The 144,179-nt window shown below is 42.1% G+C and overlaps 2 protein-coding genes and 1 pseudogene across 2 annotated transcripts; 1 reads left to right on the top strand and 2 right to left on the bottom strand.

Annotated features, from left to right (window-relative positions):
* Positions 1 to 70,772: 70,772 nt before the first annotated feature.
* Positions 70,773 to 118,489, top strand: NRDE2 (NRDE-2, necessary for RNA interference, domain containing). Its single transcript, XM_061611945.1, has 14 exons — positions 70,773 to 70,950; positions 77,028 to 77,136; positions 79,545 to 79,748; positions 81,067 to 81,213; positions 83,571 to 84,030; positions 85,876 to 86,281; positions 88,720 to 88,853; positions 96,429 to 96,552; positions 97,669 to 97,841; positions 101,698 to 102,084; positions 102,450 to 103,360; positions 112,703 to 112,841; positions 113,439 to 113,510; positions 114,406 to 118,489. Exons 1-14 carry the CDS (start codon positions 70,872 to 70,874, stop codon positions 114,529 to 114,531), a joined length of 3,471 nt encoding a protein of 1,156 aa, XP_061467929.1. The 5' UTR covers positions 70,773 to 70,871; the 3' UTR covers positions 114,532 to 118,489.
* Positions 118,490 to 124,137: 5,648 nt separating this feature from the next.
* PSMC1 (proteasome 26S subunit, ATPase 1) lies at positions 124,138 to 143,514 on the bottom strand. Its single transcript, XM_061611944.1, has 11 exons — positions 143,410 to 143,514; positions 141,107 to 141,160; positions 138,995 to 139,091; positions 134,630 to 134,754; positions 133,011 to 133,196; positions 131,706 to 131,834; positions 130,739 to 130,835; positions 128,758 to 128,947; positions 127,485 to 127,636; positions 125,841 to 125,995; positions 124,138 to 124,455 (listed from the first exon to the last, which is right to left on the bottom strand). Exons 1-11 carry the CDS (start codon positions 143,410 to 143,412, stop codon positions 124,321 to 124,323), a joined length of 1,323 nt encoding a protein of 440 aa, XP_061467928.1. The 5' UTR covers positions 143,413 to 143,514; the 3' UTR covers positions 124,138 to 124,320.
* LOC133378626 (U1 spliceosomal RNA) lies at positions 136,660 to 136,809 on the bottom strand (annotated as a pseudogene).
* Positions 143,515 to 144,179: the final 665 nt, after the last annotated feature.

Here is a 144,179-nt window from a genome sequence, read left to right as displayed (position 1 = left end):
CCTATATTTTTCTTTTAAAATGGCAATTAAGAAAGTGGCTGAGAATCTGGAAATAACTATGTTTCAGAAAATAATGGATGAGATTGAGATAACGAATGTCTTTTGTGAACCGCTTAGAGGTTCTTTACAATCAAGTGCTATATACATTTTATTAAATAAGACAATAATAATAATAAAATGTTCCGACAAGCTTTTCCAGCTGAATGAATAGGTCTCTGCCATGTGTATCTACTTTATATTGTTTTTAAATTTATCCACTGCTGTCTTAATGTTTTTAATTTTTTTTTTGTTTTTATTGTATTTTGTAAATTGCCTTGAGACGTGTGGAAGGCATTATTATTACTATGGTTGTTAAGGCGGTGCTTTAAATATGTGCAAACAGAAACTAAGCAGGAAAAGCAAACAGTTTCTCATGCATCTTGGGTTTTTGAGGAGTTATTTATTAAGACCTTTTCTGGTGCTATGGGAAGTGCTGGTGGACATACTGATGTCTGTGGTGCTGCATTGGCAACCCCCATGGCTAGTGTATCAGGGGAGTTGTGCTGCATATGTTATGCTGCTGGTGTATGTCAAGTCCTACAGATACAGAGGATCATCTGCCAGGTCCAAGAGCCATCAACAGGTTTTGAATATAGGATTGTGCCTTCAGTTGCCTTTTTTCCCTAAACTAAAATTCCTAAAGATGTAGCCGTTCCTCACAGGGAAGGTGTTTCGGACCCCTGATTATTTTTGGTTGACCTTTTCTGCACCTTTTCTAATACTATTGTGTCCTTTTTAATATGGTGGGGCCAGAAACATACACAGCATGCCAAGAGTGGTCTTGCCATAGACTTGTGCAAGGGCATCACATCAACAGTGTGATGTGGCTGCAAAAAAGGCAAATGCTATATTAGGCTGCATTAACAGAAGTATAGTTTCCAAATCGCATGAAGTACTAGTTCCCCTCTATTCAGCACTGGTTAGGCCTCATCTTGAATACTGCGTCCAGTTCTGGTCTCCACACTTCAAGAAGGATGCAGACAAACTGGAACGGGTTCAGAGGAGGGCAACAAAGATGATCAGGGGACTGGAAACAAAGCCCTATGAGGAGAGACTGAAAGAACTGGGCATGTTTAGCCTGGAGAACAGAAGACTGAGGGGAGATATGATAGCACTCTTCAAGTACATGAAATGTTGTCACATAGAGGAGGGCCGGGATCTCTTCTCAATCGTCCCAGAGTGCAGGACATAGAATAATGGGCTCAAGTTGCAGGAAGCCAGATTTCGATTGGACATCAGGAAAAACATCCTAACTGTTAGAGCCATACGACAATGTAACCAATTACCTAGAGAGGTAGTGGGCTCTCCAACACTGGAGGCATTCAAGAGGCAGCTGGCCAGCCATCTGTTGGGAATGCTTTGATTTGGATTCCTGCATTGAGCAGGGGGTTGGACTTGATGGTCTTGTAGGTCCCTTCCAACTCTACTATTCTATGATTCTACGATTCTATGATTATGATACTCATGAGCCAGAGGGGTTGCTGAATACAATTTCCATCAGAAGGCAGTGAGGCATCAGTGTCCTATGTAGCTCAATGTCCTCTAACAACTACCAGAAGCAAAATGAATCATGTAAAAATACCACAACTTGCAGAATAAATAATGCACATGAAGATAAATTATGCAAATTTGCCAGATTTATGCAGGTCAAGCTTTTCTTTGCACAGAGTTATGGTTAGCCTGACAAAGAATTTTGGTTTATGTTTTTTAAAGGACAGATTACACCAATATTATGACATGTTAATTATGAAGTGGCAGAATCAGAAGTCCATTCTCAAACTAGAGGCTGATCTGCCAGTTGAGCTTTCAGTTCCTGCAGCATAGAATGGAGACCAGTTTAAACCATAGTATGCAAAGCTTCAGAGAAGCCAAGGATTTGTTTTCAGAGAGGGCATGCACTGGAGTTTGATTGCTGCAGAACTATAAAATATATTCAGAGAAATTAAACTGTCATTTGTTTCTAAACTGCCCTTTATCCAAGGATTCCAGGATGGTTTAGAATAAGCATGAATAAAATTATATTCATACACAATATGAATACAATCAAACCAGTCACCTTCATAACAAAAAAAAATTGAGAGGCAAAAAACAAAACAAAATACAGAACTATAAACAGAGGAGGACTAAAGCAACGTAAGTATTTAAAAGACACTGCAGCAGATTTGTGACCCAAATGTTTGCAGTTATATATTCCAAATATTTGTAGAACAATGAGGTTTGCACAAGTCATTAACTAGATACAAAGTCTAGGAAGTATCTTCAGAGATTAACTGCCTAGAGAATAGGATCCTATTGTGAAACAGTTTATAGTGATTTTCCACTAGATTAAGGGATGTCTTTCTCTCCTAGGCTATGTCATCAATAAAGATAGTGAATAATGCCAGTTTGGATCCACATACCAACAAGAGTGGGCACTGATTCTTTGAAGTCCTGATGATGACTGGTGTCTACTTGGTATGCTTGACAACTTGGAATGTATCAGAGAGATGAGCCTGATCATTTGGCGTACTCCTGTATCAGGGTTGGCAAACTTTTTTTCTCTCAAATCATAGAACAGTAGAGTTGGAAGAGGTCTATAATATCATCAAGTCCAACTCTCTGCCCAATTAAAGCCAAATTAAAGCATACCCAACATGTGGCTGTCCAGCTGCCTCTTGAATGCCTCCCGTGTTGGAGAGCCCACCACCTCCGTAAGTAATTGGTTCCATTGTTGTACCGCCCTAACAGTTAGGACGTTTTTCCTGATGTTCAGTCAAAACCTGCCTTCCTGTAACTTGAGCCCATGATTCCATGTCCTGCACTCTGGGACGATTGAGAAGAAATCCTATGGGGAAGGGCTATAGCTCAGAGATAGAGCAAGTGATTTGTATGCAGAAGATCCTGGGTTCAATGCCTGGTGGCACCCTCCCTCTTTCCAGCATCTTCTCTCTCTCTTTTTTCTGCCACCTCCATCCCCCCACCGCAATTTTTCCCTCCTCGCCCCTCTTATAAAATTAGGCTGAGAGCTACATGCAACTCACCTCTGCCTTATATGTTTGTGTGTAATTGGCAAAAAAGCCTGGAGTGGTGGAGTCACAAGGGCGCTACATCTTGAAACATTGGTTAATATGGTTCTTTTGTTTCAAAATAGTAATTAAGTAAGCATTAAACTTAGACTCAGGCCTTTCCCAAAGGGCCTTGCTGACCAGGAATTCATAGCTCAAGTTAATGTGTAACATTAAATAGCCTTCTAGATCTTCTCTGCATCAAGGTCCTTATCTTTTAGAAAAGAAAAAAAACCTTTTGGCAGATCATATACTTTTAAAAAAATACAACTTCATGATCTTTTTGTTAAATTACCCCTTTTGTGGTTTTGCTATTCTGGGGATGTTTAACCTTCCTTTCCCCCCCTTCCCCACCCCCAATTCTATATATTGTGGATCTTTAGTTAATATGTAACATTAAGGTGATGTCTAGGTCTCCATAGAATCAAAGTTGTTCTTTTCAGAATTAATTGAAAGCTACAATGGACTTAATGGATCATCTGACCCAGTGATTTTAACATTGTGTTCTAGGGAACCTTAGAATTTCTTGGAAGATTACTGTTGGTTCTTGGTTAGGAGAAGGGTGGACAGAGCATCCCAAAACACAGGGTGCTCACTACTTCTGGTTCTTCTTAACCACAAGGAGATGCAGAAAGGTGTGAATTTGATTTAAACTATTTTAATGATGTCTGTTATATTGATGCTACCTGCCCTGGGACCTACTGCTGAAGGGCAGGTAATGATGATGATGATGATGATAAAAGAAGGAGTGTTTTCTACATCACACTCAGGCCTAATCCACATAAACAGCAGAGCCCCCTTCAGGCATTCTGGAAAGCAGGGAAGACAACAAGTAAGGGGAGGTTGCAGGGATGAGTGAGGAGAGACTGCAGCTCCGTAACCCCTGTTACCATCACCCTCTGAAAACTGACTTTCTGGAGTAGGGCATTTTGCGCTTGTGTAGGAATCCCACATGATGAAGAACCCTGAGTTTCCATGGTTCTACATTGTGCGAGGTGTCTTCATGAATACAAGAGACTCCCTCCTTCAGGCAGTTGCCCTGGAATTCATGGCAGGCGATGGGGATTGCAGGGGTGGGGTGCATTCTGGGATGTCTCTGTTGCCCTCCTGCTTTCTGGAATGCCTGAAGACGGCTCAGATAAACTGGTAAACCTGTGTCTGGACTCTCCCATTTCACACTGGAGGAACTTCTCCATCCCTCGCCCCCTGCTAAATAATAATAATATCATCCCTAGCTGTCAGGGAGAAAGGTTCTAGCTAAGCATACATTCTGCCATGCAGAATTTCTGTGTGGCCTTGCCGGTGCTCTGTATCAACTGTGGCCTGATCTATAGAGGCCACAGAACTAATGTTCCAAGGAGTTGGTAAAATAGTGAAGTGGTGAAATGGACGGTGCTATTTCAGACTTCAGGTGAGGTGTGGCATTTTCTAATCCTCCACTACTTGAAAAAGTCCTACCAAATATAAAATCAGAATGCTGAAGTGCAGGCTGGGCTAGAAGCTTTCTCCCTGATGCATTAGTGGTTTCATTGCAGCAGGTTGTTTTTTAACATGACAGAGCATTTATTTTATTTTATTATTGCATTTATTATATGTCCTGCCTTTCCTCCAAGGAGTTCAAGGTGGTGTACATAGTTCTCCCCCTTTCCATTTTATCCTCACAACAAGCCTCTGAGGTAGGTTAAGCTGAACCCTGGCCTCACAGGTCATAGTCCAACATTCTAACCACTTCACCAAACTGGCTCTTTTAAAAATGGCATCCCCCACCCCACCTGCAGTTTGAAGTGGTACAGTCTGTTCCATATGTAGACAAGGCTTTGGTGCATCCCCAAAATACAATATGACTCAGAATACTTTACAATGTACTGTGGCAAACCTGCAAGGGGTTCCTTGGCTGATGAGTTATTGGAAGGGTACCTTGAAGGTAGAAAGTTTGAAAAGCACTGATCAAATGCAGTCCCCCACCCAGGGGTGCTTCTAGGTACTTAAAGAACTCAGGGCACAGATTAATGACATATGTGAATGTAAATGAATAGATGCCTCCAGGCAAATTAAGATGATGGGCCCCAGCCATCTTATAAGCAAAGAAAAAAAAACTTTAAATGAATGGAGAGAAAGGGGCAGGAGATCCAGAGTCCTGTGCAGAAGGTGCAGGGCTTGGGCGCACTATGATGATGAACAGATCTGTCAGGTTTGGTTCTCTCCGTTTCCCATTTTTTCAATCTGTTTAATTCAATTCTCCACATTTCTGCAGCAATTTGTGATTTTAAAAAAAAAATATTCATGAAAATTCTCCAGTACTTTAGTGAAAATTTATCCTAATAAACACATTAGGCAGTTTTAACTAATATATCCATTTTGCAAGCAATCTCTGTCATATAGTGCATTTTTGTATGTTATTTTCACTCATATATTCATTTTTGTGTAGACTTCCCCAAATGTATGCATTTGTAAACATTGGCTGGTGAACTACATTGTAAAACTTGAATTAGTGCGAATTTTGAAAGGTAGCTGTTTCAGTTAATACTGTTCCAGAAAGTGCAAATTTGATTGATTTGGCCTGAAAAGCAAACTGAATTGACTATCTCACCTATCCCTACCCTGCAACATCCCCTGACAAAGCCCTTGTCCTGTCCTAATAGTATGATACAGGATATTCTTTATCTAGGATTTTACAGGACCAAACTAGACCTGGTGTTAATTGTATTTATTTTATTTATTTATTATTTGATTTATATCCTGCCCTTCCTCCCAGCAGGAGCCCAGGGCCGCTGAATGTATGAATGCATGTTTTCTGTTATGCTAATAGCATCCTTGGGGTGGTATGGGATTTAACTCTTTCTCTCCCTACCCCAACAAAAAAATGCATTTCCAAAGCTTTCCTTGAAATGGAAACTTCCCCTAAAATGGAAATAGCAGCTTTGGAAAGGCAATTTTTGTTGGGGCTGTGGCAAGGAGAGAAAGAGTTAAACTCCCCCACAATCCCAAGCCTTCTCAGGCTTCCCTGCAGCTGCAATATTTACATAACAAGTTAATTGTGTTCACACGGTTAATGTCACATCCAGTTTGGCCCTTTCAAACAGAAGAGAGATTCTTCTGTTTTATTTAAAGTCCCCAAGAAATGAGATTGATGGGCCCTTCATATGATACATGGGTGATGTGTTGGCCAGCAAAGACATTTCTGCATGTCAAGGACTGATGTGTCTGATATAATGTATGTAAGTAACTCAGCAAGTTGTATTGTCTGGAAGGCCTCCTATGTCACACCTTTCTGGAAGCTTCTGGAGATGTCATAGATCCTTTCCACAACATACAGCAGTCCACATGTTCAGGCCCAGTGCCTGAGGGCGGCCACGTTAGGCACTGGCCAAGGGCGCCTGTGGGTGAGAGGGGCCCCTGCTGCTGGGGATGGGTAGATGTAGCTGCTGCTCCATGATCAATGCTAGCATCAGGTCATGGACCATGAACCTCACAACACAATGCTGGCATGGATCACAGAACAGGATCTACCCTCCCAGGCAACACTCCTCCCCCTGCCAGCATGGTCCCAGGCTATGGTCTGAAGGCACATAATGTCAGCTCCCTGCTGAAGCTAAGCAGGGTCAGGTCTGGTCAGTGCCTGGATGGGAGACTGACCATATGTCAGAATGTAACCATATGTAAGCCACCTGGGGTTCATGAAAAAAGAAAGGTGTTTATTACATTTGTATACCGCTCCATAGCTGAAGCTCTCTGGGCGGTTTCCAACAATTAAAAATATTAAAAACAAATATACAAATATACAAATTTAAAAACACTTAAAAAAACAATTAAAAACACATGCTAATATGCCTGGGAGAAGAGGAAAGTCTTGACCTGGTGCCAAAAAGATAACAGTGTTGTCGCCCAGCACACCTCATCAAAAACATCATTCCATAATTTGCAGGCCACCACTGAGCAAAGACTTTGATTGTGTAGATCATGAAAAACTATGGTATGCTTTAAAAGAAATGGGGGTGCCACAGCATCTGATTGTCCTGATGTCCAACCTATACTCTGGACAAGAGGCTGAGAATATGGAGAAACCGATTGGTTCCCAATCAGAAAAGGTGTGAGACGGGTGTATTTTATCACCCTACTTGTTTAATCTATAAGCAGAATGTATTTTACGGAAAGCGGGATTGGACCAAGATGAAGGAGGTGTGAAAAGTGGTGGAAGAAATATCAATAATTTAAGATATGCAGACAATACCATATTACTAGCAGAAACCAGCAATGATTTGAAACAAATGCTGATGAAAGTTAAAGAGGGAAGCACAAAAGCAGGACTACAGCTGAACATCAAGAAGACTAAAGTAATGACAACAGAAAATTTATGTAACTTTAAAGTTGACCACAAGGACATTGAACTTGTCAAGTATTATCAATACCTTAGCACAGTCATTAACCAAAATGCAGACAATAGTCAAGAAATCAGAATAAGGCTAGGACTAGCGAGGGCAGCTATGAGAGAAGTAGAAAAGGTCCTCAAATGCAAAGATGTATCACTGAATACTAAAATCAGGATAATTCAATCCCAATCTCTATGTATGGATGTGAAAGTTGGACAGTGAAAAAAGTGGATAAGAGAAAATCAATTCATTTGAAATGTGGTGTTGGAGGAGAGCTCTGCGCATTCCATGGACTGAGAAAAAGACAAATAATTGGGTGTTAGAACAAATTAAACCAGAACTATCACTAGAAGCTAAGATGATGAAATTGAGGTTATCATACTTTGGACACATAATGAGAAGACATGATTCACTAGAAAAGACAATAATGCTGGGAAAATCAGAAGGGAGTAGAAAAAGAGGAAGACCAAACAAGAGATGGACTGATTCCATAAAGGAAGCCACAGACATGAACTTACAAGATCTGAACAGGGTGGTTCACGACAGATGCTCTTGGAGGTCGCTGATTCATAGGGTTGCCATAAGTCGTAATCAACTTGAAGGCACATAACAACAACAAAGTGCCACTTCCCATGTTGCCGTATTAGCTTGCCAGCACTTGCCGTGCTGCCTCTGCCAAGAACCCATTGCAGTCTGGTGCCAGCCCTGCACATGTTTATTGATCCACTTGGTATAGCACAGTGAGGAGGAGAGTCTGGCTGGGAGTCCAGTCTGTGAGTTCAAATCTCCACTCGTGTCTCCTGGGTGTAAAGGACCAGCTAAAGATCACCCCAACAGTGAGTGGCACAAGGGTTACGTGCCCTGCCACCTGTGCAGCAGTGGGCAAGCTGCATAGTCCAAGCAGCCCAGTTACCCCCCAGCTGGCAGTTGTGGACAAGGAAGGGGCTGGCTTGTGGAGCTGCGGCAAGCTGAGCAGGCCTTAGCCAGCTGGGCAGGACTAGCCTCAGAGGGAGGCAATGGTAAACCCCTCTGAATACCGCTTACCATGAAATCCCTATTCATAGGGTCTCCATAAGTTGGGATCAACTTGAAGGCAGTCCATTTCCATTTTGTGTATATTGTGGCAGCTATGTGGAGTCTCATAACACAATATTTTTCTACAGCAAGAAGCAACAACCTCAATTTTTCTTTTACAAAATTTAAATTAATTTTGTAGAAGACAATACTATGAATAATAAATAACGGACACATGAAAGAAACCTCCAGAATTACAGAAAGGTAAGTAAAAATAAATAAGATATAAAACAAATGTAGGTGTTTAGTCTGATTATTCTCTCTTCACAAGTTCCATACTGTGTAGCACAGAGTTCCCAAGAAACTGGTCACTGATCTCTGATGTCAAGACTCTGCTGTTAAGAGTTCCATAACTTGTATACCTTGCTGGGGGTAACACCCTCAATATTAATATATGAAGCAGTAACAAGCCTTACTAACCATAGACTCCTCTAACAGTACAATCCAAACCCAAGATCTGCCAAGATGAGTGAGTTTGGTTCAGCGTATTTTGGGCTTTCCCAGCTCAGCCTTAGCGTAAGGCCCTCACCTTAGCTGGCAGAATTTAAGCCGGTGTAATTTACGCAGATATAAGTCCCCCCAAATGAGCACGGCCAGGGGTGAGATGGAAGGAGAGACTTCTACCTATTCCAACCCTCTTTCAGCTCATGTAATCAAACTCCTCCTGAATGGAGTTAGGAATTTAGAATGGGGTAACTTACACCAGCATAAATTACACTGGCTTTCTATAGTTAGGATTGCTCTGTTAGTCTACAAAAACGGAAGGGTGTTATCCAGTGCTTCAAGCAAAATAAAAAATAATCTCAATAGTTATTTTCTGTCTTGAAAGTCTTGATATTCTGAAATTAAAAATGCCTGCAGTGGTTTAAAGTATTCCACAACTTAACTTTTTCTTGTGATACAGCAAGGTTCAGCTAGTCAGAGAGAGCAACTGACACCGACAGGCAAAGTCTCCATTGCAAGAGTGGCTGCACAACAGGAGATGGTATGAATGTTACGACTCAGGTACACAGAGAAAGTCAAGGGAGGATGGATAAGGAGGGCCTGCCATAATCAAGAGTGTGATGGAAGGAAGAGGTCAGAACAGCCTACTTACACCCTTCCTTGCACAGCTGACTTGCAAGGTAGACCAGCTGTGCTTCCCAAACTATCTGGTAGAGTTGCCACCATTTCCTACACCCCCTTTTTCCTGACAGGAAGAAGGGGGGACTATTTATATAATGTTTATTAAGAACAAAATATGTAGTGGTAGGACAAATGAACAGAGTAGAACTTTGAAATAAAAATGAGCTCTCAACCTCAACTAACTACCTGATCCTAAGCACTGCTTACATTCAGGCTTTTGATCTCCTCAGGTGTAAAGCTGTGTGGATAGTCAGGGAAGGGTGAGGGACGGACTGAGGAGGGCCAACTAAAGACAAAGGGCTGCATGGCATTGTTTAACTTTTAAAGGGCACTGTCACTCTGTGGGTTTGAGTGACAGCTGTCAGTTGGGGCCAATCATCACAAGTCACGTTTCATAGATAAGGGAAGGTAGACACCTGCTGGGGTGTGGAGAGCTGTGAAAGACTGTCTGACGTTCCAAGGAAACTGGGTTTCTTGGTGCTAATGGATTCCCCTTGTTCTGACTGACATGCTAAAATCTCATACTGCGGATTTAGACTCCAGCTGGGATTTACATTTACCCATGGAGGGACAAGAGACCAAAGTGTTCTTCACAAGGACCAGCCCTGCCATTAAGCAAAGTGGGGAGCAAAGAGTACTGGCAGGGTCTTGGAGGACAGAGCTGTTTGTCACACAGCTTGCCCTGCCTAAAGTAGACTGCTGCCTTCAATTGCGGTGGAGGCCGTCAGTGTTGAAGGAAGATTCAGCTGCCTGTCTGGTCTGCTTCTCTATGTGGAATTGAGGAAGGCAGCATCTTATTCTTCACCTCAAGCAACAAAATGTCTTGGGCCGGACCTGGCCACATTCCTTTTACTTTAACACTGTGTCTCAGAGGTTCAAAAGGCCTAAGGCAGCCCTGTCATAAAACTACTATAAGATGTAAAGAATATCTGAGACAAAGAGTCTTTAGAATGCTACTAATATTAAAAATAAAAATAAAATGCTATTAACATGAGGAAACCATAGAATTAAGTCTGGGTCTTAGCTTTCACAATTCACAAAAGCTCTCACAAATAAGCTCATTGGTCCTACAAGTATATCAAATTCCTTTTGTGTCATATATTTTGGATGGTTTAGTACTGTTTTTCTTCCTTGTTAGGCCAAATGCCAAATAGCATTCATTACACTTAAAAAAGAAAATGAAAAACCAACCATGAGTAAGGGAATACTATATACTGTATAGTTTTAATGCTGTAGTCTTGAAATCACTAAACTAGGCCTATTGAGTATTGCATTGTAAAGAGATTCTAACTTCATTATAAATCTCATGTGCTCATACATGTAAAACATGACATTTTAAAGTTTTTTTTAATGAATAGCAGTAGATTAGTAGTATTAGCTACTATTATTAATTATCTGAGTCATTCAAATAAGGTCTGAAATGCTAAGAATAGATGTGTTATGATTTAAGTATACCCCATATACTCAGGTTGCCAACATTTTCACTGACTCTTCTCTTAGGCTTATCGCCACAGGCAAAATATAGCAATATAGAAATATAGCAGGCAAAAGCTTTTGCTGTTGTGGAGATGAAGTGACAGAGAAGCATTGCCTATTAAGGGCTTAGGAGCAGGGGTAGTTTTAAGAAAACCTCAAAAATGGACAACTATTCAACCATCTGTAAAGGTTAATGAATTTCTTTCATAATAATATATTTATTATTTATTTATTAGATTTATATCCTTGGCCTTTCACCCACTATGAGGCCAGGGTAGCAAACAAAAGCACTAAAAACACTCTAAAACATCATAAAAACAGACTTTAAAATACATTTAAACAAAACAACCATTAAAAACATATTAAAACAAAAGATCTTTAAAAACATTTTTAAAAGCTTTAAAAACATATATTTTTTTTAAAAAAGGTTTAAAAACATATTAAAAAGCAATTCCAACACAGATGCAGATTGGGATATGGTCTCTACTTAAAAGCCTTGTTGAAAGAGGAAGGTCTTCAGTAAACGCCGAAAATATAAGATGGGCTCCTGCTGGGAGGAAGGGCGGGATACAAGTCAAATAATAAATAAATAAGTAACAGAGATGGCGCCTGTCCAATATTTAAGGGGAGGGAATTCCAAAGGATAGGTGCCACTACGCTAAAGGTCTGTTTCCTATGTTGTGTGGAATAGACCTCCTGATGAGATGGTATCTGCAGGAGGCCCTCACCTGTAGAGTGCAGTGATCGACTGGGTATATCAGGGATAAGACGGTTTTTCAGGTATCCTGGTCCCAAGCTGTAAGACTTTGTACACTAGAACCTTTGTACACTAGAACCTTGAATTTAGCCTGGTAGTTAATAGGTAGCCAGTGCAATTCTTTCAGTGGCAGGGTGACATTGGCGATACCCTGTCCCAATAAGCAGTCTCGCCACCGCATTTTGCACCAGCTGAAGCTTCTAAACCATACATAAATGTGTATGTAGCCCCACATAGAGTGCATTACAGTAATCCAGCCTGGAGGTTACCAGTGTATGAACAACAGTGGTCAAGCTATCCTGGTCCAGAAATGGCCGCAGCTGTCTTACCAGCCAAAGCTGGTAAAAGGCACTTCCAGCCATTGAGGTCACCTGGGCCTCTAGCGACAAAGATGGATCCAGGAGCACTCTCAGACTAATGTCCTGCTCTTTCAGAGGGAGTACAACCTCATCCAAAGCAGGCAACTGACCAATTATCTGAACTCGGGAACCACCAACCCACAGCGTCTCCATCTTGCCTAGGATTCAGACTCAGTTTATTGGCCCTCATCCAGCCCACCACTGAGTCCAGACAGCGATCCAGGGCTTGCACAGCCTCTCCTGATTCAGATGTTACAGAGAAATAGAGCTGGGTATCGTCAGTGTACTGCTGACACCTTGCCCCAAATCTCCTGATGACTGCTCCCAAGGACTTCATATAGATGTTAAACAGCATGGGGGACAAGATTGTACCCTGTGGCACCCCACAGCACAACTGCCAGGTGGCCGAAAGACAATCACCCAGTGTTATTGTCTGAAAACGACTTTGGAGATTGGATCGGAACCACTGTAAAACAGTGCCTCCAATACCCATCTCACCAAGTCAGCCCAGAAGGATACCATGATCAATAGTATCAAAAGCCGCCAAGAGATCAAGTAAGAATAACAGAGTTGCACTCTCTCTCGATAAAGGTCATCCATCATGGTGACCAAGGCTGATTCAGTCCCATAACCAGGCCTGAACCCAGACTGGAATGGGTCAAGATAATCTGTTTCATCCAAGAGTGCTTGCAATTGCTGTGCCACAACCCTCTCAATCACCTTCGTTAAGAAGGGGGTATTTGTGACTGGGTGGTAGTTGTCGCAAACCAATGGGTCCAGGGTGGGCTTTTTCAGGAGCGGTTGGATCACCGCCTCTTTCAGGGAGGCTGTAACCACTCCCTCCCGCAATAATGCATTGACCACACCCTGGATCCACTCAGTCAAACCCCCTCGACAAGCTTTAATAAGCCAAGAAGGGCAAGGGCAAGAGGGCACTTTGCTAGCCACACAGTTGCAAGCACCTTGTCCATCTCATCAGGTCGCATCAACTGAAACTGTTCCCAAGAAGTTGCAGCAGACATTGCACTGGACACCTCACTGGGGACTACAGCAATATGTGTAAATTATACAACTAAAAATACCTGCTTAGCCCTAGCTTCTGAAAGCTTCCCTAGATAACTGTATCTTCTATCACCTCATAAAAGATGCTCAGATTTTGTTGACCTCCAGGGAAGAGAATTTTCTGAGTAGTGACAAAGACATTTGTATTTGACAAAAGGAAGGAAACCACCAAAAGGCCACCTTGCACTGAACCCTGAACCCTGAACAGGAAATTAAGGAGGGGACACATAGCTCAGTGGTAGAGTACCTGCTCCACATGCAGAAGGTCCCAGGTTCAATCCCTGGCATCTCCAAGTAGGGCTGGAAAAGGCCACAGTCTGAAACCCTGGAAAGCCAATGCCAACCGGCAAGGCTGTTTTCCCCAAGCCACACACCACTGCTCCACACCTGATGTGACAGCTGAAAAGAAACAATCAGGCTCCTGAGTGGAGCCAATCCTTGCCAAAAGAAGGACTTGGAAGTCAGTGCCGATCAGCTGATTAGTAGTGACTTCAAATCCTGTTGGACTAGCTACACTCCAGAGTTTCTGACTGAGAACTCCTGAGTGCAACTGATCCCTGCCAAAAGTAGGGCTTGAAGTCACTGCCAATCAACTGATTGGCACTTACTTCAGCCCTATTGCCTCCCTTTGCCAGCATAGTTTTAATTCAACCTATGCACGCAAAGGAACATATTTCCTTTGCAGCTTAGAATCATAGAATAGTAGAGTTGGAAGGGGCCTATAAGGCCATCAAGTCCAACCCCCTTGGTCCAACCTAGCTTGGCTAGAACTCCAGCTGTACTGCGAAGGAAAAATTGGATGATTGATGCCATAGTGATGTCAGGTGATTGACAGTTGGGAGACCCCCCCACCTGTTAGAGTGGCCTGAGGGGGGAGGGCTAAGGAAGCTCAGGATCCAGCCCACCCATTAGATCCCCTTTTCCATCCCTGATGTAGACTATAACTGAACTTGAAAGACCAGTGGTCTGACTTGGTATGATGTTCCCAAGGGACAAACTAGATGTGTGAATATAATCTTCTGCATTTTTAAAGGGTTAAAAGCAGTTGTGTCCCCTCCCCTAATTTGGACCAGAAGTGCAGCGGTAGAAGAGGACCCTCCAGTTAACCCTGGTTAACCCTCCCCATGCTGTGGTGTTTTCCTTAGTAAAATCCTCCTTATAGCTATTTGCCCTATGGGGCAACATGTACAGCTGCTTACAGATTCATATATCTCGGTGTCATGTCTTATTTGACCATAAAGCACAAGAACATGGTAAGAAATAAGCCTATGCTGGCTATGCTGGGAGTATCTGTTCCTTTTTCTTCTTTTACTGAGCTAGAGTGAAACCATTTTAGTTCCACATAAAAGCAGCAATTAATCTGCCTTCAAAGTTGCTTGTATATATGTAGATCAAGACTGACATCCAGCCTAACTGCTATAACCATACGCCTTTAAGGATCTTTATTGAAATCAGTGCTCTGTGTCAGACTCTCCAGCTAGGTGCAAAATGGATTCTTTGTTACCTGTGGTCTAAACCTTAGAAAGCTTAATTTGAAATGGACTCCCCTCCGAGTGCTCATTTGCAAGGGACATGGGAGCCTGCATCCCAAAAATGAGATGCTAGGAATTTAATGGGTGTCTCAAATGCCCTGAAGTCATTGTGATTCATAATTAGCCCATATCACAGGGGACCTGAGGTCATAGTTTCCCCTGACCTGAAGGTCTTTTCCTACATAATATGAGACTGGAGTTTCCAGATTTTTGTCTTCCTACTGGGTGTCTCTAGGAAGATTATGTTACTTTCAATTCCCGGGCCTTTGTACTCTAAATTTCTGTGTGCTTTTGGATAATGGCTTCTGTATGAGCCCCTGACTCCTGTAATATGAACCCAGATGTTGAAATGGACCTTTTGGCAACTGAAATAAGTAATATAAGCAAGTGTTTATTACCATCAGGAACAGAGAAACTAACTAGAAATATATAATTTATATATAAGATTGTTCTGGCTCTTTCCTTTTAAATAAACCTGTTTTATTTAAGTTTTGGCTATTCAAAGTAATTGGACCTAGAGAGACTGCCTGATGGTGTGGCTCACTTTATGAAAGAGCTTCACACTTAGTTAGGGCAGTTGATTCCATCTTGGATGGTAAACAAGAAACAAGAGTTCCATTATAATTGGACCAGCGATAGCTGTTCTGACCAGAATGATTCCCATCAGTTTTGAAAGGGCATCTATTACTGCTGGGAAGGAACACTGATAGAAGAAGAGGGAAACAGTCAATGAGCTGAACAGTCAAATTCAGGGTTTCCATTGCTATTCCCATGCTGGTGTGTCTGAACTAGGGGGTAATTTCCTTGGGAAATTCCTTGTTGGAATAACGGACAGTTCCGCCCTGCCTCTACATCTACATTAATCAAGGGAGAGGAAATTGCAGTCAGGCACCTTCTGTCAAGTCTGGATGCAGTTTCAGCTGAGAGTCTTCTCTCCAGCTGCCAAATGCCACCAGTGAGGCCACCAGAAGGAGAAACAGAAGCAGCCTTTCTATTGTGCTTGGATCCAGTGTCCTGACTTGAGGAATTACTAGCTTTATAATGAACTTCACTACATTACTTTGTAACAAAGAAGTACAGCCTGAGTTTTTTTCCTCCTCCCTCCCAATCTCTTTTTCTTTTGTGTCATATCATTTTAGACTGTGAGCCTGAGGGCAAGAACTGTTTTATTACTTTTTATCTTTTTTAAAGTATTTTCTAGCTGAATAGTGGGGTAAAGATGCTTTAAATCAGAGGGCCTAATCTGGCCCTCCAAAGCAATGTTTCTATACCCCTCTCCAAAACTTCACTGATTTAGGTGGTGGTGATAAAGAAAATAACTAAAGTAGACACAGTGTTGGGTTTTAAACCTATCCACCCATCCCATCCCCCTGCCTGGTCATGAGATTGATCGTTTGATGAGTGGGAAGGAGGCAATAATCTGCACAGATCAGTGGAGAAGGGGGGCTGGGTGCATGTGTGCATGTGCAATAGTGTGGGGTATCCACACCCATTGCTGGCATGTGCCCCTCCCTGAAGGCTGGTCAAGGTTGAATGTGGCCTTCTGGCCTACAAATGTTAGCCGCTTCTGCTTTAAAAACAACAATAATAAATACATTCATGTCTAGTCAATATATGTAGCTCCTGCCCAGCATTTTTATTCAAGCGAGCCAGGATGGGCTCCATTCAGTTTCTCTGTTATTAGTTTTCTTGCCAAAGGAGAACTCCACTTTGGAGACTTAAGCTGTCAGTACCTCTGAATATGTATTCATGTGGTTGAATGCCACTATAAGAGTATCCTTCTTGAACAAGCTGTCTTGGCTAAAGCAGGATCATGTCTGTTCCAGACAACATTTTTCATAGGTATTGGACAAGCTTCTTCTATTTTGCTTAAAGCCAGCATAATTTCCTGTGGCACCGGTGTATGCTGCAGCTTTTCCCTTGGTAAGAACTGTGGGAAAATATGAACATACATGCACATCAAGAACCAGTGCATTTATTTTATTTTTGTATCAGATATTATATTAAATGAACCTTTGTACCTTAAAAAAGGCATAATCATTTTAAAAAAAGTACTCTATTTACATTTTACAGTAAACACCCAATAACAAATGCAACAAATATCACATGTACAGTCTTCTTCATTTCCATTTGTTTATATAGCATACAGAGAGCAAGCATAGACACAGGATCACATTATTAATTAATCTCTAGGCCCCTCAAGATAAGGCATATCTCAAAAATGAATAATGAACTAATGGTGGCTTTTGATACTCCCTGCCTCCATTTACAAATGGATGGAAAGGCAGAATTGGTTTTTAAAACATTGAATTTAATTGGGTTTTAAAATATTGAAAAATTGCGTTGGGGAGGGGATGAAGTGGTTTAGTGATGTCAGACTGTTTCCCCCCCCCCTTTTTTGCAAATATATTTTATTCATTTTCAAGAAATACAATAAAACAACCAAACAACAACAAAAATAGAGTGCAGTGCCAATCATTGCTGTTAACAGCTAGCTTCTACTGTAAACACACAGCACTAGTTTCCCTGAGCTTGTTCCAGGAAAGAAGAGTCAATTTTAACAAAATTCAGTAAGCGTGCTTCCACAGTTGGCTGACCACTCAAATTAAATATCTTGATATGCACCCTGAGATTATCAGCATTAGTGACAGCTGCTCTAGCCGTACAGGTCACTTGGTAAGGGTGAGCTGTGAGCAATACTGGCAACATTTATTCAGAACCATATTCATAGAGATTATGGTATTTTATTTATTAATGTTTGCTGCAAATATTATTGGCCTGGCTTCCATGTCTAACTGAGCATAATGGTAGACTACTAATTATATGGAACAGGAAACATAGCCAAAGTTCCATAAACCAACCTGGACCAGAACAGGCCTTTTCAGTGGTGGCCCCCCACTTCTGGAAGCTCTCCCCAAAGAGACATACTTGGCACCAACTTTATCTCTTTTTAGGTGCCAGGCAAAGACTTTACACAGGCTTTTGGCTCTTAATTTTAAGGGTTTCAGGTATTTGTGGCCTCTTTTAGTGGGGCAGGATCTATAGACCTGTCTTTCATCTGTTTAAGTGTGTTTTTAGGTTTGTATTGGTTGTATTTGCTTTAATTGCTTTTACCATATGTTGCTTTGGGGTCAATTTTGGGAGCAACCGCGACTAAGCAATATAAATAATTTTGCTGCCATAGGCTCCTTCAAGAGGAAGAGTGGGATGTAAATTAAATTATATATAGATAGACAGATAGATAGGTAGATGATAATAATTTTCTATTTAGTTTGTAAGTACTACAATTACTCTACATGAGGAAGCATCACAAATAACAAAGGGATACTTAAGAATCAAGATGGAGGGCACCCAAAATTTTGCTAAATTATGATTTGGTTTTCTGAAGAAAGCCTCCTGATCCAGACCATAGGTTTTTTTTCTTCAACAGTTAATGAAAGGGGACTGCAATGGTTGCCAAACATTGTATTTAATATTTAATAGTTTAAAAGACTTGACCCCCCCTTTTATTTCACTAACTTTACATGCAAGTTCCTCATGTAGAAACCTGTCCCCAACCACCAGGGAAACCTGGTATTCCGGCATCTGAAATTTCTTCCTCGCAAACATGTTTATGGATTATCTGAAACTAACCTGCTGTTCCAAAGTACCACTGAAAATAGTGATAACTTTCTCTTTCTGTATGGAGCTACAGAAAGTACTACAGACTTTTGTAAAGCCAGAACTGAGTATATTGAGGAAGTGCTCGAGTTGGCTGGTTGAACGGCTAAACAAATAACCATGTAGAAAGCAGGCAGACTGGAAGGTTGCGCTCAGACTGCCAGTATTTTCTGGGAGGTATTAAAGTACATATTGGAAGTTTCAGTTTGTGTAACGAAAGCGGATTAAAATGTTCTTGTCACCCTAGTACAATAAATCAACTTCTTAAAAAAAACCTTGATCTTTGCTGTTTGGAAAGTGATGAGGAATCCACTGAAAAATGTGAAATGAACAAATGATTAACAGGAAGACATATAAACACCACACAAGCAAATCAGGACTTCCCTGCAAACAGAATGAATGCTCAATAAAGACTAGATATCATCTAACCTCTGTGTAAGCTTTGTGAAGCAAATCAGCATAAATGCTCAATAAACAGGTCAGCTGGGGGAGCCTGAAGAACAGCTGTTTCTTTTATTTTTAAGATTTTTCATTAAGCTGTGCTATTAATATGTAAAAATTTCTTTAAAATTTGAACTTAATTGTAAATTTGTTTCCTCATGGTTTGTGATGGCCTTTTAAAATAGCTTGTTGATCTAAATAACAGATCACTATTCAGTGATCAGCTTATACTAGACTTATGTGAGTAGATGTGAGGAGGGAATGAAATAACTACAGCTATGTGATAAGTGTCTTTTTCACATATAAAAAGCCGGGGCATTCTTGGAAACTGCCAGTTCATGCGTTTCAAGAAGGCAATAAAAGTATTCATTATCAGTCTTCAGGTGCCTGACTTTACACTTTGCACTATTTAATTTGATTTCATCTCTGTTTTTCTGGGAGGACTAAGGACAGAGTTATGCATTCAGCAGACCAAAATGGGAAATCTTTTCTTGGACTTTAGTTTCCTGGACTACTTCAGATTGTAGATGTGGAATTGCTGATCCCTGTGAACCTTTTCACCTCCCTGCAAACTATAATAATCATACATACTAGCCCAGAAATAGGGAAGCTGCAGCAATCAACAACAGAAACAAAAGGTGCGATAGAAGATTTGTTTTATTTTCAAAAATTGCCTGATATGTTTTTGAGTTTTATGGCTCTATATGATGGGCATTTTTCCTTTTTCAGCTTTTAAAGGGGTTGTTTTGGGAAATATGACTACTGTCATATTATCATGTAAGACAATATCTTTGAGTCCCCCCCCCCTTATTTCATGATTGTTAAATATGTGAATCGCCCCTCAGTCTCACTGGTTTCAAATTTCAGAGCTTGGAAAAGTTACTTTTTTGAACTACAACTCCCATCAGCCCCAACCAGCATAACGCTGGCTGGGGCTGATGGGAGTTGTAGTTCAAAAAAGTAACTTTTCCAAGCTCTGGTTTCAACAGGTCTAATTTATGACCTAAGGCAGGGGTAGCCAATGTGGTGACCTCCAGAGGTTCATACAATAGTAGAGTTGGAAGGGGCCTATAAGGCCATCGAGTCCAACTTCCTGCTCAGTGCAGGAATCCAACTTAAAGGAGACCCAACAGGTGGCTGTCCAGCTGCCTCTTGAATGTCTCCAGTGTTGGAGATCCCGCCACCTCTCTAGGTAATTGGTTCCATTGTCGTACCACTCTAACAGTTAGGATGTATTTCCTGATGTTCAGTCGAAATCTGTTTTCCTGTAACTTGAGCCCATTATTCTGTGTCCTGCACTCTGGGATGATTGAGAAGGTATCCTGGTCCTCCTGTGTGTGAAACCATTCAAGTTCTTGAAGAGTGCTATCATATCTCCCCATAGTCTTCTTTTCCCAAGGCTATATATGCCCAGTTCTTTCAGTCTACTCATAGGGCTTTGTTTCCAGTCACTTGATCATCCTTGTTGTCCTCCTCTGTTCCAGCTTGTCTGCATCCTTCTTAAAGTGCAGTATCCATAAATGGATGCAGTGAGGCCTAACGTGTGCCAAATAGAGGGGAATTAGTACTTCACAAGATTTGGAAACTATACTTCTGTTAAGTTGTTGGACTCCAACTCCCATAAGCTCCAGCCAGCATAGCTAAAGGTCATATATTATGAGAGCTGTTGTCATGGGCCCCATGGAGAAGATATGGCATGACTGGGAGAACTGGAAGTGGGTTGCAGATGTTGAAGGGTCTGGTGAGACCACAGAGGAAATGCTTCCTGAGACCCCTGTCAGCCCTGTGCCCAGTGGTCCTGTTAGCATTTCTGCTGAGGAAGGCTCCAGCAGTCCCACCCTAACCTGCAGCAGAGAGTGAGGAATGTAGTCTATTGTCATCACTTGAGACTAGCCCAGACTCATTTGTGCAGCAGCAAGGCCTTAATGAATCTGCTGGACAATTCAGAGAGATAAGAAGGAGGAATCTCTCTGACAGTTTCCCCAGGACAAGAAAAAAGACAGTTACACGTTGAGATATTATCCTCTTTTCCAGGAGAAGTCCCTGCCTTGCTTCAAAGATTGAAAAGTGCTAGATTTAGCTCGTGCAAGTAGAGTGCCCATCCCCGCTCTCTTGTCTTGGGATGAGAGCTTTTTTGCAACAACCTTCCGTTGCTTCCACAGCCTAGTGCATCTGCTGGTGTTTTGTATACTGATTCATGCCTAGTATGCTTTGGTGCTATGTTCCTACGCAAACCTCTGGAATAAAACTCTGTGCAAAACCCAGTCTGAGTCTTGAGTCTGCTTCTCTGGTCAGGAGCCAGAACACATGTAGTCCAACATCTGGAAGATACCACAGTGACAATGGCTGAGCTTAAGGCATGCTTGCCTTGAAGTAAGTCCCATTCTGCTGTAGGTTCCTCAGCACTGGATGTGCTTTATTTTTTACCTTCAGGGCAGGAGTTTGGGGTAGAAGGCCAGGACCCTACACAAGAGAATGAGAAGGAGAGGCCCTGTGAAGGGAAAATAAGATTTTCTTACTTTTTCTACAGTAATAAAACCCTCAACTTCCACTCCAATTGTTCTCCTGTGGTCCCATGCCTCTTTCACTTAACTTCCTCTGGACCCTTAACCTACCAATAACCCATTAACTGTGGGGTACAGGTGTGGCACAAAGCCAATCAGATACAGTTATTATATTAAACAAATATTTTTACAGTTTTTTGCAACATTATGAAGAGGAAAAATTTATCTAGTACCTTTAATATAGTATCTTTAAATACTGTAAGAATATGCTTTGAAAATATGTTACTGTCACTTTAAATACCAATTAAAGTATTTACATTCAACTACTCAGGTGAAACCAAGACAGCTTTAAGGAAATAATTAGTTACTCTGTTAAAACCCTTTAGTTAGATGGCCTTCCTCCATCCTGGTTAAGTTTCACCAATACTGTAACTGAGGTCATCTCTGGCAAGCTCTTCTATCAGTTGTCTACTGGCCTACAGAAGTGGAGGTCTACTTTGCTGTGTTACCCTGCAAGTCTTCTCTCTGGCAACAGTCATCAGAACCCAATACTCCCAAGCTCCTTCCCCTCAAAGCTGCAGACAGGTCTCTTCAGCCTCAACCAAGTGATTTAGCTATCTTCAGCAAATGTTTGGCAACAAAGCCCCTCCACCTGCTGCTCAGGTCTTTCTTCTTCCTAAGTTCTCTTTCTGCTTCTGGCTGACTTCTTCTTCCCTACACAATGATACATCCCAAACGCCAACTCCTCCTGCTGCCTAGTACCCGACCATATATATACTTCTTCTAACTCCCACTGGTCCAATCCCAGCCAATCATACTGTTATACTGCAAATTCCAAACCTACATCCATAATTTAAAATCTTCATACCTTCAATCCCTCTTTTGCATACTGAGAATTCCAGCACCAGCTCTTCCTCAAGGCCCCAGTGACAGTTAACACAACTTTTCTCTGAAGCAGAGTGAAAACATCCAACAGCATCATCGCCCCAAACATTACATTACACAATGCACATTAAAACCTCGTTAGCAGAAACAGAGTTTCTTCACAGCCCCCAAGTACAACAGGGCTGGCTTACCACATTCTGAGGTAAGTGAAGTAATACAGATTGCCATCTAAAGAGGACCCTCCCTTAAGACTAGTAAGTCCAAAGTGTAAAATTATCATAATTGTACTACCGCACATGGCTCTGTTATGGGGTGACTTTTAATGCACATAAACAATATTAGGCTCACTAGTTTTCATACAGTGGAATCATACACAAGTATCCGTTACTGATCAATTCTGATTTTTTTCTAATATGGCTATAAAACCCTTTTAGTCAAGGTGGCCAAGTGGCCACAAGGTTGGGTTTGTGTGTGAATGTTGGCAATACTAAATTTTCTTACATTTGTACCCAGCCTTTCTTTCATCATAGAACTCAAGGTGGCATATATGTGGTTCCCAAGTGGTCTCCCATCCAGGCAGTAACCAGACCCAGACCTGCTTAGCTTCAGCACAGAGGTGGTGGCCTCATATGCCTTCAGGCCATAGCCTGGGACCAATAATCTGATCAGCTATAATGCAACTTCCTATGACCGTAGGTGTTAAAGGGTAGAGAACTTGTGGCTCTTCAGATATTGCTTGACTGCAGCCCCTCATCATGGGCAATGCTGGCTGGGTCTGGTGGGAGTTGGAGTCCCAACAACACCTGGACTATTCCTCCTGTTTTAAAATCATGATAAAGGGGCACACTTGGGGTTGCCACCTGCTCATTTTTAACCTAGACAAGTGTGGGAATGGGGAGTTTATATATGGTATCCAGAGGAACTTTTGACTCAGACCCTGAAAATCTCAGTGGATGTGAATAAGACCAGAGGGTCAGGGTCAGGGACCAAGCTGTGTTTTCCCCCTATCTCGGTGTTTCCCTGCTGCCTCATGACCCACGCCTCCTGGCCCACCTCATGCTTGTTCTCACTTCTTCTGTGGAGCCTACCTGGGGGAAGAGAGAGATGGCTGGGGTAGAAGATGAGGGCTGTCCAAAAGCTCATCCAGAACTGCTTGGATCTGTGGCCAGAGAGAGAAAGCCAAAGCATATCAGCATGAGATTTGGGTGCCTCAAGTGATAGCAGAGGGAGGCAGAGTGGAAAAGGAAACATCACCCAAACCAATCCGCTGCCTTACCTGGCAAAGTCTGTCTCTCTTTCACAGCTAACCGCATGTTACGAATGTAGGAAGGTGGATTGGATCAAAGACCCATCTAATCCAGCGTTCTGCTTGCAACAATGGCAGCCAGATGCTCATAATCAGGACACAAAAGCAACAGCCCTCCGCAGTTGTTTGTTGCTAGCAACTGGTATTTAGAGGTATACTGCCTTGCACCTGGGGGGTTCCATTTTCCTGTCATGGCTAATAATGACAGCCCTTCTGTGAATTTAATCCTCTTTTAAGTCATCTCAAGGCCTAACTATGCAGCATAAACAAACTCAGGCCCCATCTGCACTATACATTTAAAGCAGTGGTTCCCAAACTCCCCCCCCCCGTGGATCACTTGAAAATTGCAGAGGGTCCAGGCAGATACTCAGTGATTTTTCTGCCTAGTGTAGCAATTGTAATGCCCAGTGCTAGATATCTTTAATTGTACTTGTATTGCTTCTTTTATTTGTTGTATTTTGTTGTATTACAAATTGACTTTTACTGAATTCTATTTTTAAGTGTTCTTTACAGACACACTGCAAACAACCTGAATGCAGCTCACAGACCACTGGTGATTCAGAGGCTATAGTTTGGGAACCCTTGATTTAAAACAATATCATATCACAGTCATGGCTTCTCTCAAAGAATCCTGGAGTTTGTTATGGGTATTAGGAGACCCGTATGCCCCTTCAAAGAGCTACAATATCTGGAGTGTTTTAACAGTCAATCCCTCTTCTGAGGGAACTCTGAAAATTGTAGCTCTGTGAAAGGAATAGGGAGTCCCCTAACAATTCTCAGCACCCTTAGCAAACTCCAGTTCTCAAGATTTTTTGGGGGGAAGCTGTGATTGTTTAAAGTGGTATGATACTGCTTGAAATGTCCACTGTCATCCATGACTAGTAACCTGCAGGCTGGATTATTGTAATGTGCTCTATGTGGGACTGCCTGCCCTTGAGATTGGTCCAGAAGCTGCAGCTGGTGCAAAATGTGGGGGTGCAGCTGCTCACTGGGGTAGGATATTGCCAACATGTTTTACTCCACTGCTGAAAAAATTGCCCTGGCTGCCTATTAGTTACTGGGCTAAGTTCAAGGAGCTGGCTTTGATGTATAAAGCTGAAAGATCTTATCACCCATTATATACCCAGTTGATCACTGTGCTCTGCAGGTGAGGGCCTCTTGCAGCTACCATCTCATCAGGAGGTCCATTCTGCACAACATAGGAAACAGACCTTTAGTGTAGTGGCACCTACCCTTTGGAATTCCCTCCCCTTATCTTGTCGGTGCCTACTGAAGACCTTCCTCTTTCAACAAGCCTTTTATGTAGATATGATACCTCACCCCAGTCTGCATCTGTATTTGAATTGTTTTAAAATGTTTTAAGTATGTTATCACTTGTTTGTGGCCTTGGGCTTCCTTTGGAAGGGCAGGATATAAACGTAATAATAAACAAACATATAGGTATAGTACAGATAGGTCCCTATGTAACAAAACAAAACCACTGGAGGGGGTGTGTAGGGGAAAACCTGTTATTAATTTCACCTTTTTATTATGATTTCTCTTTTATTGTATTTGTATTGTCATTCACCATGAGCATAGTTTGGTGGAAAGGTGGGATACAAATTTAAAAAGTGAGTAATAACTAATCTCCCCCACACAGTTCCTCCCCATTAGATGTTTTTCTCCCCGCCCAGTTTCACTGCAATGTTTAGACGACAGGTATCAAGAAACCCGAGTCCAAGATGTTAATCACAACCACGTTGCAGTTGTAGAGTATCCATTGTATTTTATGGGACCGTGAGTTTTTGGAGTAACGTGCCGGTCTTTGCTCAAGGAGGGCAACGCATTTCTTCCATCAATTCTCGACGCCTTTCTTCGTGGTCCCCAAGTCGGGTAAGTCCTAAGGGGAACTAATCTGTTGCAGAAGCAAAAAACCTCACTTAATTTATCCAACAGGCATTCAAAGAGGACTGCTGCAGGATTTAAAAATGGATTTGCATGAAGGAAATCTGTAGGATCTCCTGTTTTTTAACAACAGGATCTCCCGGTTTCTGAGGCTTTACTGTTGCAACCTAAAACAAGAGGCGCTTTGAAACTTTTGCAGCCCCACCTGCACACTGCAAACTACAAATGAGCCACTGTGAGCCCGCCAGCATGTTCCCAGATCCGTGTTAAGGCAAAGAGCCCGAGCTGGCGAGGCACCAGCTTGTAAAGCAGGCGTACGCTCAGCCGCCGTGGTATGAATCCGAAAAGCAAGAAAAGCGCCTGCCTCTGACCAACCCAGCCCCGGCAGCTGAAGGAAGCGAAGCGAAGCTCTTGCATGTGAATTAATCAGAGAGGAAGGGATTACATCTCCTTGCGGAGGGTTACTAAGCCTTTTGGTCTCTGGCCCAACCCATAACGCTCCTGATCAGCCGAGGCGTCTTCGCTGGCATTTGTGAAGCGCTTCCTGATTGGCCGAAGGGACCCTGCAATGGTTGGCAGGGAAGAGTCGAGCGCCTTGATTGGTGGCACCGTACCTGCAATGCGTCAAGCACTGATGCTAGAGTGAATGTGCTGGAGAAGAATTTTGCGTGAATGGCTGAGCTTGGGAGCGGGGGTTGGAGGGAGGAAGGCTCTTCACGTGGGTTTGTGCCGCTACTAGTACAGTGGCTGCTTGCGGGTTGATGGCTGCAGATCCGCGCCGGCAGCCATGGGGAAAAGCATTTGCCTTTGCAATATGCAGCAAGCGATCGCAGTCCTGGGCTGGCTCAGCGAGTTTGGAAGGAAAATGCGTGTTGCTGCTGCTGTTTTATCTCTCTTCCGCGTGGCAACGCGGTCCGTTGTGAAGCCGTTGGAAGCAAACAGCGTGATCAGCTGACAGTAGTATGCTGATGTGTGTCACACACCTTGTGTGTGCGCGTTTCTCTCTCTGCCTAAGAGCTTCCCGGGCTCAACGGGGGTGGTGGCAACACACGCACATGGTTATCAAATCGGATCTCCCCCGATGCTGCCAACACACTGGTCTCCTAAAGGGAGATAATGACCCTTTGAAAAGCATCACGCCCTCATAGGCAAACCATGGAGAGGTGGGGAGGGAAAGTTTTCGTGACGAGACACGCGGTAACCGCATCCCAAAGTATCAATATCGCCGGCCTTGGTTAGAGATCGTTGGGACGGATTGCTCAATTTCAAAGCAGGGCTGTACGGCCGAGTGACACTTGAGAGGATGCTTTAAATAGGCAGAAGTAGGAGGAATGCTCTTTATCGTCTTTCGCAGTCCAATATGATTAAAAAGAGGCGCGTCGCCACCATGTGTGTGTTTGCACTCCATTTGTCTCAATTGTTTATTATTTAAAGAGGGATGTGAGATAGCCCATGCTGGGGGGAAAGAAAAAAGATTTCAGCGCCCTAAAAATGTCTGAATAATTTTCTTTTGCTGTCGCGAGCCTTTCATTGCCCTTTTCAAGAGCTGCGTTAAGGGTGAGTCAGCAGTAAGTCTATGAATGCAAGGCATTCAATTCTATGAGGCTTCGATACCGAATATTTCTAGAATACTTATATACTCTCATAAACAGGAGAAGTTCTAATGCGAAGCTGGCTGAGCCAAATAGCCAAAGTCTAGAGTTTTGCTTTAAAAATCTTTTCAAATTTATTATATTGGTTGATTTTAAACAGTTTGGAACAGTTTTTCCCCTTTTTGGTAATGCATGCTTTTAAAGTTGAACGGCAGTTTTAGTTTTCTTCCAAACTAATGATGAGCATGCAGTTTTAAATTCAATAAATTTCAGGAGATGCAGCTTTTCTCACAAGCTCCAGATGCCAAAACTGCATCTTTCACACTATATTAAAGAAGGTATAGTCCTTTGCATCTGGGCACCCTAGGAATTTGCTTGTCAAAAAAATAAAAGATCATGATCAAGGTAACATCATGGAAATCTGCACACACAGTATTTTGGGGAATTGCAAGTAAGACCTGCAACAAAACTTGCACTGTGCAGTGCTCCTGTTGAGTGTTTCAAGTTGCCAGCCGTGTCCTTTCCCAGGATATAACATTCCATTTCCCTCCCCTGGGTTTTCTCCTCTCCCAACAGACACTCAGCATTCTGTGGCTACTGAGTATGCTCAGTCCTCTGGTCTGCTTTGGAGTGAGTTTTCCCTCACTCCAATGGGCTTTTTCGCCCCCTAACGCTCTTTTGCAGTTCTGTAAATCAGAAAAACTTCCTCTTGTTTCTCAGAGGGCCTGTTTTGGCTACAATCCTGCCAGCATTAGCTATTATCTCATTTATTTGAAAATAAATTATTATTTTACTATCTTGTGTATTTCAAGAGAAACAGTTTTTTGTTGTTACCTCTAGCTATAGAAGCAAAAACATTACCTATCAAAACTCTTTCCGGTTAATAAAGAAATTGTTATTTTGAAGCTGGATTGAGACAGGACCTGGGGACTGTAATGCATTTGGCATATAACAGTAGCCTATTTACCTAGTTTATGGATAATTAAAAATATGTGTAAAGGTACATTCAAATTTATTAAAATAGGCTGTACTTTGATTTTTAGCCTTGCCGTGTTATTTTATCATCATGATTGATATTCAATATTATTCATACTCAGAGTAGACCCACTGAAATTAAAATATGTAGATAGAGTTAATTGATTTCAGAGGGTATTCTGCGTATGACTTAGATCTCACTCTATATATTAAATGAGGTGCATTTCTACAGAAACATGGAGCATAGTACTTAATATTTGTATAAGTTTTAAATGTGTCAGAATTTAAAAGCTTCAGAGTAGGCTAGAACATTTCTAGAAAAAGCATTATTAATTAGAAAACAGCACCCATTTTGAAGCACACTAGCATATTATACAGCCATGAGAGTGGCTATATACTATAGCCAGCATGGATTTTTCGCATTCTGCAGTGTTAAATTGAGAATGCCTCCTGCATGCCATTCTGATGCTTCCCATAAGCTCATTTCAAAACAAAACCTTACAAAACTTATAGTTGAACTCAGGAACGCTTAACAACCCTCTGAATTTTCATGGCAATACACAAAACAGAGACAATCGAGAGTTCAACGTGTAAAAAGAGAGAGAAAAAACAGCCCTTTTGGACTTTGCTCTGTCAGAGTTCTCATAATTTGTTGAAATTAATTAAAAATCAGCCATGTTCAAAGAGTACCTGTAATCCTATTACTGACCTTGCCTCCATACTCTGACCTTCATTTTCTGCAGTTTAAAAGCTAAAAAATATGCCTAGCTGATTTTTAATTAATTTAAGAAATTTAGTATTACAGTCAATTATAAGCCTGGGCATGCTCAGTAAGAACCAACTGCAAAAGTTCTAAAAGCCAGACTTACAGCTTGGCTAATCAGTGGGGCACACCCACAAAAGACCTTTATTTAATCTTCGACAGTCATGGCTTCCCCAAAGAATCCTGGGAAATGTAGTTTGTGAAGAGTGCCTAGAGTTGTTTGGAGACCCCTATTCCCCTGACAGGGCTCCAGTGGCTAGAGTGGATTAACAGTCAGCTGCTCTGATTGAAGCTCTGTGAGGGGAACGGCATCTCCTAGCAACTTTCAGCACCCTTCACTAACTACACTTCCCAGCATTCTTTGGGGGAAGACATGACTGTCTAAAGTGAAATAAAGGCCTAGTGTGGATGTGGCCAGGGACAGCTTTGGTTTAAATTTGGGTGGGAGACTACATGTGCCTGCTGTAGAATAAAAAGGTGGGGGAAACCCTGAAAAGCAATGATACTGTTCACAATGTTCTCCTTTTGGAAATGAAAAGGGCTTCCCCTCTGCCCAGTGCACACACACCAAATCTCCTCCTTTCCCTCCCTCTTCCCCTCTCTCAGGTCAGTTTCCCCTATGCTAAGCATGATTACATGGAGCAAATCCCATTAAACTTAGAAAGTATGCAAATGATCAAACCTGCCCTCCCTCCCATCACCTCCCTTCCTCCCTCCCATCACCTCCCTTTTGCCCCTTCCCTCCCCCTTCCTTTGCCCCACCCCCTTCCTTTGCCCCACCCCCTTCCTTCCCCCTCCCCTCCTTCTGCTCCCCTCTCCCTTTCCTTCCTCCTCTTCCTCTCCCATCCCCCTCCTCCCCCATGGTCAATCTCACCTATCCTAACCATGACTTCACGGGAGTAAATCCCATTGAACTCAATAAGCATGCAAATGATCAAACCTGCCCTCCTCCCATCCTCCTCCTGCCTGCTCCTATCCCCCTCCTCCCCTCTCCCCTTCCTCTGCCTCCCCTACCCCTGCCCTTCCTCCCCTCATCCCCTATGGTCAGTTTCACCTATCCTAAACATGATTGCAGGGGAGTAAATCCCATTAAACTCAATAAGCATGCAATGATCAATCCATTCTCACTAAACTTGCATAGGATCCTATTTCTTACCTCCTGGATTAAAACGCAGAGAAAATCATTAATAGGCTAAAAAACCTTGCTGTTTAAGAATGTACCTATAGCCAACATATATTTCTATCAAACTTTAAAAAGCAGGGAAATTGGGCAGTATAATGAATGCACCAGGGGAGCAGGAGACCTGAACTCCTCTCTGTGATATTGGACTGCCCTACAAATTTGTCAAAATGCTAATACAATTTGGGTTGGTCTTTCACAGTCCAACCCACTTCCTGTGTAGCTTGGAAGAATTTGGTAACGTGCCTCTGAGCATATGGTGAGTGGTGGCAATACCTGAAATCAGCCCACATAACAGAAACAAGACATGTGCTGTGCTGAACTTGTTTTAGCAGGGAGGAAGCAACAATATTAAAACAGTTGATATAGTTCAGATAGTCACATTAAATATGTTTGATTTACTTTGCAATGTTAGTGAAGTTTCCTATAGGAAATCATTTTCTTTTGTTTCTGTTTCTGTGAATATGTGAATATAGCAACACTTTGCAACACTAAAAAACTACAAAAACAATTGTGGAATAATGGCACTGACTATTTTGCAGAATAGTTTCCAATGGACATGAGGAGTGTCTCAGTTTGCACAAGATAAAACAGTGGGAGGTGAAATATATTCTAGCAAATTTCTAGGTGTGCTCTATGTTTTTAATTGACCATGCCCACCTTTCCTTAAGCGGAGTGGTTTAAGCATAATAGGCTAAAAACATGCACCGTGGCAGGCCAAGTTTGTTTTTTCCAACAGCTACAGTCGTTGCTTAAGTAGCAACATATTGTAATCGGTCTGATTTTACATTAAACTGCAGTTTCAGATTCAACTGTTAATGTGCCCAGAATAGAAATAGAGCATAACCTCCAGTTTGAAACACAAAAGGCTGTCTTCATCATCATATGACACTGACCAATAAAAAGGCATTGAAATTAACAAATCTAAATTTGACACAGATTTCTAGGATGAATAATGAGAGAAATACAAATTTCTAGGTTAGATTCTATGTAGAAACAGTAGTAACACAGGAAAGAAGTGAAATAAGAACACCAACATACAAAAATATAATTCACCATGATTGCCACCACTCACCATATGCTCAGAGGCACGTTACCAAATTCTTCCAAGCTACCCAGGAAGTGGATTGGACTGTGAAAGACCACCCCAAATTGTGTTTGCATTTTGACAAATTTGTAGGGCAGTATAATATCTCAGAGAGGAGGCCAGGTCTCTTGCTCCCCTGGTGCATTCACTATAGCTGCCCAATTTCCCTGCTTTTTAAAGTTTGATAGAAATATCTGTCAGCTATAGGTACGTTCTTAAACTGCAAGGTTTTTTTGCCTATTAGTGAATTATAAAACGGCACAATAACACAGACATTGATTAGAAATATCCAGCTCTGCCATCTTATGGATTCTGGCTGGTATTACCAAAATAGAGAAAATGTAATGTAGGATCATCATTAGTATCAAGAGAATGATCTGTTTACATTTTCTTTCATTATCAGATTATCATTGCTTGCTTGCTTCCTCCCCCATCCCCAATTTGATTTTATTTCAGAGACCACAATTTTGGAATTTTGCCATGAATTTTCTAAAAGTACCTCCAAAACGTATGTTTAAAAGCTATCTCTCTAAATAAATATTCATATTGTTGTGCCTGTTTTGCATATTAGAATATGGTGATATTTCTAAAAAGTTAGTATAAAATATCTGGAATCCAAACAGTGTTTATTTTCTCAGAAGAAAACAAAGCTCTTTGCCATTGGAGGTTTAGAATGTCATTGTAGAGACAGTGTGTTTGTGAAATTCACAATACTAGAATCAGGCCCATCCACAAGCCAGTTAACTGAAGTACTATAGTTCAATCCCGTTACTTTTAGTGGGACCAGAGAAGTGATTGGGTGGGTGGCTGACTGTACTGTGAGGCACTTTATTTTGATTAATGACCCACCTCAGCATTTTTGCCACTTAAGAAAGCTGAAGCAAGGATAGTATCTTCCACTTCCCTATCCTACATTTGTGTTTAATTGACAAGCTTTTAGCTTCCAATGTTGAAGAGCTGTTTTCATTTAATAACATTGTGAAGTTATTCATGAAATCTCTGATCAGGGAAGATAAGAACATAAGAACATAAGAAGAGCCTGCTGGATCAGGCCAGTGGCCCATCTAGTCCAGCATCCTGTTCTCACAGTGGCCAACCAGGTGCCTGGGGGAAGCCCGCAAGCAGGACCCGAGTGCAAGAACACTCTCCCCTCCTGAGGCTTCCGGCAACTGGTTTTCAGAAGCATGCTGCCTCTGACTAGGGTGGCAGAGCACAGCCATCATGGCTAGTAGCCATTGATAGCCCTGTCCTCCATGAATTTGTCTAATAATCTTCTTTTAAAGCCGTCCAAGCTGGTGGCCATTACTGCATCTTGTGGGAGCAAATTCCATAGTTTAACTATGCGCTGAGTAAAGAAGTACTTCCTTTTGTCTGTCCTGAATCTTCCAACATTCAGCTTCTTTGAATGTCCACGAGTTCTAGTAGTATGAGAGAGGGAGAAGAACTTTTCTCTATCCACTTTCTCAATGCCATGCATAATTTTATACACTTCTATCATGTCTCCTCTGACCCGCCTTTTCTCTAAACTAAAAAGCCCCAAATGCTGCAACCTTTCCTCGTAAGGGAGTCGCTCCATCCCCTTGATCATTCTGGTTGCCCTCTTCTGAACCTTTTCCAACTCTAGAATATCCTTTTTGAGATGAGGCGACCAGAACTGTACACAGTATTCCAAATGCGGCCGTGTGATGTTCCTATATTAATGTATATATGGTAAGTGTTGTTGTTTTAGAAGATACATGGTAAGTGGAGTGAAAGAGGGGGAGTGACTGGGCAGTAGAATGCGAGATGATTGGCTGAGTGTTTAAAATGGCTGAATGTATAAAAGGAAGAGTGAGAGTGGAATCTGGGGCGGAAGAAGAGAAAGAGTGGATTGCTTGGTGGGGTTTGAGAGAGTTGTTTGTCAGGAGAGAGTGAAGAAGGAGGGAGGTGGAGTTCGGATTAGTATTGAGTAAAACCATATGCTTATGTGCCTTAAGAAGAAATCCTGTTAATCTTGTTAGCTTTGTTATCTTTAATAAATACTTAATTTGGTTTACCAAAGGCCTGATCCTTGACTGGGGTTTCACAGACCAGAAGGGAGGGTAAGGTAATGACCAAGGCTGAAGGGGAACTGTAACAAATGGTGGCAGCGGTGAAGAGAATAACAATACCAGTATTCAGAGTCTCTGGGAATACTAGTATTAGGACATGACTGGTGGTTGCCTAGCAGGGGGATCTGTTGAGATCTGTGCTAGAGCGGATAGGTAAACCATAAGAGAGTGCGGTCCAGACTGGTGGAGTCCCTGGTGGTGCCTAGAGACAGGCAGTAACCACGAGCAGGTAGGAACCTGACAGGGAGAGCCAGGGAAGGACGCATCACATGTGGTGTCAGTAGCGGTGGGATACGAACAACAGAGAATCCAGATACAGTGGTGTGGCAAACAGAAATAACAAAACAAGATTACTTGTGAGAGTGACTGGCAAAGAGTGTGTGGCAAAGAGTGAGTGAACTCAAACACCATGGCTGAATACATAAAAATGAAAAGAGAGGAGCTGGTGGAGAAGTGCATAACATTCAATTTACCTCATGAGGGTAAAGGGGTAGATGAATTGAGGGTAGCACTTACAGGATTTGCAACTGCCCAGCAAAAACAGCCTGTCAGAGAAGAGACCCCAGAAGCATATTTAAGCAATCCCGCTTATATAGAGTACTTGAGAGAGAAGTTAAGATGGGAGGCTGATGAGAAAGAAAAGCAGCGGGTCTTTGAGGCTGAGGAAAAAGATAAACAGCGGGAGTTGGAAGGTGAGAGATTGAGGATGGAAGGTGCAGAGAAGGAAAAACAGAGGGAGTTGGAAATTGAGAGAATGAGATTGGGGTTTGAGGAGAGGGAGAAGCAACGAGCATTGGATGCTGAATTACAAGTAGAAAAGTTAAAATTTGATAGAGAGAAATTTCACTCTGAGGAGACAAGGAAAGACAGAGATGGAGCAAAAATAAAAATTACTCCAAAGGACTTTGCTGTCTATGAGCCTGGTCAAGATCCTCAAATTTACCTCAGCACCTTTGAAAAAGCAGCTCAGTTGTGGGGGCTACCTGAAGATAAATACATGCAGTATTTATCAAACCTGATTAAAGGGGAATTGGCTGAGGTATACCAATATTTCCCCTCAGACAAGCCCGTCACCTATGCTGAATTCAAAGAAGCAGTGTTTAAAAGATTCAGACTGGGGCCTGATTATTTTAGAAAGCTTTTCAGAAATTGCCAGATACAGACAGGGAGGTCTTTTGTGGAACTGGGAGCAAAGTTGATGGATATATTTGGAAAGTGGATGAGTAGTGCCAAAGCTCAGTCAGTGGAAGAGGTGAAAAGCCTCATGATACTGGATCAATTATACCATCAGTTACCACCAGAAATAAGGCTCCTGGTCAAAGACCGTTCCCCTACGTCTGTGCAGGAGGCCGCAGAGATGGCGGATCACTTCGCCTCTAATAGAACTGGCTGGGTGGGGAAAACATCAAGAGAGTTTAAACCCAGACCATATAGTGCTGGCAGAAGGGATGTGGTACCACAGCGAGTGAGTCCTCCATTAAAATCTGAAGGGCACAGGACACCCCAGAGTGGATCTGTGTACCCTAAAAGTGAGGAGAAATTATGCTACAAATGTGGTAGACCAGGGCACCTACGTTTTCAATGTGAGGTTGCCAACCCCAGTAGTAATCCTGCTCAGACAAGGGCAGTGAAAACAGAGCCCAAGGCTTTAGAAACAGCGAAAAAGGTTCAGTTTTGCCAGATAAACTGGACAGAAGTAACAGACCTTGATTCAAGTCTGAGAGAGGAAGTGAGTGTACAAGGGGCAAATTATTGGGCATTGCTTGATACTGGTGCCGCTCAGACATTACTGAGGCCAGATTTAATAAAATCTGAGGTAATATTACCTCAGAAAACTGTGACTATCCAAGGAGTGAGAGGTCAACCAGAAAGTTTGCCTGTGGCCCTGGTGGATATGACTTGGAGAGGCCGAGAGGGCCGATATAAAGTAGGCATTAATGCCCAGCAACAAGAACCAGTAATACTGGGAAGGGATGTAATGGGCGCCCAAGGAAAGATCTATGTAGTGACCAGACAGCAAATTGGCAGAGAAAAAGAAGCCATATTAAGGGGGGCTGAAACAAACAGGGTGGAATCTGTTAACCAGCCTCAGGTCACCATAGCAACCACTAGCAGGCCTGCTGAAGAAGACAAACTGTATCAAGTGGTCTCTGGGGAAGAAGCAGATCAATTCAGGAAAGAGCTGCATAAAGATATCAGTTTGAAGCAGGTAAAGGAACAAGCCCTGACCCAACAGATTCCTTTCACTGACAAACTGAGGAATCAAGTTTTGTGTGAGAATGGGATTTTATATAGACTGTGGATGCCTGCTGAGAAAAAGGATGAATGTGAACCAGTGAAGCAATTGATAGTACCTAGCAAATACAGAACCAGATTGCTAGAGGTAGCCCACGATGTCCCATGTGCAGGACATCTGGGAATAAAAAAGACCAAGAGGAGATTGGCTGCACATTATTATTGGCCAAATATCCCCAAGGATGTAAAACAACATTGTCTATCTTGTGGAATATGCCAAAAGGTGGGAAAGAGTGGAGTAAAGACCAAGGCACCCTTAAAGCCCCTTCCTATAATTGGACAACCCTTTTATAGAGTGGGAATAGATTTGGTGGGCCCTTTTTCCAAACCCACAAGGCATGGCAAGAAATATCTAGTGGTGGTGGTGGATTTTGCCACCAGGTACCCAGACGCAGAAGCACTGAGATCTGTAGAAGCCCCTGTAGTGGCAGAGGCTTTATTAAAAATCTTTATGAGGCTGGGTTTCCCTCATGAAGTGCTGACAGATCAAGGCAGTGTATTCATGGGAGAAGTGATGCAATGTATGTGGAAATGTTGTGGTCTAAAACATCTAAAGACCACTACTTACCATCCCGCCACTAATGGGCTAACTGAGAGATTCAATGGAGTTTTGAAGGGCATGATCAGAAGCTATGTTCAAGATCACCCACAAGACTGGGATGAACGTTTGGGATGCTTCTTATTTGCATACCGAGAAGTCCCTCAGGAGTCAACAGGCTTCTCACCCTTTGAACTAATGTTTACTAGAAAAGTGAGGGGACCTTTGGAACTGCTAAAAAATTCATGGGAAGGAACTCTGGGAGAGTACAAAACTTCTGTAGTAGATTTTGTACTGGAATTCCGCAATAAATTAACATCAATGATGGAAGTAGTGAAAGAGAATTTGAGTCATGCACAGGAGAAGCAAAGTTACTGGTATGACAAAACAGCCAGAGAATGTGTGTATGATGTGGGAGATACGGTTATGGCGGTCATACCCAGGAAACATGACAAATTACAGGCTAACTGGGAAGGACCATATACCATCAGAGAAAGGCTTGACACAGTGACATATGTAATTACCACAGACCAATTAAACAAAAGCAAAGTGGTTCATGTAAATATGTTGAAGCCTTACCATACCAGGGATGCACAGGTGTTGCAAGTTACCTTATTCCCTGAGGGAAGTGGGCCTGAACTTCCAGATTTGGTACAGGAAAGCAAAGACAAAGGAGGGGTAGATCAAGTGGAATGGTCAGAGGAGGTAGAGGAGGAAGTAAAAGAAGAGATTCTGAGAGTTTTGAAAACCTATAGGAATCTCTTTAGCAACAAACCTGGCTGAACCAGTATAGTTATACATTCCATTGATACTGGAGATCATGCCCCAATCAGATCTATTCCGTACCGTGTGAATGGGAAAGTTTTGAATGAGATCAAAAAGGAGGTGGAAGAGATGCTGGAATTAGGAGTGATCAGGGAATCCATCAGTCCCTGGGCCTCAAGTATTGTCCTGGTTCCGAAAAAAGATGGAACGACAAGGTTTTGCATTGATTATCGGCTAATCAATAAAATTACTGTCCCAGATGCGTATCCTATGCCTAGGGTAGACGCTATGTTAGAGTTATTGGGGGCAGCAACCATTATCTTTACACTAGATCTCTGTAAAGGATTTTGGCAAATGGAACTAGACGAGCAATCCAGAGCCAAAACTGCCTTCAGTACATCAGATGGGTTATATGAGTTTGTGACCTTACCCATGGGACTAAGGAACTCACCAAGTTCATTTCAGAGGCTAATCAATACTGTGTTGCGAGGCATGTCAGATTTTGCAGTGGCCTATATCGATGATGTGGCCATTTTTAGCAAGTCGGTGCCTGAGCATGTCCAACACCTGACAACAGTATTGGAGGCCTTAAGAAAAGCAGGCCTCACAATAAAAGCTAAGAAATGCCAGTTTGGACTAAAGGAAGTAATCTATTTAGGACATAAGGTGGGGAGTGGGAAAATCACCCCCTTATGGAGCAAGGTGGAGGCAATACAAGCGTGGCCGATCCCCTTAACCAAAAAACAAGTAAGGGCATTTCTGGGTGTGGCTGGATTTTATAGGAAGTTTGTGAGAAATTTTGGGGAAATAGCAACCCCCTTGCATGAATTAACAAAGAAGAAGTGTTCTGAGCGTGTGGTATGGACGGATGAATGTCAGAAGGCTTTTGATCTACTGAAGCAAGCCTTGTGCCAAGGACCCATATTAATAGCACCAGACTATGAGAAACCATTCATCGTGGCTACAGATGCGTCGGACCTCGCGCTGGGAGTCGTCTTGCTACAGGAGAGAGAAGGCACCAGACATCCAGTGGCGTACCTGAGTCGCAAGCTGACGCCGAGGGAGAAAAACTATTCGTCGGTCCAGAAGGAGTGCCTAGCGGTCGTGTGGGGACTGAACAAGTTGCGCCCATACGTGTGGGGACGAAGATTCACAGTGACTACGGATCATCGGGCCTTGTTATGGTTGCAGACTATGAAAAACCATAACACTATGCTGCAGAGGTGGTCCTGGGCCCTACAGGACTATCAAGTGGACTTCCAGTTCATAAAAGGCAAGGACAATGGCCTGGCCGATGGACTTTCCAGGCATGTGGCTGGGACTGCAGTGACGTGACCAGACAGAGGAACAAAGAAAGACATTTTCCCCATAGAGACTTTTATTTGTTAACGCGACGTATAAATCCTGGAACAGGAATAATACTCTGCTGTTGTTTAAGGGGGGGGAAATGTGATGTTCCTATATTAATGTATATATGGTAAGTGTTGTTGTTTTAGAAGATACATGGTAAGTGGAGTGAAAGAGGGGGAGTGACTGGGCAGTAGAATGCGAGATGATTGGCTGAGTGTTTAAAATGGCTGAATGTATAAAAGGAAGAGTGAGAGTGGAATCTTGGGGGGAAGAAGAGAAAGAGTGGATTGCTTGGTGGGGTTTGAGAGAGTTGTTTGTCAGGAGAGAGTGAAGAAGGAGGGAGGTGGAGTTCGGATTAGTATTGAGTAAAACCATATGCTTATGTGCCTTAAGAAGAAATCCTGTTAATCTTGTTAGCTTTGTTATCTTTAATAAATACTTAATTTGGTTTACCAAAGGCCTGATCCTTGGCTGGGGTTTCACAGACCAGAAGGGAGGGTAAGGTAATGACCAAGGCTGAAGGGGAACTGTAACAAATGGTGGCAGCGGTGAAGAGAATAACAATACCTCCTTGGATCCCCAAGTGTTAGATAACTTCCGCCCAATTTCGAATCTACCATTTCTGGGCAAGGTCATTGAGCGAGTGGTGGCCAACCAGTTGTCAGCACACTTGGATGAAACGGATTATTTGGATCCATACCAATCGGGTTTCAGGACTGGTCACGGAACTGAAACAGCCTTGGTCGCTCTGGTTGATGATTTGAGGAGGGCATTAGATAGGGGAGAATCCACCTTTCTTGTCCTCCTCGATCTCTCAGCGGCTTTTGATACTGTCGACCACAGTATCCTTCTGCTTCGCCTGGAGGGATTGGGAATTGGAGGTACTGTATTACAGTGGTTCCATTCCTTTCTCTCCGACAGGTACCAACAGGTAGTGTTGGGGGAGGAGGTATCAGACCCTTGGCCTCTCAATTGTGGTGTGCCACAGGGCTCTATCCTCTCTCCCATGCTATTTAACATCTATATGAAGCCGCTGGGAGCAATCATCAGGAGATTTGGGCTGCAGTGTCATCAATATGCGGATGACACTCAGCTCTATCTCTCGTTTAAATCTTCACCAGAGTTGGCTGTGGAGACCTTGTCCAACTGCCTGGAATCCGTGAGTGGATGGATGGGAAGGAACAAGCTGAAGTTGAACCCTGATAAAACCGAGGTACTACTTGTGGGGGACAAGAGAAGGTTGGGTGACATTGACCTGAAGTTCAATGGGGTGAGTTTACCCCTAAAGGACCAGGTCCGCAGCCTTGGGGTTGTGCTTGATTCCAGGCTGTCCATGGAGGTTCAGATTTCGGCAGTGAGCCAGGCAGCCTGGTACGAACTACACCTCATACGAAGGCTGCAACCCTACCTTCCTGTTCATCAGCTCCCACTGGTGGTACACGCCCTGATCACCTCTCGTTTGAACTACTGTAATGCGCTCTACGTGGGGTTACCCTTGAAAACGGTCCGGAAATTACAACTGATACAAAATGCGGCGGCTCGACTACTTACGAATAGTCGCCGCCGAGATCACATCACACCAGTGTTGTTCGACCTACACTGGCTTCCAGTTGTTTTCCGAGCCCAATTCAAGGTGTTGGTATTGACCTTTAAATCCCTATACGGTTTCGGCCCAGTTTATCTCACGGAGCGCCTTCAACGCCACCAATTATGCCGCCCGACAAGATCGGCCACACAGGGCCTTCTCTCAATCCCGCCAACAAAAACAGCCAGATTGGCGGGTACAAGAGAGAGGGCATTCTCTTTTTTTTTTTTTTAATAATTTTTATTCAAATTTTTCAAAAGACAAACAAAACAAAGTCAAAAAAACATAACAATACATCAACAAAAAATGAAAATAAAATAGTTGACTTCCGATTTGTCGCAGATCAGCTATAAGTATATAATATACATCAAACCTGTCCCTTAATGTATACATACAGAATCCCTTTTCTCCGTAGGCTGTCTTGATTAATCGTCAAATCCCAGTATCATCATTTTATTTTGATCTTTCAACAAAAAGTCTAAGAGAGGCTTCCATTCCTTAAGAAATGTATCTGTCGATTTTTCTCTAAGTAGACATGTCAATTTATCCATCTCTACTAAGTCCATTAATTTCAATAGCCATTCTTCCGTTGTTGGTGTTGATTCCATTTTCCACTTTTGTGCATATAATAATCTTGCTGCCGTAATCATATATAATATTATTCTTCCATATTTCTTTTCTATTTGTTTATCCATAAAACCCAATAAAAAAAATTCTGGTTTTGACTGAATATTTATCTTTAGAATTTTTTGCATCTTCCTACCTATCTGTGCCCAAAATGATTTTGCCTTTTTACATAACCACCACATATGATAAAATGATCCTTCTTGTTGTTTACATTTCCAACAAACATTAGAAACATTACTATACATTTTTGACAACTTTTCTGGAGTCATGTACCAACGGTACATCATTTTATAAAAATTTTCTTTAAGATTATAGCATAGTGTAAATTTCAAACCTTTTTTCCACATATTTTCCCATTGATCCATTTGTATGTTATGACCAAAATTTTTTGCCCACTTTACCATACACTCTTTTACTTGTTCTTCCTCCATATCCATTTTCAATAAGAGTTTATACATTTTCGCAATTATATTTTCATCATTTGTACACAATCCTATTTCAAAATCAGATTTACTTATTTCAAACCCATACATTTTCTTGTCCATTTTATATCTTTCTAACAATTGTAAATAGGCAAACCATTGAAAACTATATCCTTCCTTTGTCAGTTGTTCTCTCTCTTTCATTGTATATTCTCCGTGTACATTTTCTAATAGTTCTTGATAAGTTAACCATTTCTCTTTTCCAGTCATTTCTCTTCTATAAAACGCTTCTTGACTTGAGACACATAATGGTATTTTCGAATAAAACCTTGGTTTGTATCTATTCCATATTTTCAACAGAGGACGTCTTATAAAATGATTGTTAAAGTCTACATTTACTTTTACTTTGTCATACCATAGATATCCATGCCATCCCCACTTCAAATTATGGCCCTCCAAATCCAATAGTCTTTTATTCCTCAATAAAATCCATTCCTTTATCCAGACTAAACAGCAGGCCGCAAAATAAAGTCTCAGATTTGGTAATCCCAGTCCTCCTCTTTCTTTGGCATCTTGTAGTAGTTTAAATTTAACTCTTGGTTTTTTTCCTTGCCATACAAATTTAGAGATATCTTTTTGCCATTGTTTAAAATGTAAATCAGAGGATATTACAGGTATTGTCTGAAACAAAAACATCATTCTCGGTAATACATTCATTTTTATCACAGATATTCTACCCATTAATGACAGTTGTAGTTTATCCCATCTTAGCAAGTCTTTCTTAATCTCTGTCCATAATTTTTCATAATTATTATGAAACAACTTTGAGTTTTTATTTGTCATAATGATACCTAAATATTTCAACTTTTTTTCTATTGTAAAATCTGTCTTGTCCATTAACTCTTTCTGTTCCCTTAAAGTTAAATTTTTCACCAACATCTTTGTTTTTTGATTGTTGATCTTAAATCCTGCTAACGGTCCAAATTCTTTTAATTTGTCCATCAATATATGAATTCCTTCCAAAGGGTTTTCTAGTACAATTATCAAATCATCAGCAAATGCTCTCAATTTATATTCTTCTTTTTTTATCTTTAATCCCGAAATCCTTTTATCTTGCCTTATATCTCTAAGCAGCACTTCTAAGACCAGAATAAATAAAAGGGGAGATAATGGACATCCCTGTCTTGTACCCTTTTGTATTTCACATGAATCCGTTAAATCTCCGTTAACAATTATCTGGGCCTTCTGAGATGTATAAATCGATCTAATCCATTTTATAAAATTGTCTCCAAAATCCATTTGCTCCAAAACCTGAAACATAAATTTCCAATTCAAATTATCAAATGCTTTTTCAGCATCTAAAAAAATCAAAGCTGCTTGTTTATCATTTCGTTGTTCTAAATATTCCAACACATTCAAGACATTCCTGACGTTGTCACGTAATTGTCTTTTAGGTAAAAACCCTGATTGATCTTCCTGAATAAATTGTTGCAATATTATTTTCAATCTTTCTGCCAAGATCATTGTAAAAATTTTATAGTCATTATTCAATAGAGATATTGGCCGATAATTTTTTGTTTTAGTTAAATCTTGCTCCTCTTTAGGTATTAATGTTATATTAGCATTTTTCCAACTATCCGGTATCTTTCCCTCTTGCAGAATAAAATTCATTGTAGACTGTAAAGGTAGCAAGAGTTCTTCCTCCAAACATTTATAATACATTGCAGATAACCCATCTGGTCCTGGCGCCTTTCCTAATTTAATTTTGTTTATAGCTTCAGATATCTCTCTTGACGTAATAGGGCCATTAATAGCTTGTCTCTGAAAATCTGTAATTTTAGGCAAATTTTGTTTAGATATATACTCTTCTATTTTTTCAGATGGAATTTCCTGACACTTGTACAATGTTGAATAATATTGATGAAAAATCTTTTTGATTTTTACATTATCTGTCAGCGTCTCATCTCCTTCTTGTATCTTTAAAATAATATTTTTTTGACGTTCTTTTCTTAATTTATATGCTAACCATTTCCCAGGTTTATTTGCAAATTCAAATTCCTTTGTTTAGCAAAATTTAGTTTCCTTTCAATTTCTCTAACTGTCAACATTGACACTTGTTTCTGTAACATTTTAATTTGATTTACAATAGAAACTTTAGTTGGATTCTTTTTCAATTCTTCCTCTTTTTGTTTTATTTCTTCCAAAATTAATTGCATTTTCTATTGTTTCTTTTTTTTTAATTCAGAGTTACATTTAATAAAATATCCCCTCATAAATGCCTTACTTGTATCCCAAACGATATTTTCACTTGTTCCTTTATGTAAATTATGTTCAAAAAACTCTTTTAATTTCTTCTTACATTCTTGTACTACTTTGTCATTCTGAAGTAAAGATTCATTTAGTCTCCATCTAAATCCAAGATTTTTTTTTTTTAAGGTTAATATCACAGGATTGTGGTCCGAAAAAGTTTTTGGTAATATATCCATTTTAAAAATATCCTTCGCTAAAATTTTAGACATCCAAATCATATCAATCCTCGAGAATGTTTTGTGTCTTTCTGAAAAATAAGTAAATTCCTTTGCGTTATCATTTATATATCTCCAGGTATCCACCAGTTCTAAATGTTCCATCAGTTCAAAGCAAATCTTCGGTAATTTACCCTGTGTCTCTTTGATATTTTTTTCAGAAAGCCTATCAATTTTTGGTGAGATTACCCCATTCCAATCACCCATGACGCACCAATGATCATATGAAAACTCTGACAATTTTTCCATAAGTCCTGTGTAAAACCTTGTTTTATCTTCATTGGGAGCATAAATACCCACTATCAAAATGTTTGTACCCTGTAAAGTAATTTCAACCCCCACAAATCTACCACTATCATCCAGTAATACCAATTTAGGAAGCAATTGTGGGTTAATGTAAAGAACAACTCCATATTTTTTTTTTGGTCCAGCTGAAATAAATTCTTCACCCAAATTTTTACAAATCAAATATTTGGAATCTTTCTTCTTAATATGAGTTTCTTGTAAACAAATTATATCCAATTTTAATTTTTTCAAATAATGAAACACTTTCTTTCTCTTCTGCGCCGTGTTGGCTCCATTTATATTCCAAGTTAGATATTTGTAATCCATCTTTAAGCGTGTATTTTAAAATGTGCCTGATGCTCCTTTTAATCCATCATCTTCCTTCCCCTCCTCTGCGTATCCTTGTTGACTTGTTTCCCAGGAATTATATCCATATCTTTGAGTTTATCTTCTTCCTTATCTTTTAAAGCTTTTCTCAAGAAGTCCCTTGCTTTTTGAACAGTATTCAATCTATATTTCTGTTGTCTGAATGTAAAGATCACTCCTTCTGGAACATCCCATCTAAATTGAATTTTGCATTGCTTAAGTTTTTCTGTAAGGAAAGCATATTCTTTTCTCTTACGTAGAAGTCTAATAGGAATTTCTTTCATCACCAGTATTTCCTTACCATCAATTTTAAAGGTATTTTTAAAGTGTTGCTGTAATACCATATCTCTGGTCGTCTTTTTTATAAAATGAACAAGCACATCTCTTGGAATTTTTTTCATTGTTGCATATCTGGAATTAATTCTATAAACTTTGTCTATTTCAAATTCCATCCGATCTTCATTCAAATCCAGAAATTTTACTAAAGCATTAACAATTTTATCTCTGATGTCTTCACCTATTTCCTCAGGGATTGCACGGAATCTCAAACAATGCTCTTTATTTCTCATTTCAGTCACAGCCAAATAGTCCAAGTTTTTTTCTAATTCCAGATTTAATATATCTGTTCTATTCTCCAAGATTTGTACCTTTTCTTTAGTATTTTTTGCATCCTCCTTTATTTGCCCAATTGTCCCTTTAATCTCATCCACTTGTGTTTTAATATAGTCTTTTATATCTATCAATTCAGTTTTCATTTCCTGTTTTATAGCATTAATCCCTTCCATTATTTTTTGAAACATATCTGGGGGTATAGCCCCTTCCTGTGGGTCAATAGAACCTCTTCGCTCCTGGGCCCTAGTTGCTTTTTTAGTTGTCATTTTCAAAAGAAGCCTTTAATTTCTGATATTAACCACTGTTCCAAAACCTAGAGGCAGTCTATTTCTTTTTTTTTTCCTCCACCAACAAAAGAGTTAATATTCCAGGCCTGTTATTATAGTCCAGCCAGCACAACACAGTTCTTATCTACGTCCAAGAATGCAAAACAATCCTGGTTCCCAGTACAGCCAACACCAAGCGATTAGTAACATATACGAACAGCAGATTCGTCCAAAAAAAAATAGTCCAAGGAGAAAAATAGTCCAAAATATATTTCCATCAAATAATAATTACCTCTCATCCGTTTTTAAACTTTAAATCTCCAAATTCAGGCCAGCTTTTTGTCGTAAAAAAATATATATAAGTTGTTTACATTTTCTTTCTTCCTTAATTATATTTAAAAGAGAAAAAGTATGACTCACCCAGGTTTCTCAGTTGCTGATTCGTAAACAAATCCCTTTTATTGTAGTAATTTAAGCCAAATGATAAGATTTAGACAGAAGTAGGCTCGCTGGTTAAGGACGTTTTTTTTAGAAGGAAAAAAAACGCTTCGCTTTATCCCAGTACAGCTTGCATGGAAGTCCTGACTCCGTCTTCAGCCGATCGGCATGCCTTCTTATCTCAGGAATTTCCTGATCAATTCCAGCCGCCGACAGCTCAACGAAGTCTTGTGGAGAATCTGATCGGTTCTCCTATACCTTGGAGAACATTTAAGCCAGTCAAAGTTTCTTTTTAACTGGCTTTTAACCTGAAAAAAGCTTCCTCTGAGGCAGAGATCTCTCAGAGACAGTCACCAGCTGAGCACTCACTTCCGGGAAGTCCCGAGAGAGGGCATTCTCAGTGGCGGCCCCCACTCTTTGGAACTCCCTCCCACAAGATCTCCGGCATGCCTCTTCCCTAAATGTATTTCGGAAAGCCTTAAAGACCTGGCTTTTTCAGCAGGCCTTCGGGGTATCCGGGGAGGGTTAATCGATATAATTGTAATGCCTCCTACCCAGTTTTAATATTGTTGTTGTAGATCTATTGTTTTTATTGTATTACTGTATTTTATTAATTGTATTTTAATAATTTTGTAAGTCGCCTAGAGTGGCCATTGGCCAGATAGGCGACGAAGAAATTAAATTTATTATTATTATTATTACCAGCATTCAGAGTCTCTGGGAATACTAGTATTAGGACGTGACTGGTGGTTGCCTAGCAGGGGGATCTGTTGAGATCTGTGCTAGAGCGGATAGGTAAACCATAAGAGAGTGCGGTCCGGACTGGTGGAGTCCCTGGTGGTGCCTAGAGACAGGCAGTAACCACGAGCAGGTAGGAACCTGACAGGGAGAGCCAGGGAAGGACGCATCACAGGCCGCACCATAGATTTATACAACGGCATTATGATATCGGCTGTTTTATTTTCAATACCTTTCCTAATTATCGCTAGCATGGAATTTGCCTTTTTCACAGCTGCCGCACACTGGATCGACATTTTCATCGTGCTGTCCACTACAACCCCGAGGTCTCTCTCCTGGTCGGTCACCGCCAGTTCAGACCCCATGAGCGTACATGTGAAATTAAGATTTTTTGCTCCAATATGCATAATTTTACACTTGTTTATATTGAATTGCATTTGCCATTTTTCTGCCCATTCACTCAGTTTGGAGAGGTCTTTTTGGAGCTCTTCGCAATCCCTTTTTGTTTTAACAACCCTGAACAATTTAGTGTCATCAGCAAACTTGGCCACTTCACTGCTCACTCCTAATTCTAGGTCATTAATGAACAAGTTGAAAAGTACAGGTCACAATACCGATCCTTGAGGGACTCCACTTTCTACAGCCCACCATTGGGAGAACTGTCCGTTTATTCCTACTCTCTGCTTTCTGCTTCTTAACCAATTTCTTATCCACAAGAGGACCTCTCTTATTCCATGACTGCTAAGCTTCCTCAGAAGCCTTTGGTGAGGTACCTTGTCAAACGCTTTTTGAAAGTCTATGTCCACTGGATCACCTCTATCTATATGCTTGTTGACACTCTCAAAGAATTCTAATAGGTTACTGAGACAGGACTTTCCCTTGCAGAAGCCATGCTGGCTCTGCTTCAGCAAGGCTTGTTCTTCTATGTGCTTAGTTAATCTAGCTTTAATCATACTTTCTACCAGTTTTCCAGGGACAGAAGTTAAGCTAACTGGCCTGTAATTTCCGGGATCCCCTCTGGATCCCTTTTTGAAGATTGGCGTTACATTTGCCACTTTCCAGTCCTCAGGCACGGAGGAGGACCCAAGGGACAAGTTACATATTTTAGTTAGCAGATCAGCAATTTCACCTTTGAGTTCTTTGAGAACTCTCGGTTGGATGCCAGCTGGGCCCGGTGATTTGTCAGTTTTTATATTGTCCATTAAGCTTAGAACTTCCTCTCTCGTTACCACTATTTGTCTCAGTTCCTCAGAATCCCTTCCTGCAAATGTTTGTTCAGGTTCAGGGATCTGCCCTATATCTTCCCCTGTGAAGACAGATGCAAAGAATTCATTTAGCTTCTCTGCAATCTCCTTATCGTTCTTTAGTACACCTTTGACTCCCTTATCATCCAAGGGTCCAATTGTCTCCCTAGATGGTCTCCTGCTTTGAATGTATTTATAGAATTTTTTGTTGTTGGTTTTTATGTTCTTAGCAATGTGCTCCTCAAATTCTTTTTTAGCATCCCTTATTGTCTTCTTGCATTTCTTTTGCCAGAGTTTGTGTTCTTTTTTATTTTCTTCATTTGGACAAGACTTCCATTTTTTGAAGGAAGACTTTTTGCCTCTAAGAGCTTTCTTGACTTGGCTCGTTAACCATGCTGGCATCTTCTTGGCCCTGGCGGTACGTTTTCTGATCTGCGGTATGCACTCCAGTTGAGCTTCTAATATAGTGTTTTTAAACAACTTCCAAGCATTTTCGAGTGATGTGGCCCTCTGGACTTTGTTTTTCAGCTTTCTTTTTACCAATCCCCTCATTTTTGTGAAGTTTCCTCTTTTGAAGTCAAATGTGACCATGTTGGATTTTCTTGGCAATTGGCCAGTTACATGTATGTTTAATTTAATAGCACTGTGGTCAATGCTCCCAATCGGTTCAACAACACTTACATCTTGCACCAGGTCCCGGTCCCCACTGAGGATTAAGTCTAGGGTTGCCGTCCCTCTGGTCGGTTCCATGACCAACTGGTCTAGGGAATAGTCATTTAGAATATCTAGAAACTTTGCTTCTTTGTCATGACTGGAACACATATGCAGCCAGTCTATGTCCGGGTAGTTGAAGTCACCCATTACTACCACATTTCCTAGTTTGGATGCTTCCTCAATTTCATATCTCATCTCAAGGTCTCCCTGAGCATTTTGATCAGGGGGACGATAGATCGTTCCCAGTATTAAGTCCCTCCTGGGGCATGGTATCACCACCCACAACGATTCTGTGGAGGAGTCTGCCTCTTTTGGGGTTTCGAGCTTGCTGGATTCAATGCCTTCTTTCACGTATAGAGCGACTCTGCCACCAATACGTCCTTCCCTGTCCTTCCGGTATAGTTTATATCCAGGGATAACCGTATCCCACTGGTTTTCTCCATTCCACCAGGTCTCCGTTATGCTCACTATATCAATGCTCTCCTCTAAGACCAAGCACTCCAGTTCTCCCATCTTGGTTTGCAGGCTCCTAGCATTAGCGTACAGGCACTTGTAAGCAGTGTCTCTCTTCAAGTGTCTTTGGCACTTGTGGGTTGGCCTGTGGTAATTTTGCTCTTCTGAATTTATATCCTGTGCCCCTGCTCTCACAATGCCTACTTCTAGGCCTACCCCTTTTAAAATTTCATCATTTCTTTGGTTTTTATCCCAGGGGGGAGGTTTATTCCGAACCGGACCTTTCTCAGCTCCTGTCGGGTTTCCCCCCTCAGTCAGTTTAAAAGCTGCTCTGCCACCTTTTTAATTTTAAGTGCCAGCAGTCTGGTTCCATTCTGGTTCAAGTGGAGCCCGTCCCTTTTGTACAGGCCCGGCTTGTCCCAAAATGTTCCCCAGTGCCTAACAAATCCAAACCCTTCCACCCGACACCATTGTCTCATCCACGCATTGAGACTGCGAAGCTGGGCCTGTCTGGCTGGTCCTGCACGTGGAACCGGTAGCATTTCAGAGAAAGCCACCTTGGAGGTCCTGGCTTTCAGCATCCTACCTAGCAACCTAAATTTTGCTTCCAGGACCTCACGGCTGCATTTCCCCATGTCGTTGGTGCCAATGTGCACCACGACCACTGACTCCTTCCCAGCACTGTCTACCAAACTATCTAAACGACGGGCGATATCCGCAACCTTCGCACCAGGCAGGCAAAACACCTTGCGGTCTACACGCCCATCACACACCCCACTGTCTATGTTCCTAATGATCGAATCACCCACTACAAGGATCCCTCCACCCCCTGGAGATATATCCTCGGCACGAGAGGATAGCTGCTCATCCCCCAAGGAATGGGTCCCTTCTAAGGGATCGTTTCCCTCTTCCTCAGCTGGATGCTCTCCTTCCCCGAGACCATCGTTGTCCATGATAGCAGGAGAGCTATCATCGTTGGAGTGGGACACAGCTATAACGTCCCTGAAGGCCTCCTCCACACACCTCTCTGCCTCTCTCCGCTTTTCCAGGTCCGCCACCTTGGCCTCAAGGAAATGAAGTCGTTCCCGGAGAGCCAGAAGCTCATTGCACCGAGAGCATACCCACAACTTCTGTCCAACAGGCAGATAGTCGTACATGCTGCAGGCGGTGCAAAACACTGGAGAGCCCCCACACCCCTGCTGCCTTCTTACCTGCATAGTTTTGTTTAAGGTTTATTATGTCAATGGGTTGGAGACTGCGGTTTAGTTGAGGTCAGGGAACAGACGGGCAGAGTGGGGGGCCCTGCTGCCGAACTCGCCCTGCTGCCGAACTCGCCCTGCTGCCGAACTCGCCCTGCTGCTTTATCAGCTGGGGCTCCTTCTAGCTCGTGGAGCAGGCTCCCTCGCTAGGGTGCTCTGACTTTATATGTGTGGCTGGTTCCTCCCAGCTACTGCTGCCAGCCAGTGATGTGTTACTTGAGGCTGATGGCTATCAGCTGGGGCTTAACTCTTTAGTATTCTCTCAGGCTTCCTTCCTGAGCGAGGGGCGGGGCTGTTTAAGCTTTTGGCTGCTTTTAATCTCAGCAAGGGGCTGCGCCTTCCAGGCAAGTCTTTTGTGTTTGTTGTTTTCCCACCTAGAACAGCCTGACCTTTCTTTAACCTAGGGAAACAGAGCTTGTGGTTGTGTTTCAGGAAGGCTGAAGCTGCCCTTTTTAGCAAGGACTGAGCTGACTCTCTCCCTGTATGTATCGGAGGAGTTTCCTTTTCCCCCTTCTCTCCGACTGGAATTTAGCCTTGTTTACAGTGTCCCCTGAAGCTTTCCTGCTAGGGTGGTGTTGAAAACTAGCTTTCTATACGCTTCCTTCTCCTAGGATCTGTCTCCTAAGATATAGGTTCTTTCAGGATTTGGCTCCTAGCTCAGGGTGACCTTGGGCTGCCCTTATTAGTTATTGCTCTGAGCTGTTTTACTTCAATTAAATAATGGAATAAATGGGAGCTACTTACCCTCTTTTCGCTCTGCTGCTTAACTCGCCTTGATGCTTTGTCAGCTGGGGCCTTGATGCTTCATTAGCTGGGCTCCCTCTAGCTCGTGGAGCAGCATATTTGTCCTCTTGCTGGGGAGGGAAAGACTCAGCACCAAGTTGGTCAGATGCATCTTATTTTAAAATATAATGGCTTGTCAAGAAGCCCACAAAAGTTACTAACCCACAAAGTTGGGGTTTTTTTTTCTAGCCTGCTGGAGGCTTGCAGAGAAGGGAGGGAGAGCTCCTCCTGTAGTAGCCCACTGCATTTCTGTGCTAACAATAGAGGAGGCTGGTCTACTCTTGCAGTCCATTTGTTTTTTCTGCTGAGAATGCTGTAGAGAAAGGTTGGAGTACTTTCTGCCTGCTCTGCTAGCCTGCTCACTCACTGCATGCAATTAATTCCTTATCATCTGGTTACCAGAGGAGTGTTTAAATATGCTCTGTGTTCCATATTCTGAATCATTTTACCACAAATTTAATGCCCCCCCATTTTAGAATACTACATATAGTTTTGAAGATCTGCTGCCGCAGAATGTTTCTGTCAGTGTTTTTTCAAATCATAGCTGCTAGCCCCCTTTCATCAGTATTTCACGGTAAACCAGTTTTGAAACTGAGGAGAGTTTGCTTGCATACACACCACACATATAAAGCATGTGACTTCCGCACAAGATTCCTGGGAATTACGGTTTGTTAATGGTGCTGGCAGAGTTTGGAAAATTTCCTTTTTTGAGCTACAACCCCCATCAGCCCAATCCAGTGGCCATGCTGGCTGGGGCTGATGGGAGTTGTAGTTCAAAAAGTAACTTTTCCAAGCTCTGAATTGTAACTCTGTGAGGGGTAATCTATAGTTCCTAGATTTGTGGGGGGGTAGGATGTGCTTTAAATGTATGTTGTGTATGCTGCCTTTCAAAAGCTGTGCGTAATGTGGCATTGAGGCCCCTGTTCAGAGTAACAAAAGTGATGAAGATGATGATGATTGAAAGTGCATGATTTGGAGAACTGATGTTGGCTGTGATTAAGCTGGTGTCTCTTAAATGTTTTGTAGTAGGACTTCCCTGTAAATTTACTCAAACTTTTGGGACTAGCTCTGCCTTTCAAGGCTTACTTTCCTTCTACAACAGAGAACACAAGAACATAACATCAGTTAACAATGAACAAGTTGATGTCTTATTTTTCAGTTTCAAAGTTAACATAGGTAGGTATATAAAGGCAGTTTGTGTATGAATACAATGTAAGCATGATTTTTGTGTGAGTTTTATTACACTTCTCTCCTATTTCTCCCCTAAGGAGCTCAAGGTGGTGTTCCTGTCCCCTTTTTGTTCTCACAACAACCCTGCAAGGTAGGTTAAGCTGAGAGACACTGACTGGCCCAAACTCACCCAGTAAGCTACATGGCTCCAGGCTGATTTGAACCCTGGTCTCCTAGGTGCTACTCCAACACTCTAACTGCTACAACACATTGGCACCCATTGAAGGAGAGAGGCAGCCTGTCTCTTAAAGGGACCTCATATGTGTAATGGTGTGCTCATTTGGTGTGCAACCCACCCAGAAACATTTTGGAATTCACAGTTTGAGAAGCACTGAGTTAGACCCTCAGGTGATTTTGAGTGTTGCATATCACTGAAGTTTCGTGTAGTCATTGAAATGTCTTGGCTTGAATACATTATATGTTCTATTATTGTATATTTGCGAAAATTCACATTGTAATTTGACATTTATGTCCTTGACAAGCAGATTGAACTGTCCTCCACTGTGTTCCAGCTATCTTTACAAATGGCATTTATTAAAAATAAGTTGTGTATATATGAAATAAGAGTGTGGTTTCCTGTATGGCTTGGGAGGTTGTTTGTTAAGTTTTGCAGCAAGACCTTGAAAGCACACAAGGAACAGGGCTTGCATTCTAAATCTGTCTGTCCAGTGAGCAAAGGGCTTGTTTAATGCAAGAAACAACAAGAAAAGTAGCAAGTTTGGCTTCCAAATATTGTAAAAGCTAAGCAATGCAGTGATGATCATTATTGAGGAGCTGGTTCTAGTTCTTTCAAAAACATAGTGGGAAGTATGACCATTAAAATAAAAAATAAAAGCTAGAAAAATGAACATGGTGCCTTTTGCACTCAAGGGTGGTGGATGCACAGGAATTAATTTCTTCAGGTAGCAACAGGAAGCACTCAGTACTATAAAAATAAAATGGATGTTGTGATGCCTGAAAGTGCAAGTGGCATTAAAAAAAATATCTGATGCATTTATGAAGGATCGATCTATCAGCAGCTCTTAGCTGAGATAATGAAACTTCAGCAACCTTCCCTAATTTGGTGCCCTGCAGATGTTGTATTACACCTCCTATAATCCCTACTAGCGATGTTGGCTGGGGTTGATGGGAGTTGGAGTCCAGTCCCTTGGGAATTTGTGCAAGAGCTAGCACTGTGGTGTGAAGAACTATGACTGATGATCAGGGCTGGTGGGGAGTGGACTTCACCTCTCTACAACATACAATTCTATCTATTTTATTGTATATCGCCTTGAGATGATCATGTAGAGGGCGATTGATGATGATGATAATTTACAATGACCTAGACCAGGGATGAGGAATCTCTGACCCTTCAGATGCTGAATTACAACTCCCACAGTCCTTGATCATTAGCAATGCTGGCTGGGGCAGACAGGAGTCCAATAACATCCGGAGGGCATTAGGATGGGAAAGGTTGACTTGGTGTTTAGGCAGTATGCCTATAGGACAGGGATGGAGAACTTGTGGCTCTCCAGATGTTGGCCTCCATCTCCCATCAGTCCCAGCCACCTTGGCTAGTGGCCAGGAATAATGGGAGTTGTAGTCCACCAACATCTAGAGAGATTTCTGCTACAGGCTGTATTGAAATATACAACAGGGCATAGCTTTCAGAACGCTGCCCTTGTGTAAGCTTCTCCAGGGGCATCTGGCCTTTGGAGATAAAACATTCTGAACATGTTTGGTAATGAGTGTCCCCTTTTAAATATTTGATCACACTACACTAGTCTAGTTGGCTGAACTCTCTACAGCTGTATTTTAGTTATGGTGAAGGCGTCAACACCTATGCTTTCAAACGGCAGTAAGTACTCCTGTACCATCTGCACTGCCAACATGGTGGGAATAAATACTCATGTCGACTTTGGTGTGTCGACACCTCCAAGTAAACTACTTCTGTTTGACAGGCTAGGTGAAAGCACACTTATCTCTGTAATTTACAAAGGGAAGTATAAAACAGTGGTTTATGAATGAAGATATTCTATTCTGATGTAAAGTAACTCACAATACATTAAGGGCACAATAACCCCTTTGTACATTAGCAAGATCATTCAACAGTTTACAACTGCAGTGTATTCCAGTTCAGTTCACTACAGAGGCTCTTTTACTGCATCTGTATTGACTTGCCCAAACCTCTGTCATATTGACTGTGTTCCTGCAGAGAGCTTTCTGCTGAGATATAACATCTAATTCCACCAGCTGTCCAGTGCAATAATAAATCATTTTTATAATTTCAATATCAATAAAAAATACCTTAGCAATATAATTTACTGAGGTTGGCTTTTTGAAAACATCAAAATCTATCTTCGTGTTTATATTGCATTATCAGAATTTGGTACGGCCAGAGGAGAGGGAAATGTTAATCTTCTGCTTGCATTACAAATGGAAGCAGAAAGTATCTCTGAAGCAGAGATGCTCTGATGGTAAATGAAATGAATGGGAATGGGTGCCAGTGCTGATAGCTTTGGCAGTGTGACACTGCGGAGCAAGTAGCACTGAAGGAAGTTTATCCTTTTAAAATTATTTGTATCTTCAAAAAATATAACCATATGACTCTGTAATAAACGGAACCCTGTGTCAGAGTAAATTGGGGTGTATTTGTTCAGGGTCTCTGGGGTGGGTGGGTCTTAGACCCCTTACTTTTTGGGGAGCCAGGTCCCAGCAGTCCCTATGTCTGCAGCATCCTATGAGCCAATTAGCACGAAAGAGGGGTGTGTTAGCCACTGAGAAGAGTCTTCTAACTTGCTTCCTTGTCATTTTTTGCTGATTGGTTCCGACTTCAAAAGCCAAGCTGTAGAGAGTGAGAATTTTGTAATTGCAGAAGAGACAGTGAATCCTGATAGCATCCCATCTACATCATCAAGCAGTTTGGCAGCAGCAGGAGATAAATGTGTAGACACCGAATACAGTAATTCAAGCAATATCTCTGATGGTGAGAACAGACAGTAAAATGGTAACAGTAACAGAGAAGCAGATTATTCTATAATCGTAGAAGGTTGTATAATTTTAGAAGGGGGCATGGCTATGACTATCATTAACGGACCCAGCACTTTTGAATTTGCCACTATACTACTGCTCAAGTTAAAACATTTCAGTTCAATTTAAAAAAAAACAACAAATCACACTTAAGATTTTAATCTCTCATTTACAGTTAAGAATGTGAGAACCCTATTGGATCAGGCCAAAGACTCATATAGGCTAACATTCTGTTCTCACAGGGGCCAACTAGATGCCTATGGGAAGCCCGGGCCCCAGAAGCAAGGCCTGAGTGCATACAGCACTCTCCCCAAATGTGGTTCCTAGCAACTGGTTCCACAGTTTTAACTACTGTTGGGTGAAGAAGTACTTTATTTTGCCTGTCCTGGATCTTCCAACATTCAGTTTCTTTGAATGCCGTCAGGCTCCAGCATTATGAGAGGGAGAAAAATTTCAATTCACTTTCGCCACTTCATTTTTTTTCTAAATTAAAAAGCCCCTAAAGTTGTAAGTTTTCCTCATATGGGAAATGTTTCAACCCCTTGATCATTTTGTTGCCCTTTTCTGAATTTTTTTCCAGTTCTACACGCTCCTTTTTCAGGCGAGGCAACCAGAGCTGTACATAGTATTCCAAATGTGATCTCACCATTGATTTGTATAACAGAATTGTAGTATTGGCAGTTTTATTTTCAGTCCCATTCTTAATGATCCCTAACATGGAATTCATCTTTTTCACAGCTGTCACACACTGGGTTGACATCTTTACTGAGCCATCCGCTGTGGCCGCAAGACCTTGTTCCTGGTCAGTCACCACCATTTTGGACTCCATTCATGTATATGTGAAATAGGGATTTTTTTGTCCCAATGTGCTTCACTTTACACTTGCTTACATTAAATTGTATTTGCTGTTCAGTATAATAAATATATGTCTGAATTTATCTGGAGTCTCTCTGCATGTCCAAACGATTTTTATGCCTTATATATCTAGAATACAGACGTCTGATAATATCAAAATCTCCTTTCATTGTTATATTTCATGTGCATACATTTGAAACACCTCCAATTAATCACTAAGTCCAACTGTGGCCTCATTTCAAATCTAAATTTCAACAAACCATTACAAAATAGCTTGGAAAAATCCTTTATCAAGTAGGTGTCCAAAAGAGTTGTTAAGAGCTCTCTCTAGATTCCCAGTAATATTACCCCTTACCATAACTGAACAAAGTCCTTTGGCTGCATTACATGTTTCCTTCACAACAAATATCTGCTGTATTTCATCTAAATAGGTCTAACGTATTGAGGAATAAAGTTTTAGCATAATTGAAAATGTAATCGATAGCACCCAGAGCAGTAAGTAAATCACTGGAAGTGTTAATTCAAAGTATTATAAAGTAATTTGTTGAGCACTGTAACAGGTAGTGTAAAATCAAATTAGCAATGATAAAGGAACGAAAAGAGGAGTGTAATGTCGTTCTTTCAGCTGCCCACAGGAAATATTTTTGTGTCCAGATCTATATGTACACACACACTTGTTTCACTAAAAGACTTATTAAACCTGTTTTTATAACATATTCATTGAAACAGTAAAAATATGTAACAATATTATACATTATTTATTTTTATTTATTTATTTATAGAATTTATTAGTTGCCCATCTGGCTGGCTGTCCAGCCACTCTGGGCGACGTACAACATAGGCATATAATACCTAGACATTGAAAATCTAAAAACAATAAAGATAAAATCTAGCCCACCCCAAAAGCCTGCCTGAAGAGCCCAGTCTTCAAGGCCCGGCGGAAACTTATCATAGAAGGGGCATGGCGGAGATCATTAGGGAGGGAGTTCCACAGGGTGGGGGCCACAATTGAAAAAGCCCTCTCTCTAGTCCTCACCAGTTTGGCTGTTTTGACTGATGGGATGGAGAGAAGGTCTTTTGAGGCTGATCTTGTTGGGTGGCATAGCTGATGATGCTGGAGGCGCTCCTTCAGATAGACTGGGCCGAAACCGTATAGGGTTTTAAAGGTCAAAACCAACACCTTGAATTGGGCCCGGTAAGCAACTGGTAACCAGTGCAGCTCTTTTAGCACTGGAGTTATATGATCTCGCTGGCAGCTGCCTTTAATCAGGCGCGCCACCGCGTTCTGTACCAGTTGCAGCTTCCAGACCGTTTTCAAGGGTAGCCCCACGTAGAGCGCATTACAGTAGTCTAGGCGAGAGGAGACCAGGACATGTACCACCAATAGGAGCAGATTATTGGGAAGGTAGGGGTGTAGCCTCCGTATCAGATGGAGTTGATACAGTGCTGCCCGGCTCACAGCTGAAATCTGAGCTTCCATGGACAGTTGGGAGTCAAGAATGACCCCGAGGCTACAGACCTGGTCTTTTAGGGGCAATTGTACCCCATTGAGCACCAGGTGCAAATCCCCTAACCTTCCCTTGTCTCCCACGAACAGTACCTCGGTTTTGTCAGGGTTCAGCTTCAGCTTATTCCTTCCCATCCAGCCACTTGCCAATACCAGGCACTTGGATAGGGTTTCTACAGCCAACCTCGGTGAAGATTTAAATGAGAGATAGAGCTGCGTGTCATCCGCATATTGGTGACACTGCAGCCCAAATCTCCTGATGATAGTCCCCAATGGCTTTATATAGATGTTAAATAGCATTGGGGAGAGGATGGAGCCCTGTGGCACCCCACAAGTGAGAAGCCAAGGGTCCAAAACCTCATCCCCCAATGCTACTCTTTGGTGCCTATCAGAGAGGAAGGAATGGAACCACTGCAATACAGTGCCCCCTATGCCTAACCCCTCCAGGCAATCCAGAAGGATACCATGGTCAACGGTATCAAAAGCTGCTGAGAGGTCCAGGAGGACGAGGAAGGTGCACTCACCCCTATCCAACGCTCTCCTCATATCATCCACCAAGGCGACCAAGGCTGTTTCAGTCCCATATCCAGGCCTGAAGCCCGACTGAAATGGATCCAGATAATCCGCTTCCTTCAAATGCGCTTGCAACTGCATATATATGTAGAAGTGAGAAAACTATATAGCTCAGAGGTGAACCCAAAGGAAAGCAAGACTATGCTAGGATAAGACCTTTCCAAGTATTTTTTGGCAGAGCTAGAGGCAGTCACGCGGAACTCAGTTGTATTTCAAAACATTTGAGATTATTCTCCAGAAGCACCTAAAACTCTGTCCAACTCACCCATTCCACATTGAGGGTGCCTCCAGATTTGTCACTATTTTGGGGTGGGATTCAATCACATACTGGCAAATTCAGGTTGTGCAATTAAAACTGATTTGGAGCTTTTACACAACAAACCCACTCTCCACTCCCCAAAATTGGACTTTTTCCTGTAAGAAAAGTGAATGGAAAATGCACTGGAATGTGTGAGATAACATTTGCTTAGAACAATATTGTCTAATCTTCCTGCAAACAAATCAGAATGAATGCTCAATTAACAGCCGACATTGGCTAATCTCCCCACAAATCAGGATGAATGTTCAATCTACAGGTTGTCTGGAAGTAACCCGAACAACTATAGTTCTAAATGAGGGATGGGGAACCTGAGGCCTTTCAGATATTGCTGGACTCCCACCTCCTATCAGGCCCAGCAGCATGGCGGATGGTCAGGGGTAATGGGAGTTGTAGTTCCAACAACTTCTGAAGGGGTCCTGGCACCCCATCCCTATTCTAAGCAATTAAATCAGTCTATTTAAATCAGTCTGGAGACCCAGTGCCTGCAGGAGGAAGGGGAACACCACCATGCAGGGAAAGAGAGCCGTTTGCTGCTGCCTGCCTGCCTGCCTGCTGGCTGCTGCTCGGCTACCACCACCACCACCCTTTCCCGGTTGGACTTCTGCTCTGCAGGGGCCACACCTTGCAGCACCAGGCCCCAGGTACTCAGCCAGCTGTGGCTGATTTTTTCCACCTGTCCCTTCTCTGGAGGGGATACATAGCTGGCTGGCTAATAAACTGAGGCTCAATTTAGACAAGACTGAGATGCTGCTAGTGGGTGGTTCTTCTGACCGGATGGTGGATGTCCAACCTGTTCTGGATGGAGTTGCACTCCCCCTGAAGGAGCAGGTTCGTAGCATGGGGGTTCTCCTAGAGCCATCTCTGTCACTTGAGGCTCAGGTAGCCTCGGTGGCACGGAGTGCCTTCTACCAACTTCGGTTGGTGGCCCAACTACGTCCCTATCTGGACAGGGATAATCTGGCTTCAGTTGTCCATGCTCTGGTAACCTCCAAATTAGATTACTGCAATGCACTCTATGTGGGGCTGCCTTTGAAGACGGTTCGGAAACTGCAGCTTGTGCAAAATGCAGTGGCCAGATTGGTAACAGGGACCAGACAGTCCGAACATATAAAACCGATTCTGGCCCGCTTGCATTGGCTGCCTGTATGTTTCCGAGCTCAATTCAAGGTGTTGGTTTTGACCTATAACGCCTTACATGGCTTGGGACCACAATACCTGATGGAACGCCTCTCCCAATACGAACCCACCTGTACACTACGTTCAAGATCCAAGGCCCTCCTCCGGGTGCCTACTCCAAGGGAAGCTCGGAGGGTGGCAACAAGGGAGAGGGCCTTCTCAGTGGTGGCCCCCAAATTATGGAATGATCTGCCTGACGAAGTGCGCCTGGCACCAACACTGTTATCTTTTCAGCGCCAGGTCAAGACTTTCCTCTTCTCCCAGGCATTTCAGCATGTGTTTTAAATGGTTTTTATATTGTTTTAAATTTTGAAATTGTGTTTTAAATTGTTTTTAAAATATATGTTTTAAATTGTATATTTGTTGTAATGTTTTTGATTGCTGTAAACTGCCCAGAGAGCTTCGGCAATGGGGCGGTATACAAGTGCAATAAATAAATAAATAAATATGTCCTAAGTTTGCATTTAAAGCCAAATCTATCAAATTTGCATTTTATGAAACAATATGAGAACCCAAAACAGACACCCTTTGAAATGTGTGTGCATGCGAATTTTGCAATGCAGTTCTCCAACCAACCAATGTTTACAAAAATACATATATTTGGGGAAAGTGTGCATAAAAATGAATATATTACTAAAAATAACACACAAGAATGCATTATATGAAGATAAATTGCTTGCAAAAATATTTACATCTGTCAAAACTGCATACAAAAACATTAGAAGAAATTTGAACAAAAATGCCAGAGAATATGAACGAGGATTTAAATTTTTTTTTACAAATTGTGACAAAAATGTGGAGAACTGAATTTGACATTGGAAAAATGAGAAACGTAGAGAACTTAAATTGACTGATCTTTCCATTCCTAGCTGGTGGTAACATTCCCATTGCACAAGGAACAATGCTGTCTGAATGTTCTCAGAGAAGGTAGGGAACACTCCATTGACCAGCTCCAGATTTGAGGGGTGCTGGGTAAAGTATCCTCTGGACCTGCTTCCACTGCCAGTGGGCCCTAGCAGGCTTATCTAACTATGGTGGGAGCGCTGTAGGCAGCATTGAGTGGCTGTGTCTAGCCACTCATTTAATTTCCTACAAAGCCCCAGAATGATGCTGTCAGAGGCATTGTGGGAAATTAAAAGGTTACAATAGCTATTTGGTGCTACTGGGACAGGGGCAGCATACATACCATACATTTAAAGCACACACACCCATAACTCTGGGAACTGTAGTTTACTCCTGTAGAACTACAGTTCCCAGCATTCTTAATAGTTCTCAAGATTCTTGGGGGTGGGGGAAGGAAATGTCCTTTAAATATATGGTGTGTATGCAGCCAGCAGGGGTTCCCAGGGCAGGCATCAACAGGTTGTTGGGGCTATGGCAGCTAACCAAGGATGCCATGTGAATATGAGTAACTAGCAGCCCATGTGATGGGGGTGGAGCTGCCTTCCCAATACCAGTGAAAGGGCCTGTCCTTGCACTAACAGTGCTTAAGAATTGGAGAGGCAAGATGGTATGTGGTGGGGGCAGAAAGAAACAGGAAGTCTGGGCAGTTTGGCCAAGAGTTAGACTGGCTAAAAGAAGTGGGACCAACTAGATGGCAGCTAAAACAATGGGACCAGCTGAGCAACTATAGTTTTTGGTAGAGGTATATTATACAGCCATGAGAGTGGCTATATACCATAACCAGCATGGATTTTTCACATTCCACAATGTTAAATTGAAAATACCCTCCATGCCATTCTGATGCTTCCCATAAGCTTATTTCAAAACAAAACCTTACAATACTTATAGTCCTGAACTCAAAAACGCTTGCTTAACAGCCCTCTAAATTTTCATGGCAATAAACAAAACAGCCAGAAAGAATCGAGAGTTCAAACTCTAAAGGGGGGGGGGGGGAGAAACAGACCCTTTTTAGACTTTTTTCTCTGAGAGTTCTCCTAATCTGTTGAAATTCATTAAAAATCAGCCGAGGACCTGTAGTCCTGTTACTGGCCTTGCCCCATACTCTGACCTTCATCTTCTGCAACTAATAAATTAAATAAATAAATAAATAAATAAAAAATGTCCACCAGGGTACCTGGTTCAGCATCAGGGTAGACCTGAGGGTCAGGGAGGGGGGTTTGTTGTGGTCTATAGGAGCTCCATCTTCCTCTGCAGGCACCCTGTCCATGTGACTACTGGTCTGGAGTGTTTGCACCTTGAGTTGGGTCAGTGGGACAGACTGGGGATTCTGTTGGTGTACCGCCCACCCCGCTGCCCAACAGACTCCCTAGCTGAGCTGACGGAGGTGGTCTCAGGTGTACTGTTGAGATCCCCCAGACTGTTGGTTTTGGGGGATGTCAACATCCATGCCGAGGCCACCTTATCCAGGGCGGCTCAGGATTTCATGGTCTCCATGACAACCATGGGACTGTCCCAATATGCCATTGGCTCAACACATTTAGCAGGGCATACTCTAGACTTGGTTTTTGCAACTGGACATCGAGATGGTTATCTGAATTTGAGGGGCCTTACATCAGTCCCTCTGTCATGGACAGATCACTGGTTGCTGAAGTTTAGACTTAGAGCGGCTTTTCCCCTCTGCAAGGGTGGGGGACCTATTAAGTTGGTCCCCCCCAGAGACTAATGGATCCGGATGGTTTCCAAAGGGCTCTAGGGAGTTTTCCGGCTGATAGGGCTGACACTCCTGTCAAAACCCTGGTCGAACTGTGGAATACAGAAATGACCCAGGCGGTTGACATGATTGCTCCTGAGCGCCCTCTCCTGTGTAGAGCTTGTACGGCTCCATGCTAGACCCCAGAGCTGAGAGCGATGAAACAATATAGGAGACGGCTTGAGTGCAGATGGAGATGAACTGGTGGATGCAATTACACACTGGTAAGTGCCTATGGTAAGCTCTATTTAGAAGCAGTGAGGGCAGCAAAAAACAGTATTTTGATGCCACTATGAAATCATCAATCTGCCGCCCAGCGGAGCTCTTCAGAATTGTCCGGGGGCTATTATACTCTGGCCCCAGGGACAAGGTAGAACCATCTGAGGCCCGCTGTAATGAATTTGCTAGGCACTTTCAGGATAAAATCTTTAGCATCCGTCAGGACTTAGACTCCAGTGTTATAGCAGGTGAATCAAGCAGGGTATCTAGAGCACAGCCTTGTCCCGATTTCTTAGATGAGTTTCAGTTGGTGCAGCTTGAGGACATTGACAAGGTGCTTGGACAGGTTCGTGCAACCACTTCTGTGCTGGATCCTTGCCCTTCTTGGCTAATAAAAGCTAGCAGGATGGAACAGCCGGCTGGGCCAGGGAAGTGATTAATGCCTCTCTGCGAGAGGGGTTGGTTCCTGGCTGCCTGAAAGAGGCGATAGTGAGACCACTCCTGAAGAGGCCCTCCCTGGACCCAGAAAATCTTAATAACTATAGGTCGGTAGCAAATGTTCCATTCCTGGGCAAGGAATGAGTGGTGGGAGGCCAGCTCCACTCTTGGATGAGACAGATTATCTGGATCCATTTCAGTTGGGTTTCAGGCCTGATTTTGGCACGGAAACAGCCTTGGTCGCCCTGTATGATGACCTCTGTTGTGAGAGAGACAGGGGGAGCGTGACTCTGTTGATTCTCCTTGATCTCTCAGTGGCTTTTGATACCATCGACCATGGTATCCTTCTGGGAAGACTGGCTGAGTTGGGAATGGGAGGGACTGCATGGCAGTGGTTCCGTTCCTACTTGGCAGGTCGGCTCCAGAAGGTGGTGCTTGGGGAACTTGCTCAGCACCCTGGACTGTCCAGTATGGGTTTCCGCTGGGGTCAGTTCTGTCCCCCATGGTGTTCAACATCTACATTAAACTGTTGGGTGTGGTCATCCGGCACTTTGGAGAGCGTTGCCATCAGTATGCTGATGACACGCAGCTCTATTTCTCCTTTTCATCTTCTTCGGGTGAGGCTGTCAATGTGCTGAGCCAGTGCCTGGCTGCGACAATGGACTGGATGAGAGCTAATAAACTGAGGCTCAATCCAGACAAGACTGAGATGCTGCTAGTGGGTGGTTCTTCTGACCAGATGGTGGATGTCCAACCTGTCCTGGATGGGGTTGCACTCCCTCTGAAGGAGCAGGTTCATAGCTTGGGGGTTCTCCTAGAACCATCTCTGTCACTTGAGGCTCAGGTAGCCTCGGTGGCACGGAGTGCCTTCTACCAACTTCGGTTGATGGCCCAGCTATGCCACTATCTGGACAGGGATAACCTGGCTTCAGTTGTCTGTGCTCTGGTAACCTCCAAGTTAATTACTGCAATGTGCTCTACGTGGGGCTGCCTTTGAAGACGGTTCGGAAACTGCAGCTTGTGCAAAATGCAGCGGCCAGATTGGTAACAGGGACCAGACGGTTCGAACATATAAAATCGATTCTGGTCCGCTTGCATTGGCTGCCTGTGTTTCTGAGTTCGATTCAAGGTGTTGGTTTTAACCTATAAAGCCTTACATGGCTTAGGACCACAATACCTGATGGAGCGCCTCTCCCGACACGAACCCACCCGTACACTATGTTCAAGATCCAAGGCCCTCCTGGACTTCCGGGAAGGGTGACTTCGCTTGTGCCTGCTTTTGGGACGGGCTCCCGCCTCAAAAGAAGCTTATTCAGATATAAATCAGTCAGAACATTTTTTTTTTTTGACTGATGAAATTTCTCCCGGGCAGGGAGAAACGTAGAGATCAACCTCAAAGCCTGTTTTTGTTGGGAGGACTGGATTTCATTAATTTATGAGATAAGGTCCAGCCAACAATGCCGGACGGACTTCCTAACAAGCTCTATCTGCTTAAGCGATACGTTTATCTTTTCTTGAAAGAGAGAACGGACTAACAGGCAAGCACCCTTCTTTCTATTATTTTTTTTACTTGGTTTAAATTGTTGCAGCAAAAGGAGATTTGTCAGATTGATCGGCTTTGGACAACTTCTGGGTGAGATATAGCTTTTGTTATTCACGAAATTAACAGCTTATCTCTGTTTCTGTCGCAAAAAGCTGTCCTGGAAGTGCATTCTAAAGATAATAAACAGAAGAGGGATTTCTATTCCTGCTTTCTATTCTGAGGAATATTATATTGTCTGGGACTATTCTCTTTTTGGTCTATTTTATTTTGACGAATCTGCTTCTTCACGACGCCACTAACTGTTTTGATGCTGGGAACTAAATTTATTTTGCATTCTTGAACATAGAGAGATAAGGCAGGTTGCTCTGTTTATACTGTGATGTCATCAAGCCTGGAATATTAACCCAATTGTTGCTGAAATAAGAAGTGGTTCTTCTTTATTTTTGTTTTGCTTTGTTTTCGTGGTTTTAAAAATGGCAATTAAGAAAGTGGCTGAGAATCTGGAAGTAATTATGTTTCAGAAAATAATGGATGAGATTGAGATAACGAAACAAACCCTGCGACAGGGTAGTAAGGAGCTGAAAATTGAACTGAGCAAAATGACGCAGGAGTTTAAAGAAATAGGGGACCCTGTGAGAGAGGAGAATGAGATCAGAGATGAGAAAAGAAAAAATAAAGGGAAGATACAAGCCCTGGAGATTGGAACAAATGTGGAATTGGAAAAAGATCTGGAGTTTATGGATTTTAGAAATAAAATCTACTGTTTGGAATTTAACGTTATCTCTGAAGAAATTAATGAAGATATTAGAGATAAAGTTATCAATGGCTTGGATAATCTTCTGGACTGGAATGATGTGATGGAGCTTGATATAGAGAAAATCTATGGAATTAACTGCAGTCATGTGACAATGGAAAAACTCTTAAGAGATGAGCCAGTGCATTTTCTAAAAAAGAAGAACACAGATATGAATTTACAACAATGTTTCAGCAACTTATTCAGAATGGATGGCAAGAAAATATTTGGGATAGAGGAAATTCCCATCAGACTCTTATTATATGACTATGGCTACAACAGCAAGATTATTATGGAATACTGATAATGGAAGATTGGACACTGAAATTACTGGACTTAACAGGACTATTGAAGATGGAAGATGGAACTAATAGGGATAATGGAATAATGGCTATTGAAATTATTGGACCTAACAGATTCTGATGAGATGGATTAATCGAAATGTTTATTTGGACTATGATTATGACAATAAGATTATTATAATTATTAACGAGATGGATTAATTGACATGTTTATTTGGAGAAAAATTGATAGATATATTTCTTAAAGAATTGAAACCTCTCTTTGACTTTTTGTGGAAAGAATAAAGTAATGTTTATGAGATTTGATGATTAATTAAGATAACTACTGGAGGAAAGTGATTTTATAATATGATTTAAGAGACAGGATTGTTATATATTGTAGACCTATAACTGATTTGATATGTGACAAATGGGAAGTCAACATTTTATTTTTTTTTGTTTAATCATTTTTGTTTTGTTTTGTTTTTTGTCTTTGAATGTTTTATGATTTTGTTTTCTATGTTTTATGAAAATTTGAATAAAAATTATTGTAAAAAAAAAAAAAAAGTTCCAAGGCCCTCCTCTGGGTGCCTACTCCAAGGGAAGCTCGGAGGGTGGCAACAAGGGAGAGGGCCTTCTCAGTGGTGGCCCCCAAATTATGGAATGATCTTTCTGACGAAGTGCACCTGGCGCCAACACTGTTATCTTTTTGGCGCCAGGTCAAGACTTTCCTCTTCTCCCAGGAATTTTAGCATGCGTTTTTAGATTGCTTTTTAAAAATGTGTTTTTAAATTTGTGTATTTGTTTCTAATGTTTTTAATTGTTGTAAACTGCCCAGAGAGCTTCGGCTATGGGGCGGTATAGAAATGCAATAAATGAATAAAATATTCCTGATTATTTTGACCCTAAAACACACACTGAGTTACTTTATGTGGAACAGCTTATCAAGGGATTCACTGACAGATCATATAGCACTGCAGCTCAACCTGAGTGAGAAAGCCAGAGTTTAATGCTAGTTTTTACATGAATTAGCCTAATTACAACACAGTTGCCCTAAGATATCAGATGTCCTTTCTGTAGTCCAAAATTATGCATATATTTACATTTTAACTCAGATATATTGATTTTGGCAGCTATATTGGATTTTAAATTTTCTATTTTCTCAGCATCCTAGAGTCACAGAAGGCTGGTTTATACTAGGGTTGCCATATTGCCCAGAATGGTCCCTGCTTAGCCCATTAGGTGGCCCAGGTTTTGTTTTTTTTTAAAGTAAGTCTCTAGGCCTTGTGGATCCAGAGATACAAGGCAAAATGTGGAGGCATTTTTCTGCCCATTTTGTGAGAAATCAGCCTATTCCCGCCTTCCATTGTTCTTAGCCAATGAGGGGCACCACAGCTGTCCTGGGACAATCAAGAATTTTAGTCAGCCTGCCTGCTGCATATGCAGAATCTTGCTGTTTTGAAAACGGCACATGCTCATTTGATCAACACATGCAGCTCCACCCCTTATCTATAGACTTTCTGGGTGAGTCAGCAAGGAGAAGCAGCCTTCGCCGTTACTGCTTCTGTATCTCAGGGTTTGTGTCTTAAGTGGTGAATGCAATGGGAGGGTCGGCCTGCCATTACTGAGGATGGAGTAAAGGGGTATGAATCCACTACAATGCTCCCTCCCTAAACAAATACAAGATATAAAAGCAAGCCTTTCTGTAGAAAAGGCTGCAGTATTAGCATTTACATTTTTCAGCCCTACCCCCACCCTGTTTATTGATGCTTACTCCCAAGTAAAGTTGTGCTGGCATGCAGCCTTGTTCATCCTGTTTCCTAATTGTTGCTAAGGCAATCTCTCAGTCACAATATTGCTTTTAATTGACTAATTGTGTATTTTTATTATTTTTGTAAGCTGCCCTGAGGGCAGGGTATATAAATTCATTAAATAAATAAATATTCTAAAATGTTGGAAATGACAGTCTAGGCATTTAAAGCTGAAAATGTAAGTTAAAAGATTCCTTACATCTTCCCCCACTTTTTGATGATAATTACTAGGCACAAAAACAAAACAACTGGACAATGCAACTATTAATATTCTTAATTTGCATAATCAGAAATTACTTTGCATAATATGTAAATTAGCCTGCCTGGATTTCTGGAACTGGAATATGGCAATCCTAGTCATACACTACCAAACAATGTGTCATTTAATACACTATGACTAATGCAGTTGATTTCATAACAGATTTTGTACAGATTATGTATCATGGCCAAAAATAAATTTCAATTGGCCACCATTTTGTAGCTTTTCAGTTTATATTCTAAAAACCTTTGGAATAACTGTTAGGTCTAATATATTAGTTTGCTCTTAAAGTTTCACCAAAATTGGTCAAACAGTGTGCTTGCAAGGGCAAGTTTATCCTGAAAAGCAAGAATTGACATCAGCCATCTTGGTTGCCAACCACAAAGGTCAAACCTAAAATTATCACTTATGGACAGATTTGGATTCACAGGTCAAACAACATGAAAAACACTGAAGAAAACAAGTTCCCCTCAAGTAGTCTCAAAATTTGGGAAATATCCCAGACTGTTTTTGTCAACAGTGGATTGTGGAATTTAGTATGATGCTAAACAATGAGTTTAAGTAGATTAAAGGCTTACATATTTATTATGGCACAAACAACCTTTGCGGACTAGACTACATCAGATACATGAAGTGTAATCCTAAATTGGCAGACGTATCTACGCATGGAATGCAGGAATAGGACATTTTCAATCAGGCAACTACAAAATATTTTATGCAGGAAATGAGAAATTAAGAAGAAACGGGGTTGCTTTGATAGTGAGAAGTGATGTAGCCAAAGCAATTAGGAGCTACAATGCAAGGTCTGAGCAAGTGATATCAATGAGATTAAATGGGAAACCTATTAACATAACCATCATCCAAGTCTACGCTCCAACGGCAAATGCAGAAGAAGAATTGGAGAGATTTTACGCAGAAGTACAGGAGGAAATTGATCACACACCAAAACAAGTTGTGCTGATAATCATGGGGGACTGGAATGCAAAAGCAGGGAACAGAGAAGAACTAGGAATTGTGGGGAAATGGGGCTTAGGAGACAGAAATGAAGCAGGAGAAAGACTTATTGAATTCTGTGAAGCCAATGATTAGTTTCTTGCAAACACATTTTTTGAGCAACTGAAAAGATGACTGTACACGTGGACATCACCAAATGGTCAATATAGGAATCAAATTGGCAGCAGAAGATGGAAAAGTTCCATACTTTCTGCAAAAACAAGACCAGGAGCAGACTGCGGTACAGATCATGAACTGATGATACTGAAAATCAGAGTAAAGCTAAAGAACAACAACAAAGCAATCATAATGCCAAAATACAATTTAAATAACATCCCAGAAGCATATAAAGATCAAATAAGGAACAGGTTTGAGACTTTAAAGTTAGTTGACAGAGAACCAGAAGAACTATGGAGTGAAGTCAGAGACATGATCAGGGAAGAATGCAAAAAGACAGTACAGTACCTCTGTTAAAAAGAGAGAAAGACCTCAATGGATGACTGAAGAAACTCTTAAAATGGTTAAAGAGAGAAGGAAAGCAAAAGCAAAAGGAGTTAGAAACACAGAACCCTAAATGCAACAATACAGCGACCAGTACGTAGGAACAAAGAGAACTATTACAATAGTTACTGTATAGAAATAGAAGAGGACAACAAAAAGGGTAGAACAAGAGCCCTGTTCCAAAAGATTAGAGAAATGAAAGGGAAATTTAGACCACGAGTAGGGATGTTGAATAATCAACAAGGGAGCACACTGACTGACCGAGATGAAATAAAAGGAAGATGGAAGCAATACACTGAAGAACTCTATAAAAGAGATGCCAGGATGACAGATTCATTCATGGAGGAACCATATGATGAAGAACCACAAATTTTAGAATGCGAGGTGAAAGCTGCTCTTAAAATACTTGGAAGAAACAAATCACCAGGAATAGATGGCATACCAACAGAGTTGCTACAAGCTACTGAGACTGAATCTGTCCAAATTTTGACTAAAATCTGTCAAGAAATATGGAAAACTAAACAATGGCCCAAAGACTGGAAACATTCCATATACAGCCCAATTCCAAAGAAAGGGGATCCCAAGGGAATGCAGTAATTATCGAACTATTGCCTTAATATCCCATGCAAGTAAAGTAATGCTCAAGAATCTACAACAAAGGCTCTTACCATATATGGAGCGAGAAATGCCAGATGTTCAAGCTGGATTTAGAAAGGGAAGAGGCACCAGAGATCATATCGCAAACATATGTTGGATAATGGAACGGATCAAGGAATTTCGGAAGAAAATCACCCTGTGCTTTATAGATTACAGCAAAGCCTTTGACTGTGTAGATCGTGAAAAACTATGGAATGCTGTAAAAGCAATGGGGGTGCCACAGCATCTGATTGTCCTGATGCGCAACCTATACTCTCCACAAGAGGCTACTGTAAGGACAGAATATGGAGAAACCGACTGGTTTCCCATGGGAAAGGGTGTGAGACAGGGGTGTATTTTATCACCCTATTTATTTAATCTATACGCAGAACATATCATATGGAAAGCAGGATTGGACCAAGATGAAGGAGGTGTGAAAATTGGAGGGAGAAATATCAATAATTTAAGATATGCAGACGATACCATACTACTAGCAGAAACCAGTAATGATTTGAAACGAATGCTGATGAAAGTCAAAGAGGAAAGCACAAAAGCAGGACTACAGCTGAACGTCAAAAAGACTAAAGTAATAACAACAGAAGATTTATGTAACTTCACAGTTGACAATGAGGACACTGAACTTGTCAAGGATTATCAATACCTTGGCACAGTCATTAACCAAAAAGGAGACAAGAGTCAAGAAATCAGAAGGCGGCTAGGACTGGGGAGGGCAGCTATGAGAGAACTAGAAAAGGTCCTCAAATGCAAAGATGTATCACTGAACACTAAAGTCAGGATCATTCAGACCATGGTATTTCCGATCTCTATGTATGGATGTGAAAGTTGGACAGTGAAAAAAGCGGGTAAGAGAAAATCAATTCATTTGAAATGTGGTGTTGGAGGAGAGCTTTGCACATAGCATGGACTGCAAAAAAGACAAATAATTGGGTGTTTGAACAAATTAAACCAGAACTATCACTAGAAGCTAAAATGATGAAACTGAGGTTACCGTATTTTGGACACATCATGAGAAGACATGATTCATTAGAAAAGACAATAATGCTGGGGAAAACAGAAGGGAGTAGAGAAAGAGGAAGGCCAAACAAGAGATGGATTGATTCCATAAAGGAAGCCACAGACCTGAACTTACAAGATCTGAACAGGGTGGTTCATAACAGATGCTCTTAGAGATTGCTGATTCATAGGGTCGCCGTAAGTCGTAGTCGACTTGGAGGCACATAACAACAACATCTACGCATATTTACAGGGGTCGATGGGGAGGAGTGAAGTCGGAGGAAAAAAGAAGCATAAAGAAGAAGCAGTGACAATTACATAACAGGAATATATTTACAGTGACCATTAACAAGGCGGTGGTGTTGTTGACACCACAACCATCCTGGCGTTCATAATATAGTTTACATTGCATAGTATGGCCGCCTTGGTGTTAGCCGACGCCATTTTGGGAATGAAGCCAGGCGAAACTACATTTCCCAGCATGCCCGGGAAAGTCGGTAGCGCCATCTTGTCTCGCTCAAGGCGGTCTCTTTGGCAGGAACGGGAGTAAAGAACCGGCGGCCGCCGCCGAGTCTTCCGTGAGCTGACGCGATGGCTCTTTTCCCTGCTTTTGCGGGCGCTGCTAAACCCGAGGAGACACTAGCGAGCGAGAGCGAGGGCTGCAAAAGAGGTAACGAACTCCTTCCACCACTTCCGTCTGCCCTGATGGGCTGATCCTCCGGCATGTTATTGGATCTGGAAGTCCCTCCTCTTTGAACCGACTCCCTGCTTTGGCTTCGTGTGCTGATATCGAAAGTCACTTCTGCGGGAACGTGCCCCTTCCCTTCTAGAGAGATAGGAGCTTGTTCAGACAGACCTTTGCGGGTGTTTTTAAAAGGCTCATTAACCGTATATCCAGATATACATTTCCTTCCGTTGTGATGCTGATGCACAGGGGAGTGGAATATAAGCGGGCAACAGCCTCCCCAGTCGCAATACAGGTGCAAACACGCACTCACCCTTCAGGTCTCCCTGTCTGAGCAGACTGAGTGCTGCTTGTTCTAAGAAGAGCTTTGCTGGAACAGGCCAACGAAAAACACAAGAGATTCTGTAAGGTGGCAGCCCCAAGCTGGCTAAAAAGACAAGGGATGTACTGAGGTCAGGGACATAGCAATAATAATGTTAATAAGTGACTTATTTGAAGATCAGACAAATTCATGGAGGTTAAGTCTATCAATGGCTACTAGACATGATGGCTATGCTCTGCCACCATAGTCAGATGCAATATGCTACTGAAAACCAGTTGCTGGTAGCTGCTGGAGGGGAGAGTGGTCTTGCACTGAGGTCCTGCTTGTGGGCTTCTCATGGGTATCTGTTTGGCCACTGTGAGAGCAGGATGCTGGACTAGATGGGCCACTGGCCTGATCCAGTAGGCCCTTATGTTCGGAGTACATATGCTTAAGAACATCAGAAGAGCCCTGCTGGATCTGCCAGAGGCCTAAATAGTCCAGCACTTTTCTCACAGTGGCCAACCAGATGCCTATGGGAAGCCCACAAGCAGGACCTGGATGTGACAGCATTCTTCCCATCTACATTTCCCAGCAACTGGTATCTCAAGACAGTGTTAGTTAGACAGTTAGTAGCCATTGTTAGCTTTGTCTTATATGAATTTGTCTGATCCTCTTTAAAGCCAAGTTGGTGGCCATCAGTCCCTCTTGTGGGAGTGAATGCCATAGTTCGCTGTGTGAAGAAGTGCTTTCTTTTGGTTGTCCTGAATTTTCCAGCATTCAGGACAGAACTGACCTGCAACTCCTGTTGATTTTTGTGGGACTTGGTTCCATGTAAAGTGACTTACATTGGTGTCTGGCTCTTATTATTTTGCTTTAGCTTTCTCAATATCTGTATGTGAATAACACGACATTAAACCCTAAATAAAATAGCCAGTTAAAATGGAAGACACAAAAGATATGCTAACTCCCTCCCCTCCCCTCCCACAATACATCAATAAGAAAACCTTCCAAAAGATGTTTGGGCTTTTACAAGTCTGCAGGGGACTGCTTTGAGGCAGGCATCCACCATGTCTCCTTACCTGCACTTGTTATCCTGAACTGTCATGTTACCATTGGTCTGACTTGGTTTCTCTAGATCCTCTCGCTCACCTAGTTGTAGCGTCAACTGCTATCAAAATGCTGCAGGTTCACAGTTATTGTCAGGCATTTTTGTGTGAGTGAGTGAGTGAGTGAGGGGAGTGGGTTAAAAATGTAATTTTCTTTTAATTCTCAAATGTCTGTACTTTGGCTTTCCCGGGTGTCCTGAATTATGTAGTGGCTTCTTTAGGTTTCACACTAAAAGGCACTCAATCACCTGAGTTCACTTTTAGAAGAAATATTGCTTTTGCATCTGTGCCTTATAAACTAATTTCACACTTTATTTCAGTAAGTTGAACTCCCAAAGAATGGACTGACGCCATACAGTTTCATTTCTGAAACTCATATTGAGCCTGACCTGTACCTAGATAGATAAACTGGAAACCCCAAGTAGTCTTGAGCTTCTTAGAAGAGAGAAGCACAGATCGAACCAACTAAATATTTAAAGAATGAACAGGTCTGAAAATAATTTTTTAATCCCTAGATGTAGCAAACAAGCAAAGCACATAAATGCTTCTAAGCTGGGAAAAATTCCTTCATATAATTATTGCAATACTAGACTTGATCATTAAACATTATGCTGGGTTTCCCACAGGCATCTGGTTGGACACGGTGAGAACAGAATGCTGGTCAAGATGCGCCTTTGACATGATGCAGCAGGACTTGTGTTCTAACATTATGTTCTTATGCCATCACATGCCATGTGTTCCCATCAAAATTCATTCTGATCAGCACAAAATAGGCAACTAGTTACTGCAGCAAATGGTGTTGAGTGCTCTCCTTTTGGAGCTGTTGTTGAGTCTACATTCCCCTCACAATTTGAGGATCATAATGTTGCTAGTTACCCTGTTTTGAAATAAAAGATACAGCAGATCCTGTTGTTTCCTGCTCTTTGTCACATTGGTGTCTGGAGTATTTTCTGTCCAATTCATTTTCAAATTCACCAGTTCATTCTTCACAACGTATTTCAGGCAGGAGACTTCCTTGAGGCCACCATAGTATGTGGTGTTGACTTTCAAAATAGTTTTCTCTAGACCCTGGTTATCCATACATAAAATGTGTCTAAGCCACTGTCATCATTTTATAAAACAGATAGTGCTGACTGCTTCTGTCAACTGAAGATCTCTTTGTGAAAGCTGATGTGTTTACATCCGTTTCCCAACATAAAACCAATGTCACCTTACAATAACTGATTTTGAGTTTCAGTGTTTCAAAATAAAATATCATACAGAACAAAATTACAATGTACCATTTGTAATTCAGTAATATGAGAGCATTGGTCAGGGGCCTGATTACTTTTGCAAGGCACTGTAATTTTGAGTCATTTGGTTCTGGCATGTTATATGATTTGCTCTGCAGATAAATTAAGGAGCTTTTTTTTTTTTTTACCCATTCAGTTATTGAGGAATAATGACCCATGCACTCATTTCAGCTTTTAATTTGTTTACTTAAGTTGTCAGCCAGCACCACAAGCAGTGGGAATGATTGACATTCTTGAAATGTAGCATTTTTTGTTTCTCATCATATATTCCAGATTTAATTCTATAAACTGCCCACAGATAACTTGGAACTCTAATCCCAGACACCTTTCATCAGGTGGGGCGGAGCTGCTATGTTTGCTTCCCAGCAGGAGGGGCGCTGTTGTTACTAGGAAGGGTGAGGTGATGGTGGGGTCAGCGCAGTGCAAACGTACTGACAGGAGTGCCCAATTGGCTCTGCCGGTGTGTTTGCACTGCACTGACCTCCTCCCCACTGCCTTCCCAGTAAGCAGCAGTGGCCCATCTGCTGGGAAGCTTGCATAGCAGTCAAGCCTAAAGTGATACAAGATCCCAGATCCAAATGCCTAGGCAAATTATTTAATACAGAGATGGGAAACCTCAGGCTGGGGGATGAATGCCCAGACTCTCCCCAGGCCATACTCCTCACTGGCTCCGCTTTGCACCCTCCTTAGTTTTTTGCCTGACTGGAATGTCTCATTGAATTCTGATAATGCCTCTTGCTTGCCTCAATGGAGGATAGATAAGGGTGTGTGTGGTCTACTATGTGTAGAAACTAGCCTGTAAAATCATTGCTGCACCTACTTTTTCCTCTGGCCCTGCCCACCCTGGAGTATGGTCCTCCAGAAAGTAAAGCAGTCTTCAGGCTGAAAAACGTTCCCCGCCCCTCGTGTAATATAACACCAATTTTGATGTAGTAGAAAGGCCAACTTTCTTTTTCAGTTGTGAATAGATAAATGTGATATTTTCCCCTGTAATTTTTAACGAACTGCCTGTACACACTGTTGACTGCTGCTACGGCCCACAGTAACTTCTTGAAGAAAATTGATAGCCTGTTCCTTCAGCTCTGAAACACAGCACCCATACAACCATCCTTCCCACACTGAACGGCAAAAGGAAAATGTACCAGGCTGTTCCTTGTGATAATGCAGACATCATCTCATAAACCTTCAGAGGGCTTCTCTGCAAATACTAAATCTAACCTGATTATAATTTATAGGACTTGGTGCTAAGTGTTGTGCAAAGATATATGGAAATAAATTCTTGAGAGATCTTTATGTCTGGGACAGCTGATGGGAATAGTGAAGGAATGGATTTAATTTAAAAAGCCAGAGTGATAAGCATGAAACACGTGCCTTATTTTAAATATTTTCTCCTGATCCACTGTGCAATGGCATTATAGCCAAACACTTGTGCAATGAAAAATAATTTAATTTTCCTAAAAGTAACAGAGCAATATGACTTGCAGGTAAACTGAGCCGCGTTTACTTAGAATTAAGCCCTAATAATTTCAGTGGGTCTTTCACATATGTGATTACATAGAAAGTTGCCTTATACAGAGTCAGACTGCTGGTCTATGTACTTCAGTATCGGCTACACAGACTGGCAGTGGCTGTTCAGGGTTTTTTGGGGGGAGAATCTTTCCCAGCATTACCTGGAGATGCCAGGGAACAAACCTGGAACCTTCTGCATGCAGTATATGTGCTCTGCCACTGAACTACAGCCCCTCTGACTACAACCTACAAACACTAAGGGCGGAACTAGATGTTGTGCTGGACATAGGCTTGCAATAAAAAACAACAACTACCCTTTATCCCATTCTCCCTCTGCTTCCTGTAACATTTAGTTACTGAAATGCATAACATGATGTTACCACATTGTGTGTTTCTCTGCCTCTGCTCCACATTATTGGCTGTTGGGTGGAGGGAAGTGTGGAAAAGCACAATGTGATAAGAACTTCATGGCCTGCTGGCCCATCTAGTCCGGCATCCTTTTTTCACAGTAGCTGACCAGATGCCTATGGGAAGACCACAAGCAGAACCCAAGCACAAGAGCACCCTCTCCTCCTGCTGTTTCCAGCAACTGGTATTCAGAAGCATACACACCTCCACCTATGGAGGCAGAGCATAGCCATCGTGGCTAGCATAATAATAATAATAATAAACTTTAATTTGTTAGTTGCCTATCTGTCCAATTTTTGGACACTCTAGGCGACTTACAGCAGCAACAAGTACAATGTGCAATACAATAAATACAACCATATTCATCAATTAAAACTAACATCAAAACATCAGTTAAAACATTACAAACTAATCTAGCTCAAAGAGCCAGGTCTTTAACGCTCGTCGAAAACTCATCAGGGAGGAGGCATGTCGAAGATCGTAGGGGAGGGAATTCCAGAGGGTGGGAGCCACTACTGAGAACGCCCTCTCTCTGGTCCGCACCAGCCGAGCTGTTTTGGCCGGTGGGACCGAGAGGAGATCCTGCGTGGCTGATCTTGTAAGGCGGCTCAATTGGTGATACTAGAGGTGGTCCTTTAGATAAACTGGGCCGAAACCGTATAGGGTTTTAAAGGTCAATACCAACACCTTGAATTGGGCCCGGTAAACCACTGGTAGCCAGTGAAGATCTATCAACATTGATAGCCATTGATAGCCTTGTCTTCCATGTATTTGTCTAATCTTTTAAAGTTGGTGGCCATCACTGCTTCCTGTGGGAGTGAATTCTATAGTTTAACCATGCTCTGTGTGAAGAAGTGCTTTTCTTTTGGCTCCTGAATCTTTCAACATTGAATTTCATTGGATGTCAATGAGTTCTAGTGTTATAAGAGAGGGAGAAAATCTTTTCTTTCTCCACTTTCTCCATGTCACGCATAATTTTATACACTTCTGTCATGTTACCTCTTACTCACCTTGTCTTTAAACTGAAAAGTCCCAGATGCTGCACTTTCCCTGTAGAGGAGTTGCTCCATCCCTTGGATCATTTTGGTTGCCCATGGCATCATGTTGTGTATTTCAGGAACGTTACAACAAGAAGAGGACATGGCATCTCATCTAGTTCCCACTGTTGCTATTTATATAGCATAGTCAGTGTTCTTAGCACCATTCTCACAGACATTCCATCTTTACTATTAGGTGGGAGACATCTAACTTTTGAATATCTGACAGTGTGTGGAAGCCATGTCTTGGCTTTAGGAAACTTTCAAGGACTATAATACTTTCTTATTATTTATGTCCTAATCATATTTGTTGGAAGCTATATTGTCTGCTGACAAGATAAATCCCCAGCTTTAAAAAACAAAGTGAGGAATGTTTTAAAAATCAATCTGTCTTTTGTATCTGCAGCATTGAACTGGCTAACCAACCCAAGCTTCCACAATGAAGATGCACTGAGACTACACCAGCAAGCTTTAGAGGTCACAGACCTTGTCTCGGACAAATCCCCGCTCCAGAGGTAGTGTGTTCTTTCAGAATAGCCTCTTGTAATGTATTAAAGGCAAGCAGACGGAAGTGGACAGTGTTACAGATCAAACTCGGTTGCTTATAATAGTTGGAGCAATGTCCTGTGTATATATTCATCAACTCACAAAGATAATTATTTAAAGTCTCCCCCCCCATAGATACAGTAAATTTCTCATTCTTAAGTGAACTTTGCGCTTGTTGCAGAATGTTCTTGAGGGCCTTTCAAGGAATCATGGTTCAGTGTTATTACAGGGTTGGTGGATTATTTTGCCTCTTTTTTAGTGAGAAGTAATTCAGAGAGCCATTTTCTCTTCTCGTAAAGGGTTTTGCCTTTGTAGACATGTGCTTGCCACTCATTAATGACTGTAAATATTATTATCTGGGAATCTTTTTGATTCTTATATAGCTAGCTGTGCCTAAACCTTAGATGGGCTTAACCATGCCTAACTATGTCTAGGGCTGGTCTGCTAGCTCCTTGATGTACAGTCTATTTTGAGCTCCATACTACTGAACTACTGCTCTGGGATTTGGCAATATTTTTATGTCTACCCATCATTGTATCCACTTGAAGCAATTTAAGATATATTATTAGGTTTTTTCATCAACAAAGAAAACAAAAACAGCAAATGCAAAGAACAAAAAAGAGTAGACATCAACCAAATGTTCATATATAATTCTGTCCCATCGGCACATAGTCAGAAGTAGTCTGTATTGCCTTTTCTTCATGCATTCCAAATTTCCAAGGATAGTGCAGGCAGCTGTTGAAGAAAGCTTGCACTGGTGGCAAGTTAAGATTTCTAAGGCAGCACTTGCAAGCGTACTTTCCAGGAAGCAAGTCCCCAAATGCTGCTCTGAAATGGCCCCTGCCTTTAGGAAAGAGTGCTTTGGAGTATAGGAGGTTGCATTATTTATTTTATTTTATTTTTATTTTGACAATTTATATACCTCTTAATTACAGTGGTCTCTAAGCTCTGTACAAGTAACTCAATATGGTAAGACAAAAATCAGTTGAAACCTACAAAATCAGAATTCAGTTAAAATGCCTGCTGAAATAAAAAGAAAAGTCTTCAGTAGGTGCTGGAAGTTCAACAGCCTATTCAGTAAGATGGGTCTGTGAAAAGTCTTGGTTTATGAATGCATAGCTCTTTGGATCACAGCCAGTATGTTTAGGTTAATGCTTGTTTTCAAAATAAATAGTCAATGATCATCTTTATAGATGTAATAAAACATGGCTTTAGGCCAGTCTTTTCCAACCTTTGGGTCCCCAGATGTTTTTGGACTATAACTCCCATCAGCCCCAGCCACCATGGCTAATTTCAGGAATGAAGGGACCCAAATGTTGGGAAAGGGAATTGGGGACAATGCTTCATACTTAATTTTTGTAGGCTATTGAATTTCACAATAATGTTAACATAATTTTCTTTTCAATATAGCAAAAATTCCTTAGATTCTTCCCAGAAATCTGTTTAAAAGTGTGATAACTTTGGGCCAATTGCATGAGACAGACAGTTCCGTGTATTAATAATAAAAAAGTAGCAGTGAGAGGTTGACCTTGGGAGTGGAGGAAGAGCTGCTCAATTTCCCCCCTCCCAGCTACTTCTCTCCCCTGAGTCTTTTCCCTGTGAATAGTAAAGTTGTGGGGAAGTGACACTGAGTAGACGATGGTTAGCAGGGACCATGTAAGCAGCCCTCCTGCAATGTCCTCTGCTTTTGTTTTGAGCATCCCAGAGCTGTTCTTCATTTTCAAAAATTGTTTGGAGGAATATTACAGGGCTAGTCCTATATGATCTGGGTCCAGGTTACTTTAAGGACCGCTTTCTCCCACACATACCTGCCTGGTTATTAAGATCATCCTCTTAGGCTCTTCCTTCATTGGGTCCCTCCACCTGCAGTTGTGTCAGTTTATATGTGCAATGTCCTTCCCAGGAAGGCTTGCCTTTTACTGAGCCTGATACCTTTTTGGCACCAAGTGGGACCCTTATTTGTCCAAGCTTTTTCAGGTATGGTGTTCCATATTATTTTAATCTAGCTTCTTGGCATTTTTTTTTTTAACTGATGCTGCTGTTTTATATTTTTAAAAAACTTTTGTTAGCGACTCTGAAATGTTGTAGCTGAAGAAGTCTATAAATAAATAACAGTGAAGCTGCCCATTGTGACATTTTTGACCTTCAACAACACGCTAGCTAAAAAGAACTTTTTAAAATGTTCTAGAATAAATTAACTATTGAATTCATGTCTCTTCAGTCTGTTTAGTTTATACATGGATTTCATCCATCTTTTTAAAAAAGTAGATTTCTAGCATTCCCCGTTGGGTCTTTTTCCATAGTTTGAAGTATTGAACTGTGGGTAATTGTCAGTGGTGTGGTTTTTGTTCTTAATTTGTGTTCATTTTATAAACAGAACAATCTCCAGCTTAGAGCTACTGGGAGAAAGCGAAGCCAGGGAAATTGCCCAAAAATCAGCTAAGAAAAGAAAGAAAAAGAAAAAACAGCGAGACCACAAAAAAGTAAAAAAGAGTAGAAAGCATCAGAGTACCAGTGAATCTGAATCAGATGCTGAAGATGTGAAAGATGACAGAAATAATGAAAAGGGGGCAGAACTGAAGTACGTAAGTACATTTTATTTTGGAATTTATATGGGCCCTGATCAGTTCATCACGCCATATACAAAGGATGGGGAACTTGTGCCCCTCCAGATTTTTTTGGACTTTCATCAGCCCTAGCCAGCATGGCAAATGGTCAGGTATAATAAGGATTGTAGTCCAACAACATCTGCAAAGTCAAAGGTTCCCCATCCCCACTTACATACTAATCCCAAACTCATTCTTTGAGTTTGCTGATCTGAAATTGCATAAACAAGAAGGAGGTATCAGCAAAGTTTGGGGAATCCTAGGGTTTGCAGAGGTAAAAATCAAATACTAGCAAAACATTACTGCCTCTTAAGACTTTCAAGATTTTAGATGCTTGTAACTGATTTAGCAGACTTTAAATTAATCTCATTATGCTGGTCTAAATTAGGTTTCTGATTGTACTTTATACTAAATAACTATTAATATTGTGTGATGACTTTTGTAATCAGTTTGTTATTTTGTGTTTTTAATATTGTGTAGGAGCTATCTTGAGAGAGTAGTTACCTTAAAAGGTAAATAAATAAGTCGTCCTTCTAAGGCTAGATGTCTGTCTTTTCAAATTCACATTAAAAACTTTCCTCTTGAACGTTTGTATGTATTGCTAGTAAATCTTACCTACATTTCCACATCAGTCTGAAGACTTTTCTTCTTAATTCTTTCCCTTACTGAGGATTCACTATGCTCTTCAGATAATAGCAATCTCCAGCTTGGGGCCCTCCAGATGTTTTGGACTAAAACTTGCATCAACCCCAGCCAGCTCTGCCAATAGTCAGGGTTGATGGGAGTTGTAGTCCAGTAGTGTTTGGAGGGCATCAAGTTGGTGAGTGCTGCTTTAATTCACACACTCACTCTCCATCTGAACTTCGGCTTTGTAAACTGCATGCACTGTAATAGCTCTGTATAAACAAAAAGTCATAATAATAGCACAGAGTGCCTTAAAATAGTAAGCCACAGTACAACTAACTATTAAAATCACAGTTAAGGAAAGGTAAGTCTGCTTACAACCCCACAGTGCAATGTCAACTAACTCAAAAAGAAGAAAGATTAAGAAGGAAAACATTTCAGTCCATGTGACATTTAGGGAGAAACGGTTAAGCCCTATTGGGCTAAGCTAAGCGCCATCCATGATTCTTGAAGTCAGCTTTGGGAACTTAAAGGAAGGGTACATTTTTCATTCACTACTGCATGCTTGAGGCTTGGGATGGTTTGGAATTTATTATTGGAAGTGAAAATCTTAAATCTTTTGTTTTTAGCCAATACTGATCTTTACTTCATATTTCTCCTCCCTCCCAGTTTAGGAGACAAAGCTTCAAATGCGAGCAGTCACTCCATTTGGCTAGATGATATTCAGGGTCTGTCAGCAGATGTATTCAGAACAGACAAGAAACCAGATCCTGCCAACTGGCAATATAAGTCACTGTATCTAGGAAACATTGCAAGGTAATGAAATTTGCACATAGGAAATCTGATAGCAGTAAAGGTTTTGAATAAATGTATTGGTCGTAAAAAAAAAAATTAAGTATGTGGCAAGGGAAAACCTTTGGGCATGATCCGTACTTTCTGTGTATGTAGCTGCATGCATACCGTCCCCATGGAATCATTGTGCAAGGGCAAAGGGCTGTGGCTCAGTGGTAGAGCCCATGCTTTGCATGCAAAAGGTCCCAGGTTCAATCCCCCTGCATCTCTATGTACAGCTGAGAATGTCCCCAGCCTGAAACCCTGGAGAGCTGCTGCCACTCAGTGTAGACAGTACTGAGCTAGATGGACCAATTGATCTGAGACCATATGTGGCAGCTTTAGTGCCCAATATTACCCTCTTCCTTCCCTCTCCCTCCCTCTTATTTGCTGGACGTTGGCTGGATGTGAGCGCACAGTCATTTCCTTGTATTGGATGCTCATGCACTCCTCTCCAATGTAGACCCAGCCATCTACTCCTCACCATAGACGCACATACAGATTACTTGACTGCTGAGCAGGCCAAATTGTACTCTGTGTCCTGTCTGAAACATCATGCTGTTGCCATTTTAAGTTGCATGGTCTTGCCTTGCACTTCCTCTCTGCGTTGTGAAGCAGAACTGCTCTGTCATCTAGAGAGGGGAAGACTGGGATTTAGGAACTCGCTTTGTGCTCATGATTCCATATCTGATTGCCTGTGTCATCTTTGTGGTGGTTTGTTCAATTTATGGAAGAGAAAACATTTTGTCACATTGGCACTGCGATCAGCTGCAGCAAAGGAAAAATCCAAGATAAACTGCTGATCATTTGGGATTTTGTAAAAAGGGACTGTGACCCCTGAAAGTGGTTTTTAGTAGGCTCTACTTCTTGTACATAACATGATCCCTTGAGAATCTCTAGTAATTTTTAATGTGTGCTACAACGATGCTTTGCATCCAGCTGGCATGCGGAAGGAAATTTGCTCCTAAATGTCTTAATTGCACTCAGTGAGCTGCATTCACTTTTCACCACCTGAGTCCCATTTCAGTTCCTGAAGTTCCCACAGTTGCAGAGCCCACAGTCTGATGGGATAGCATCTGATGATTGTGGCAACACTGAGTTCAGTGTGCTTATCTAGACTGTCTCCCTGGTCCCAGCCTAGAGGAATTAGTCATACACCATCCGTCATTGCAAATATACACTTTACATTTTTGCCCAAAGATCTGCTGTGTACCTTGAAATCTCCTAATGCATGTGAAGACCAGTGAGCTGCAGCTTCTCCCCATTTCTGTCCCAGCCTTGACATCTGCCCCCCTCCTCTGTACAGCATAACTAGAGTTTGGTTTGTTAGAGCAGACAAGGGAACAAGGTTCATGGCTGGACCAGGAGAGGACTGGGTGGAAGAAACTGACTATCTTGTTTCTTGATACATCTGAAATCTTAATGATCTGGGACTGATCTTCAGCTTGTGGCCTGGTAACCCTACCCATTGGCAAGGCGGATCAGCCTATTCTGTAGTGCCCATTTGTGGTGATCACTTTAAAATAATTTTTGGCTGTAAAAGGTAAAGGTAAAGGTGTCCCCGCACTTATAGTGTGAGTCGTTTCCGACTCTTAGGGTGACGTCTTGCGACGTTTACTAGACAGACCATATATATGGGGTGGGATTGCCAGTTCCTTCCGCGGCCTTTCTTTACCCCTCAGCACATGCCGGGTACTCATTTTACCGACCATGGATGGATGGAAGGCTGAGTGGACCTCGACCCCTTTTACCGGATATTTGACTTCCTCCTTCCGTTGGAATCGAACTCCGGCCGTGAGCAGAGCTTCGGCTGCGTTACCACCGCTTACCACTCTGCGGCACGGAGGATCTTAATTTTTGGTTGAGGATCCCTGAAATACACTCTTGCTTGATTTGTTCTGTTCCAAATGTAGTTTAAGGCTTTTTTACATTCTCAGGCCTCAGTCTCTTCACCCATAACTTTTTAACGAGGCAGCTAAGGCATTCAGAAAGGTCCAGGAACTGGCTGCATGGCAAGAATAAGCACTAAGTCTGACATCTGAGGCTGGATTCCCAAGATTCACTAATTTGGGAATAAGCATCCTCAATGGGACTTACTTTTTGAGTTAATATACTAGGATTGTGCCGCATGTTTGGTGGCTGAGAAGTAAACAGGCTCTATAGATTGCCAGTATAAACACTTCATGGAGAGATGCTAAGTAATATCTCTTCGTTCAAGAACAAAGCTTTGACGCCTACGATGATGCCGTGCTCTTAAGGGTTTGCCTGAGAAATGCTTGTTCCCTTCCTCCTTTCCCCAATGCCTTGTTGGAAGGACTCAGTTTTCACTGTTGCTTTTCAAGATACAAGAGGAGAAGCAACTTCTGTCTTGGCATTGATCTGAAGAGGCAATATATTACTTGGGAGGGTTCATCAGCAGAGAAAAAGCTGTCCCCCAAGCGGCCTGCGCGCTACTTTTCAAAAGGCGGCCTGAAGCTTTTGAACATGGACGCCATTCCCGTCAGTGTGAAAAGTCAAGGCTCTCCGTCTGGCTCAACTGCTTGGATTCCAATTTCGTCACAGGACACAGATGATGCTCCCGCTGCAAACTGGGCAAATCCTCTTGGGGTTTATGACCCCCTGACCACTTTGTGGCTACAAGGAAAGGGGCCCCCTGAGCACAACTCACCAAAGCAGCAGGATCTCCGAGAGAACTCTGAGAATGGGAACTCCCTCCTAATGACAAAAGTGGAGGAATACAACAGGAAGGTCAGAGAGGACCCTGGGGATGTCAAAGCATGGATGGATTTTGTTTCTTTTCAGGTATGTGTCTCTTTTCAAATTTAAAGATACAGTCAATGTTTTTTTTGAAGACTATGGGTGAAGGCAAACATTAAGGGTTCTACTCAAGTAAGTACTACTCAAAGTAGACCCATTGAAATTAATGAACCTAAGTTAACTTCAGTGGATCTGCTCTGAGGAGGACTGGCATTGAATGCCATCCCAATGGTTTTAGAGCAGCGGGGCCAGTTTTGACATTCCCTGGTCTACATTTTCCTCTTCCAGGGGCAGGCTTTGAAAAACCAATTCTGCAGGCTTGTCATGTGGTTAAGGAAAAGCTTGCTGTGGAGAGCTCTGATTAGTTAGTGCGTATGATGTTACAGCACCCCTTTTCCTACCAATCTCTGGAATGTTTTGCTAGTGTTTTTTACATTTTTAAAAAAGAAAAGTTTAATGCAGAAATAGAAAAATAAGCAGGCAAGCTTTTAAGGAAAGTTATTTCAAAGGTGAACTGCCTCCCTGAAGCATGGGGGGGGCAGGGAGGGTAAGACTGAAAGGTGAAGCAGAGTTTGACTTATTGGTAAGTCTGGGGCTGCTCTTTAAATGCTACATCTGCTGTAACCCTGCATTTTCTTACGATCTTTTCCCTTCTCTCTCCCCTTTTCTGAGATTGAAGTAAAAGCTAAGAACAAAAACAGCTTGGGACCAGTTTGGGACCAGTTTATTTGTGGGATCGCCTTACCCCATATATGCCAACTCAACCGCTTTGATCTGTGGAACTGGCACTCTTACAGGTGCCACATAATACTTGTTCCACACTAGTAGTGTGGAAGCACCTACTCTTTGGAACTCCCTGCCTATTAACATCAGGCAGGCACATTTCCTGTACTCTTCTCGGTGCCTGTTTAAAACATTTTTGTTTAAGCAATCCTATCCAGACACATAGATGTTGTTGTTGTTCTTGTTGTTATGTGCCTTCAAGTCGATTACGACTCATGATGACCCTATGAATGAGTGACCTCCAAGAGCATCTGTCATGATCCACCCTGTTCAGATCTTGTAAGTTCAGATCTGTGGCTTCCTTGATGGAATCAATCCATCTCTTGTTTGGCCTTCCTCTTTTTCTAGTCCCTTCTGTTTTTCCCAGCATTATTGTCTTCTCTAGTGAATCATGTCTTCTCATTATGTGTCCAAAGTTTTAATCTTTTTTTAGCTTACTGTTAATTTTAATTATCTTTTAAATGTTTTTAATTTAATTTAATTATTGATAATTTTATTTCTTTATTTATTGTAAACAGCATTGAGATTCTATTACAACCAAGCAGTATCTAAGTTTTGTTAAATAAAATAAAATAAAGAGCCTAAGAAGTGACCTACTGGATCAGACGAATGGCCCATCTAGTCCAGCATCCTGTTCTTGCAGTGACCAACCAGATGCCTATGGAAACCTGCAAGCAGGACCTGAGCACAAAAGCTCTCTCCCCTGCTGTGATTTCCAGCAACCGGTATTCGGAAGCCCGCTGTCTCCAGCTGTGGAAGTAGAGCATAGCCATCGTGGCTAGTAGCCATTGATAGCCTTATCCTGCTGTGCGGATTTGCATAACAGGAAAACTCTGCTGCTGTTCAGATGAGAAGGTTAAAGAGCCCTCTGCCCATGTCCCGACTACTGGCCCTTTCAGCTATTGCTCCATCCAAAATATGGCCCTCTTAAAAAAACTGTTGTTGAACAGCGTCGTGAATGTGTCGGAGGTGCATGGGCCCTCTTAAATCCCTTTCTCTCATCTCAACAGCAATACAGGCTTTGGCAGAGATTTCCTGCTGGGCAAATTAGCTGCTAGTTTGATTTTATCATTCTTTTTTCCTCTTGTTTTTTTTTTTTTTTTTAAGGATGAAGTCATGAGAGGCCCCAGTTGTTATGCCATCAGTGAGGGAGAACGGGAAACAAGGAAGATATCGCTCAAGCTCATCTTGGAGAAGAAGCTGGCTATCCTGGAGAGAGCTATTGAGAGCAACCCAAACAATGTTGACCTGAAGCTGGCCAGGCTGACGCTTTGCACAGAGTTTTGGGAGCCGTCGGCCGTGATCAAGGAATGGCAGAAATTGGTCTTCTTGCATCCAAACAACCCAGTTCTGTGGCAGAAGTACCTCTTGTTTTGTCAGAGTCAGTTCAGCACCTTTGTTGTTTCCAAAGTTCATAGTCTGTATGGGAAATGCCTGAGCACTTTGTCAGCGGTGCAAGATGGCAGTATGGTGTCACATCCAGCCCTGCCGGGCACGGAGGAAGCCATGCTAGGTGAGAGCACAATCTCTTTGTCCTGCCTGTCTGCTCACTGCTGTCTTTCCCTCTTTTTGACTCTAAAGTGGTGAGGTTCTTCAGTGGCCTCTTCCCCTCGCCCTTTAAAGCAAATATGAAGCAGTATTATACCACTTTAAACAGTAACAGCAGATGCTCTGCTACGGAGTGAGTGGAATGAGAGGGCAGTGTTCACTGCCTATTAGGGCTGATGTGACTGTTGGGCTTTTGGGTCTTTGCTTGTGAATGCCACTGAAGGCCTGGCAGCTTCCAATCAAAGCTTGTTGTTTCTGATTGAGGGATGGGAACAGTTGCAGCTCATAAGAACATTAGAGTAGCCCTACTGAAGGGGAAAAAAAGCAAACCAGGGCCAAGATACTTCGTGCCAAGTATGTAATTCATAAGGCACAGGTTCTGTACATCCCATACAAATCTCACTGAAATGAATGATGTTGTTCATTGAAGTGAAAGCCTAGCAGCGAATTGCAATAATCATGATTAAAAATAGATGTGTGTTTTTTAAAAAATAGCATAGCCCTGCTGGATCAGACCAGCGTTCTGCCCTCACAGTGGCCATCCAGATGCCAATAGGAAGCCCGCAAGCATCACATGGACACACAATAGCACTTTCTTGCTTGTGATTCCCAGCAACTGGTATTCAGAGACATACTGCCTCTGACGCTGAAGGTAGCACACACCCATCATGGCTAGTGACCACTGATTGCCTTGTCATCCGAATTAATCTAACCCCCTTTTAATGCCATCCAAGTTGGTGGCTGTCACTACCTCTTGTGGGAGCAAATTCCATAGTTTAACTATGCACTCACCTCTATGGAAAAGGTTCCCGGCATCTCCAGGCGGAGCTGGGAAAGGCTGCTGTTTGAAACCCTGGAGAGCCACCACCAGTCAGTGTAGATGAGACTCGAGTTTGATGGACCAACAGTCAGATGGTGTAAAGCAGCTTCCTGTGGTCGAAATCCGAACAAGCAGATTGTTGCCAGAGGGTGAAGAGCAAAAGGATCTGCCACAATCCCGGGAACCTTATAAATTAGGGTTATTTGTGACATCTGACAGTGGCTGAAGGGAGTTGCTGGCAAGAGAGACAGGCTGCTGTCAGGTCAACAATATTATTTAAAGATGCTTTCAGGATTCTAGCTCTCCTTCTGTTCTGTTTCCTGTTGTGATCCTGCTGCTGTGGTACTAAATGCTGAAGTGTTCGTAAGCGCTGGAGTGAATTAGTTTTGACACGGGTGTAAAAATAATACCCATACTGGAATATCGTTGTCGGTTTGTGGATTTGTGAACTCGCCTTTATAACCCTAACGCTACCTTGGACTAGATTTGATCTGACAGCGTCCCATTTTCTTATTAAGAAAATTACACAGTTGTCAGTCATTACTGCAATATCAAATGCCTAGCCTTGTTATGGAGATACTGTTGGGCGCACCCGGCTTCAGATGGCAGCCTTTGATCAGAGCTAGAAATGGTCTGCAAGCCGAGATATGCTGAAGGCTTCTGCCCTCTAGTGTTCAACTCTTTGTATCGATTGTCACAGTGACAACAGGCATTCTGTCAAAGGAAACAAATCTGGAACCTGAAGGTCATTTTAGGCCAATCTGCGCTCAGCTAGGACCTTCAGTATCCAGATATTCTAAAGAGCATAGTTTACGGAGTGCCGTTACCTCTTGCCGTAGCTCATTGCAGAACACAAGAACAGACCCCAGGTTCAATCCCGGCATCTTCAGGGCAGGCAGGGAAAGACCCCCTAAGTACTGATTGCTGCTGCCAATCAGTGCTGAGCTGGTCTGGCTCTGTGTAAGGCCGCTTCCTGGGTCCCAAGCTTTAACTCCCTCACCCTGCCTCATGACCCAAGAAAAATGTCTGTAGCATTTTAGTTCAGGCCACCAGTTACCTGTTTGATTCCTTTTCTCTGTTTCTAACGTGTTAGGTGAGTAGTGCTCAAGCTTTTAAGGCCACAAGATCTTTTCAGTAAAAACAACTGAAGTGACAACCTCTGCCCCTGAAACCAGACACATGTATTTACATACCCGTCACATGTCCTTCCCTTTTTCACGTCCAGCCCCCAGGCGACCCTCCCCTGCCTGTCTCTCCTTCCTAAGGAGACCTTTGCTGGAGCCACCATGGTGTTCTCAAGAGCAGCCAGCCAGATGCCTCTGGTTGCTCACAAGTTAGAATTCCTTTTTTTGGTCAAATGCAAATTCATTTAAACGATCGGTTAATCAGATGGAAGGTTGATTGTTAATCCAGTTAAACATTTAGTTGGCTCTGCCCTTTTTTGAAGCATTTTTTTTCTTATCTAATGTGATTTTTGTAGTATAATCTTGTATGACTCGCTAAAATTCATACCATCACAAGTGACAAATGGACCTAAATCTCTAGCACCCTTTGTATGAAATGTTGTTCCTCTTTCTTCCCAGCCATCTTCCTTCAACAATGCCATTTCCTTCGGCAGGCAGGCCATTCAGAAAAAGCGGTGTCTTTGTTCCAGGCTCTGATTGACTTCACTTTTTTTAGACCAGATAGTGTAAAGGATCTGCCAACAAGGGGGCAGGTAAGAGGAGGCATTCAAATTCTCTCTCTCTCCTCTTCCTCCCCCTGCACACTTAAAATATTTTCATGTGCACAGCTTCATTCTCCCTTTCTTCTCTTCCTTCCTGCTATTTCCTCTTGTCTTCCTTCTTCCCACCAGCATGATAAAGCAAAATAGAAAAGTGCAAGAATAAATCTCACTTTCTATGACTGAAATAAATTCTGCAGAATGTATGAATGTTTGTGACCTGCATGCATCATTATAATAATAAATACTTAACATTTGTATAGTGCTTTCACATGTTCAAAGCACTTCACATGCATTATCCAGTTGTCATCCTTAAAACAATCCTGTAAGGTAAGCCAATATTATTTTTTCCCATATTGCAAATGGGGATACTGAGGCCGAGAGAGAATGGCTTGCCTATGGCCACCTAGTCAGATTGTGGCAAAGACAAGATTAGAATTGGGGACATACTGATTTGCAGCCCTGTCTCTTAGTCAGTATGCTACACAAGCTAATTTCTGTCCAGAGTTCTGGGATTATTTTTGTGCAGTTAGACATTTGGCTATGAAAACTGAAACACAAAAAAGGAAATATTAATGCTGTTATAGTTGCAAATTTTTTATCTTGCCCTTCCTTTCAAAGGAACCCAGGGTGGCATGTAACAAAACAGCAAAAACAATGTGTGTGTCACAACTACTGGGAGACGGGGAAGGACTATTAGCTTGTTTATGAGAAAAATTCACCAAACTAACTGGTTTTCTCCTTGCAGACCCAAACATTTCTATGCAGCCCACATCGGCTGCATTCAGATGATCATCCAAACCATGGTTTGCAGGATTGAGTGGTAGTCCTGTATTTGCTCTCACTGCTCCCCGCCCTTTCCTTCTTTTCCACACATGCATAGCTTAATGCATTACCTCCTGGTTTGATCAGACCAAAGTTAGCCATGTTTGGAACAGCCACATCCTACTTTGATCAAACCAAGAAATAATTCCTTAAGCTGCATGTCTGAGGAGGGGGAAAGAAGGAGAGCAAGCACAGCATTTGTTCCTGATCACCCAAACCATGATTGGGTGAATGGAGCCATAGCCTTACTCAGTTCCTTAACTGTAGTTAAAAGATCAGGAGCAGGCTACAGAATGGCTCTCACCAGCCCTTCTCCTGTAGAGGGGTTCCTAAACTGTGGACTAGTTGGTCCGTGCTGTGTCTGTATTAAACCTTTGAATTTATTTTTAACGGTATTTTTATTGCTTCTTTTACTTCTTATATTTTGTTGTTATATGCCTTCAAGTCGATTACGACTTATGGTGACCCTATGAATCGGCGACCTCCGGTAGCATCTGTTATAAACCATGCTGTTCAGATCTTGAAAGTTCAGGTCTGTGGCTTCCTTTATGGAATCAGTCCATCTCTTGTTTGGCCTTCCTCTCTTTCTATTCCCTTCTGTTTTTCCCAGCATTATTGCCTTTTCTAGTGAATCATGTCTTCTCATTATGCTTCCAAAATATGATAACCTCAGTTTCATCCTCCTAGCGTCTAGTGATTGTTCTGGTTTAATTTGTTCTAACACCCAATTATTTGTCTTTTTGCAGTCCATGGTATTCGCAAAGCTCTCCTCCAACACCACATTTCAAACGAGTTGATTTTTTTGGAGTACCATGATCTGAATGATCCTGACTTTAGTGTTCAATGATACATCTTTGCATTTGAGGACCTTTTCTAGTTCTTCTGCAGCTGCCCCCCCCCCAGTCCTAGCCTTCTTCTGATTTATTGACTATTGTCTCCATTTTGGTTAAGGACTGTGCCAAGGTACTGATAATCCTTGACAGGTTCAACGTCCTCATTTTCAACTTTAAAGTTACATAAATCTGTTGTCATTATTTATTTATTTATTTATTGCATTGGTATACTGCATTTTTGACGCTCAGCTGTAGTCCTGCTTTTGTGCCTATGAACACAGTATCCAAAATGCAACATGAGATAGTGCTGGAAGGTGAGACCCCCAGGTCACATGGCACTCAGCAAGCTAATGGGGAAGTAGCACTGTGACTAATGACGCAGCTGGGTCAAAGCTGAAAGGAAGCCCAGAGGCTGATGCACACAGATGCAAAAGGAGAGTCCGGAGTTGTATGGCGTACACATTAAAAACATGGAATGTGAGAAACATGAACCAGGGAAAGTTAGAAATTGTCAAGCAAGAAATGGAACGCATCAACATTACAATACCTGGCGTGAGTGAATTAAAATGGATGGGAATGGGACATTTTCAATCAGGCAACTGCAAAATATTTTATGCAGGAAATGAGAAATTAAGAAGAAATGGGGTTGCTTGTGAGAAGTGATGTAGCAAAAGCAATTAGGAACTACAACACAAGGTCTGAACGAGTGATATCAATGAGATTTATTGGAAAACTATTAACATTACCATCATCCAAGTCTATGCTCCAACGGCAAACACAGAAGAGGAGGAATTGGAAAGCTTTTACACAGAAGTACAGGAAGAAATTGATCACACCCCAAAACAAGATATGCTGATAATCATGGGGGACTGGAATGCAAAAGTAGGGAACAAAGAAAAACTAGAAATTGTAGAGAAATGGGGCTTAGGAGATAGAAATGAAGCAAGAGAAAGAGTTACTCAATTCTGTGAAGCCAATAATTTGTTTCTTGCAAACACATTTTTTGAGCAACCGAAAAGATGACTGTACACATGGACATCACCAAATGGTCAGTATAGGAATCAAACTGATTATATAATTGGTAGCAGAAGATGGAGAAGTTCCATACTTTCTGCAAAAAACAAGACCAGGAGCAGACTGCGGTACAGATCATGAACTGGTAATATTGGAAAATCAGAGTAAAGCTAAAGAAGAAGAACAAAGCAATCATAATGCCAAAATACAATTTAAATAACACCCCAGAAGAATATAAAGATAAAATAAGGAACAGATATGAGGCTTTAAACTTAGTTAATAGAGAACTAGAAGAACTATGGATTGAAGTCAGAGACATTATCAGGGAAGAATGCAAAAAGACAATACTTCTCGTTAAAAAGAAAGAAAGACCTCAATGGATGACTGACAAAACTCTTAAAATGGTTAAACAGAGAAGGGAAGCAAAAGGAGACAGAAACACGATCAGAACCCTAAATGCAATAATAAAGCCACTAGGACATAGGGACAGAGAGAACTATTACAATATTGTATAGAAATAGAAGAGCACAACAAAAAAGGTACAAGAAGACCCTTATTCCAAAAGTTTAGAGAAATTAAAGGGAAATTTAAACCAAGAGTAAGGATGTTGAATAATCAACAGGGAAACACACTGAGTGACCGAGATAAAATAAAAGGAAGACAGAAGCAATACAGTGAGGAATTATATAAAAGAGATGCAAAGATGACAGATTCATTCATGGAGGAACTATGATGAAGAACCAGAAATTTTAGTATGAGAGGTGAAAGCTGCTCTTAAAATACTTTGAAGAAACAAATCACCAGGAACAGATGGCATACCAACAGAGTTGCTACAAGTTACTGAGACTGAATCTGTCCAAATTTTGATGAAAAATATGTCAACAAATATGGAAAACAAAACAATGGCCCACAGACTGGAAGAATTCAATATACATCCCAATTCCAAAGAAAGGGGATCCCAGGGAATGCAGTAATTATCGAACTATTGCCTTAATATCCCATGCAAGTAAAGTAATGATCAAGATTCTACAACAAAGGCTCTTACCATATATGGAGTGAGAAATGCCAGATGTTCAAGCTGGATTTAGAAAGGGAGAGGTATCATATCGCAAACATATGTTGGATAATGGAATGGACCAAGGAATTTCAGAAGAAAATCACCCTGTGCTTTGTAGATTACAGTAAAGCCTTTGATTGTGTACATCATGAAAAACTAAGGAATGCTTTAAAAGAAATGGGGGTGCCACAGCATGATTGTCCTGATGCGCAACCTATACTGTAGACAAGAGGCTACTGTAAGGACAGAATATGGAGAGACTGATTGGTTCCCAATTGGAAAGGGTGTGACTGGGATGTAACCTATTTGTTTTTAATCTATATGCAGAACATATCATACAGAAAGCGGGATTGGACCAAGATGAAGGAGGTGTGAAAATTGGAGGGAGAAATACCAATAATTTAAGATATGCAGATGATACCATACTAGTAGCAGAAACTAGTAATGATTTGAAACGAATGCTGAAGAAAGTTAAAGAGGAAAGCACAAAAGCAGGACTACAGCTGATTGTCAAGAAGACTAAAGTAATGACAACAGAAGATTTATGTAACTTTAAAGTTGACAATGAGGACACTGAACTTGTCAAGGATTATCAATACCTTGACACAGTCATTAACCAAAATGGAGACAAGAGTCAAGAAATCAGAAGAAGTCTAGGACTGGGGAGGGCAGCTATGAGAGAAGTAGAAAAGGTCCTCAGATGCAAAGATGTATCACTGAACACTAAAGTCAGGATCATTCAGACCATGGTATTCCTGATCTCTATGTACGGATGTGAAAGTTGGACAGTGAAAAAAGCGACAGTGAACTTACAAGATCTGAACAGGGTGGTTCACAACAGATGCTGTTGGAGGTTACTGATTCATAGGGTCCCCATAAGTTGTAGTCGACTTGAAGGCACATAACAACAACAGGGTTTTCGTGGTAAGAGGTATTCAGAGGTGGTTTACCATTGCCTTCCTCTGAGTCTGGATGCATCTTAGTCCTTGGGTGCTTCTGCTAGGAGTCTAGCCTCTTGGTCTAGATTCCTGACAGCATTGCTCTCAGCTTCTTTGACACTCTCAAACCCCCTCACCATGTTAAGGTGTGCATCCTAGTGGAGGATTGTATTTTATTATATTTTAATTTGAATGGTATGGAATTCAAAATGTAATACAATAAAATGCAACATAAGAAGTAAAAGAAGCAATAAAATACAGTTAAAAATCACACAGCACATTACAATTGCTACAACGGGCAGAAAAATCATTAAGTGGTCTGTCAAGACCCTCATCAATTTTCAAGTGGTCTATGGGGAAAAAAGATTGGGACCACTGCTCTGTAGAGTGCAAGCCCCCCTCCAACTGCAATTGAGCAGTTCACATTAGCACAAATGTATCCATGGTTAGGACTATGGTCCTCCTTGAGCAAGGCTTGGAATCAGGTTTTGAAGCTTTTTAAATCCTATTTAGGAGGGGATCCTGGTTAGCTTTTGTCTCTGTTAATACCAGTGATTGTGTAATGCTTAACTCTGATTAAAAAGGGATCTGGGCAGTGAAGAGATTGAGCAATGATTTGCCTGCACTGCTGCAGCTGCCACATTCATCACAATCACTTTCCATGCTGTTTTCAGCACCAGCTGTGCTGAACCAATGAAATGCTAGAACAATGTAGGGAGGCTGCTGAGGCACATCTCATTGGGCGGTGTGGAAAGTGTGCATAGGAGTTGACACAGGATCTCAGAGACAGCATGCAGATTGGAAGAAGAACCTTGCAAATGGCAACAAGAGATCTCTCCTCTCATCATCATCATCATCATCATCATCAATAATAATAATAATAATAATAATAAATCATGCCCTGCTTCCCAGCAGGAGCCCAGGGCAGCAAACAAAAGCATTAAAAACATTAAAACTTCATAAAAACAAACTTTAAAACACATTAAAACAAAACATCTTCAAAAACATTACTTAAAAAAGCTTTCAAAACATATAAGATTAAAAACATTTTTTAAAAGTTTTAAGAACGTATTAAAAAGCAATTCCAACACAGACGCAGACTGGGATAAGGTCTCAGCTTAAAAGGCTTGTTGAAAGAGGAAGGTCTTCAATAGGCGCCGAAAAGATAACAGAGATGGCGCCTGCCTAATATTTAAGGGTAGGGAATTCCACAGGGTAGGTGCCACTACACTAAAGGTCCGTTTTTTATGTTGTGAAGAACAGACCTCCTGATAAGATGATATCTGCAGGAGGCCCTCACCTGCAGAGCGCAGTGATCGACTGGGTATATAAGGGATAAGACAGTCTTTCAGGTATCCTGGTCCCAAGCTGTATAGGGCTTTGTACACCAAGACTAGAACCTTGAACATTAGGGCCATAGTGCAGTGGTAGAGCATCTTCTTTGCATGCAGCAGGGCTCAGGTTGAATTCCTGGCATCTCCAGATAGGGGTGGGCTAGATCCCTGCTGGAAACCATGGAGAGCCGCTGCCAGGCAACATAGACAATATTGAGCTAGATGGACCAAAGGTCTCACTCAATATCAGGCAACTTTCTATGTTCTTGTGGAGCTAAAAAAAGTTTGACGCAACTTTCTTCACCATGATCCCCCCCTTCCCAAAATAACATGCTTTGTTTTGTTTTTTGTGTTTTCTTATATCCGATGATGGGATGAATGACCTACATAGTAAGTCACGCTCCTTGTTGAAGATTTTTACCTCCCTTTCGGCTTGTTTCCTTCTCTCATTCACCCCTTGCATACATAAACAAGCGAGAGGTTGAAATGGGTTCAAAGTTGGTTTACTCATTGTTAAAAAAAGACCCTTTCTCTGGAACAACCATTAGTTGTGGCTTAGTGTGTATTTATGCATCATGGAAGGCCCGTAGCATTTGTCCTCACAGCTCACAAAGAGGTCATGTCCCATAGTTTCAAGGGTCTGGCACAGAGTCCCAATCTGTGCCTCCTGAGCAGAGAGAGGGGAAGCTTTCCTTAGCAATAAATAGCATAATAGTTGAATTCTGCTTGGAGCATCATTTGTGCATGTTAGGACTGCTTTGTTATTTATAGTGTTGAATTCCGACAAGGCTAAATTTAAAATATGTTGGTAGTAAGGATATTTTCATCTCCAAGTTATAGCAACGAAATGGAGACCAAAAAAGGAAATGTCACAGGGATGTGTGCCTTTAATTATATCCATCCCTACCATTTCATGACTGGTTTCCCAGCCTAAAAGCTAGGTTGAACGTAACGTTTAGCGAGTCTATACCACTAGCACTAAAAAATAAAGAAGAATGCCTTTTCTGTGTGTGTGCTTCTGTAGACTAAGTAAGTTTACAGAGAATCCCCCCTCCCCCCAGAGTTGGTGTTGCCTTCAATTAAACCCATTAACTTTTTCCTTTCAACAAGAGGAAGAAATGCAGATAACCCTGATTGTGACTCAGAATGAAATGTTTCTTTCAAGTGACGAGTTTGTTAACATTCTGATGAGGAGCTGAGAAGTCCACAGCTCAAACCTCGTCACCTCATGAGCCCAGTTCAGATGGAACACTAGACTTCTGCTAGAGCAGCCTTTCCCAACCAGTGTGCCTCCAGATGTTGGACCACAACTCCCATCAGCCTCAGCCAGCATTGCCAATGGTCAGGAAAGATGGGAATTGTGGTCCATCAACATCTGGAGGCACACTGGTTGGGAAGGCTGCTCTAGAGCCATGAATTGGGAAAACATTTTAAGTTCGTCAATTTTTTAAAATGGGCTAATCTGTTGAACTGGCTAAACATATCTCCAGATTCTTTCACACATACAGCACTGCAGTTGTATGAAGGATGTGTGTTTTGTTTTGTTTTTTTTAAATCCCCAACTACAGGTGGAGTTCTTTGAGCCATTTTGGGACAGTGGTGAGCCTCGGATTGGAGAAAAAGGAGCAAAAGGCTGGAAGGCCTGGATGCATCAACAAGAAAAGGGTGGCTGGGTTGCCATCAATCCACCTGGTAAGAACACAAGAAGAGCCCTGCTGGATCAGCCCAAAGGCCCATCTAGTCTAGCATTCTTTTATCACAATGGCCAACCAGATAAGCCCACAAGCAGGACCTGAGCACAAGAGCCCTCTCCTCACTTGTGCTGTGCAGCAATTGGTATTCAAAGGCATACTGCCTCCGACAGTGGAGGTACAACACAGCCATTGTGGGTAGTAGCCATAGAGCCTTATTGTCCATGAATTTGTCTAAGCCTCTTTTAAAGCCATCCGCGTTGGTGGCCATCACTACCTCTTGTGGGAGCAAATTCCATAGTTTAACTGTGCCCTGTGCTGTAACTTCTAACATTCAGCTTCATTGGATGGTCCTGGGTTTTAGTATGAGAGAATGAGAAAAACTTCTCTCTGTCCACTTTCACCACTCCATGCCTGTTCTTTCACTCTTCTGTCATGTGTCCTTACCTGCCCCACATATGGCATCAGGTGTGAGGCAGGTGGGGGAAATGGCTTCATCGGCCCAATTGGGACCCATACTGGGCCTCCTTAAGTACTTGCAGTTGACATATTATTTCTCTGGCCCCATCTGCACTATACATTTAAAGCAGTATCATACCACTTTAAACAGTCATGGCCTCTCCCAAAGAATCCTGGGAATTGTAGTGCTGTTCTCAAAGGGTGTTGAAAGTTGTTGGGAAACAGAGCTACCATTCTCAGAATGGTATAACAGTCAATCCCTCTTCCCAGATGGGGCCTCTTTCTCTCCTTTCCTCTGCAGTTTCCCTGTGTCTGTTTTAGGTTGTAAGGCTCTTGGGGCAGGGATCTGCTATACCTCCTCTTTGTTAAGCACCATGTACATGGATGGTGCTGTATGAAATTACAATATAGTAATATATTTGTAAGTCTTTAAGAGAGCACAAGCCTTCGTTGTTTTTATTGCAACATGCTTCCCCTCTGGCAAATTGTTATACTAGTCTAGAGAAATCAGAAATTCAGTGAGGTTGCTTAAATGTAATGGATTGGTTTGGATTGCAGCCCCTTAATGTTTTGCACATATATAGAGTTGTGGGATTGTTGTTCTTTTGAGGAGGCAGATTTTTAAAAACCTGCTGGTGTGTTTTTGGCTTTTGAATAGATGAAGAGGAGGAAGACATAGAAGAAGAAGAAGAAATAAAGGATAAATCTCTACCCAAGTGGCAAAATTGGCTTCACATTGAACGTTCTCGTGAAGGACGGCACTGGTTGCCCTGGCGGCCTGACAAAACCAAGAAGCAGACATTAGAAGATTGTGACGATCCAGAGAGACAGGTTGGTGTGACGCAGTCAGACAAAGACTTACTTCAGGGTTGCTTTATTTGTGAGGTTCTGGTGGACGCACATGTGTCAGAAGATGCCAAACTGCAGTATCTAGTGAATGCAAGTCTTTCATAGGAAAAGTATGTGTGGATCAGATCCCATATTTGAAAGTAAGGCAGGCTACATGTCTGCTCCCTTTCATCATGCTTATGGTGACATTTTGTTTTATTTATTTTTATTTAGATAATTGACACACCACTTTGTATTTTAAAGAAGCCTGAAAGCTATTTACAATGTTGTAAAAACATCACAAATAAATACAATAAAAAAAATCCACATGTGAAAGCAGCATAGAACAATTAGATTAGATCCCCCTAAAGATCAATATCAACTAAAATAACTAACCTGTGGGCACCATAATAACTGCTCCCAGACCAACATGCAGAAATACAGCCAAGTCAAGCAGCTCCATCCAGCAAATGGACAAGCATATATTTATAGGTGGCAGCAGCAGCACTCTCACGTTTGCCACTATTGCCCCAATTTAAGCTGTCACTAAAAAAAGGTAGGGCAGAATTACACACTCCCCACCCCTAAAGCTCCCTGCTCTTCCCAGAACGCATCTACAATCATTCCTCCCCAACAAATCCCCTTATAAAAAAAAATGTGTGAAACTGACGTATTTGTCTGCATCTATATGTAGAGCTCTGGATTTCCAGTGCCCTTTCACTCCTTCCTTGAGAGGGAAGGATTGTCAGATTTTGGCATCTGTGTCCTTGCAGATACATGTACCTATATCTGCACTGCATCATGTCCCTCTTTCAAGGTACCCCCAACTTTTGAATCCCATCTAAATCACCAGCATCCTAATTGTTTGAACTATGGCAGTTTCTGGGAGTAGGAAAATATTTAAACGCAATTTACCAAAGAAGCATTGTTCTTCTTTGCAAACCTGCAAATATCTTAATAAGGCTGCAGTGATTTTTTTCCCCAAGGAGCATTTTTCTGGGGAAATAATGGACGAGGGCTTGCATGTGAGGAAGGACTTGAGTCCTTGTCAGACCAAAGTTTGAACAATTCACTGATAGAATCTGTGGATAAATTTGTTTGACACGACTGAAGGGAATCCTTTGATTGTTACATTATTTCTTTTTGGGGGGAGGGGTGTACATTTTCAGCAATTGGGATAGAGCAGAGATGGAGACCCTGTGGCTATCCAGACATTGTTGGACTCCAACTCCCATCAGCCCCAGCCAGTATGGTCAATGGCATGGGAGTTGTAGTATGTTATATGTTTGATTCATAATATGAAGTACCTTTCTTATCTTATTTCTCATTTTCCTGTTCCAGATAAAACCTGCTTGGTTCTGGTAAATAGTTTTACTTATTACAATCTTTTTGCCAATATGCCTGTAAATAATTTATAATCTGAATTCAAGAGAGATATAGAGTGACATGATGTTACTAAAGCTGGATCTTTGCCCTCTATGTATTACTTCAATATTTGCATCTCTTCAGGTCTTGGGGATATCTCTTCTATTATTTCATTCATATTTTTCTTTAATGGATTTACTAGTACATCAGCAAATTTCTTACAATATGCCGCTGTCAAACTGTCTGGTCCAGGACACTTATTATCTTTCATAACTTTTATAGCATCCAATATCTCTCTTTCTATCATGTGTTTATCAAGATTGATTCTGTCTTCCATAGCCAACCTCTTTGTTTTAGTTTTAGCTAGAAATTGGTTTATTTTATCTTTCTCTAGTGTATTAGTTTTATAAGGTTCTGGGTAATACTTCTCATGTTCCGCTGTGACCTTTTCTTCTTCTTGGTGGAACCTGTTTTTTCCCCTTTGTTTCTTAAGTTGATAAGCCAATAGTTTACCTGCCTTATTTCCCCATTTATGTTTAATAAAATTAATTTTTTCGTAGGTCTTATATGTGTCAATTAAATCTAATAGCTTTCTATAGATACTCTGCTTCCTATACACTTTATTTGATAGGATTGTTTTATGTTACTCCTCTAACCTGTTCATTTCTTTGAGGAACAATTCTTTTTATCTATTTTTTTCTTAAAATGATTGTTGCATTATTGCTTTTTTGGAACCAGTGTGGTGTAGTGGTTCAAATCCCCACATAGCCATGAAGCTCACTGGGTGACCTTGGGCCAGTCACTGCCTCTCAGCCTCAGAGGGAGGCAGTGGTAAACCACCTCTGAATACTGCTTACCATGAAAACCCTATTCATAGGGTCGCCATAAGTCAGAATTGACTTGAAGGCAGTCCATTTCCATACATTTTCAGTAATTGGGATAAAAGAGGAATGGGGAACTTGTGGCCCTCTAAATGTTGTTGAACTCCAACTCCCATCAGCTCCAGCCAGCATGGCCAATGGCAAGGGATAGTGGGAGCTGTAGTACAGCAACATCTGGAGGGCCAGAGGGTCCCCATCCCTGGGTTCGACCATAAAATACTGCCCCCCTCTTTTGAAACAGGGCACCTTCTAATTTAACCTTATGTCTTCCAGAACTGAGTTGCCCCTTCCTCATCTATAGCATCTAATTTATTTTGTACCTTGGCACCCTTATTCTGTGCAATTCTCCACTCTTGCCACCAACAGCCAGTGCTGTGGAGTCAGAATGGGGAAACACATAGCATGATGATATCAGGAGGCACAGTAATTTGTACTAGGCATTATGGATGAGAAGCAGTAGTTTGCAGAGGGCTGGGTCTAATTTGGAAAGATCCATTCATTGCATGGTTTGCCTGGGCATCTCTTGTGTAGACTACTGCAGTCTCCTCTCCTCTCCGGTCTACCATTATCTCAGCTTAATCCCCTCACATCTATCCAGTGCTCTGCTGCCAAAATCATACACCCCTCTGGTCATTCTAACCATGTAATCTCCCCATCCCTACTGGATTTCTGTCCACTCCTAGATCCAGTACAAGCTCCTTATCCTTATCTTCAATTGATTTATCCTGATCTTCACTCCTCCACTCTCTGAAGGTCTCCTACTCCCTCAAAAGACGCTGCCCTTTATACTTGGAACTGATTCCATAACACTTAAGTGTTGCTTCCTTCAAGTCCCTCCTCATGACGGGAGGGATTTCCATGAAATGAAGCCATTGGCACAATCCCCTGGTCCCTGTGCTCTTTTATAGGCTGAATAACTAATCCTTATCAAGTGCAACTGAATCAGCTGCCTATTTCAGGGATGTGGAGGCTGTGGCCTTCCTGATGTTTCCAGACTACCCTGGCGTTTGGCTATGCTGGCTAGGGGCTGTTGGGAGCTGGAGTCCAGCAACATCTGGAGGGTCATTGCTTGCCAATCCTTGGCATATTACTTCCCTATATAGCCTTGCCTCCACTTCCCTACCCTTCCTCTGTTGTTTTCCTCCCAGTTTCAAATTTTATATTGCAAGCTCCTTTGGGCAGGGACCTTGCCTTGTGCACTCTGTAGAGTAACGTGTGCGTCTGAGTTGGAATTGCTTTTAATATGTTTTCTTTAATAATGTTTTTAACCCTTTTTTTAAAAAAAGATGTTTTTAAAGCTTTTTTTAAAATGTTTTTAACGTTGTTTTTTAATGTATTTTAAGGTCTTTTTATGATGTTTTAAAATGTTTTTAGCTTTTCTGTTTGATATAAATCAAATAATAAATCAAATAAATAAATAATGTGCACACTAACAACTACTACTGTTTTCCTCTCTCCCCTCCCTATAACATGAATTAAAGGCTTGTCAACTTGTTTCATGTTTACATTTTTCTTCTTTCTGAATTCTAAATTGAATTATAGGCCTGCCCCATTTCCCCCCCTGCAAAATCCCTTCCATTCATATATATTCACACTTTTATGTGTGTTTGCAGGTCCTGTTTGATGATCTTGGTTCATCGCTAATAAAAATTTCCAGCTCAGATCTTCAGTTTCAACTGCTCTGCTCGTTTTTGCAATTCTTAGGCGTTCCATGTGGATGCAGCCTCCTTCCTACCTTCCTCTACATAGCAATGGATGAGAACAGCATCTTTGACCATGGACAGCACGGCCAAAGTCCTCTGACTTCTTTTGCCTTGCCACTTCCTGGAGTCAGTAGAATCGGTTGTATGGACCCGATGCACCAAGCAGGCAGGCATGTGGGTCACCCTAAGGAAGGGGAGGAATTTATACAAAATTTCTTCCATATGATGTTGCCTCTGTTTTCAGGAAAGGAGAAATCTAACCTATCCAACTTTTGGCTTCAGTATGAAATCTCTAAGGTAAGTAGTGTTTTTAAAAATTCTTTTACAGTTTTCTGCAAATAGCAAGCATACAGTCAAATGTAAATGAGACTCCCACTTGGCAAAAGCTAAGCTGGCTGGGGCTGGTCAGTGCCGGGATGGGCGACTGTCCAGGAGTTCCATGATGGAAGAAAGTCAGGATATACATGTAATTAGTTAATTAAACTCACTCACACGCAGACCCACTGGGGTAGGGTTGCTTTGGCTACCTGAAGATCCCCTCAAAATTTAAGGGAGAGGTAGAAAAATACCTTTGGGATAAAACTACTCCTACAGCACCCACAAAAACCCTAACCCAATTTTCCCTCTATTCTCTTTTTATTATTTAACTTATTAACATGCAGGTTATTCGGTGTTTGGAAATGGGCAACAAAAAGAAACTAAAACTGCAAGGCAAAAGAAGCAAAAAATTAGCCAAGAACCTTCTTAAAGTGCCCGAGAACAGAAATGATGTCTCCCTTTGGCAACTCTATGCCCATCTGGAGTGGTTATTGGGGAACGTGGAAGATGCTAGAAAGGTTTTTGATATGTCTCTGAGCACAGCAGGAACAGCTGGAATCAAAACTCCCCAACTCTGTCATCTCGGCCTACTTTATGCTGGACTGGAAGCAGAGTTGCTGGGGATCCTAGAGGGAACCCTTGAATCGCGTGCGGTGCACATATTAACCAGGCTGGCCGAAAAGGGGCCTTATGTGCCTTACAGTGGACAAATATTATCTGTGAACATTTTGAAAGCTCGGAAAACGTACGAGCATCTTCTCCAATATTGTTTAAATGAGAGTGCTGCCTCGGATGAAGAACAGATCTGCAGCTCCAGCCACCTTGCTGGTCTGGTTGGTTGTTACACCCTTTTCCAATATTTGACTCTTGGGATTGACTCTGCAGTGTCAGTACACAGGCAGGTTTTTGAAAAGGTGAAAGGCACAAAGCTTGGCGAAAAGTTTGGCAGTCAGAACTTGGCCACGGCTCTTGAAGCCATGATGCTGATGCACGTGGGTTTGCTCAGATATCACATAAAAATGAGTGTCTATCCTTTGAATCCCCTTCGCGAAGCACTGTTGGACGCTTTGACGAGGTATCCAAGCAACCAGCCTCTGTGGAGAGCATATATCCAGATCCAAAGCAAGTCTCACAATGCTAGCAAGGCACGGCGTTTTTTTGATGGTGTCGCAAGAGCTACGAAATCACTGGAGCCTTGGCTGTTTGCAATCCAAGCTGAGCAGATGAGGAAAAAGTGCGTTGAAAGTGTCCAGAGGTAATAGCTCTACTATGGGTGATGCTGTCCGTTGACCATAACACTATTAATTGGCGGAGGCCTGTTCCCCTTCACAAAAGTTACCTTGTTTATTAAATAACATTTGTATCTTGCCTCTCCTGCAAGGCGCTCCGGCCGGCATTTTTCTCTCCATAACTGGCCCCCGAGATTTGCCCAGGGCTACACGCTGGGCTTCATGGCCGAGTGGAGATTCGAACACCAGTTCCCAACATCAAACACAGGAAGCTGCCTTAGACCGAGTCAGACCATTGGCCCATCTATCTCAGAATTGTCTACACTGACTGGCAGCAGCTCTACCTAGCCCTACCTAGCGTCCTGTTCACGTCAAAATTATGGCGCGGAGAGGATTGTGACCACTTTCTCTTTCCTTTTCCGGGAACTCAAAAGAACTCAAGATTAATTGTGGAGGAATCTGTTTAGCATGCTTAGTAGCCAGCCATCACTTGATCATTTTGAACGGTCTTGAGTATCTTGATGACTGTGCAGAATACACTTTTATATCTAAGATGGGAAGTAGTGTAATCGATTATGTGTTATTATCCTACCAACTACTTAATTTGATAGAAAAAATTGCTATTGGTACCAAATTAAACAGTGACCATCTCCCTCTTGCTTTTTCATGTCGTATTCCGCAGAAGTCGCGTTTATCCTCTAATTATAACTCCATAGTAAATCTGTCTTATTTTCATTATAAAAGATCTATTTGGACGACCTCCTTAGCCGCTAGAAGTTTTTTTGTCATCCCTCACTGCCCTGGCCATTCGGACACATTTAATGAAGTTTGATAATTCAGAAGCACTTCTTAAAGTATATGCCTCTCTCATGTCAAACATTAATAATATACTATTCCCCGCGTCACTTGGTCCCAAGGTTCGTAAATCAGTTGGCCCCAAATGGTTTGATAATGAATGTCAACTGCTTAAACATCAGCTAAGGTCCGTTTACTTAAAATACCATCAGCAGCACCTGAAACATCTTCCCCCACTTTATTACTTAATCAAAAGTAAATATAAGGCAACACTTGCAACTAAAAAGAGACTAGCAAATCAAGATGAATGGAAGAGACTCATCTGTGCGTCTAGGACCAAGGACTCTAAAAGCTTTTGGTCTATAGTCTCGAAGGCCTTTAGACCCTTGTGTTCAGTTACATGCAACATCGCCCCACAAACTTGGGAATGGTATTTCAGGTCTATGTACAAATCCGAAAGAGCCAAGGACTATACAGCTTACATCTCTCCGGATCCTCTCTTGCTCCCGGCATGGCCCCCCGTTAATCAAATTGAGATAAGGAATTTGATAGAGGGGTTAAAAGCAGGTAAAGCGCCGGGCGCAGATAATATTCCTCCTGAACTCCTAAAAAACTTCCCAGAATGGTGGGCCCCTCTTCTTGCAAAATTTTTCACTAGACTTAACGAATATGGTCAATTCCCGATATCATGGCAAGAAGCAATAGTCATTCCCATTTATAAAAAAGGAGACAGAGACGATCCCTCTAATTATCGCCCCATCAGCCTGTTATCAGTTATTGGCAAACTATATGCTTCGTACTTGAAAGCAAAACTCCAGTCTTGGATGGAGGAACAAAACATCCTAGGCAGAGAACAATCAGGATTTAGAAAAGGTTCCTCTGTCCTGGAACATTGCCTTCTTTTACACCATCTTGCGGACAAGTATGGTAAGCACAAGGGAAATGGTTTATATGTCGCCTTTATTGATTTAAAGGCTGCATTTGACTCCATTCCCCGTGATATTTTGTGGGCCAAATTATTAAAAACCACCATAGATAAAAGACTCTTATTTCTGATGTACCACTTACACCAACATACATCTCTTCGAGTACGATGTAGAAAAGACGGTGAGTTAACTAATTCTATTCCCACGTCCACTGGGGTGAGACAGGGCTGCATATTAGCCCCGCTTTTTAATTTATTCTTAAATGACTTGAATGAACGTTGCCTTTCCCATGACTATCATTCTCCTCAGCTTGCGGCCGAAAGTTGCCCTTTATTGTTATACGCTGACGATGCGGTGCTCCTTTCGTTATCAAAGGTAGGACTCAAACGTACACTAAGGGCGTTCATGGCTTATTGTAAAGAGAACCATCTATCTATAAATTTTGATAAATCTAAAATCCTAGTTTTCTCAAAACGAATAAAAACCTCAGTTTGGATAATTAATGGACATCCTATTGAACAAGTATCTCAATATAAATATCTCGGTATCACTTTCCACTCTTCGTTGAATTGGGCTTCTCATAGAAGATTGGCGATAATGAGTGCTAGGATTTCCTTAAAGAACTTGTTCCGATACTTCTATTATAAAGGGGGACAATATTGTTGATGTGTGAGCGTTGTTGCGTGACAGCGCACGTTACTTTGGAGTTAAGTTGAGCAAGAAACTTCACAGAGGCTTGAGAAAGTGTTAAGAGTCTTTACTAAGACATTACGGCCAAAGGCATAGTTCCCCCCCTTCTTCCCCCTTCTTCCCTCCTCAAAAGCAAAAGTAAGAAAGACACAGACAGCACTCTAACATCTAGAGCCTTTTCCCAAGCTGTTATCTGCCGTTACCATGACAACTACTGGCCTTGGATGTCTGCTCTCTCAGGCCAGGCACAGCAGATAAGGCTGCTTCTCCAGACACTTCTTGTAACTTTCCAGACTTTCAGACTTGATGGAAAAACACTCAGTGACAGTACAGTACAATGGTCAACAATTCCCCCTTTTTTCCCATCATGTCTGTAATTCATTACAACAATAACAATAATACATTTCTACAATACATCTTGCAATGCAGATTCAGTTTACATTTCAGTACAGCTTAAACTTTATTAATCAAACTTCAACTCATGCCAAGCCTTGTCACCAGTTTGCCAAATTTCTCCTCACACAACGGCTTGGTCATGATGTCAGCCATCATGTTGTTAGTGTCACAAAATGTCAGGTTAACGAACCCCTGCTGCACACAATCCCTTACGTGAAAGTATCTGACACTAATATGTTTTCTTTTGGTATGAGCTTCTGACGTGGCTATTTTGATGCAGGTCTGATTGTCTTCATGTACAGTGATTGGTAGTTGTATCTCCATGCCTAAATCCTGCATGAGCATTGTGAACCATTGCAGCTCATTACAGGCCTGAGATAGGGCCACATACTCTGCTTCTGCACTTGATGTTGCAACCACAGTTTGTTTCTTGCTGCTCCAGTCAATGCACGACCCGTGCCACATCACAACTATGCCAGAGGTTGATTTACGACTGCTCAGCTCCCCTGCATGATCTGCATCCACAAAACATTCAAGACCTCCTGTCTTTGCTCCTGACAAAACCAGACTCTTTGTCTTCGTGCCTTTCAGATAACGCACTACCCTTTTAATTCCCTGCCAGTCAGCCTCTGAAGGATGCTCTACCTTCCGGCTTAAAATGCTGACTGCATTACATATGTCTGGGTGAGACACCTTCACCAAATATTGCAATTTCCCTATTATGCGCCTGTACTTCTCAGGTTCTGTACAAGGCGTCTCTTGCACGTTCTGTTGGAACGCCACAACCATGGGAGTCTTCACAACATTGCATTCTGTCATGTTGCATTCTTCTATGATCTGATTTATTTTACTTTCCTGACTCAATGTTATGCTTCCGTCTTCTGCACGCACAATATCCATGCCTAAATAGTGTGTGACAGGCCCCAAATTCTTTGTGTCCACGTGCCTGCCCAGTTGCTCCCTGAATTCCCTTTCCTCTCGTTGATCATGATACATGTACATAATATCATCCACATAAACAGCACAGATATTGGTTTGTGTTCCATTTCTCTGGACATATACACAGGGATCTGCCTTGCACCGTTGAAATCCCATCCCTTGTAACACACTGTCCAATTTCTCATTCCAGCAGCGTGCACTCTGCCACAATCCATAGATAGATTTATGTAACTTGCACACAAACCCTTCCTGTGACACAGAACCCGGAGGCAGCTCCATATATATCTCCTCCTTTAAATCACCATGAAGAAAAGCCGTCCCTATATCATAGTGATTAATGTGCATTTTCTGCATCGCTGCTAGTTTCAGCAGAACACGAATGGACTCATGTTTCACAACCGGGGCAAAAACAGCATCAAAATCTGTTCCATGTTGCTGGGTGAATCCCTTGGCTACCAAACGTGCCCTGTACCTCTGTACTTCCCCGGAACTTGCTTTCTTCTTCTTAAACAACCATCTGCAACCTATGGCCTTTTTACCCATGGGTAACTTTACTAATGTCCACGTGCCATTCTTTTGCATGGCTTGTAATTCTTCCTGCATGGCCTGCTGCCACTTGTGCTGCTCTGCCTCAGGCATCAGCCTGATTGCTTGAAATGAGGACGGCTCCTCAAGTTCTCCGTGAACCTCCTCCATCTGGGCAGTGAATACCGACGGTGTGCCTTTTACAGCTGTCTATTTACAGCCCTGACCGTCATTCCCTTTCCGCCCCATTAAACTCAAGGCATCAGCACACTTCACACCCATGGTCATTTTAAACTGCCCTTGTGTCATGAAACCCTGACAGACAACTTTGTCTCCTCTTTTCACATAACATTTGTCACTTTCAAACAAGACTGAAAACCCAGAATTCACCAGTTTTCGTACAGACAACATATTATTAGACAATCCAGGGACACGTAAAACATCTGACAATATTCCAATCTTGTCAAATCTCACCGTTCCACGAGCCTCCACATTTTTACGCGATCCATCCGCCAATTGCACAAAGTCCTGCTCAGCTGTAGACGTGTGAAACAAACACCTGTCTTTGATTAATATATGGCTCGCACCACTGTCAAGAATCCAGTCAACAGGTCCTAAACCTTGAGACTTCTGTTTACAAACAAAGTTCACACTGCCGCTATGCGTCTTCCAGCCTCCGTCCCTGGAGTTTCGCTTGACTGCACAGTCTCTCTGAAGATGCCCACGAGCTCCGCAAACATAACAAGCCTTTAGCCGCTGCTGCTCCTGCTTGTAATCCTGCTTGCTTCCGACAGCCTCCTTCGGCACGGCACTTTTCTTCTCCTCTTGTCTCCGCTGCCATTCCTGGCTCAGCTTTTCCTCAATAAACGCAACATTGAGCCCCCCATCGGGCATGGCTTCAATTCCCATAACAAAATTATTCCAACTCCCATCGAGTGAAGCCAGGATCAAATAGGTCTTCTGAAGCTCACTGTGTTCGACGCCTCGGTCCGTCAGCTCTGCAAACAAGCGTCTGAATTCCGTGAGATGCTCACTCATTTCGCACTCACCCGTGAAGCGCATCTGGTACAGCTTCCTTGCCAAACACAATCTAGATCCCGCGGTCTGTTGCACATGAAGGGCCTCCAACACGTCCCACATCTGTTTGGCATTTGTAACATCTCTCACGTGTAGCAGTTGAGAGTCTGATAGAGCCAGAGTAATAAAAGCCTGCGCCCTCTCATCATTCCGTGTCCAGGCCGCTGTAAGGGGTGCAGGGGGTGTACCTTCAATAGCTTCCCATAAATCCTCTTTTATTAAGAAAGCACGCATCCTTGGCTTCCAACTGCCATAATTCTTTTCCGTAAGTCGTTCCATCGGCAAGCCTCCAGACAAGTTTACAGCCATGTTCGCTCACCTCTGTCTGGCACAATCAATCAAGCTGCCCTCTGGATCTCCGTCTGCCGTTCAGACCAGCCACTTACTCCTGTGTAACGCGCTGTGGATCTGGGCCCATAACCCTGTTGATGTGTGAGCGTTGTTGCGTGACAGCGCACGTTACTTTGGAGTTAAGTTGAGCAAGAAACTTCACAGAGGCTTGAGAAAGTGTTAAGAGTCTTTACTAAGACATTACGGCCAAAGGCATAGTTCCCCCCCTTCTTCCCCCTTCTTCCCTCCTCAAAAGCAAAAGTAAGAAAGACACAGACAGCACTCTAACATCAACAGTTAGAGCCTTTTCCCAAGCTGTTATCTGCCGTTACCATGACAACTACTGGCCTTGGATGTCTGCTCTCTCAGGCCAGGCACAGCAGATAAGGCTGCTTCTCCAGACACTTCTTGTAACTTTCCAGACTTTCAGACTTGATGGAAAAACACTCAGTGACAGTACAGTACAATGGTCAACAAATATATCCCGGCGATTACTCAGATATTCAAGAATAAAATCATTCCCAAATTTTATATGGAGTCCCAATATGGATTCACTCAATAGATTCCTCAATCGAAGCGGTTCTCTCCTTTTTTTTACAACGCCTACTAGGAGTTCCTAGATGCGTTCCTTCAGCGGCGCTTAGATTGGAATGTGGGTTTATCTCAATGGAATGTCAGGCTTGGTTGTCAACATTTAACTATTGGGTCAAAATATCTTCCAATATTTCTTCTGGATTAATACCCCTATTCTGGAAAGATAATTGGCCTTCCAGTTGGAATAATAAACTGGAAATGAAACTGAAGCATATGAGTCTTTCCAAAGAATATCTAGCATCTCATTCACCAAGTGATGCCCTAGCTATAATTCGATCCCGATTCAAGGATATTGACCATCAGACCGCAATCAGTAATGCCTCTAAAATATGCTCCCCTTTGCACTTGAATCTAAACTTTGTATTCGGAAAGCCTAATTCCTATTTAGATCTGCTCACAATCCCTAAACTTCGTTTAGCCTTCTCTAAAGCCAGGTTCAACTCCTTATATTCAGCGGTATTGGAAGGAAGGTTTAGGGGGGTCCCCTACGAACTTCGTGTTTGTCCGTGTGGTGTTGGTACCATAGAAACTACTCAACACATTTTTCTTTACTGCCCGCTGTACTCTCAGATCCGTATGAAATTCCTTACTCCCATATTGATGAAAGTCCGTCATTATACTCCCAAAGCAATTATCGCTCACCTGCTTTCGGGTTTAGATAAAGAAATAACCATCCAAGTAGCCAAATTTGTGTTTGAGGCCCAACAGAAGCGCACTCTGATTAATCTACTCATTCTGTAGAGCCGTGTATATGCTGATTTTGAACGATATATTTGTACTAAGTGGATTGATATTGTTCTGTTGCCTTGTATTGTATAATGTATTTCTTTGCTTTTATCTGTGGGTCTATGACCGTAAAATAAACACTATGACTATGGCCCTACCTAGACATGCCAGGGATTGAACCTGGGCTCTTCCGCATGCAAACCAGATGTTCTGCCACTGAGCTGTGGCCGTTGCCATTATACTACATTGTTTATTTCCCCAAGGTTAATAATATATCCATTTCCATTTATTTTTTGTCACAAGTAAATATAATATTCTTCAACAGCCTTCCCTGATCTAGTGCCCAGGTCTTGTTTGTTGATTGTTCTTGTATATCACTTTTTGCCAGAAAATAACCTCAGAGTGGTTTACATCAAAGCAAAACATATTAATCGGAATCACAGAAAACCTCTGGAGTGCCAAAGGTTCCCCACACCTGGCCTAGGATATGGTGTGGGGAGTTGTAGTGTGTGTGTGGGGTTCCACCTAAAAAATAAAGGGAGGCATCATACCACTTTTGGATGCAGTCGGGGGCATAGTTCAGTGGGCAGAGATCAAGCAGGAGGTTCCAGGATCAGTTCTTGGCATCTCCACTTAAATGGCCAGATAGCAGCTGATGGGAAACACCTTTCTCTGCCTCGGATCTTGGAGGGCCAACCCCAGTCAGAGTAGTGGGTAGGCTGGACCAGTGGTCTAGTTTAGAACAAGGCAGCTTCATATATCCAACCCACTGTAATTATTATTTACATTTATATCCCGCCTTTCCTCCAAGGACTTCAGGGTGGTGTACAGATATTTCTCCCCCTCCTGATTTTATCCTCACAACAACCCTATGAGGTAGGTTAAGCTGAGAGACAGTGATTGGCCCAAAGTCACCCGGTGAACTTCATCGCTAAGCTGGGATTTGAACCTGGGTCTCCCAGCTTCCAGTGTGACACTCTAATCCCTACACCACACTGGCTCTAAATTTTTTTATTTTTTATTTTATTTATTCTTGGATTTATTAGTCGCCCATCTGGGCGACGTACAAAACAGAATAATACATTAGACATTAAGCATACCATAAACATTAAAATATTAAAACATACAGTAAAAGTATCAACCCATCCCAAAAGCCTGCCTGAAGAGCCAGGCCTTTAAAGTCTGGTGGAAGCTCATCATAGAGGGGGCATGTCGGAGATCATTTGGGAGGGAGTTCCATAGGGTGGGGGCCAATATTGAGAAAGCCCTCTCTCTGGTCCTCACCAGCCTAGCTGATTTAACCGGTGGGATCGAGAGAAGGTCTTGAGAGGCTGATCTTGTCGAGCGGCATCCCTGATGGTGCTGGAGGCGCTCCTTCAGATAAACTGGGCCCAAACCGTATAGGGTTTTAAAGGTCAAAACCAACACCTTGAATTAGGCCCGGTAAACAACTGGTAACCAATGTAACTCCTGCAAAACTGGAGTAATATGAACCATTCCTAAACAAACACTTGTTCCGAAAGCATCCAGCGCAAGCACCTCCCTTTCCTGGGAAATCAAAAACTGTTTTTTATCTCCTTGGGTATATCCCAGAGGTGGGGATTTAAACGTTTTATCTAATTGTAAGTTACCATGGTCATTTTGGCAAACTCTTTGTTAGATACTGCTTAATTTACAGGCAGCCAACATTGTGTCCTCCAGATGTTGTTGGACTCAAGCTCCCACCAGCCCCAGCCACCAGGCCAATGGTCAGGGATGAGGGGAGCTGGAGTCCCAACAACATGCGGAGGGCACAGCGTTGGCTACTCTGGGCTTAGTTCTCTGTATGTTAAAATGGCTACTCACCAGTTGCTGCTGAGCATCTTGTACCTGGGTGACTGCTCTACCAGCTGCCAAATTTTGGAAGCCTGAGTTCACTGTGCCAGAGGTTCTTCCAGAAATAACTTTTTCTGTCGGGCTGACTTTTTTTGGGGGGGACGGACTGCACAATGATTGCCACATCTATTCTTGCTTCTCTTAATGTACATGTGGGTGGCCTGTATTGTGGCTCTCATGAGGTCTCCCCAGTCCCCCCAAATGGCTGCTCCTGAATTTTTGCCATAATGGTAATGGGGAGGGTGAAGTCTCCTTGCATGTCCCCCCTCTGTGTGTGTGTGTGGGGGGGAGGGAGGATGGCCACTGGCATGTGCCCAGATAGTCCACCCACTGTCACATGTGGGCTCTTGGGGGCAAAAACGTTGCCCACCTCTGCTCTAGAAATATCCACTGGAAGGAATGTCAATATTTATTCCTAGTCCTGATCACCAAAACACTATTGGTTTTGTCATAATTTTTTTTTGTCTTTGTGTTGTGTGTTTTTCTTCATTTTAGGGTAGCTACTGGAGACATCTATGCAACAATCCCTGAAACTGGGTTAACAAATCGAATCAAAGCTTTATTTGAACGTGCAATCGAGACTGAAAATGGTGCTCGTTGTCCATTGCTGTGGAGGCTATATATATACTTTATGGTGAGAGAGAGGGCCATAGTTGATCCTTCCCTCTCCCTAACCTTGGCTAACCTCATAGATAAATTCTGAATGCTGTTGGGTTGATTGAAAGCTGAAGGAAAATAACGTTTTAAAATTGGTTACAGGCATATTAATGCAATTCCTATCATAGCTTGATGATGGCAGGTATCTTGGCTGCAGAATCATTGGAAAACATGTTGCTCTTCTGTTCATGTAAAGGGGTGGGTGGGTAGTGATCTCTGCCACATCCACTCTCCATTTGCCACATTCCACATTTATTTCCAGATCTGGCACTTATGGACCACCAAGAGACTCAGGGTGCTATTCCATCTAGTCCTTCCCAGAGTAAACTCACTGAAGTGACTAAATTAGGTTCATTACTTTTAATGAGTCTACTCTTTGGTGGATATAATCCATAGGTGTTATTTCACATGGTATAATATTAATAGAGTTCTTTAAAATAAAGACGTCTATCAATCTGAATTTCTAATGTTCTCTCCTTCAATTCTAAATCAAAATAATTATGTACGTAGAATTCTGCTTTTGAAAAAATAACTGTGTCTATGTTTAAAAATGCACAAACTCTCACCTTTTCAGGTTTCTTTAGGAGATAAAGAAAAAAGCAAAGGACTGTTTTATAGAGCACTTCAGAACTGCCCCTGGACAAAAGTAGGTTTCTTTTTTTAAAAAAAAGCTTTTATTCATATTTTTTTCAATTATACAGTAACAAAATTTAGCATCATATAACAAATAAGTTGCCCTCCTCCCAGAGCCTTTGGTGGTTAATCTCTAAAATTTATTTAGAAATTTTGTCCATAAGGTCTTACCCCATAAGTCCTCTCCATAAAGTCCCCTGTGTATCTGGCAGAGTCAGACCAGAGTCCCAGTTATTTGCATTGGTGATAAAACAGAACCGTTGGTCGTAGCTGAAAGTAGGTTTCAACAAGTTCTGTTGTGCATGCTTTTTAAAGAAACTGCTAAGAAAGCAGGACTTGAAAAGTGGAGTGTGCAGCTATTTAATATATATTAAAAAGAGTAGAGACTGAAGGGTGCGTATATGACTGGTCTCCAGAATTCTATCCTGTGACTAGTGCCTAATTATTGATTTTTTAAATTCTTATTGTACCCTCTTGAGATTTTTTCCAAGCATTTCTTCATGTCAAGAGCAAATACTTATGTTTATTTCAACTGAAAATGTTGGACATACAGAATTGGAATTCTTTTTGTTTTATGGTCCACATTTGAGGGTTGATGGGGCAGGCTTGAGGGTTGGGAGCACTGAAAGGTCATTAGTGCACTTTGGAGCCATGATGCAAGATCTGTGGCACTATAGAAACCACCTTTACTTACACATCCCAGACAGCTTCTGCTTCATCTCCAAGTGCCTCAATCTGTTTTTGTTTTATTAGACCTAGGAGTTTGTTTTTTTCTTCTCTGCCTTTCATCACGACCACCAACTTGAGGGCTATGAATGTGCTCTTTTATTAATTGAAACCTGGTCTGACTTGTGTTCTTCCACAATCATGGTGGATGAGTTGGTTTCATTTTAATATTGTATTCATAGGTGCTATATATGGACGCCATAGGATATTTTCCAGATGAGCTGCAAGAGATCCTTGATCTAATGGCTGAGAAAGAGTTGAGAGTACGGGTACCAATTGAAGAGCTGGAGTTGCTGCTTGAAGACTAAAGAATGACGCAAAGACAGAAAATCGGCCTTTGCTTTAACAAGCCTTTGGTGAATGATTCTACACTTTTTTCATGGATGAGAATCAGTGCTTTTCCTTATTTTACTGCAGTGCTGGCTGAGTTTGATGGGGGCCATATACAAACAGCTGGAGGACACTTGGTTGGGGAAGGCTGATCCAAGAACATCTGTTCCATAACGTACAAGGATGGACACAGAGGCACAGCTATCTTTTCATCAGTTTTTCAAGTGCTTTTAGTGCTCTTCTGCAGGAAACTCTCAGGACAGGTGACTAGACCTGTGGCTGTGACCAGACATACAAGAGACGTAGCCAGATACACACAGTATAATGGGCAGTAGCCAAAGGGCAAGCCACTTTCTCCCTGCCGGTTATGGGTTTCTAGAACATATGAGCAGAATTGTTCTACACTTGTGACAGCTCTCGATATGTTAGGCAATGAAGCCTTATGTAACCAGATCTTGCAGTTTATCACAATTCACTAAGACAATGTAAATACACTTGTAAAAATAGTTTTAACTATTTTTGAACTGGACCCTCCTTCCCCCCCCCAAAAAAGGTGCAAAACATGTGAACTCTGCCTTTAGTGAATATTTTTCCTTGTTGCATCTGTGGAACTTAATATTGCAGCACCTGCTCACGCCCGTTCTACCTTCACAGTTATTTTGGGCCCTCCAATGAAGAGTATATAAAATTGTTTGGAACTCGCTTCTGCAGTTTGGGCTATTCACTACTGAAATAGGGTGGTGTATTAAGAGTTGCTAACCATGGTGCACGTTAGTTGGGACAGGAAACAAGTAAAGCCGGGTCATGCACTCAAGACATGGTCAGTTGTAAAAGAAATGAGCTCTGTCTGCTGTCTAAGGGACACTCCTGTTGTCCTGAGGGCATCTTAGGGCCATAGGATTTTGTGGCTCTCTTGCCTCCACTGATCAACCTGGGGCAGCCCCCTCCCAGCTGGCATGGCAAGGGTTAGTGCCCCTCCGCCAGTAGTGCTCCAGTAGTAAAGAGGGCAGAAGGGTGAATCACAGAATCATAGAGTTGGAAGGGGCCTGTAAGGCCATCGAGTCCAACCCCCCTGCTCAATGCATGAATCCAAATTAATGGTTGTCCAGCTGCCTCTTGAATGCCTCCAGTGTTGGAGAGCCCACCACCTCCCTAGGTAATTGGTTACATTGTCATAACAATCTAACAGTTAGGAAGTTTTTCCTGATGTTCAGTCGAAATCTGTTCAGTCAAAATCTAAGTTGAGCCCATTATTCCGTGTCCTGCACTCTGGAACGATTGAGAAGAGATCCTGGCCCTCCTCTGTGTGGCAACCTTTCAAATACATGGAGAGTGCTATCATATCTCCCCTCAGTCTTCTCCAAGCTAAACATGTCCAGTTCTTTCAGTCTCCTCATAGGGCTTTGTTTCCAGTCCCTGAACATCCTTATTGCCCTCCTCTGAATCCGTTCCAGTTTGTCTGCATCCTTCTTAAAGTGTGGTGTCCAGAACTGGATGCATTACTCAAGATGAGGCCTAACCAGTGTTGAATAGAGGGGGACCAATACCTCACACGATTTGGAAACTATACTTCTGTTAATGCAGCCTAAAATTCTGTTAATGCATTCTATTAATGCAGCCTTTTTTGCAGCCACATCACACAGTTGGCTCACATTCAGCTTATGATCAACAACGATTCCAAGATCCTTCTTGCATGTAGTATTGCTGAGCCAAGTATCCCCCATCTTATAACTGTGCATTTAGTGGCAGGGGCAATTTTGGATTCAGCAGATCTTCCCCCAGGATGGATGGGAAAGTACACCAACAATGAAGCTGGCATTCTAATTACTCATTCTAAATTTGATTGATGCTTCCAGACTCTCCAGATGGCTTTTATATTTTAAAATGACCCCACAGCAGCAGCACTGGATTCATTTAGGGATTATACGTAACCCGCTTAGAGGGTTGTTGTTTTTTTTTACAATCAGCGGTATATAAATCTTGTTAAAATAAAGTAAATAAAAAAGAATGATTAGCAAAAAAGGGCTGTTTCTGGTGTAAGGTAGCTCGCTGCAGATGAGGAAGATGAGCCAAATGAGTAGTGTCAGAACTGATTTATACATTTCAGCTGAATCAAGAGGTATTAACTGAACTGTACTAGTTCAGGATGAGAGGGCAAGAGTTGTATGCATATATGCCTGCCCTTGCATCAAGCATAAAAGTGAAGAATGTAAGTGAACAAACCCCTAAAGACCAATATGGCGTTTCCCATATGTGTGTTTAAATGGGAGTGTTGTGGTATGTACCCTGAAGTGGTACAGTCCAGTAAAAGCTTTTCCACTTGTCTGTTGAACATACAGGGTTGTATCCAATGAAGTTGTCCTGTTTGCGCAAGGAGTGCTCTTAACAGGACTTCCTGCTCCTCCCCCCAAATCTCCTCTGGAGGGTTGGAGGAACTCCCAGAAGAGATATGGGGGTACATGCAAGGGGAAGAGAGGGAGGGGAAGTTCTGTTGTGCAAGCAGGAGTCCTTGCACAAATAGGAAACTTATTCTCTCCCCAAACAAAAAAAAACCCCAAAAGAATCTTCTGAAAATAAGTTTGTAAGAAGAAACAGGACAAATACAGCAATAGAGCTGGGAGGCAAATTACCTTAGAACGGTGGTTCCCAACCTTTATGAGTACGGGACCCCCTTTATGAGCTCAAAAATGTTCATGGCCCCCCCACCCACTAATTGTAATTTTAGCCTCTGTTAATTGAAAAAAATGGTGCATGGCAAAATTGCATCTTCAAATATCCCTTTCCATAAAAAGCTCCCTGCAGACAGGTTTTGCCTTCTTTTCTTAATGCAAAGGATAATCAAATAGGATATCCCCCTCCCCACACACATAGTCTAAAGATGTACAGTCCTGTCTCCCAACACCAGTGGGTTAGTCTTGGACTAAGATCCAGGTTCAAATCCCCACCCAGCCACGAAGCCCACTGCGTGACCTTGGGCCAGGCACAGCCTCTCAGCCCGACCTATCGCATAGGGTTGGTGTAAGGATAAAATGGATGGGGGGAGGGAACCATGTACACCACCTTGAGCAACTTGGAGGAAAGGTGGGATATAAATGCAATAATAAATAATTTCAGCTGCAGTATATGGCCCCCAGCCTTAGCCAACTTGCTGTGCTTTTTTAAAATCATCATCATCCAAAAGCAGCAAAGTGGTAGTGGTGGGGATGCTAGATTGTGAAGACAAAAGGGTGGATAGATTGAGTAGGGGGGTTAGTGCTTTTAGGCCTTGGGATGATCATCAGACTTGGTTAGCATACACTTGGGGAATGAGAGTGGAGCAGAAGACAGATGAGCGCACGCACACACAAAAACACACCTGCTCCTGCAAGTATCTGTAGGTGTGCATGCACTTGGGCACATGGGAAGGGGGAAGCCCTCAACTGCCGAGATGTTGGGGATTGAACATGGGACCTTCTGAATGCAAAGCAGATGCCCTATCACTGAGCTGCAGCTGTTCCACCTTTTGTAACAAGGCCCAAAAACTTTTTCTGTATTTAGTGCCACTCATCACTACAATGCCATGGCTAAAGCCTTCAGATGCTAGTGGAGTCATGTGATATTCCTGTATTAATGTATATATGGTAAGTGCTGTTTGTATAGAAGATATGTGGTAAGTGGAATGAAAGAGGAGGGGGGAGTAAATGAGCAGTAGAATGCTGGATGATTGGCTGAGTGTTTGGATGGCTGAGAGTATAAATGGAAGGATGACCGTTGAATCTGGGTGGACGTGAGTGGGTTGTTTTGGTGGAGTTTGGAGGTGGGTGTGAGTTGGTGTATGTCAGGAGAGTGCGGAGAAAGAGGGAGGTGGAGTTCGGATTAGTAATAAGTCAAATATCACAGTAATAGATGAAACCATAAGCTTGTAGATCATTATCAAAGTTACCTTGTTATTAATGTTATTTAATAAACACTATTTTGGTTTACCGAAGGCCTGATCCTTGGCTGGGGTTTCAGAGACCAGAAGGGAGGGTAAGGTAATAACCAAGGCTGAAGGGAAACAGTAACAAATGGTGGCAGCGGTGAAGAGGAGAAGATAACATTATAAGTATCCAGAGCAACCCCGAGTTATGAGTTATCTGCATTGATACAAGGGGGTTGGGAACAGCATAGGCACGCAGTCACGAATGTAACCGGATAGAGAGACTCAGGCAAGGTCTCTGGGAACATTGGTTGTAGAACGTGACTGGTGGTGCTGCCTAGCAGGGGGATCTATTGAGATCTGTGCTAGAGCGGAGAGAGAAACCATAAAAAAGGACAGTCCGGACTGGTGGAGTCCCTGGTGGTGCCTAGTGAAAGGCAGTAGCCACGAGCAGGTAGGAACCTGACAGGGAGAGCCAGGGAAGGGCGTCACAAGTCACAACAGTAATTTCATACAGCCAGGCTCTGAAGCAACACTGTCTGGAACCTGCTAAAACCATCTACAGGCATACCCCACTTTAACGTACGCAATGGGACCGGAGCGTGTATGTAAAGTGAAAATGTACTTAAAGTGAAGCAATTGTCTATGCATGAACTGCACTGCAATTGCCACTAGATGGCAGTGGCTTCATGCCATTAAGTGTCCATAATTGCGAAGCGCGCGTACGTTAAGTGGGGTATGGTGGCGTATGGAGCATGTACATTATAGCGAGGCGACTTTAAGTGAAGCAACGTTAAGCGGGGTATGCCTGTACTTAGTCGGTTTCACTTGACAACCACAACAAAACTATAAGCACTCCAGGATTGAAAGTGGGAGCAAACAGAAGCTTACTTGATGTTTGTGCTGGGATTGCCTACACCTGGATAACAGCGTGTGTTTTAACAAGAGGATAGGGACAGGCTGCCTCTGTTTATAGGACTGGAAGCATAGTAACAATTATGGGGAGGTATCTGGATATTACAATACCCTCCCCCTTTGGGGCTTCACAGCTAGCATTTCCTATCAGAAGTGAGGACAGTTGCTTTCATGCTGCTAGAATCCCAACAGAAGTAGCACCCAACACAATTCAGTCATTAAAGCCTGTAATTTGTTACTTATTCTTCTATAAGTAATACGTTGCAGCACATTAACTAAATAAAGCTTCAGACTGCTCTGAAATCTAATATGGGCTGTCAACCACTAAGCTGCTAAAAGTATTCAGCTGGGGTGTTATGAGGTCTGGCCACAAAACAGGCCATTAACTGGATCTCAGGAGCCAAAATTGTATTCTCAGTATGTTCTCTTCAGCAGAGATAACTCAATGGGGAGCAGAGGATATTGTTTCACCATTGGCTTTCTTAAAAGGGGATGTTCTGTAAAGCGGACTCGTTTGCAAAAGTTACCTACTTTCCCGATGCTCTGCTTCAGAAAAAAGGGGTGGGGAAACATACATTACTGAATCCCAGCTCTGTGGTGGTAGGCACATTTATTTGAAAATAAATTCCACCAAAATCAATGGGGCATACTTTCAAGTTTAAGATCAAGCTCAAAGTTACATTTGGCATCTGTAAATATTTTTAGCTTTATGTAGTGGGGGCATATGCCTCTGTCAAGATCTTAAAACTTGTTTAACTGTCCTGGCTGCAGGCCAGGGAAACCTGAACACTAGTTCTGTGGAGGGGCTGGGGGCTGGATAAGTGAAGACTCTTGGAATCCTAAAAAACAAAACATTAATTCCCAAGATTATTTGGGGGAGGCTGAGGTGTTTAACCCACTTTCCAAATGGCTTAAACTTGCAGTGAACAAATGTACCCAATATATTAATGGTTAGTGCAGGCAAAACTGCTGCTTCCCTGTTGGCTATGAACTTTGTTTCCTGTTATGTGAGCTTCAAAACAAAAGCATGTGGAGCTTAAAACAGTGAAGAGCAGACAGGGGCTGATAGACAGGTAATACTCCTGATCCCTGAAGCAGGGCATGACAATGTGGGCCACCTCTTAGAAATTCTTCCTACCAATTTTGACTGTAGTTAAAGCTTACGTTGGCACAAAGCTTACGTTGGCACAAAGCTTAACCAACAGATGCTGTTAACCAAGATTTGGATTCACTAATAGGTCAAAAACCCCTTACAGTTTAAGAGCGTACCTATAGCCAACAGATATTTCTATCAACCTTTAAAAAGCAAGGAAATTGGGCAGCTATAGTGAATGCACCGAGGAGCAGGAGACCAGACCTCCTCTCTGAGATATTGCACTGCCCTACAAATGTGTCAAAATGAAAACACAATTTGGGTTGGTCTTTCACAGTCCAATCCACTTCCTGTATAGTTTGGGAGACTTTGGGAGGGAGGGGCAGGAGGGAGGGGATAGGAGGGAAAGGTTGGGTTTTATCATTTGCATCTTTAAAAATGAAAAGCAATTGCAACACAGAAGTACTTTTTGAACATGGCTGATTTTTAATTAATTTTAGCAAATTATGAGACCTCTAACAGAAAAAAGTCCAACAGGGTCTGGATTTTTTACTCCTTTTTCCCCAACTTTAAACTCTGGTTTCTCTGAGCGTTTTGTGTATTGCCTTGAAAACTTAAACAAGCGTTTCTGAGTTCAGGACTATTAAGTTTAGTAAGATTTTGTTTTGAAATGAGCTTATGGGAAGCAGCAGAGTGGCATGGGGGTATTTTCAATTTAACATGGTGGAATGCAGTCAATCCATTATCATAGTGTATAATACTAGTTTCAAATGTGGCTTAACAGTGTGGTCTACATCCACCATGCCAATTTAAGCCTTAGCCATAGTTTAAGCAACCAGGCAGAATTCTTGCAAGAGAGCATGCAACTGTGGTTAAGACCTGGAAATGTTTATAAGCGATATCCAGTGGATCCACCCACCAGTGGAACAGATTCCCCCTCCCTCTGCAGCCCCCACCCAAATTTGCTGCAGAGGATTGCAGGACCCTCTGGAGCAGCTGGTGTGTGTTATGAGGGAGGGGGGAAGGAGAGAGAGAGACTGACTGCAGTGGGGAAAAGAGGAAGAATTTGCATTGCATGGCCAGAAGTCCACTCATACAGCATTAGGTGTCACCCTAAGTGTTTTGATCACAGCCACAAACCAACATGCACAAAGAACAGTAATTGCTCTGGCAACAGAGTAAGCCAGCCCAATTCATCCAATGAGTTGTCATACTGAATAAACAGTACAAATATGGCGAATGAAACCTGTTAGTCAGAGTGTCTAAGTGCTTGTAAGCACAACTCACCCACCGTGAGTGATGAGATAGAATAATTCTGTCACTGAAACATAATCAGCAAAAGGCCGCCTGCCCCACAGCAGCTCCTTTGTGATTACGCTTCTCCAGCAACATCTACCTCTAGTACTTCATATTGTCAGAGGCTGTGCTGCTGAGTCTGAGATAATATACAAAAGCAATTTGCTTTTGGCGTAGCTTAAATTGTTCACCGGAGCCATGAGAAACCCCTGCAGGCTTAGAACTCAAGCTTCATCATTCAGAAGTAGAGGGGATCTGCTAACAGTTAATGGTGCTTGTAGCTCAGCAGAGGTACAGATACACCCCTAGTTGTTTTGAATACTACACACATACATTAACTCAATATGAACTCTCCATTTCAGGGCTTCTTTTAGCTTTCCGAAGGGAAAAGAAGTAGCTGTTGGCTTGTTACCAAGAGCAACTCTTCCCTCTGCTCCAGCGTGACAAATTTGAGCTATCCTGCACTTTTTGCACTAGACAAGGAAGTGGGCTATCAAGAATCTGCCTGCTGCTGCTAGACATTTGGCTAAAGTAGGAATGGGGAAGCTGCAGATGGTATAACTGCCATCATCCCTGACAACTGGACATACTGGCTGGGGCTGGTGGGAGCTGAAGTCCAAAACATCTGAAGGGCACCACACTGGGGAAGGCTAAACTAAAGGGTGTTCTTCAAAGAGGATCCTAAAAACTACACCAAAATTAAGATGAGCAAGCTACCATACATTGCATCAGACCACTGGTAATAAAATGGCAGGAGTCTCATATCATGCAGGATCTTTCCCACTGCTCACTAGCCTAGCCTTTTAATACAATGTAAACACTGAATCTGGGATGTTCTGCATGCAAATCATATGCTCTACTTCGGAGGTTCCTAAACTGTGGTCCGTGGACCACAAGCTGTTCATGAGCTTCATTCAGATGATCCATGGGATGTCCACTTTAAATATTCATGTTGATTTTTCAATTGTATTTTTATTGCTTCTTTTACTTCTTATATTGCATTTTATTGTATTATTAGGGGGACTCTGCCCCCCTGCTCACTTTGTTCACTAACCAGCGACTCCCCACCCCACACCGAGGGATTCCCAAACAGATCACCCTACTCACCCACCCCAACAGGTCACTAAGATTCCTCGTCTCTTCCCCCTCCCAACAGGTCACCAAGCTAAGCTTCCTCCTCTCCTCCCATTTAGACTTCCTGTGAGCAGGGAGGCAACCAGCTGAGGTGAGCAACACAGGAACAGTGGGGAGCGGCCAGGGCAGCACCTCAGCCCCATCCTTCCCTTCCACCATCTTCCTCCTTCTTGGCTTCCACTGCTGAAGTTGTCAGTGATATATCAGGATAACTGTTGCAGAATTTGGTCCAATGCTGTATTAATTTGCCTATTTCATATTCCATTTACTAGTCAAATATTTATGTCTGCTGTATTCTCTTTGATTAACATAGCTACTAAGGCTTTGACTGACCTTTGCCCACAGACCCTCAATCTCTACTACCAATATGTGAAACTGGCACAGCCAATGGAACTAGTCAGGCACAAGGAAAGCAAACAGGATTCTGCTCAGCTCTTCCCAAGTCATTTCGCTTCTTCTAATATATGTGTTACAACACATTTTCTACCAGTTTATCTGGATGGATTTTCCAAAGATGTGGGCATTTGAAAGCATTTCTAGCAGCATGATCTTCTTTTTCAGCATTCTACTTGCATTCTTTTTCATAGTCTCTGTGTAGTAATGTAAACTGTCTGCACAGCTAGGCTAGAGTTTTGGCAAGCAACCCACATCCACCAAGGGACATGGCTCTTACCTTGCCATTCAGTTCTTTCAAGTATCACAGCAGCTGCCTCTAGGCCAGGTGTGTGGAATCTCTGGCCCTCCAGATATTGCTGAACTACAACTCCCAGGACCCCCAACAAGTATGGTCAATGGCCATGAATGTTGGGCATTTTTGTTCTGCAACATCTGGAGGGCCAAAAGTTCTACACACCTATGCTATGGGAACAGTTCTCTTGCTAGAGTGCTTTTTTGGTGGCAATTACCACAAAAAGTACCTCTTCAGCTTTTACCTCCGTCCCCCCCCTCCCTTTTTACAATTATATCTGCCTCTCTTTTTGAGTTTTGTTTCTTTTCTCAGTTCTCTTTTTGGGCATTCCACCCCGATCAGGCTTCTGGCTCTGATGGGCTTTCCCCACAAATGTAAGCCTTGTGGCAGCAAAAATGTTAACACCTTAAATGTTTGTAATTTTAGCCAGTCGCTTCTAGTTGCACCTCAGCCTAAGTGTCACAAGAATTATGAAGTCAATTTGTTTGTGGACTGAGGGGCTGGCAAACAGGCTGATATACACATTTGAAACCATCTTTGCTTAATTCTAACCAAATCTCTTCAATTGGAAACCAACGTTTTAATGGCAAATAAAAGTGTTTTTTTAAAACTACAATACAGAGGAATTCACTTAATGTTTTAAGCAGCAAAAGCTTTTCTTTTTGCCCACCAAGGCATTAATCTCTCAGTATCTATAAAGGAAGGTTCCAACCATTTCTCTCACCCTAGGACAACAAACAAAATTACAGATAGAGGCCCTCTGGGGTGCCTTCTTGTTTCTTATAAAGAACATTTTCTTTAGATTTTTTGAAGTCTTCATTGGTTACTTTCATTCTCCGTTCCCGCAGAGCCATCAAGCCAGCTTCTGTGCAAATTGCCTGCCAGAGAGGGAAGCCTCTGGTTAGAAAATTATGGATCTCACTTATATTAAATGCAGTGAAAAGATAATTTTCAGTAAGCAATACTTGCAATATTGTCCAGCCAAGGCTGCAATCTTATGCAGACTTACTTAAGAGTAAGCCTCATTGCACTAGTAGGGACTTACTTTTAATTAAACCTGCATAAGATTGGGATATCAGTCTGTTAACAATGGTTCTTCGCTTCACTAAAGAAAAAGGCAGTTTGACTGAAATGCACAGTAATCATTCCCTCTCCGTAATGAACCCTCGTGGAAAAGACACTGTCACAGCAGAGTCCAATGCTTTTCTTCAACATTTGGGCAATGTGCCAGAACTGACACTTATCACAGTGGAAATTTTTACAATGAAGCATGATTGGGTTTAGGCAAGGAAATGGAGGAGAAATCTCATCAGTCAGCCATGGTGCATCCACCATTGAAAGGCAAGGAAGCAAATAAATAAATAAAATAAATAAAAGCACACAAGTGGGAGGCCAGGGCTTGTTTTCAACTCTGGCACTTATTGCTGAGGCTTGAGACCGGGCCAGTGTTGCCCTGATGCCTTGTCCGAGGAGCACGCTCAATCACATTTTATTGGCCGTTCTGTGATTTTATCGTTTTATCATTTCATCATTATTATTCTTATTATTTATACCCCGCCTTTTGGCCAAAGGCCCTCAAGGCAGCTTATGAAGAAAAATAAACACAGGTGTAGAAATACAATAAAAACAATACAATTTACAAAAATTAAATTAAATAACAAACAACATTACCATTATCAGCACCGCCAGAAAGAGGAGGTGGTGGTACATTTTAACATGTACATCACCTTTAGATGGCTTGTAATAGGCAGTACATAAACACTTTTATATCTAATTAAAAGACCCCAACTGCATCCTCCCCCACGCTCCCCGCAAAAACCAATCTACAAGCACCAATGATTCACTACAAGCTTTAACATCAAGGAGGCAATCTTGTGAAACCTCAAAGCTTTAGCAGGCTCCTATTTTCCTGCTCTCTGGGTGTCTGGCAAAATGTTCAGGCATTTCTTTCATTTCCAATTAGTTTTTTCGCATAGCAATGGCCTGCCACTTCCAAATATCAATGACTTTCTAAGTGGGGGTGGGGATGGCTGACCATCATGGAAAAGATTCCCATGACACTGGGCATTTGTTATCAGGCAAGCAGAAAGATGCAATTTCTAGTAAAAGAAAACCCCTAACTTTTCAAAAAATCAAGAGTGTTCAGGCAACAGTTCCTCTAAGAGCTGGTAAAAGTAAAGGCATTTGTGAGGGGATGAAACATGTGAGGAAAGGAAGCTCAGATGATTCACCCTACGTGGGGAAACTTAATTACTTATCTTACCTTAATATCAGCACCAGACAGATCATCTTTCGCCATAATCAGCTCATCCAGAGTGACGTCATCTGCCAAAGTCATTCTGCTAGTATGAATTTGAAAGATACGCTTCTTGGTTTTCTCATCTGGCAGAGGGAATTCAATCTTCCTATCAATGCGTCCTGAGGATTAGAAAAAAACAGGCAGCTCAGATTTTTACCAGAAGGACAAACAGCTGGAAGGATTTGCTTGGGAAGTGGCTTCAAACTGAGACAAAATCATTTCTTGTTTAAATGCGGCAGTGCAACTGCTCACTGGGGCAGGGTATCACCAACATGTCACCCCAGATGCTGAAAGAATGGCACTGGCTGCCCATTAACTACCAGGCCAAGTACAAGATTTTGGTTCTGGTCTACAAAGCCCTATACAGCTTGGGACCAGGATACCTGAAAGATCATCTTACCCTTTATATACCCAGCCGATCACTGCGCTCTGCAGGTGAGGGCCTCCTGCAGATACCATCTTATTAGGAGGTGAGTTCAGCACAAAATAGGAAGTGGACCTTTAATGTAGTGGCACCTACCCTTTGGAATTCCCTCCCCTTAAATATTAGACAGGCACCATCTCTGTTATCCTTGCAGTGCCTACTTAAGACTTTCCTCTTTCAACAAGCCTTTTAAGTAGAGACCTTATCCCAGTCTGCATCTGTGCTGGAATTACTTTTAAAAATATATTAAAACAAAGCATCTTAAAGTTTGTTTTGTTTTTCAATTGTTTTAGAGTGCTTTTAGTGTTTTGTTTGTCATCCTCTGGGAAGAAGGGTGAAATATATATTTAATAATAAATAAACCAACCATATTTTTGTACTTTCCCCTCCACAGTTCACATGTACCCCCTGATTAATGGGGCTAAGCATTTCTTGAGGTTTCATAAGCTACATTCTTCTGTGATGTTTATCTCCTGTCTTTCTTCCATGGAACTCAATATGGTCCCCACAGGGTTCCCAGGCTATCTCCTATATAGGTACTGACCAGAGGCAGATCTGCTTTTAGCTCCAGCAAAGTTGTTTCATTATTTGTCTTCAGAACGTACCCTGGGATCTGGTAGGTGGAACTGGAACTGCTCACATTCACCCTTACCTTTCCTTTTCTACTCCTACCTCTTTCTGTCTTCAGAATCTAGATCAGCCTTTCCCAACCTTTGGATCCCCAGATGTTGCTGGACTGCAACTCCCATCAGCCCCAGCCAGCATGGCAAATGGTCAGGAATGATGGGAACTGTAGCAGTGCCACATTATTAGTATTGTTATTAACAACAACCATACAAACAACAATAACAATAACATTAGTATACCGCCTCATAGCCGAAGCTGCTCTCTGGGCGGTTTACAACAATTAAAAACATTAAAAACAAATATACAAATTTAAAAACACTTTTTAAAAAAACAATTTAAAAACACACATACAGTAATGGCATTATATAACTAATAAAGACTAAGCTATAGAAAGGAAGCTCTTAACCTACTGAAAAACTGCAACATTCTAAGTATTTCTTTATTGAATTTACATCCTGCCCTCCCTTTCAAAGGAGCGCAGTCAAATGTAATATATGAAGAGCAGCAGCAATATTAATATTAATAAAATAATAAAGAACTTGCAATTGAAGGATCACCTGGCCTGATTAAAGCTGGATCCAGTGTTTCTATTCTGTTAGTAGCCATGATCACTTTTACGTCTCCACGTGAGTCGAACCCATCTAACTGGTTCAGCAGCTCCAGCATTGTACGTTGGATTTCCCTTTCACCTCCTGAATTTGAGTCATATCTTTGGAGGAAAGGGAACAGAACCAAAGTAAGTTGCATTGCAGCAGTTTCCACATAAGATGATGCTTCCCTTTATATTCTAAATAAGATCACTGAGCGATCAGAGGCAAATGGGTTATGACACATGCAATGGCTACATAACAATCTTTTTCCCCGTAAGATGTATCATTGTCAAGATTCAGTAGACCCCCTCCGGTTAAAGGCACACCAGTTCCTATGGCCTAGAGCATGTCATGAGGAGACCAGTAACTTTGAATTTCCTAACCCGGTGGATGAAATATCCCATGAAGCTGGATGGGTGGGAGGCTGGACTCAAACTGATATACAAATGGCACTGCCTTGCTTGTACTTGCTTAGTTTGCACTGTGTTAATGCTGCAGGTCTTTTCTGCCCCTTCTCATCCCTCACCACCCACAACTTGCAGTATCAGAAAAACCCTTCAATGTGGAAAAGAGGTGCTTTTACAAATGTCATAAACTTTTGCACACATAATTTGCTCTGTTTAACACAGTTACATTTCAGAGTAATGCAGAAGCTAATTATTAACTGTTATCCTGGCTTTCTTTGTTTCTAAACATGACTGTTTTAGGTTCCAGTGATGATTAGGTCTTACAAATTACACAAATGGCTCAGCAAGAGTACAGTGTAAGAATGCTCTGGCACCTATACCACATCAGAATCTAGCATCATCATATCTTCAAACTTACCCCCGCCAACAACGAGGGCTAGAAATGTTTTAAAATGAAAGCTGGGATTATCAGGATTCTAGCAAAAGTCTGTGAGCAAAAGAAAACTAACGTTTGGGGAGGGCAGCATGCAACACAGCTATCATGATCCACAAACTCTTATCACTGAGTGGCTGGAAAGGAAAAAAATGAAACCAATTCAGAGATGTATTTGTTATACTCCATGATGATGGTGATGGACTGCCTTCAAGTCGATTCCGACTTATGGCAACCCTATGAATAGGGTTTTCATGGTAAGCGGCATTCAGAGGTGGTTCACCATTGCCTTCCTCTGAGACTGAGAGGCAGTGACTGGCCCAAGGTCACCCAGTGAGCTTCATGGCTGTGTGGGGATTCGAACCCTGGTCTCCGTATCCAAGTAAAAACAATGCCTTACCTTTTGGTACCTATGGCATCAATTTCATCAATGAAGACAATTGATGGAGCATGCTCCTCAGCTACTCGAAACAGTTCACGAACAAGCTTTGGACCATCTCCCAGGTACTTCTGTATAAGCTCAGAACCAACCACTCTCAGGAAGGTGGCAGAGGTTTGGTTTGCCACTGCTTTTGCTAATAATGTTTTACCTGTTTGATTTTCAAAACACAGGTAAGTTAGAGCTTGCACTCACTGTGACTAATCTGCATTACACAGGTACACTGCCTGCAACTTATGGCTTAACCTTTAAATTAATCTAACAAATCAGCTACAGCTTTGGAAGTATTCACATGCTTCGAAACTGACTCTACAATCTGAACTCATGGTTCCTGGGGAAAGGTCCATCACTGGGGGGCAGGGAAGAAGCTATTTAAAGGAATCCCTGGAAAACAATATTTGTCATGGCCACATCTAGTAAAAGATTTTTAAAAATAATTTCAATACATTCAAGATGGTGTACAGCCAAAATTTAAAGAAGCAAAATCAATGCATAAAATATCAAAGTTAGTTTGTTAAAAAAACAACAGACAATATAAAATAAAAACAGACCTAATAAATAGACAAAGGGTTTGAAGAACATTTTACAAACTCAATGTACAAAGGCGCAACGGTAGGAAAAGGCCGTAACCTGCCCCCAAAGATGGCAAAGAGGAAGCAGTCTGGGCTTCCTGCAGGACAGCATCCTAGAGTTTCAGGACTGCAACAGAGAAGACCCTATGCCTTGTGGAGCCAACCTGGCCTCCATGTAAGATAGTATTTTCAGCAGTGCCTCACTGGTAAATGTTACATGTTCCGATTGTGCGCATTCATACATGGGAGAAAACACTCTGCTCAATCATTCAGGGCGCAGTGTAACATGTGGTACCTTCATTTTCAAAAGGGCATCTCTTGCAACTGAGGGCTTGGCCAGACACTACTTCTGGAACCTAGCATGCGAGGGAGGGTTTGGGGCTCATGCACGCCTATACCCTGTCTACTCTCCCTGCACATGTGTGCGTGTGTGTGAGAGCGTGCGCATGCACACACACACCAGGCAGAAAGGAACATCTCATCTGCTAGACTACGATATTCATTTTTCCCTGGACCTCTCACCATCTATGCCTGGATAAAGCTGCATCAAGTGTAGGAAGGGGAAATGAGGGGGGAAGGGTTTAAATTCAGTGGTACAGCATCTGCTTTGCATGCAGAAGGTTCCAGGTTCAATCCCTGAAATCTCCAGGTTGGGCTGGGAAAGACTCCCTGCCCGAAACCCTGTAGAGCTGCTGCCAGTCAGTGTGGATAATACTGAGCTAGATGGACTAATGTTCTGACTCAGTACAAGGCAGCATCCTATGTAGACCCAGGACTTTTCTCACAAGGTTCGGGTTACAACAACTGACCAGGCCTTGACCAATTTAAAGAATAAGTCTGTAAATGCACATTTAGTGAGGAAGGCTAGCAAACAGGCATTCAAATGATGACGCCTATTACCTTCTATAAATGGGGCAGAGGCAAACTGTAAATCTAGAAGGCAACTCCTGATGGATTCTCTCAGGGTTAATTAGCTCTTACTCCAAACACTGATCAGAAATATTAAGATGGTTTGTTTTTGCTAAATAAATGCCATCTTATTAAGCTACCGAGATGAACAGGTTCACTGCACCTCTGCTGTGAGAGAGCACAACTGCCTGACCTCTTTGCTCTTCTATAGGAGCAGCAGAAAGGAAAATCGGCTGAAGGAGATACATTAAGCTTTACCCTTCACCAAGCATGCAAACCTTGGTGCACATCCTGTGTTTCCAGACCACATTGTTGTAAAGAACAATGCCAGGGATAACAGCAAGACCCTGACATTCCAATCTCTAGGTAAAGCCCTGAGGGTCAGATTGTTTCAATATTTAGAGAGATTTTTTTATTTCAATGTACAGATATATAAAACTAGAAAGAGAGAATAGCAGTACCTGTACCAGGTGGACCATATAGAATGACTCCTTTGGGTGGCTTTATACCCATCTCTTCATAATATTCAGGATGGGTCAAAGGGAGCTCCACGGACTCCTATAGGGAAGAAATGGCATGCAGCTTCAAAGCACTAATCAATTTGTATATCAGCCCGAGGAAACAGGTCACAGCAAGGCTCTTCCTGGCTTAAAAAATCACAGACCAGGCAGTGCATTGATGATCAGGATCAACATTTTCAAAAGTGAATGTCAATGCTGAATATTTTAAAACAGATGCCCATAACTCTAATGTTTCTGCTGGAGCCCCAGAATGGCACAAGAGCTGGAGCATCAAGCTGAGAAACAAGAGCCCCAAGATACAGAGGGTTGTATTTCACTCAACTTGGGTAGTCTCAGGCAATTCTGTTAGCCTAAACTCCCTCATGGAAGTAAAAGGCACAATCGCCTTGGAAGGGACTGGGATAAAAGGTTAAAATGTAAAAGTTTATACTGTTATTTATTTAAGGATTTCTACACTGTTCTACATTCAGAGAACACCTGAGCAGCATACAGAAATAAAATATAAAGCATAAATACATATAATAAAAACAATATTAAAAATAAAAACCAATCAGTATTAAAAACTAATAGACTAGTTTTGGAAGGCTTGGGACAAAACAGTAAGTTTTCAAAAAACTTCAGAAACATAACAATGTTGGGGTTTTCTTAATTTCTACAGGAAAAGAATTCCAGAGAACTGATGTCTTAGTGCTAAAAACACATGCCCAAGTCACAGCATGATTTGCAACAGAGACGTGCGACACCACAGACAGATCTTCACTTGGCTGCATCTCTGTACTGAGCTAAACAAACACAACTGGAGTTGCAGCAATAGTTGAAGTGGAGTTTATATTACATTTTAAAAAATCATAATGTAATCCAATGTTCTGACAGTTCCTTCTTTTATCAGTGCTAAAAGGGTGAATACCTTAATTTCTTGAATCTGGTTATCTAAGCCTCCAATATCTGCGTACGTCTCTTGCGGGGCTTTCTCCACCTTCATCACTGTAACTAAAGGATCTGTGTCATCCATCAGGACTCCTATCACAGCATGGACCTAATCAAAACAGGCAGCAGCACCAATAAATAAAGTAGCATGTCCCTCACATGGGAGGGGTAACACATTTATGTGAGTGTTATTCTTATTACAAGCAAGGAGCAAGGCATAAATGATATTAACCCAAAGTCTGCAGGTCAGCTCACTTGGTCAAAATCACCACCAAACAAGTCAGCAGCAACCACAAATAACTTTAACTACTGAGTCGAGCTAGTATTTGTGTTTTTTGGTTTCTGTACACTTGGCCCTGACCATGTCCACACATGTGACTGTGTGTAGGATGAATAACATGACCTAGGTTGTTCACTGGTACAACTACAGCATCATAGCAACGATCCCCATGAAAAATTCATCTGAACTTCAGATGCTGCTGTCAGATTGCTGCAGCCTTATCTGCAGACAGACCAAGTTGCACTGTAGGTTCTCCACACAATCTGAAGCACATGTTCAAGTGAGGATGGCTCAGGTTCCATCACTGCAATACCAGCTGCAAAGATGACAAGAAACTGGTCCCATCGCTTTGCATTAGCTCAGATGTCCAAACAAACTGGCAGAAGCAAACAGAGCAGCAGACAAGTAATCACCCTCTCATGAAAATATTTTCAAAGCTGATCAAGAGAGGACAAGGTTTTTGCTTTTCACCACACCTTTCCATTCCACTTCAGAGAAGCCACAACTTGGTCCTGTTCAAATGATAAGGACTTCAGGGAGTTGCAACTAGTTCACTCCATTGATTACATGTGACCAGCTCTCTCTCATTTGCTTGCTAAGGTCCTTTATTATCTGTTGCCCTCCTCTGAATTCTCTCCATTAAGTTTGCATCCCTCATAAAATTTGTTTTGACCAGACTACAAGAGGTGATAAAAATATGCCTGAGGCAAACTTGGATTGCAGCAGAGAGTAAGATAAGAAGCAGGCCCACTCCATTGGCTGGGCTAGAACTAGCTCCACTTGGCTCACTTTCTCCCTTAACTCTTTCTATTCCAGCTGGTCATAGGAAGAATATAAAAACTGGTGCCTAAATTTGCTTGTTTTCTTCCCTCGTCATCCTTTTTCCCTTTTGTGTCATGTCTTTAGATTGTAAGCCGGCAGGCAACTTTCCAGCTATAGAGTGGGGTAAAAAGGGTACACACTTTCAGAGGCAGGCTAAACATCTTTAAAAATGGCGTTAATTACCTTATGATTAAGTAGAACTGAACACCCTGGCTCCAGCAAATCCTTGTCTACAAAAGAGAGAATGCTGACATAGTGCTCCGATCCCACTGATGTCGATACGATGGCATGATTATCATCAATGATCTCCTCCAATGTCCCTACAGACATTGGGGTCCCTCTCAGATCATCCACCTTTGATCTCTCTTCCTGCAGACAAAAATAAGATGTAATGATGTGTTACAAATTGCCCATCCTCACCAACCTTCTATGTCTATGGCTGAGTGAAGATTAATAGGGTCACTTTTGGTGGCAGCCTCTACCCCTCAAAACAAGGCAATGCCTAACCGTACACATGTTCAGAAAACAAGGACCTCAAACTAATGCCATTATGTTGAAGGAGAAAGGCTTGGGGACCAGGTAAAATCTTCAGTTAATATTGCCAGAGTTTCCTAGATTTTGTAAACTTCCTCACTATAGGGAAATCCTCAGTTACCAAACGGAGGCTGGCTGATGCTTGTGTTTTGTTGTGGGCATGCCACTGTCTTTTTGCCCAAACTCAATTCCAATTCCACCTAACTGCCAACAGTAGGACGTATGTGTGTTCCAACACTTTGGTCGGCTGGAACATAATGATCTTGATAGATGGATATATATTGTATCTCTGAGCAAACAGTTAGGCTGGGGTATGAAAGGTACTTACCCTTCCCTGCTCCAGGACCAGCAAGAACATAAAACTGACAATTGGTTCTGTGTAAGTGTTCACCTACTGAAGTGAAGTTCCACAACATCTAGCTTGCTTTATGCCACATTATCCTTACCTAGAGCTGATGAGCATCATGTATCCTTCTCAAAACACTTCTATATTGTTTTAAGACCCCTGAATACATCCAAACCTTTTAAAATGAAGTCTTCATGATTACAAGAGTAAGCTATATATATGATGCACTGGATTTTAAAGTGCAGAAATAACCCAAGTTCATTTTGTTGTCTATGAAATAAGCCTAGTTTAAGAAACATGTCAAGTTTCATGAACAATTTTGAATATGTGCCAGCAGGACCGAGCCACCCCCCTCCAAATCCATTCTCTGCTGGTGTTTTTAAAATCACTTTTCACTTAATCTTTGATTAGTCTTTGATGTTCAAATTACAGACAATGGGTTATGTCCAACGTAGCATTAAGTTAAAGTCACTTAGTGGTATACTTGTTTCAGCGGTGAAATGTTTTGCACCAGCAGAATGTTGTTGTGCCAGAGAATGCATAAGCAGGTTGCTGGTAACTTTGTTGCCCAAAAGATTGCATGATCTGTTGTGCAATGAGTTTCTGCAAGCACAACTGTTGCAACATTACTCGCCCTTGTGCTAGTGGACAGAGAACACTGGATACTGCACAATATCCATACAGCATTTAGTAAAGTATATATATTTGATGATAGCACATTTAAAATTTTAATCAATAATGGAAAAAGCTGTGGCATTTTAGAGACATGTGCTTTCCCCAGGCAATGCCTATTTTGCAAAATTAATTAAACAGACTGAAGGTGGAAAGCATATATATAAACAAATGGGCTGAGATACAATGGAGGATAAAATTAATAACCAAAAAAAGTCAGGAGGGGGGTCATTTTCTTCTCTATATATACCTCTTGCTTTTCTTCCAGAGGTTTCATCTGTTCCTGGTTTCTGATGAATTCTTCCTCCATTAAAAGGTAATCTTTAATTCTTTCCAGTTTCAACAGTTTAAGTCGGCATTGGGTGTGAGGGGTTACTATAATTAAAAAAAAGACGAAGAATAAAATATACAATCTGTGTGGGTGAAACTGTGGGGAGAATAATGCTTTCTCCATTCTTTGGGACTATCAACTAAATTGGCTTTAAGCTCCTATCTTTTGTCTAGGATTCCTACTTTTCCTCCTGCCACTGATACTGCTATCTTACTGAATGAATATGAGACAGCACCAAATGGAAGCATGCCTACCTTGTAGGGATGGAATTTCAAAAGACTCCTGGGTGGAGAAGCTATATGCCAGCGGGCTGCACCAGAATTCTCTGGTAGAGCTCCTATAATTATTAATACTATTGCTATTACCTACTACTACTTTTAATTCATAATTTGACTTCAGTTTTGAAGGATAAATGTGTTGATTTATTATTTATTTTACTGACAACATCTGCATACCACCCAACAACTTAACTTTCTCACACAATTTACAATGCCATAAATATTTTTAAAAACATACAAATATTTGCAATAAAATTAGAAGAAATAAAACGACCAGCAACAAATAATATAAAATAGCATTAAAATTATTAACGGCAATACTATGTCTACTCAAAAGTAAGTCCTAGTGAATTCAATGGAGCTTACTTTCAGGTAAGTGGGGTTAGGATTGCTGCCTAAAAGATTAATTTTAAAATCCCTGGGAAATTAAAAAGGTCTTCACATGGCACCAAAAGATAACATGGACACCAGACAAGTCTTTCTGAGAGGGCATTCCATAATCAGGACACCATCATTGAAAAGGCTCTCTTTCCAGCAGGCCCGCCCTTAGCATGTGCGGGGCCCGGGGCAAAAGCATATTTTGGGGCCCCCCACATTCTTTCTCTCTTTATATATATATATTTATACCAGAGCATATGCTTGAATCCTGATGTATTACTCAGGATTCAGAATAGCATCACAATGACTTATGGCTGGTCCTCACTTTTGTGGCTTGTCTGCTACTTCTGCATAGTCAAGTTCCACACTGCACTGTAATATCTGAAATGTGGAGTTGTTATGTACTCTGACGCTCCCATGTAGTCCCAGGTGTGTCCAGTGCAGCATGGTAGAAACCTGACCAGGCTGAAACATCAACCATGCTACTAGATTCATGGAAGAATCAGCTCTTTGTTAATGCACTCTGAGATGTTGTATATTTACTTTCTAAGGATACAGACTAGGTATTAATCTGCTGATGCATTTGTGTTAGGTTTACACTGAGATTGATCATGCAGACTATAAGGAATCAAACCATAGCCATTAAGTTCAAATGTAGCCTGCATGGTAGGACTGTTTGCACAGCAGCCCTCCGTTCCCTACCATCACAAACCAACTTTTGCAGACCAGTCATGCAGAGAAACAAAATGCCTTTGGAACAAACAAGTGTTGGTAACCCAAGCAGGTGGGACAAGCCATGGCAGCCTTTGTCAGCCTGGTACCACCAAGATGTTTTGGACTACCATTCCTATCAGGCCCAGCATGCTTGTGCTGGCTGGAGCTGATGGGAGTTACAGTTCAAAACATGTTGAGGGCACCAGGTTGATGAAGGCTGAGCTACAGGTCATAGGGGAAGACACCCAATCCTCCAAAACCCTTCCTAACCTCAAATTTGATATTAATAAGATCCCCAGGCCTGAGAGCATTCAAAGTGAGCATATCCATGGGGCTTTCTAGATGAAAAATGTTTTAGAGCGCAGGTTAGCCCTACATCCCATCTTTAGTTACGGGATCCTTGATGGTCCCCAGAGGAAGGTACAGGGGAACCTAAGATCACACAGAATGGGGGGGAAAAAACCCTTTTTAATCAGAATAGTGTTGTAATAATGCGCTGTGGTTCAGTGGTAGAGGATCTGCTTTCAATGCAGAAGGTCCCAGGTTCAATCTCTGGCAACAGGTAGGGCTGAGAGAGACCCCAGGTCTGAAATCCTGGAGAGCTGCTGCAGCTGAGTTTCCCGCATTTGGGGAAATCGCAGGGGTCAGCGCACCCAGAGTGCAATGAATGAGCCTCACCGTAGGAAAACCACCTTCATGATCATGCTATCTCCCCTGCCAGGTAAGAGCTGCTGCCAGTTAGACCAATGGTCTGACTCGATATAAGGCAGCTTCATATGTTCCTATAAGTGGCTGGAATTCCCCACAGTTTGGCTGCCTAAATCTCATTGACATCATTGGAATTTAAGCTGCTTTATCATGCACAGGATTCCAGCCTTTGGCTGCAATCTAGCACAGTGTTATGGCTGCAGCCCTATACATATGTCCCAGGGATTGAAGTCCCACTGAACTCATTGGAGCTTACATCTGAGTAGACATGTATAGGATTGCACTGTTAGTGTGCTTAAGTCCACTGAAACCAGTAACCTTGTTCATTATGCTGTAAGTGAGATGAAATCTAACAAAATGGGGGGGAGGAGTTTAGACTAGATATAATCCTGGAAGGAAAAGTTTTTTGGAAGTTGTGAAAATAGGACAGACCATGCCTGTATGTTTCCGTTAGTCAAATTATGCCTTGAGCTGGCCTCTATTAGCTGTTAGTAATAAGTTGGAAAGCCTGCTGCTTGTAATGGGTCTATCGCTTTAGCTTTTAACTGGTGCCTTGGACCTGTTGACAAGAAATATGAGAGGATTTACATGATTGGGTCATGAGCACACAAGCCTTCTATCTCCTGCAGGCAGATAAATTTGTAGCATTGTTTCAAGAAGGTGGCCTTGGAACAAGCAAGCTGCCTTCGTTGTGGGTTCTGCTTAAACTTTAGCAGTAATTAAGGAGATTCTCCTTTCACCATTGCACAGACAGAGCAGACCTTCTGCATGCATACTCTGTCATAAGCATTTGGCAAACCCCAGATACCCTTTCCTCACTCTCACACTCTCTTTTGGCGAAGCATGGAACAAACTATGCATATCAGAGAGTGCTGCAAATGATAACGCAATAAATCAGCAATAAAGAAAATATATTAATCTACTTTCTGAAGAACAGTGCATGACCCCCATAACGTTTAAGTACCTTTAAATCTCATTGACTTCAACGGCAGGAGCGGGATGGGGTGTAAGTTAAGTATGTGCTTAACTATATATTAAAGAGAGGCTAACTCTGCCTATATTCAATTTATTGTTATTATTATTATTATTATTAATTATTACCTACACTTACTTAATTAAATTTATATCCCACCCTTACTCCCAAAGGGAGTCAATTGGTTTGCATGCAAAAGTCACAAGATTGCAAGATATACTCCAAAATGGACTGAGCAAAAAGGTCTGTTCTATGGCTTTGCTCTCCTACCTCTGAGCCCTAGATATTTTCTTAGGGCTTATGAGCTATAGAAACGAAGTCGAAGGAGCTCATGCCAGAAAACTTTCAGATCTTTCAAGTAAATGGGGAAGGGGAGAATTTTCCTCCAGGGACGATGACAAAAAAGGGACAATGACAATACATTCAACAGGATCTAACAACGACAACAACAACAACGCAAAGGCAGCAGTTTGCATGTAGGCACAAGGGGAAGAGAAACCAGTCCCCACGAGTTACTGACCAAGTTAAGGCAGCAGGGGACAGGAAGCAGCGAAGAGGAATGTGGAAGACGGAGGAAACTGACAAGACAAGGGGAGAAACTTACACGGCAGCCTTTGCGTGGCTTGCCGGATGGGCTGCAAAGGTGATGCAATTGTGGATTGCTGGAGGAGCCGCTCTCCTCCCTCTGGCAGGCTGGACAGCTCGGCATCCACGAGCGGAAACCTCTCTCGGCCCTGCGAAGCCCTGCGCTCCTCACCTTCCTGGAGGCACAGCGGCTACAACTACAGCTGAGGCCAAGCGCGGGGGCCCCCCAAAGCACGGGGCCGGGGGCAACTGCCCCACTTCCCGGTGCCTTGGGGCAGCTCTGCTTTCCAGTAGCCACAACATATTTCATTTGCTGGGCTCTGAAGATGACCTCAGGGTCAAAGCAGGTATATTTGGAAGGTTGTAGCTGGCTGAAACATAACATGCTCTGCACAAGTAGACATCGTACAAGTTCTGAAATCTGTGATGCAGTAGTAGGCCGATGTTATGAACACAGATGGTTGCCATTGATCTGTCTAGCTCAGACTGACAATAGCTCTCTAAAATTTCAAGGGAAGCAGTCTCTCCCAGCCTTGCCATCTGAGTTTTATAAGCAGAGATGACCAGGACCTTCTGTATGTAACACATGTAGTTCTATTGCTCAGATACAGCCCCTCACTAAGATACATACAAACCAGCTGTGCTTACCCAGTGGAAGTTTGCTGGCAGCATCTGGTCCCTTTGTTTTCTTCTTCTTTTTCCCCACTCGGGTTGGAACTGGGGGCTCATATTTCTTCTTCTTGTCCTTTTTATTCCAAGAATCAAGTAGAGAGAGTCAGAATGGAGACAGAGTTGACCACATGGAAACTTGTGTAAAGCTAGCACCACAATGTGAAGAAATGTGACAGATGACCAGGAACCAGGGAGTCGGAGTCAGTAGAAATGTACCAACTCCGACTTCAAAATAAATTCTGATTGACAATTTTCTTAAAATATAAATTCACAATATCAAAGAAGGTTCCCATGAAGTCACCTGTATTTGAGCATTTCACCATAACTCAGGATAGAAAACATTTTGTGTATCAGTGTATGACACAGGACCCAGATGAAGACAAATGCTGTGATGCCAAGATCAGCGCATATTCAGGCAGCGATAAAAAATGCTCCTACGAGAGCTTCCAGTTTAAAAAGACATTTACAGCCCTTTCCAGGGCTGTGGAGTCAGAAGCAATTTTGGGTGGAGTCAGAGTCGAACAGTAGAAAAATAGAGGAATCGGAGTCGAAGGTTTGGCGTACCGACTCCACAGTCTTGCCAGGAACAGGGTCAACTTCCCCTCTATAACATACAATTTCCTAGACCAGGTATGAGGAACTGCACCGCTCCAGAAATTGTTGAACCACTGCTTCCTGGTGGTTGGGGTTGATGGGAGTTGGAGTGCTACAGGTTTCACATCCGTGGCCTAGACCATTAAAAGGAGAAACACTGAAGCAACCCCAGCCTGCAACTCCTACCAAAAACCAGTCACTGATAAATACCTCTCCCGTCAATGAACTACAACTACAAGTTCCTGACTGCATCCTGAGTGGCCTCTAATCAGTGGTTCCCAACCTGGGGGCCGGGACCCCCAGGGGGGCCGTGAAGTAATCCAGAGGGGGCCGTGAACAGTAAAGAAATGTATTATTTTTTTAATTTTTTAAAGAAGTCTTCACTCCTTCTACACTGTCTGCTTTCCACTGCCTCTGCAGATGACACCCCTCCCTTGCTCCAAACAAGGAGGGACGCCTTTTGCTGAAGCGCCAGAGCGTCTTTCAGGCGCACTAAGGGCAGGCATCTGCCTATAAAATACATGGCAGATGCCAAAGGAGGCTGAGGGTGGAGCTACCAGGAAGAAGAGGGGATTACTATCACTGATTCCTGTCTCCTTGCACTGCCGCTACTGGCAACGCCCTTACTTAGAATGAGAGGAGAGGGCTTCTTGTGAAGCAAACAGAAGCAAGGCTGCAAAGAAAGGCTGCTTTCCCCCTTCCTTCCTGGCAGCCAGCCTGCCTCCCTAGGGGGAGGGGGTCACAAAAAATGTTCAGCTTATAAAGGGGGTCCCGTGCTCATAAAGGTTGGGAACCACTGCTCTAAAGGATCACCACTGACAATCTCAAGTCCAGAAAACAGGCTGAGATAATAAATCCTCCTCTGTGCTGCTGCTATTCTTGGCAGTAGGAGCTAATATTTTACACACTTCTACGGCCTTGGAAATCAAATGTCTGGAGAAACATGGTCTACCTCCAAGACTAATCAGCCCATTCAAAGCACAGTTTGTCAAAGAGAACTGTTACTCAGCTGGCTCCAAACAATAACAGGTTCAAAATAAGGTTTAAGTTAAGTGGATAACAAGACCATTTAAATGCCATTATGGCAAGAAGCTGATAGAACAGAAGCAACTTCAGTTGGACCAACTTATTCTGGTGAAGCAAAGTGTGTTTAAAAGTTTCTGATTACAAACTCTGGATAATCACGGTAATACTAACAAACCCTGGATTATTAAATTCAGTATTTTCCTGTGGGTTAATATATCACAGCGGCAACTGATCACATTTTATGATTAAGACATTATCTATATGCAGCAAGTAAAAGCCATCTGCACAAGCTGGAGAAAATGGGGATGCTGCAGTGCAAATCCAACATCTATTAATAGGCAATTACACTACATTATGCACCCAAGGAAATGGTTCTCAATTAGCACAGAACAGATTTTCTAAAAGAAAAGGTATTGCTGCATTTCTCAAGAAAGTATACCTGATAAAAGTATTTTTGTATTTTCTTACTTTGTCATCCTTCTTGCTACCTCCAGGACCATGTCCACCACTCTGGCTTTGACCCTATTGGGGGAGAGAGGAAAACAGAAGATCAAGTGGTATTCTAAAAGACAGTCTAACCCGCATGCTTGAACTGTACTAAACATCGTTATATTCAAAGATCTATACCAAGTCCCATTCTTTTCAATGGTATGTACTTCCATGTTAAGGTTGCAATCCTATCCACACTTTCGAGGGAGCAAGTCTCAATGAATTCAGCACAAATTACTTCTGAGAACACATATTTAGGATCACACTACATGTGTGTTTAGGACTGCAACCTTAGAACTATGCAAAATAGATGTATACTTCCAGCATCCTAATGAAACGGAAGGTACAGTCAACAATCTGCTGTCATCCCCATTGGCAATGGAATACATTGCTTTAAAACTAGGATGCAAGACTGTGACCCCCACAAACACTTTTAGTTTTAACAGAATAGCGTGAAAGTGAAGTGCTTTTTAACAACAGTAGTATAAAAACAGCCTTCTGAAGAAAGATTCAGTGAGTTGTGTTTGAAGACCTACCTATACTAGCATGGTGGTGTGCACCCCAGTCCTATGACCACTTACTTAGAAGTCCTATAATGTCCAGTGGGGTTACTTCCAGGTAAGAATGCATACAATTGCACTCTAAGTGCCAAAGCAATGTACCAGGATGTCCTCTATTCAAATCCCTCCACTACCATATACTTTAGCCAGCGGTCTTAAGATGAATCAATACATGCTCAGCCTTAACCACCCAGCTATAACATGCACAGAATACTGACCTATCTTATAGGGTTCTTGTATGGATTACAGCGATAATGTAAGGGAAATATTCTGAAAATGCTAAGTCACTAAGTCATTGTTAAGCATTAAAATAAAGCACTGTACAAATCTGAAGAAAGAATCATTGAGATGGTAGGGCACCTACCTGAGCAGTCAAATTCCTCTTCGACAAGCCCTAACTATCTGTATGCATTTTGTTCAGGTCAGAAATGAAGATTTATTTTCCTATCAAATTTATACCACACCTTCAGCAAAAGTACAACCAAGACAGCATACAATAAAAAAGTGAGTACGCTGAACAAGCAACCTTCCAATAAGAAACAATCTTGTGGACTTTTAAAAGGCTCACTGGAGATAAGCCCAAGCACCTACTTTCAGAAATCTACCTTAAAATATATATTCGGTTAGATAAAGGTGCCTTGAGAATGTGTAGGGCAGATGTCTTACAGGACAACTCCATACTTGACATAGCAGACATCAGAGAAACTCCATACTTGACATAGCAGACATGATTACTCTTTATACACTAGAACACAGTCCCTTAACTTTGCACCTGCTCCAGATGCTTTGGACTACAACTTCTGTTAGCCTCAGGCAACATAGCCAATGGATAGGTATGATGGAGTTATAATTCAAAACATCTGGAGGGCACCAGGTTAGGGATAGGTATACTACTGTTTCTTACAAAAGACAGATAACACGTGATGACACACCCACATATTTATATACATGTCTGCGAATTAGACTCTTAGGCAGGCATATTTATGTGTACATATAGGGCATTCGCACTTGAAATAATTGTTATGGAAAACATTACTATCACATATCTACTATAAAAAACATGGAACTACTCTGAAGAGCAACAAACAAATTTCAAGTAGTTTTGTTTTTTTGGACCAGAATATTTGTATAAACAATTCAGAGATGTGTACTGTATGATACACGCACAGAAAGTGTGCATCACATAAATAGACAGGTGGGGGGGAAGTGTGAAATGTTTCCACAGCAGAGGATCAAAACTGCAAATGGACGTTTAGCTAGATATATCTACTTTTAGACGTTAACACACTCTGACGACCGCGCAACAAGAGATTCTCGCATGGTGGTTCATGACAGATGCTCTTGGAGGTCACTGATTCATAGGGTCGCCATAAGTCGTAGTCGACGTGGAGGCAGATAACAACAACAACAACAACTCTTACGGCGAGCTCCCAGAATGGGCTCATCTTCCTTCGAGTTCCCTCCTCACCGAAGCACTAGTTCTACTCTTCTCTGCTTTTTCGTTCCCTGTCCCATCCCATCCCACCTTAGGCAGGGGAGTGACGATGACACCGCATTAATCCTGCGAAGCGCAAGGATGCCGAAAGGGAAAAAAAGGCCATTCCCGGCGCCAAAGGATTCTACCCCATCTCTCTATCCTCCTCCTCGCAACATCGCCATTCCTCAAAGGAAGGCCCCACCGCGGCGCCCACAGACAACCACCATCCACCCTCGCTCACTCACCATTCCGCTCACTCACAGCCGGCCACCGGAAATGGACATGTTAAAGCGGCGGAAGAGGAAGCGGGCTTAGTACGGGCCGCCACGAGGGTCAAGTAGCTTCAAGAGCCAAGCAAAGAGGGGGGCGGAGCCATGGGTTCGCAGGCTTCTGCGCCTGTCTGCATCTATGGAAGCTAGGGGCGGGGCACGGTTGCAAATAGTCAGGGAATGGTTGTGTTTCCAGTCTATCAAACAGCGGGCGATGTGGTTTTTTTGAGAATATATTACACTTTTAAATGAATTGATCTGTAGAGATCCATTCACGCATCATCTTTCTCACTTCCCCTAGAAAAGGAGAGGAAACCTTTTGGAAGCGAGGGATTCCAATGACACTAGAAAAGGCAACAATGCTGGGAAAAATAGAAGGAAGTAGAAAAAGAGGAAGGCCAAACAAGAGATGGATTGATTCCATAAAGGAAGCCACAGACTTGAACTTACAAGATCTAAACAGGGTGGTTTATATGGTTTATAACAGATGCTATTGGAGGTCGCTGATTCATAGGGTCACCATAAGTCTTAATTGACTTGAAGGCATATAACAACAACATCATGGGAGCGGGAGCGGGAAGGGAGATTAATATTTTAATAAATAAGTAAATAATGGATTGATATATGCTAACTTAAGTGCATGAGCTCTGTAGTTGAGCTGAAGAAAAACATGTGTTTTTGTGTTGCTGTCTGCCTGCGCAGTTGGATGTGATAGGATTGGAATATGCAATAATTCCTTATGTAAA

The sequence above is a fragment of the Rhineura floridana genome, chromosome 2 (assembly GCF_030035675.1).
Source record: "Rhineura floridana isolate rRhiFlo1 chromosome 2, rRhiFlo1.hap2, whole genome shotgun sequence".
NCBI classification, from domain to species: Eukaryota; Metazoa; Chordata; class Lepidosauria; order Squamata; family Rhineuridae; genus Rhineura; species Rhineura floridana.
Note: the sequence above shows the minus strand (reverse complement) of the source record. Positions and strands in the feature narration are given on the sequence as shown.

Bases quoted from the DNA above. Each gene is read 5' to 3' on its own strand.
- PSMC1 (XM_061611944.1), bottom strand. The intron at 127,637-128,757 runs GTAAGGCATTGT...TTTCCTCCAAAG, and splicing joins GATGCCATAGGTACCAAAAG to ATATGACTCAAATTCAGGAG. The intron at 125,996-127,484 runs GTGATCCTTCAA...TCTAATCCTCAG, and splicing joins TCCAGCTTTAATCAGGCCAG to GACGCATTGATAGGAAGATT.
- NRDE2 (XM_061611945.1), top strand. From the start codon at position 70,872: ATGGCTCTTTTCCCTGCTTTTGCGGGCGCTGCTAAACCCGAGGAGACA. The intron at 86,282-88,719 runs GTGAGAGCACAA...CTTTCTTCCCAG, and splicing joins CACGGAGGAAGCCATGCTAG to CCATCTTCCTTCAACAATGC. The intron at 88,854-96,428 runs GTAAGAGGAGGC...CCCCAACTACAG, and splicing joins ATCTGCCAACAAGGGGGCAG to GTGGAGTTCTTTGAGCCATT.